We start from the raw sequence: 144179 nt of genomic DNA on the forward strand, positions 1-144179 counted from the left end.
CATGTAATACTGCTTAGTATTAGTTAAACATTTAGACAACCAATGAGCAACATTTTCTTCCATTTTGCTTTGCGTGCAAAAACCATTTAAAGACAATAATACAAAGTATATTAATCGTAATCAATAAATTTGTTTTATTAACCAATCTATTCGAAAAATTACAAGTGTATATTGACGAAAATATTACACTTAGGGCACTGATCCAACAATAAGATGCTTAGTAAGTTTATAAATATTAAACAAAACTTACCTTATCTTTTATCTAAATACAATAAGCTACCTTAACTTGACATAGTTTGGCTAGACATGACAAATGAAAAAATTAACAAGGTGTGCATTAACTTCTAATCAAACCATATGATGCCACAATTATGTAACAAGCCAATTCATGTTATTTTAGATAACCAATCTTAAAAACTTATTCAATCCAAAAGTAATACAATCACATACATAATCAAAGGCATTATACTCAATTCATTCAATATTATTCCATTTGAACATCAAGTTCATTTAATCTCATTTCAGTTTCTCATTTAATATAAACTGTTTCGCTCGATGAACTCTAGTAAACAAACTTGGATACCTAGGTATCTACACCACATCAGTTGCTCGTCTGAGCTGAATATATATATATATATATATATGTCAGGTTATCCGTCCGAGCTAAACCTTTATAATGATACATCAGGTTACTTGTTCGAGCTAAATCTGTATCACTTATATTTGAGAATCTGTAACAAATGTTGGACTTCGGTAACATCTGTAATTAATCATGTACAAGCGCGCACAAGACCCTATTAGCATGTCAATCGTATCCTAACCTTTACTAAACTCACACGAGCATCTTTTACACATATAAACATCACATTTCAATTTCATCCAATCCTAGCCTGATCGTACCAATTACACACACACACACAAAAATACAAATACATAACAACCTAAGTAAATAAATACCTTATGAACTTACCTGATCAAAACACCAAACAAGTTGATTCTTTAGGGACTAATAAACAATTTTAGCTTTTCCTCGATTACCTTCGTTTTGATCCAATTCTTGATCTATACAATTATTCCATACAATCCATCAATACTAGACATTTTTACATTATTCCATGACATGATTGAACCTATAAAATCTCATTTTTTGATATCCCTAAAGTTTTATATTTTATTTAATTCAGTCCCTGAATTTGAAATAGCAATAACTTTTAATTTTTAGCCTCGGTTTAAAATCTAACTTTAATTATGTTCATTAGGGACCCTCTACTCTCTATTTATATAAAAAATTTACAACAATTTCACATTTTATTCACTTTAGTCTCTATGTACAAAACTAACAATTAAACTTTACAATCTAGTCTTTTTCATAATCTAAGCCTAAAATCTATGAATTTCACACCAATTTCTTCAAGAAATCAACAATGGAAACTTTTAAAAACTTTAACAGTTTTACAAATTGGTACATGGGCTAGCTAAATCAAGCACCCATGACCTCAAAAATATAAAAATTACAAGAAAATAACTTGGAATTGCTTACCAATCAAGGACCAGATGTTAAGAGCTTCAAAAATGGTTTTTCTTAGGTTTCAAAGCTTGGCCAGCTAGGAGAAAATGAAGAAGATGACATATCCCACTGTAACATGCATTTTATACTTTGATTAGTTTTTAATTAACCTAAATTAATTAATTAAACCTTAATCACCATTAAAACAAAATAGTGGAAGTTAACATCATCATCCACTATTTGCTGTAATAAAATAATTTATTTACCATTTTGAACCTTTGGACAATTACCATTTAAGTCCCTAAGTCTTTAGCTAATTAAAAATATATAGCGATTAGACTTTTACTATTTAGTCCCTGTACCTAAATTATCTATTAATTTGGAAAAATTACTAGACCAAACTTAAATATATTTTTATACCAACTTTGTAAATATTCATATTTAATATTTACGGACTTGGTTTATGAAAATGGGGTTCCGAAACTACCATTTCCAATACCATTAAAAATCGGGTTGTTACATGATTCATGTATCCGTCTTGAGTCTGTGTCCGGTTAATAGGGATCAAGAAACAAATACTATACTATGAGACATTGATATGAAATACTAAAATTGAATGATACATCTTGTATATAAATGTTAAAGTATCAAAAGATGACATGTGAAAGATCATACGAACCGATTAAAATGAACAATGAAGGCTGATGTAGATATGAAACGAATCAATAGATTCAAGATACAAATAAGAAAATGAAATAAACTAGTGATATGCTGTGAAATATAAGTAAATGGGGTACATGATATATAATGTTATATGTTCTTACATGATAGACCAAATGAAATATGACATGATGATTGACACATGATACATGAGTTACAAATTGAATTAGTTGATAGTTAGATCACATTTTGATTGTATTTGGAATCTTACCTCTATTTGTATTATTGTTTTAAATCATGTAATTACTACTGAGCCTTATTTTTCAACTTACGGTTTGTTTATTTTTGTGTACAGGTATAATAGATCTTGAAGTAACAAAGTGATTGGCAACATCCAAATTCAACTTTCTCGACTTAGCAAGTTTGTATAGTTTTGTTATATTAATGGTAGGTGGAATTTACCTAAGGTTGGGTTAGATTTTAAGTTCAAATTGTTATTTGGTATATATGATGGAAAATGTTACATTTTGAGTATGACCACATGTGTTTAATGACAAGTATGTATGAACATTTAACTAGTAATGTTTACTTGCCAATAAGCCATGCTATATTTATGATTCAGTTGTTTCTTATTCGTTAAGTAAATAAATGTGTTACTTGTTTGAATTCATATATGGATAGATGGTTGATATGTCAAGGATGGTAATATAACATTTGAACTAGTTTTTAGGTCACTTAGACCATTTGGTATTTGTACTTGGCATATTGGAAATGAACAATTCAAAATTTGGGGAAACTGCCCTTAAAGTTGCAACACTCTCTTATTGGTTTTGTGACATTGAGCTTTTGTCCATGTAGTCGTGACGTTCCACTGTTGAAGTCGCGACATTAGCTTCCTATCTTCAAGGATGCGACTCACCTCGATTGAAGTTGCGATGTCATTTTTCTGTCTTCAGTGTTGTGATAGGTCTCCCTCATAGTCGTGACATTACGCCTGCATTTTGAGAATTTTACGTTTTAGTCATTCGATTAACATTGATGTTTCATAAGAGCTTTCATAAGCTCGTTTATAACCTATTTTTGATTTTAAAAATGAATTTATTAAGTTTTGAACCTTACAACTTATATAACTTGATTATTAGATATGCAAATGAAATTGTAGTTGCTCCAATAACGAATGTGACATCTCACATCTCAGATTCAGCGATCGAGTCGAGCGTGGGGGTACATTCTAGCTGTTAGAAACACTAAATTTACATATTTAAGACACCTTGAAAGCATTGGTATCGATACCCATAAAGGTGATAATGATACCTCAAGCAAAAAAGTCTTTAGAAATGTCTAGGTATCGATACCCTAGAGGTTGTTATCGATACTTTAAGACAAGGTATTGATACCTTGCTATTCTAGATTTTGTTGTGGTTACTGACTTGCCTATGTATAGATACCTCAAGGTTAGGTATCAACACAAGCTGGGTAACGATACTTTAATATTGTAAAAAGTGTTTTTAGAGACTGATTGAGGAATGTATTGATGCTTGAGTCAGAGGTATCAATACCAAACCTTAAAATGGCTTGGAAAACACTTTGAAACATTTTTTTGAAGGGTCTTCAGATTTCTCAAAAATACTTGCAATAATAAGACATTTTGTAAACTTGTTTTGTGTATTTGTAACATTTGAAAGTATTTTAAAATTATCAAATAATTTTTTAATTATTTTATTTAGGGTTTAAAAATCTAATTTAATTCTCAATAATTTGTTATAACAAAATACTTTGGAAACCAAAGCTAACAATGCTCTATTAGAAGGACTTGATTGAAAAATTCAAATACTTTGATACTAAATTAGAATATTTTAAAGTTTATAAACCAATTTAAAATCTAAATCATAATTTGAGAAAGTCTCATGCAATTAACCCAAGGCAAAAATAGGAGAAATGGCCCAAGGACTCATTTAAAACTCTTTACATTTTAAAATTAGTCTAATGCGGATTTAAAACTCTTTAGGTTAAAGTACAAATTTACAATCATACTATAGGTGAATATTGAAACTTGTTACTATACTTTGTTTTCATTTATATTTTCCATTATATTTTGAAATTACGAGTACATTTATTATTCAATACTTATGCGATTGAATTTTACCACTAAATTTTGAATTTTATTAAAATGTGCCACCAACTTTAATTTTTCAATTAGATTTTAACACTAGTATTAATTTTGATGATTTGAAAACATAAGTTGTTAAGAAAAATTCTTTCAAATATTTTATTTTAATAATTAAAAATAATTCAACTTATAAATATTTAAGAATTAGGACATTAAATTAAATTAGAATTTTTATTTAATGAAATAAAACTTGGAAAATAAAAATACATATATAGTAAAATTATTTTAATAAAACTATTTTATTTAATTTAAATATATTGTTAATTAACTTGTTATTGTTTTATATTAAAATAAAATATAAAATAATATTTTTATTAAAATTTGTTTTCAAATTATTTTAAAATAAAATTGAATAGCAAAATTTAATAAAAAATTAACTTTAGTAACAAAATTCAATCAAATAAAAGTAAAGCCACAAAATTTAATATAGAGTTGAAATATACCGTAAATTTATCTCTAATTTATAAGAATAATGACAAATATCAATGAAAGTGAAGTATAATATTCACTTAAAAGTATAAGTATAACGATAATTTGCATATTAACCCAAACTCTTTCTATATAAAATAAAAAATAAACGTATTTTGTAATAAATAGATTTAGATATTTGATTTTAAATTTGTTATATGAAAAAATAATGTAGATTCAGATAATAAATATATTAGAATATCTATATATATCTATTTTAAATTTGAATATTATTCAAATCTAAAATATCAGACCTGAGATTAAAATTACCTTTTTGTCATTACAAATTGGTTTGTTTGATTTCAGTTTTTGAAGTAAAACGAGTCTTCCAGGTTATTTCGTGACAATAAATGGCTCCCATACCATGCACAGTGTACTGTCATTATGAAAATTAAAAATTGAAGGCCCATTGCTTTGCTTGACGTTATATATAAGTGGGGAGTAGACCCTGAGAAACCCTATTTGGTACCTAATCCCAAAGTGGCCATATCAGCTTTGTCACCATGCAACAGCAACAAGATCTTCCAGCCAAAGCTGTCAGCCAAAAGTAACCCCAAAACAAAATAAGAAAAGCTGTAACTCTCAAACATCCCAGATGGGCTTTTCGATAGCTGAATCCCCATGTGAGAGCTGTTGTTGTTGGAAAGGGTTCATCATTGGCATTCTTTGTTCCTCAAACTGTTCTTCATGCAAATTTGCTGCTGTTGTCCTTGACCCTTCATTATTAATCCCCATGAAATCAAGGGTCGTCATGTTACTTCCTCCATTGCTAACTCCAAATATCAATGGCACTGTCGGGCTAGCACTATCTTCATGTTCCATGTGGTTATTCATCATCAAGCCTCCTCGTTTGATGAACATGTTGGTGGTGGTGGTGAACATTCCCATATCGTTCATTGCTCCAGTAGCAGCATTAAAAAGTTGGGTCATTTCATTGGGGCTGCCATGGCTTATCCCAACCATGTTTGACTGATCGGCTAGTGATACTGGGAACTGATCGTATGGCGTTTCAAAGCTTTTTTGCATCATGGTAGAGTTTATACTATTACTACCAGCTGAACCCATTTGAGCTGCTTTTTGTAGCAAAGCTGTTGCAGACATGTGGGGTGACCCGAACACTTGGCAACATCCATTTATGTTATCCTGTAAATAACTGAAACCAGATGAGGTATTTGTACTAAGTTGTAAGCTAGAGGAAGATGACGAAATGGTTCTTGGACCACGAAATAAAGTGCCCGAGCTGCTCGCAAAGATGCCCCCTCCGCCTCCCATGTTCATGGACTTAAATTGCATAGGCACTAGCTCTTGTGGAAGGGACTTGAAATCAGGTAATTCATTGCCATTGCTCATTGACATTGATGATGACATGAGCTCTGCAATTTGGTTTTGTGAGTTTGGTGATCCCATATTGTTCATCAATGCTCCATGGTTGTTGTTCACCTTGTTGTTTTCTTCAGCTAATGCATCACAGAAAGCTCTATGTGTGATAAAGCTGTCTCTCCTGCATAAACAATAACCAGAAAACCCCATCAATTGTCAGCCAACATTGCCTTAAAACCAACATTTCTCTCAAACATTTACCTCGCAAAGATGGTTCCACAATCACATTTATATTCCTTAGTACCACAGGTTTTCTGATGAGCTTTCCAATCCGATTGAACCGCGTATTTCTTCGAACACTTGTCACACTTCCATTTCTTCTCACCGTGCTTACGGCTAAAATGCTTCTTGATCCCGGTAAGGTCACCTAGCGCTCGAGCCGCGTTGTGGTGGACACAACTGGGCTCGGGACATACGTAAACTCGTTTCTTGACCTCGGTGGTCGCCCTTTGCTTTAACTTCCAAGGAAGATTATGACCTCTCCGGTGTAGTTGCAAGTTTTGGTCCCTTTGGAACCCTTTTTTGCATATCTCACATACAAACCTATTTGTGGCCATAAGCGTTGTTGGTGATAGAGCAATAACTTCAGCATTTGGATCTGATATTCAAACAAAAATTAAAAGCATTGTTTGTATGGCCCCCATAGAGAAGTGAAAAAAGTGCAATCAAGCAAACAGTTTCTTAGCAATTATTGTAATCTTATAGCAATAATTGAACCCTTTTTTCAAATTAAGAAACTATCTTTTTTTCCCTTCCAAAAAGCCATCAGCTTTTTCAAGAACTCAAAGCCATGCATCTAACTTGATAAAAATCATGGGGGGTAAAACAAAAATGGGATTTACCTGGAGTTCCTGGTAAATTCCTTTTCCTCTTGGCTCCTTGCAGTGGCTGTTGAGATGATGAAGAAGAAGAACCATTGGTATTAGAGGCACCAGAAACGGGAAATTTATTAATTTGCAGTTGTTGTTGTTTATCTCCAGAAGAGAAGCTTCCATCATCATCATCACCGGAGATATTTGACATACTTGGAACTGAAATAGAGGGGATATATATATATACAAACAAGCTTGTTTGGTTGGTTTGATTTGCCTTGGCTACAAATTCTATTGTTGGGTGGTGATAAATAAAAGTGGTGACTTGGCTTGTTTTTTGGTGAACATAAAAATCAGGGTGTCTCTACTCTAGAGGAAGACAAAAAAGAAAACCAGGGAAATTTGAAAGAAGAGAGAACTCTAGCTGACATAGGGAGTAACATTAGAACCTGTCTCCTTTTGGCTTTATATATGAACAAGGTCAAAATTTGAATAGGACAACTGCATGATAATTGCCCCTATTTTTCTCTCTTTTCAATTTCATTGCCATTCTCTTTCATAAAGTTTTAATAAGAAGCAATAAAGAGACAGAAAGAAGAATTATAAAACTCTAATCAATATTTAAAAGAAAACCCATTTCTGCAAGCATCTGCTACATCTTCATCACCAATTATATTAGTAAAAAAAAAGGTTAATTATCATCGAAGGAGTATCGATATAACTTATGAAGCAGACACATACGAGCACAACAATGTGAGGACAGAAATTTTGATTATTTTTATCACATAAAGGACTACACAAAGCACCATATTTTAAGATGTTGGAACGTAACAAATATGTTGAACAAGTTATTGCTAAATATTGACATTAGCTAAGTAACCCTCCCATGAATAAAAAACAACAGGAAAGACAACCATGGCGTTATATTCTTCTTCTTTTTTAAAGTATTTTTGTTTTATTTATTTTTCACACGAAAGTGATGTTTGATGGCGTTAAATAAAAAACACTGATGAATATTCAATTGTTTGTTGTTGAAATGGGAGCGTTTTTTACGATGAAGAAAAAGGAATAAATAGTAATTTCATTGGAGAATTATTTTTGTTTTAATCTATATGTAAGAAAACTAAATTCAGTTATTTTTAATTAATTTTATTCTTTTAATAATGTATAATATAAAATATTTTGAAATTTTTAATTAAATAATGTCCAACAACTACAAAGAAAATCCATTTTTGTCCAAATATGTTTGAAAACCTTAAACTTAAAATTAGTATAAAAAAATATGGATTGAGTCTAAATTTGACATGCGTATTGTTGTCGATGTAGAAATATGTGTGTTTAAGTGCGTTGAAATATATTATCTTCTTATTTATTAGTTGTGGAGGGACTATGAGTAGGGGAAAACAATGACGCCACTCAAAATTCGGGGTTCAAAGAGTTTTATAAAACTTTCTTGATGGAAAAAAAATATGAATGAAAGATCTTACTAAATTGAATTGGGTCTATGAATCTAAGAAATAGTGAGATTTCTTGACCTCTCTCAATTCGAAAATCCAAGATTTGAATTAATGTCCTTTCATTGATTCCTCCTAAATTGCATTGATTTATCCTAAAGATTTCATTTCAATTGGAATTTGGTTATTCACCATGTACGAGGATCCACGCTAAGCATCCATGGTTGAATGGTTAAAGTGCCCAACTCATAATTAGTAAATTCGTAGGTTTAATTTCTACTAGATACAAACTAAAGGATCCTCCAATAAGTCTATACATTGAAATTAGCTATGTATCAATAGAATCTCATCATCTATACATAACGAATTGGTGTAACATCCTAAAAATAGTTTGCATGATAATTATCCTCATATATAATAGGTACTTATACTGTGATTTTTTTTATGGATCTGATCCCTTTACTATAATTTAATATTTTCAATGACTTAAAAATTTTATACAAATTCTACTCAATCACTGGAGATTAATTGGAGGGAGAAAAAACAAAAGATCTTTTGGAATCCAATACCTTTTTGACTCATTAAAGATAAATCTAAAAAAAATCATTAATTAATTATAATAACTTTGGGGGTTTAGAATTATAAACCCTAATTAAATGATTAACATCATTATCATCAAATCACATTCACCACCGGCCGTATAAAGTGGGGTCTCTCGCAGTCTTATCTATGGGAAATGGTAATGGAAATGGGCCAAGGCTCTTTGTATTTGTTTATTGTCTCCCTAGTCACTTAAATTCTATTATTAATCTTGACCGCTCAAATATATTATCATATATATAATGTTATATCCAATTTATTTTCACATATTATTCATTAAAATTCTAGTTAAGGGATTAACGATAGTCATTTGTGTTAGTACTGAAATTTTAAACTTTGAAAAGTATAAAAACTTAGAATGATCTTATTAAAGAATGTAGACCAAAGCTATAGATATACATATAGTATTGGACTAGTAATTGACCTTAATCAAACAAATTAGCTATTACTGTTTGGGTGAAGATTAAATTTTTAAAATAAGAGCTAAAATTGATCAATTCGAAAAGTACAAAGATTAAAATTGATCAAATTAAAGTATAAGAACTAAATTCACAAGTTCTACAAAATACAAGGACTAATAGTAAAATTTAACCGAGAACTAAAAATGCTTTCTATAAAACCAAACACACTTTGCTTAACATTAGGACAACTTTGTTGAATTTAGAAAGAGATAAATTAACTGAAAAGAAAAACAGTCATCTTTATCAAAAAAATCTAAGATCAAAGGTTGGCACTAAGATTTTAAGGGACAATGCTTTTTGTAAGTCAATTATCAAGAAGACAGTAAGAAGAACCTGTTTTAATTGTTGAATGGTTCCTGGATCGGATAATCCGATTCGTGTATGATCAACAACCATGAAACTTTCAACTTTTTACCTGTCATTAGTCATGGAAATGTTCATAGGTTGAGTCGAGTTCATGCAAAATATCTATATTAAAATTTTAAGTTTGAATCTGATCTAACACGAAAAATGAATTTGTTTTTCTTTTTTATCCAAATTGACTCAATCTAGTCTGATCATATTTGATTTTTAGATTAATTTTATTTAAAAATATATTTTTAAAAAATATAATACATTAATTACACTAAAAAGGCTAAAATAAAAGTTGTCTAACACATTAAAATACATTGGAAAGAATTCATATTAAAAACACCACCATAAATATAGTAAATGTTTTATTATATTAAAAAAGTAAATATGATAAATATTTCAATGTATAATATAATTTTAAAATGTTATATTTTGATTTGGATTATTTAATTAGGTAATTTTTAAGGTTTTGGGTAATCGATTTAATATAAATATATAATTAATATAATATTTTATAACATAATATATTCGGGCCGAGTCAAGCTTGGGGTCAAAAATTTTGCCCAAGTCCTATCTCATATAGAATACGGGTATTATATTTTACTTAAGCACATTTTTCGGGTCTCGTATTTTATCTAAACCCTTCTATTTTTTAGACCCTGAACGGGTCACCCAATCATAAGCAGGTCTAATTACAAATCTGCAGCTAGTTGCGGTGAACAAAGGTAAGTGTTTTCCTGATATGATAAAAATCAAAAACAGTAATACTAAAAAACACAATGCTTCCGAAGATATGATGGGGGATGTGGTTCTTCCTTTTTGGTCTGGAATAGCTTTGTGTATCGAAATTCTCTCGCTTATTTCTCAACTGGCTAGTTTCCGGCACGACATATACCATCCTTAAGTCTCTTTCATGTTGGAATTACTAGCACCATTTCTAAAAAAGGTGTTAACAAAAGGCCTTCCACGGACTCTTCAGTAGTTATTTGGAGCCTCTGTAGGCTTTATCTTCCTCTTGGGATTGAAGGAACTGCATTTGAGAGCTTTGTTAGAGTTCAGTGACTCAAATTCTTGTTAAAATAAAATATAGTGGTAAAATGAAATAAAAGTAAAATCTGTATAGAACTATACTTCTTTTATTTTACATTGATTAGAATAAGGTTTTTCAACCTTAATACACTTCATCTATTTGAAATTGATTAGAATAAAGTTGTAGCGACGTAAAATTTTCGCTTTTGGTCGCTAATTGAGGCGATTTATTGAAAATTTGAAAACCGACTTTTGATTTTATTAAAAAATGGAGTCGCCACCGATCTTTTTTTAGGTGTGATTGGACACCTAATAAATCATCTTTTTAGAAAAGAAAATTTATTCTTGAACAAAAATGAAGGCCGAATTTGAGTCTACGTGAAAATCCAGAGAAAAATAGGGTTCGGGAGTCGGTTACGTACAAGGAAGGTATTAGCACCCTCGTGACGCCCAAAATTGGTATCTCATTAAACATGTGTTGTCTTGATTTTCAAAAATACGAATTCAATTTGACATTTAATCGTGATCCGATCGAAAAATGAGAATTTTTTAGTTTTCGGTTTTTTTAGAAGGGTGTCCCGTTTTCAACAAGAGCCGACAAATTTCACCCAACATAGCGATGAAATCAATGACTTAATGTTAAATCGGTTCATTGCCTTATTTATTGATAAAAAAAGAAAAATGAATAAAAAATTCATAAATAAATAAATGGTGCAAACAACGATATAATGAATGAAAAATATTAACATATAATATAAGAGTATTAGGATAAAAATAAAAACAATATTTACACTAAAAAGAAGATAACAATACAAATAACGATATGCTAATAATATAATAAGAAAAGCAAACTAATACGAATGGATAAGAACCAAAGAAAGAATTGGAAATGCATCAAGCAAATAATAAATATTATAATAAAATTAAAAACAATAACCATGCATATGATATTAAACGTAATAATAGTGTTAAACACGAAATAAAAACAATAAATGTATATATATATGAACATCTAATAGTACGTAAGGTGACGAAAAACATAATATTAACAATACTAATAACGCTACATACATACACATATTAAGATATATACAATAATAGGTATTAATGGTGCATTAAAAGTATTGAAAATATGTATATGATATATAAAAGGATAACATTAAAAATATATACATAATACAAAGTTAAAAATAATATATAAAATATGTATACATAATAACTATTAAAAGAATATACACATAATATATATATGCATGTATTAAAAACAATAATGATATTTAAAATAAATTATTAACAATGTTACATAAAAGTGTATATATATGAATGTTAAAATATTAATTGAAACTAAAACTAATACTAATAGTAGTAAAACTAATAATATAATATAATATAAAAACAAAAAAATGATAGTAATAATACGAGGATTAGTAATAGGAATAGTTATAATGAAAATAAAAGTAATACTAAATATAACAATAGTGATAATAATAATAATAATCAGTAAATTAAGTTAATGATTAATAGAGTAATAGATAAATAAACATGAAAAGGAAAATGTATAATATAATAATGATATTAAAATAAGGTAATTAAAAATACTACTATATGAATATGTATATATATGCATATATAAAATACATACCAATATTAATAATAATAATGATACTAGAAATAATAATGAAACACACATAAGTAGATAAAATATAATAATAATACTAAAATAAAGTAATAATAATAATAATAAAATACTATATACAAATATATACATAATAATATAAAAAAGTGATACTAAAAACATATATACATATATATATAATATAACATTAGAATATTACATAATATATACATATTAGAAATAATAATAATGTTAAAACAACTATTAATAATACTTCATAAATATATATATACACTAAAATATACATAATATATATATATATATATATATATATATATACATAAAATAATAGTGATAGTAATAAAACATGGAAGTTAATAATATATATATATATATTTAAAATATTAAAATAATAATTTAATACTATATCAAAACGTGTATATATATATATATATATATATATGAGTATTACTTAGAATAAATACTATGACTAATAATAGTAATAATATTAATAATAGATACAAAAATAATAATATTAAAATAATTAATTTAAATAGTAAAATAACTAAAAAGATTAAATTGAGCTAAAAACAAAAATATTTGGGGCGAAATTGGAATAAAAATAAAGGGAAAGGACCATTTTGAACATGCGTGAAACGTTAGGGGACTGAAACAGCAATATTCCCTTCCCTTCAAAACGCAGCGCATCAACAGGGATTAAATTGAAAAACGTGAAAATTTATGAGGCCAAATTGAAAATAAAAAAATGACTTAATTGCAAGAGCTTGAAAAAGCGGAAGGACCGTTCGCATAAATAACCCAGTCAAACAAAAACGCGCGGATCCTCTAGCGGGTCGGGTCGGATCGATCCGACCCTATCCAAAACGACGTCGTTTTATTAAAAATGGGGGGAACAAAACGCACCGTTTTGGTCCCTATAAAAGCAAAATTTTTTTTAAATCATTTGATAGCTTAGGGAAAAAAAAGAAAAGGGGAAGGGGGAGAGCTAGGGAGTTCTGGCCATTGGGCCGCCCGCCGTCCGGTCGTCGGACCGTCGTTGGTGCCGGCGCCGGCCACCGTGAAAAGGTAAAATTTTTTTTATTTCCTTTAAAAAATGGGAAAATATTGATATGTATGTATGTACTAGTAGAGAAAAAGAAAGAAGAAAAAAAGAATAGGGGTAGATTCGAAACAGAGAGAAAAGAATCACCTTTCTTGTTTCTTTTTTTATATTCGGTTCCAAATCGTTTCTCCTTTTGTATTTTCTCTGCTTTTTTTTCTATTTGTTCTATGCTATTTTTGGTTAAGTCTCTTGTTTGTATTGATATATCAATGGCCAAAAAAAAAATCCCTTTACAAAATTTTTAAATCGGCTTTTATAGCCTTTTACAAACTATTTTTCAATTGTTTTTGTCACTTCCTTTCTTTTCTTTGCAGGTGCCACTTGCTAATGGGACAAGGGCGGTGCTGCAGGCGGTGGAGCAGTTGGCCAACTTTGGCAGAGGTAGGTGGGCAGGTGGTTCGGCGCCGAATGCTAGGGGGGCTAGGGTTAGGTTTTTTTGACTTTGGATTTTTGGGTTTAGTAGGCTTTTGAATTGGGTCTAATATTTGGGTTTTGTAATGGGTTTGGGTAGATTTAGTTAGGTTTTGAGTGTATTTAGGTAGTTGGACTGGTAAATGGGTTTAAGTGGGTCTGATGGGTTAAGGGTTTTAATGGGTTTAGGGGTTTTGTTATTTTATAGGCCAAAATTGGCCTACAACAAAGGTTTTTCAACCTTTAAATAGATGTAGTTGAAACTCCTCTTGTATCATTTGAATTTAACATTAGTGAATTTTCTTCTCATTTGCCTGTGGTTTTTTTCTCAAAAGGGTTTTCACATAAAATATGTGTGTTCTTATTTTTCTTTTCTTTTGCTTTACGATCGTTCTATATTGCCATTATCGACATTAGTTTTACAAACTGGTATTAGAGCTTTTTGGGTTACTTATCTCGATCACGGTAATGGCGAAAATGAAGTATGATATTCTGTTGTTGGATCACAACACCAAATTCACGTTGTGGCAGGTAAAGATGCAGATAGTTCTTGCGTAGATGGATATGGAGGATACCCTGTTAGGGTTAGATAAGATGCTTTCGACATTTACGGATGAAGAGAAGAGACGTAAAGATCGAAAGGATTTAACGCAATTACAGCTGTATCTATCGAATGAAATTCTATAAGACATCTTGAAGAAGAAGACTGCCGTTGCATTATGGAAGAAGCTTGAGCAACTATGTATGTCAAAATCCCTAACTAGCAAGTTGCATAAGAAGCAGCATATTTAAGCCCTATCGTTTGGAGGAAGGTGCATTTGTGTACGAACACTTAACTGTGTTTAAAGAAATTATCTCAAACCTAGAGGCCATGGAGATTCAGTATGATAAAAAAGATTTAGGGTTAATTCTACTTTGTTCATTGCCTCCGTCTTATTCAACCTTTAGATATACAATTATGTATAATTGTGAATCTCTCACAATTGATGAAATCTATGCTTCTTTAACCTCGTATGATAAGACGAAACAACTTATAGTTGGATCCAGCTCTCAAGGAGAGGGTCTCATTGTTCGTGAGAGACAAGAATAAAATACTGATTATAATCGTGGGAGGAGATAAGAATGAAATCCTCGCAGTAAATCTAAGGGTAAATCGAGATATTCAAATAGAGGTAAAACCTATAACTTCTGCAAGATGAAAGGGTACATTAAATCTAAGTGCTATAAGTTGCAGAACAAGGTCAAAAGAGAGGTTGCGCATTAAAAGAGAAAATAACCAAAACAATATGATGAAGCTGATGTTGTAGAAGACTACAATGATGGTGAACTCTTAGTTGCTTCCGCCAACAACTCTAAAGTAAACGAGGAGTGGATCCTCAATTCTGGTTACACCTTCTATATGAGTCCCAATCGAGATTGGTTTACAACATATGAAATAGTGTTTGAATGTGTCATTTTGATGAGAAATCATGCTTTATGTAAAGTTGAAGGTATTGGCATGATCAAAATTAAGATATTCAATGGAGTTATTAGAACACTTAGTAGCGTACGACATGTACAAGAATTGAAGAAGAATTTGATTTCATTGAGTACTCTTGATTCAAAAGGGCACAAGTACACAATTGAAAGTGGGGTTCTGAAGATTAGCAAGGGTTCCTTTATTGTGATGAAAGGGTAGAGAAATATTGCCAAGTTATATGTTTTACAAGGTTCTACTATTATTGGTGATGCAGTCGTTGCTTCTTCTTCCTCGTCAAATGATGATGTTACTAGACTTTGGCGTAAACATCTTGGGCATACGAGAAAAAACAACATGAAAGAACTAAGTAAAAGATGACTTCTTAATGGATAAGGCATTAGCAAACTAAAGTTCTGTAAGCACTGCATTTTGAGGAAGTAAAAGAGAGTTCGATTCACCAAAGAAATCCATAACATAAAAGGAATGCTAGATTATATTCATTCTGATCTCTAGGGACCATTTAGAGTGCCTTTGAGGGGTGAAGGGTGGCGCTAATTATATGCTAATGATTATTGATTATTTTTCCAAAAAAAAAAGTTTAGGCATTCTTCTGAAAATAGAAAAATGATGTGTTGTTCACGCTTAAGAGTTAGAAGACTATGATCGAGAAGCAGACAAAAAGACAAATAAAACATCTCCACATAAATAATGACTTGGAATTCTATTATGATAAGTTTAATGAATTGTGCAAATCAGAAAGGATCATGAGACACTTAGCAGTTCGACATACTTCACAGAAAAATGACGTTGCAGAACGAATGAATAGAACAATCATGGGAAAAAGTTTGATGCATGTTGTCGAATGTTCATTTACTGAAGTTTTTTTAGGCTAAAGTGACCTCTACAATATGTTTTTGATTAATCAATCTCCGTTAATTTCCATTGAGAAAAAACTCCACAAGTGGTATGGTTTGGTACTCCTGCTGATTATTCTGATTTGAAGATTTTTGAGTATCATGCATATGCTCATGTTGATAATGAGAAATTAGAACCTACATCCATTAAATGTGTTTTTCTTGGTTATAATGCTGGTGTTAAAGAGTACAAGTTATGGTGTCTTGAAAATAGAAAAATTGTGATTAGCAGAGATGTTATTTTTATGAAATTGTTATGCTACCTAACTTACCTTTTAAAGACTCTTCCAATAAAGACCAAAAAAGTTCAAACACGCATGTGAAACATGTAGAGCTTTAGATTGATCCAAGATATACAACAAAGTCCACTTCTCAAGTTAAAACAAAAACTTTGAATAGAGTTGCTTCTTTACCATAATCAACACCACAATATTCTATTGCCAAGAAGACCTAGAAAATAAATTAAACCTCGAAAATGGTATATCGAGGCTAATTTAGTTGCTTATTGTTTAAACGTGACTGAAGATATAAATGCAAATCAAGAACTATCTACTTATTCTGAGGCAGTTAGTTGAAGATTCAGGAAAGTGAATGTTTGTCATGCAAAAAGAGATGAAATCGCTCCATAAGAATAAAACATGGAACCTAGTGAAGTTTCCTAAGGGTAAAAAGGTTTTTCGTTGTAAATGGGTTTTCAAGAAGAAAGAAGGGACTTCAAGAGTTGAAAAACCCAGATATAAAGTAAGGCTGGTTGCAAAAGGTTATAATCAAATTCCAGGTGTAGACTTCATAAATGTGTTTTCTCCAGTTGTGAAGTATAGTTCTATTCAAGCCTTGCTTGGTATTGTGGCCATGTATGATTTAAAGCTTGAGCAGTTAGATGTAAAAACAATGTTATTGCATGGAAAACTTGAGGAAGATATTTACATGCAACAACCAGAGGGTTTTATAGTATCAGAAAAAGTGGACTATGTTTGTTTGCTGAAAAAGTCCCTTTATAGCTTGAAATAGTCACCAAGGCAGTGGTATAAGAGGATTGATTCATTACTCATGATTTCAAAAGAAGCAACTCTGATAGTTGTGTTTATTTTAAGAAAAAAATGATCGTTCTTTTGTATATCTATTATTTTATGTTGATTACATGTTGATAGTAACCAAAGATAAATGGGAGATAAGAAAGGTTAAAGCCTAATTTAGTGAAGAATTTAGGAGCAGTAAAGAAGATATTTGGGATGAAGATTCTCAAAAATAGAAAATCATATAAATTGTACCTAAGTTAGAAAAGGTACATTAAGAAAATTCTTTGCACGTTTAATATGTAGAGTGCCAAGCTTGTTAGTACTCTGTTAGTAGCCCACTTCAGAATTTCATCTACTTTGTCTCCACAATTAGATGATGAAATTGACTACATGTCATATGTTTCATATTCTAGTGCAGTGGGATCTCTTATGTATGCTATGGTTTGTTCACATCTAAATTTATCATATACAGTTAGTGTAGTTAGTAGATACATGGCGAATCTCGGTAAAGAACATTGGAAAGTAATTTAGTGGATATTCAGATATTTACGAGGTACTACTGATGTTCGCTTACAGTTTGAAAGAACTAGAGATGAAGTGATTGGGTATGTTAATTCTGATTTTACTAGAGACATTGATAAAAAAAGATCTCTCACAGGTTATGTCTTTACTATTAGGGGTTGCACAATCAATTGTAAAACCACTTTACAAACTACAATTGCTTTGTCTACTACTGAAACTAAGTACATGGTGATTATTAAGGCTTGTAAAGAAGCTTTTACTTAAAAGGACTATTTGATGAACTCAATAAAGATCTTTAGATTAGTACAATGTTTTGTGATAGTAAGAGTGTCATCTTCCTTATGAAATATCAAATGTTTCATGAGAGAACAAAGCACATTGATGTTCGGTATCATTGGAGAAGAAAAATATTCACTAATTGTTGGATTTGAATGATATACGAAGAGAGACGACTATGTCTATTTATAGGTTTAAAAACATTATTCTAATCAAAGTCTAATACAGATTCCACTTCTTCGGCCTTCGGCCTTTGCCCTCACGGATCCCCCTATCTTGCTATTTTTTTTAACATGAATTTGGATCACACAACTCTAATAGGAGTAATATCATACGTACCGATAAAACACATTTCTGGAATATGGTTAAAAGGGAGATATTAACACAAAGGTCACAATGGTAAGTTTGAATTAAGTTTTTTCCTTCCCATCTACATTTTTTTCTTATGATAAAATACCTAATTGTATAACAGTTATATCCGAATTGATAGGAATGATAATGTTTCAATATACACTTGTAATTTTTTCGAATAGATTGGTTAATAAAACAAATTCATTTATTATATTAATATACTTTGTATAATTATCCTCACATGGTTTTTGCACGCAAAGCAAAATGGGAGCAAATGTTGCTTATTGGTTGTCTAATGTAACTAATACCAAGCTAGTATTACGTGGTTGGATCGTAGTACAGAAAGACTTGTATTAGTAGACAAACCTAAACATGTCCTTAGTCTAATCAGATATGAGCAAAATGATTGAAAAGCTAATATGTACCAAGTCCAATTGGGGAGATGCCTTATCTTGGGCATTGGAGCAGATGACTTCCAGAAGATAGAGACATAGTTGTGACTGATTGGACTGATAGTATATTAGATAGGACCCAAGCAGAATAGATCCTGAATCCATTTATGGGTTCATTCACTTGTAACGTTCATAGTGTGGCATACCTAAATCCTGAGTGGCTAGCAGACTATGTATATGTGACTCGTACACTTTGATGTAAGTAAAATCCTAAGTTCAAATGGATAAGGAACTGAAAGCTAGTGCATTGGGTGTACGACTTCTATAGTATGTAGCATGATTCACAACAGTGAAATTCATAGCCCAAAATATAGGTAAGTGGCATCCTCTCATTATTACATGGTTGATGAAAAGTAAACATGGCAACGGGTTGTCCGTCTTTGTGATGGATGACTTGATCACAATTTGATAGTGATTGACTTTTCATGAAGGAAGATGTAATAGTTACCATGAGATAAAATTAAATCATATTGGAAGAGAGGGTATTATCCCAAAGAGATTAAGGATATCTTATGAGGGTAACACACTTATGACAAGGTCATTGGATGAGCACTAAATAGTTACTTTCGAAATGGTATGTCGTTGGGGAGAACTCAGCTATGTTACTATAATAGAATGATTTCATGACTAAATAAGTTTATAATTAATAGGTGAAAAGCCGAAACTTAATTATAAATCATTTCAGCCTCAACTACATATGACCAATCGATCTCTTTACTAGTTCGTTGAAACTAGAAATGAATTGCGTGTTTGAATAGAAATGAACGAAATGAATAGAAAAAGAGAAATAAAAAACATTTTGAAATGATTACGATTTTCTCTGAAATGGAGAAATGAAATCATTTGGAAATGAATGTAGGTTTCCAAAAAATAGAAATGGAAATGAAAATGAAAATAGAAATTTACAATCCTATATAGGATTACTTAAAAAATGATGGAAGAATAAGTTTATGTTTTTGGATTATTTTAAAGTCCGAAAATGAAAATAAACCATCCAGTCATAGTGAACATGTTGAGTTGTGACATGTTGAATGAATTTTCTTAAAAATTTATTGGGGGTAAAATCGTCAAAATTTTACTAGGGATAAAATTGTTAAAACTTTATTGGGGTAAAATTGGGATGTGAAAATTATTTAATATGTAAATATTAAATTTTATTTTGGGAAATATAAAAACTAAATCGGGTTGGATCATATTATAGAGTATTAGGTCAAAAAAACATAGGAAATACTCGTGATTGGACCCGATGAGAGAGAGACTCAAAACCCCTTATATAACATGAAAGGGGGGGCAACCCTGATAGAAATACAAGGGTGAGTCATTCACCCCTCTCTTCCTTTAAGTAGGATGTTATTTTTCTATTTAAAATAAACCTCTACAACTCTACAAGGGTTCTAAATTCTTTTTCTATAAATAGATGGCACCAATAGGGCTATTTATAGAACTTTTGAAATATTGTTATTCTGTCGAGAAATAAGAGAATTTATTCTCAACTTTTAAATATACTTTTCCAGAATATCAATTTTACCGGTTTCTATTAAGAAGAGAGAATTTTTGTTTTTAGCTCAAAAAGAAAACTTTTTTCTAGTTATGTGTTTTGGCTCAATTGGTTCAAGCCCACACTCGAAGCAGTTCGTGGTACGATAATAACAGAGAAGATTGTTTAGTTGAAAGTTGGAAAATATAAAGGATCCGCTTATCCGAAAACACAGGTACATGTTCGGTTAAGGTTTATTGCTATAAATAACACAAATCGAGTCGATTTTCAAAATTTCAATTTTTCGCTGTGCAATAAAATCATTTTCAAATCAGGATTTTTTTCTAACAAAATTTTTTATATTAGGGACCAAATTGAATAAAATGAAAATAAGTCATAAAATTATGCTAAGAATAGAAAGTATAGTCCTTAAAGAATAAATGTGAAATTAGATTTTAATCCAAAGCTAAATATCAGAAGATATAGTTATCGCGAGTTTTGGGATTAAATTGAGTAAAATGTAAAATATGTGTGGATTTTTATTTGGATGTAGAATGAATGAAATATAATATTGTTTTATTTATTAAATTATCGATAGTAGAGAAAGACGGCATCGGTAGTCAAAAAAGAAAGGAAAAGCGAGCGTTGTCAACGAGTGTTGTAAGATTTCGATTTGTACTTTTATGATTCGAGATCAAATTATTTTTTTGCATATCCATGTTAATTGCATGATTAAATATTGAGGCGAGTATATAATTTTCGTGTGAATTGATTTGCTGTCATTGATTTTGAATATTAAGATAATGGACTGAATTGAATTAAATGGGAAGTAGTATGATTTAGTGGAGTAGGGTTTGTAATATGAGAATAGATTGAAACATGCTAAATGATATGAAATATTGTGTGTTGATGATGAATTGAAATGTGATCATGAAATTTAATGTGAAATTATACATACATATATATATATATATGAATTGGATTGAAATGAAATAAATTATTGTTATTCAATAAAACAGTGTACAGGGTACAAAAATGCAAATGTGACCGAACACAGGGTTTGACAGGTAAATTTAAATTATTACATGGTACGAATATGAGAATAAGAGTAATTACATGTATGATAATATAAATATGAATATTGATGCCCATATGAACTTAGTAAAATATGCGCGCTTGTACGTGATATGTGATTGTACAAATATTATTACAGGTTATATCTAGATCTAGCATCTATTGCCGATCATTGAGCATTATATGTCTCTACAGAAACTTTGGTATTGTGGAGGTATGTATTTGAAAATGTTTATACCTTTGATGCCTACGGGCTTTGCACTTCGGTGCCTTGATGTAGTGTAGTTTAAGCTCCTACAAGCTATCTGGTGTGGTACAGTTCACTGGTGTATCCGAGTATGTTTTACTAGGATTCCATTGGGCGAAAATTTAAAATCAAAACTTGAAATTGGAAAATGAAATAAACCGAATTTTGGTAACTATTATAATGTATGATTTGAATTGAAATGGTATGAAATTGTGATTGATATTAGTATATGAATTGATGTGTTAATATGGAACTATAGGAGTGCATATATGTAAATCGATATAAAAGTATATAAAAAATTATGTGATCCATTTAGATCAGAGCCTTGGGGGCAGAGTGGAATTCGAATGAGCCAAAAGACTCTAGTAAAAGGTTTGAATGGTAAGTTAAATGGTTAAATGGTTTTGATTGAACATGAAAATTGAATAGCTTAATGTCAATGGCATACATGGTTGATACATAAATACTTTTGAATGTTTAATTGGCATAAAGATTAACATTTGAAAATTTTTATGATTTAGTCAATTCTATTAAAATGTTTAATGGCATAATACGATAAATTTAAATGTTAATATCAAATGAATTGATGCACAAAATGAATATATGCATATTTCATATGATAATGGAAGCTTTTGGCATGTATGTGTTTGTAATATGGCAAAATATTGAGCTTGAATTGGTTATATGCTTTTGAATAATACTTGTGTTATATTGAATTGAATCATGAAAGTACAATTTGTTATATTAAGTGCGCAGGTATAGGTGGAAATCAAAGTTTTGGGAGGTGATTTCAACATCCAACCCATGGTCCTCGACTCGACAATGCTTGTATAGTCTTTTTTTGTTTAATGTATGGCATGTACCTAGGTTTGAGTCGATTTAGCATAGTATGAGATTTTGTTAATATGTAAAGCTAGGAAGAGTAAATTTGATATGACCAAATGGTTAGTTTTCATGTTTGAGAATGATATATAGTTTTGAATAGGATGAATAGATATAACAATTGTGGCATGTTGGTGAATTACTACCAAGTGACCAAATGATTGGTATCATGAAATTTGATTATGATTTTGAATTGAAATGATGAAATTGATGTAATGCAGATGTATATAATGTGTTAAGGTTTAGAAGTGAACATATTGGAGATGTATCTTTGGCTAGAAAGGTGAATGGAAACATTGAATTGTTTTGTTTTGGTATTACAAATTGGTACCTTTTGGACCATTTGGAAACAGGGTTCACATTGTGACAAGGAACCCACAAAGTTGCGATGTCAACTCGGTATTTTGTAAACTTTGCAATTTGGTCATAATTCGACCTTGGGTTAGTATAAGAGCTTTCGAAAGCTCGTATAAGACCTGAGAACGATTATGTAATATATTATGAATATGTAATATACTTATCTACATGTGTAAATAGCTTCATTATTTATAATTTATTGTAGTTGCTCCGACAATAGATGTGACATCATGTAGCTCGAACTTGTTAACCAAGTCTCTATACTCTTCTAAATTTAAAATTTAATCTTTCTTTTCTTTTTAATTTCAAGAATTTAGTCCCCTACTTATTCGATTTAAAAAATTAAAATTTAATTAATAACACTATTAATTGAATTTTATTAGATTTGAATATATGTTATCAATTAAACTTCAATTTTTAAATCAAATATTTAAAATGAAAATATCACATACTCAAATTGGGATAAATACAAAAATATACATGAACTTTGATATAATGTGCAATGTCATACATAAACTTTGATTTTGTGCAATTCTATACATTAAATTTTGATTTGATTTAGTTTTTAGAAATCACTAACGGCATTATCAAATTAGCACTAATTTATGTTGATATAATGCATATAACTATTATATTAATCCGATATGAAAAATCAATGTATTTATTTCTTTAAATGTATACATTTGAATCAAAATAAAAAGTTTCATATAAACCATAATTCAAGTTTTAAGTGCATAATTGCACTAAATCAAAGTTCATGTATTAAATTACAATTAAAATAAAATTTATATATAAATTTGATATTTTTCCTTCAAATTTAATGAAAGTTGATAAATCATGTAATCATTTGAATTTCTAAAATAAAGACAGAAATATTAAATTTCAAAAGTTCGAAGAGTTCCACAATTAAACAAAAATAGAATTGGTAAATTATTATTTAAGTTTAATATTAGGTATTAATTCTACACCAAATAATTTTTATCATCGGATCTCACAGTATGTACCCTTAACTAAAAGTTGTAACGTGAGGATTTATATATTAAATCTACAGTTCATAAGTCATGCCAACCTTAAGCATGCGCTTATGAGGGATATCAAACACTTTCTCACTTTGTCTCAAGTTTTTCTTCATGAAATTGTAAGCATAATCTATTAACAACCTTTTCCCTATCCCACTCCCTTTGCTTGCAATCACCTCATTCTCACCTATCAAATGCACCACCCCACCTTCCCATGCTTTCTCCACCATGCTCGTCTCGCTCACCACTCTCTCTTGCCACTCCTCTTCCCCTCCCTCTCCGTTCATCATCCCGTTTTCATCTTCCTTACCTTTCTTTCCATCTATAATGTGAGCCAAATATATGTTTTCCGTGATGAACTCTTTCAACTTCTCGACTAAAGTCTGTTCCAACGGTTCTACTTTGTTGCGTATGTCGGTGTACCCGTATCTGACGACGCAACGGAATATGTTTAACTCCTTTGGTTCCACCCTTCTGAATAGGAACCGTTCTTCGGCTGGAACTTTGCTGATAGGTAGTGACTTGATGGAGACAAAAACAAGGACCGAATGCAATGCTTGTATGTTCGCCACATAGTGCTCGAATATGGGTGGAATGCCTTGAACGAGCTCTGAGTAAAACAGGGCAAGTCCCGGGATTCTACACAAGTTTGTGTCGGAAGCAATGTCCTTTACCCTTTCGAGGGAGAGTTTGTGTTCAAGCTCGAAATTGTATTTCTTTCGGTACACGTTGTTCCAAACGTACATCACGGTCATCAAAGCCGCCGCGAAAGCCAAAGGCAAGTAGCCTCCTTGGTCAAATTTGTATAGGACGGAACTCAAGTAAACGAACTCAACTGAGCCGATAATGACAACGTAGGCCACCACAAAAAGAATATCGGTTTTCCATATCATGATCATGATGAGAACCAACAGGGATGATGTTAGAGTCATTACAAACACCACTGCAATCCCTGCAAATATTACATTACACTCAATAAGAAATGAAATAAAATTGCATTGCATTGCATGAATGTGAACTGAATGAAAATATTACCATATGCATTGCCAATCTTCTCCGTGGTTCTAAATCCGAGAGTTACCCCTATACAAGCTATCATCAACAAGTAATTCACCTCCGGAATATAAACTTGACCTTCGTATTTAGCCGATGTATGAACGATTTTAACACGAGGGAAACACCCCAACGACAGCGACTGTTGGATTATAGAGAATGTCCCCGAAATCATTGCTTGACTTGCTATAATCGCAGCCGCCACCGCCACCACAAACATCGGCCAATACAAAGAGTGCGGAATCGATTTAAAGAACGTATCGGAGACTAAACTTTGGTGTTTACGAAGGAAAGAGGCTTGTCCAGTATAGGCCATGATTAAAGCTGGGTAAGTCACCGAGCACATGCTAATTTGTATCGAACGAACCGTGAAATGGCCAACATCAGCAAACAAGGCTTCGGTCCCTGTTATGGCAAGAACCACCCCACCAAGGGAAACCCATGCATCTTTTTTGTTCCTCTTAAAGTAATCCACAATATATTTTGGGTTTATGGATTTGATCACTGTTGGGTCAAATTTAATTAAATTGTAAACCCCAATGCCACCAATGAGAGTGAACCAGACACAGATTATGGGAGCAAAACTGTAACCCACTTTGTCTGTTCCAAATCTTTGAACCATGAAGAGACAGATCAAAATTGCCGTAGAAATCCAAACAATCCTATCTGTACGTATTAAAACCAAATGTTAGCAATGTTCCAATATATAAGTATATGTATATGTTGATATATGGACCTTCTGTCATTGCAGATGTAGCTTCCTTGATGCCACCCACAGCTGATAAAACTGCAATGGAAAGTTTAAAAAAAAAAAGAAAAGGTAAGATAATCGTTTTATGTTAATGGATGGTGAAAGTATATGGGGGGCAATGGGAGGTAACCTGAAATGCAAGGGGTGAGGACGCCATCGCCGATGACCATGGAAGTGCCGAGCATGGTGATGATCAAGAGAAAAAATTTAGCGAACTGGCTGTTTTCAAGCTTGGACTTGAGCTTTGAAGCTCTACGTAAACGGTTGCTGGGTAATTCAAGCTGGAAATTGGATACATCTCGATCCTCGGCTTGTTGACTTGGGATTAAACCCACCCTCGCGTATCGGCATATTAGTGAGTATAGTGCAAATGTTCCACCTGAAAAATATCATTCAATTATGCATAATTCTTTCAAAGGTCGATGGAACTGTTCTGAACCGGCTGGTCGACCAGATGATTAGTATATCGGTTCGGACAAAAACTTGAATCGATTTTTAGGCTAACAGTTCAAAACTTGGTTTTTCTATTTTTAATATTTTTTATAATTTTTTAAAGAATTTATTTAATTAAAACCAAATCAACCGGTTAAGCTAAAAATTAGTGGTTTAATTAGTTTGATTACCGGTTTAAATTTAAAAATCTTAATTCTTTCTACTAATTCTCATTTGCACCGGGATTTTAAATTGGTTCTAATTAAGTATTTGAAGTATCAGTAATATATCAATCATGTTATTTTGTTAAACTTAATTGTCAATTTAAACGTTAAATAGTAGTTTTGAAATACAAGAATCAAATTGGAAATAATGTTTCTAGATTTTATTGGCGGCCTATTTCTCAACACCTTAGATCTGAATTGTTGATACGACAAGTATACATGTATTTAGTATTGGGACAAATCTCAAAACTATACATGAACTTTAGTTTAATGTACAATTGTATATATGAAATTTCGATTTGATCCAATTCACACAAATTATTAACACAATCGTTGATATAACATCAGTTTATGTTTAAATATTTGCATACATAAATAATTATATTTATTTAATATAAAAATAATTTGATATTTTTACTTTTTAAATTACACGGCTAAATTAAAATTAAAGTTTCACATATATATTAGAACTACAATCAAAGTTTTATGTGTATAATTGCTCCAAACTAAAATTCACGTATTAAATTACACATGAAATCAAAATTCATATATAATTTTAAGATTTATCACTTTAAATTAAACCAAGACTTTTATGAATTAACCCTTTATTTTAATTTATTTTCATAGGAAAGTCCTCTCTCTTTTCTTTTAAGAAAAATTCACTTAATTTATGTAAAGAAATCTTTTAGGGATCAAGATGCTTTTGATTACTTCTAAATTAACTTTTCTAAAAATATTATTTTATGATCACTTGTTTCTGAAATTACCATTAATCAATTCCCCAACAAGTTGGGATTCACAACGTTTTATGCCAACTCCGATTGTGATAAATTTTTTTAAAGTACTAATATATAATTTTATAAATTTTCGAGAAATTAAATTATAATTTTTTAAAAATGAGTTTGAAATTTGAAGGACTAAAATATAATTTTCTTAAGACCACATAAATAAACAAATAAAAAAGCAAGCAATGAATTTTTTGTTTAATCAAGACTATTTTACCCAAGTAAAGTTCTCCCCCAGATGGTTATGTAATTATTTTATAAGACTCGTACATTAACACCCAATTTGCTTCTTAACTTCTCTAATCACCCATGTTCAGACTGACCAAAATATAATTAATTAATTAATTAAAATTTGAATATTCAGACCACACAACAAGTTCATGAATCATGTCATGTTTAAGATCTTAGTATTCATTAGATTTGTCAATATATAAATATAAATTAATTTCGAGGTGATTAAAAAAACAAAAACAGCTTCCATGCAATAACTTAATCATGTAATAAATGAAATGTTTTTAAAGTCTTTTTTTTTTTTTTTTACCTTCACCGTTGTCGTTGGCTCGTAAGACGATAAAGATGTATTTGATCAAAGGGATGAGAGTGATGGTGTAAAAGATCAAAGACAGAACTCCCAGTATGTCGTCGCTGTTTTTAATACCGTCGGCGAAGGTACTCGCGTAAACGTAAAGCGGCGACGTCCCTATATCGCCGTAAACAACTCCGATGCTTTGAAATGCTAGTTGCAGTATCACCGACCATTCCACAGCCTACTCGCAAATTGTTCAACGTTATTACAAACTACTCATATACATATAAGCTGAGACTTTATATATATATATATATATATATATATATATACATACCTGAGAGGCACGAAGGTGATGGCTGGGGACCTTGGCGGATTCCAAGTCCATGGAATCGGACCTGTGGAGCTTGTGTAATGATGGGTGGGTTTTAGGGTGATGGGTGTCGTCTGATTCGGCATCCTCGGAGTCATCATCGTTATGGTGGGTTTGTTCAATAGGTTCTTCTTGTACGAAGTCATCCGTAGGCATAGTATGTGAAAGGGAAAAAAAGAACAGAAAAGGAAGGGCTGTTGCGGTATGTGAAAGAGTGAAGAGTTTAGCTCCCAAATCTGAGGGTGGGGGATGGAGTTTTTATATTTATTACTAATTAGGAGAATATTCTCCTTTCCTCTTCACCAGTTGGGCACTTTTTTAAAGGGTAAATTGCATTATTAGTCATTTAATTTTAAGTAAGTTTTAGTTTTGGTCACTTAATTGAAAAGAAGTTACAATTTCAGTACTAACATTTTTACTTTTTTTCTATGGAGTACTTTTATAGTTAGTATAATAACAATTTTAATACTCAATGTCTATATTTTTTATCAATTTGACGTTGATTCTATATAAAATTACAAAAATATTAAAAATATATAAAATTCTATAATTCTAAAAAATAAAATATCGAATGCATTTAATTTTTATTTCCTATACATATTGGATCTTCAACAATAACACAGTCGAGATTTTGATTTTATAGAATTTTTATATAGAATTTTCTATTTTAAAAATAATTTTAGGTTTTTATATAATTTTTATATTGGGTCGGTTGACTAAAAATAATAATTTTGAAAACATTAGTGATCAAATTAAATACTAGAATCAATCTTTTCTATAACAATCACGTGCTATATTATCATTTCGTTATGATAGTCAAGTTTTTAGAGCAATCATTTTTTATGTTTTATTTTAGTCATTTATAACAACTTTTCACTTATAACAACAACATCCATAATTATGAAATATATTCTTTATTGAATTAGTTTTCTACAGCAACATAGGGTCTAAAATTTTAAGTAAAATTATAGTTATTTTATATAAGTAAAGCCGTTAATTATTATTTATTAAATAAAATGATCTTAATTAAAATATTATTTCAATAAAAAATTAAATTTTACTTGAAGAAATCTATTAATAATATTTTATTAAATAAAAATAACTTTGAGTGTAATTAAAGATATCAATTCAGTAAACTATTAAGTTTCCTAATTATATATTTTACTGTCAATTTGAACATCATAAACCTATAAATTGATATTTTGAATTTAGTAATTCATGATAAATTAATTAATTTAATTCGATAACGATTAATTGAACTTGTTAAATTTATGAATATTATAATTAATCGTGTAAAAGAATGTAAAATAAAATATACATAAAAGCAATAATACATGCATCTGTTGTATGTGTTTTAATTTTGTTGATTTGATTTTCACTTTCTTTGTTTGATTAAAATTCACGATATAAATTCTATGGTAAGCTTACAACGATTAACTCTCTATAACATGTTGTCATAAGTGTATAACAATCACTTCTCTATAACAAGCAAAATCTAGACAGACAAATGAGACTATTATAAAAAGGGTCGACTATCATGCTGTCAAGCATGGAAACGAATTAACAATAGTTTTATTATTATGGGTTTTTATGATTTGACTCTAAATTATATAATTTTTTCATTTTGATATCCGAGTTACTATTTCCATTCTTTTTTTTCAGTTATCATCCGTGTTCAATAAAAATGTGCCATGTGTTGTATTATTATTGATAACTTTTTTAAATAAATTAAAGATAAATGATAAATCAAGTATAAAAAATTTAAAATACTAAAATGAAAAATATATATAGTTTAAGGAATCAAATTGTAATATAAGCCTATTATTATTATTATTATTATTATTATTATTATTATTATTATTATAAACTTGGTTCCAAAACCCAAGGAATTAGGAGATAAATAAATAATAACGTTTGCTCAAATATATATGCAGGAAATATTATAATGTTATTGGAGTAACCAAACTTCGAAATTAGATCAATAGAGAAGTTTAACAAAAGACAAAACTATAAATTATTCAACACTATAACTCTCATATTTAGAGCTATGTTAGCATAGTTTTTATAGTAATTTAGGAAGTAATTTTAGAATTTAGGTTAGTTTTATTACTTTTTATAGTTTTTCAGATTAATTATATATATTTTATTTTTAGAATTAATTGAATTTACTTGCTTTATATTATAGGTATCAGATGAAGAATGAAAGGCTTGAAGTATAGAGTAAAAAGTAGTAAAGAGAAGTCTTTCGATCCATTAGATTTTAGTATGGTAGAGCAAAATCTTCAATTTCAAATTTCAAATAGCAAATAGTTCGCTCCACCACAATTTTACGTCCAATGGAGAGAAACGATTAAAACCCTAAAAAAATAAGAGGTGATGTGATTTAAGAAGAAAAGAGGAGGAAAAAAAAAGAAAACAAATAAACTTAGAGGCTAAGAAATCATTCTCTCGCATTAGAGGGAGCTTCAATCTTGCAAAGACGGGAAGAAAAAGAGATCTAGAGCGTTCCACATTAGGTTGATAATTATTTTTTTCTCTAGATTACTTTTTTTTTTTACATTCTCTCAATACAAGTTTGTTTTGAATTTCTTATTGTGATGTTTTCTCAAATCATGAACTAAAACCTTTTTTCTTGGAACGATGATGAATCTTATTTTTTGCTAATTAATTATTTTCTCTTCAATTGTTTCAAATTTTGTTAATTATTTATTTTATCTTGTGTTTATTTAATTTGCTTGCCTATCACTAATTTGTATTAATTCGATAATCTTGATTTGTCTTGGAAGAGAAATTAAGGTTTTGATTTTGATTAAATAGATTAGGTTTAACTTTAGAAGCACCGATAAACAAGTTAATTTGGGCTAGGATATAGGAATATACCTGATACCCTGATCAACCCAATAGGTTTTTTCGTAATGACTTCAACCAACTTACCTAGCATAAGAATATAGCTAGTGGAGAAGAGAGATTAACTTAGCTAAATATTGGAAGGATTTATTTAATGTCATTGTATCCTAAGTTAGTAATTACATAAATTGAACAATTGAAAGAGAGATAATTAATTAAGTGGAATAGGTGAAGTTAGAGTTCTAAGATCTTAAAATTGATTGAGAAAGTTATAATTTTATTGTTTTATTATTTGAATCAACACGTACAATCGCGTAATAAATTTTCGGACATCATACACTTATTACATATCCATCGTGACTTATAAATATGTACATATACATTGGTGAAGTACAATCACTTAAAAGAAAAAAAAATCAACGATTTTACAAATTTTTATTTGAGATAATGGAGGTAGATGCTGTTTATTAAAAATCAATTAAAAAATAATCAACAGGCGCGTTATCACCAATGTTTGCCCCCATTGTAATTAGCTTCAATTTGACGATCACCAACGTTCAACACAGTGTCCTGTTTGATGAACCTCTTTCAATCTTTCCATCAACTTAGGGTCCAAACTGTCACGCTCGTGGCGTTGGTGTACTCGTATCTAATCGCACAACGGAACCAATCTTTTCGTAAATCGGATTAGTAGTGGGCTTGATTACTCCACTGATTCTTTGTTCCGGTTATATTAAATATATTTATAAAAAAATAAAAAAATTAGTTCAATAAAATTTTTAATCCAATTCAATTCTTTTACATCAATTCGTAAGTTAATCGACTCAGCTTTTTTCTTTAAATTGAATACCAATTAGTTTTTGATTCACTGATTTCACCAATTAATACAATCTGGTTCCACAAAGCTCTTTCGACTCTAGGGGTGTAGTTAATCCAAACTGAGCCAAGCTCGAATAATGTCAAACTTGGATTCAAGTTGAAATTCGGAGTTTGAAACTCAACTCGAACTCAATAAAACATCGGTCTTTTTGGAATAATGCTTCAAGATGGCAAATCCCGGAATTGTACTGAAATTCGTGTTCGTGGTTATCTGCTCGAACTTTTCGGCAGAAACCATGATGGTCGAGTTTGTAATAGTACTTTTTCCGATGTATGTCGTTCCAAATGTTTCTCACAATCATTAGAAACGCAGCAAAGGTCAATGGCGAGTACACTGTTATGGAAAGAACGACGCGGCCACCAAGGGAACCGCACGCATTCTTTTTGTTCCTCTGTACATTGGGTTAATGGCTTTTCACCGCTTTTGGGTCACCATAGATGGAAATGGTGAATGCTTGTACGAAGTATAAGAAAATGTAGGTTACCTTCGTCGATATCATTGGCTCGTAAGACCATGAGTACGTATTCGATGAGAGGAATGAGAATGAGGGTTTAGAATATCAAAGAAAGAACCCCTAATATGTCGTCGCCGTCGGTTAAACTAGTGGCGATGTCCCAATATCCCTATATTACGTCGATGCTCTGGAAGGCCAGTCGCAATATTACCAACTTTTTAAATCATATTACTTTTGTCTGATTATTCAATAATTATAGGAATACAATAAAATCTATTATGTAACGCTTAAACATTTTATCACAAAGTATGAACTCACATAATTATTAGAATATGCATGTGAAAGAATTCTTGATAACACATATTGTTCGATTGTGTCTCTAATCAGATAATCGTCTCATCTAATCCTTTCAACTTAGTTAACATCCGTACTCTACCACTCAGACCTATAAAATAGGAGACTCAATAATTCGTACCCACACAAACTAAAATTTCTCTATAAAATACTCCTCTTTAGCACTAAGATATAAGAGGAGAGGAGTACATATATCAAAAATAATACTCATATTTTGCTAAAATACAACCTCTAAACTTCTATTCTAGCAGCTTTCAGCCCTATCCCTCATTCTAATTCTTCTTCACATCCCTCCCATGTGAACTTTCATTATTGTACTATTTTACACATTATATAATTTAATTCTTAAAAAAAACACATAAAAAACATGGACAAATTTAGTTGAGGAATAACCTTAATAGGTTAATTTCAATATACTTTAATGTCTCGTTTAGTTATTAGTGGATAGGGGCGAAATTAGGGGCTAGCAGGGGTCTCGGCCCCTTTAAAATGAAAAAAAATTCTATTTAAACCCTTTAAAATTTTTAATTAATAAAAGTAAAATTACACTTTAGCTCCCTAAAAATATAAAAATTTGATTTAATTTTTAAAAATTATAAAGATATATAGCCTATAAAATGGTAAACTTACATTTTTGCTATTGTAAAATTACAATTTAATTTCAACCCTAAAAATTATAACAATTAGACATAAAATAAAGAATAGTTAATACAAATTTAAACATAAAATTAAAAAGATAAATAAAATTCTTGTACAAAATTAAATCACGAGTATAACTAAATATTACTAACGAATTAATTTATTACTAACTTATATTTTAAAATATACATAAAAAACACTTCAACCGAGCAGGGCATAAATGTATATTGTATCATCTACATAGTCTTTTGTTGATTTTATTTTCTCATTTATATATGCCATGTAATGATGGATCTAGCATTGATTACCCAAAAAGTAATAAAAAAACAGCAATCATTATGTATTAAACTATTAGGGTATAATTTTAATTACCCCAAAACTCTTTCAACAAAAATAGCCTACATGAGAATATATATATATATATATATAAAGGTTTCTTGAGTGGAAGAATTACTACTCATGATTTAAACAAAGTTAGAAAATTCGTCCAATTCAAATATATGTATATTATATTTAAATTAAAATTAGGTCAATTGAATATAAATTTTTTATAAAATAATTTAAAAATAATAAATATTATTATCAGAGTGTTTTTATTATAAAATTTAATATATTGACAAAATATTTTTAATTAGGTTTTAATTGATATTTAAAGAAATAAAAAATTAATAAATAAGATCATGCATGTGAAACTAAAGTTGCTATAGTAAATATATTAAAAACTCTCCTTAAATTTTGGTTTTAAACGTGATTTGAGGATAAATTTTTGGTGTTTTATTTAGATTTATGTAAATTTATTTTTGAAATAATTATTATATTTTTAAAGTTACGAGTACAAATAATATATATGAATTATTTTCATCTAAATTAATCATTATAAAATATATCCAAACTTAAATTTAAAAATAATTATAGAATGATGAATCTTTAAAGTCCTTTAAATTTTTTTTAGGTTGTAAATGAAAATAAAGCATGATGAACAAAATTAAATTTTATGATTTTTCCTTTGGATTTTTAGTATTTTTAGTTGGATTTGAATTTTTTCAAGAGAAAAAAGCTGAAAATCAAGAAGAAAAATCTGATTTGTCATGCTCGAAAAGTGATAGAGATAACGTAAAATTACAGTTTCATACAATTCTTTCTCTTTACGACAAAGCTTTTAACCGATTATTTCTATAAACTTTCAAAATTTCTAACCAAATATTAATTTATTACTAGTACTTTGAATATTTGGTTACAAAATTGTGTTTTCATTAGAAATTTGAGTAAACAGCTAATGAATTTTGTAGTTGTTACAAAATTGATATTTTTTAAATTAAGTGAATAAAACAAAATTAATACTTAAATAATCAAGTAGGTAATTTATATAAAATTTATATATATATATTGGGACCCAAAAAAGGGGGATTCTGTTGCGGTGTAAGTAGTATGAGTCAGGAAATTCTGAAACGGCTTTAAGAAATTGTAGTTTTGGATTATGGAGTTTAGGGTTTTTCTACTGAAACGGCAATGGGGGATGACCGGTCAGTCCTTAAGAGTCCCATCGGATCAACTAATTAACAAAATTTCATTGCCTTCTCAAGTTCTTCGTCATTTCCCTTTTACCTTCTCCATGGTCTTATTCTGCGTCATTTTCACCACTCTTTCTCCTAACTTATTATATTCACAAATAATAAAATAAAATCAACTCTTTTTAAAGATATCATTGAGCACTTTATTACATCTTTTTTATTCTCGTAATCCAACTTTGACTAAAGAGTGTATGTTGTCGTTTAAAATGTGAGTTTATAAAACTAGAATGTCTTGTCAAATTAAATCGTGCATGATACACGATTACTTATTAAGGGGATGTGAGCATCCATGCATGGCACTTGTTGGCTCAAACTCTATCATGTACAAATGCTTACATCCCCATGATAGGTACTCATATGCCACACATGACCAAGGCAAATACAAAAAGACTCTCGAATGAAAAATTGTAATTTAATCTTTTTATATATAAATTGTTAAATTATAAATTTATATATGGTAACATTATACATTATAGCCACCAAAAATGAAAAAATATATATTTAGTGTGGGTTTGGATGGGTAGTATGGTGCGGTGCATTTAGTTTATTTTTTGTCTCACACTACAATATCTATGTATAACTTGATTTAACCATAATACTCAATGAACCTTCCTCTTCAAACATGTAAACTCTCATCAAAGTTGGAAGACAAAACCTCATCTTAATCTAAGGACAACACTTACACGTTGATGAGTCTATTGACTTTAAATATACGATAATTCGAAAACTTATCTAAAAGAAATCACTTTCCCTCTATTTTTGTCTTAAACTCTCAATATTCAATACCCTCATTCAACCTTAATTAAATTTAAAATTAACAAAATCCAGTGTCTCTCAATAGTTAAAAAATTCAAACCTCAAACGTAATCACTTGCTTCAGCTAAAACATTTTTGCTATCACCTCAATCGAGTTTGTCAGTATGATGTTGGATTATTCAACGAAGTCTCTACTAAAATTGATTGCTTGATTTCAATAAGCAAGTATTGGAGGATCCTAATTACAACAAACCATATCAAACAATTAAATTGGACTGACATTATGTTAAAAGCATATATAATATGGTAGGAAATCAAGGAATATTCGAAATAGAAACCCCAATAAGATCAATTATATCTGCCTGTATTTTGTTTATCAACGAAAATTTCTAAATCATATTTGTACAAACAAAGATCCAATCATTTTTGTCCATCCTTCACCTTGGGTTGGATTTTATGCACTTTGTATTTTGCCTAAAATACTAAATAGAAGTTTTTCAAATTTTTTTTGTCCATCTGTAGACGTTTTTGTCAACTAAATTAGTATTTAAATTTAACGAGCATGTTAAATAATTATTTGAGTACATATATTAAAGTTAAAAATTTATTGATATGGATATAAATTAAAAGATATGATTTTATTCATATGTGAGACTAATATAATTTGAAGAAACAAACCGTAAACACTTGTCGTAAGTGGTGAATGACATGTTTCATTAATAGAATAAAGGTTCGACCTCAATATTAATAAAATACTATGACATGTTGACAATTGGCTCTGTTACAACTTAAGTACGACAAATTTGAAGTAATTGTAAGCATTTAATACAATAAGAAAATCAACCTTGGATGGTCCGAAGCAATGGACAAAAATTGGCAAAAGAACTGAGTCCACCAAACTGGAGAGGACGGTGATAAAATCATCCTTAAAATCACTTGCAAAAACAAGACTAAAAAATGTACTATAAGAACAGACAAAAACTTCTAAAAATGAAAGTAAACAGTGGAAAACAAACAAACAAAATATATATATATATAACTTAAGACAATGCGGGTCCAAAGTGACTGGTGAAATAATTTATTATTCTGAAATACTCTCAAAGATAGAAACAGATTAAGAAGTTGACGAAGAACTACCGACTTTTCAAGAGAAACTGTTGGTGGCCGATGGAGTTTTGGTGGCGACAAGCATCATTATCTGTCAACCACAACTTGTTAAGACAACAAAAATAACCACAAAACTAAAAAGAGAAAAGGCACATACAGTGAACAATGATAAGAAAGAAAAAGAAAGGGTTGATGAAAGAAAGAAAAAGATGGATAGTAGTCAACCTCCGGACTAACACAACTGCTAGGCAAAACAAAAGAGAAAAAGCAAACAGGTTAGAGGAAAAAAAAGTTTTGAAGGCTAATAACTTATAATGTAATAAATATTTTTAAAAAGTCTATATATATAGGATATTCTACACTAATAAGTGTTATAGTTAAATCATAGAGAGAGAATAATATAAAACAATTATGCTATGTTATTTTCATTCAAATCATGTCACATAAACACATATAATAATTAATTTTTTCTATAAATATGATTACGTGACATGATTTGAATGAACATGACATTTGCTAATACAATATAATTATTTCATGCATTTTTTTCTATCTTACATCATATATGATACATGTGTTCATGGTCCTAATCAAACTTAAGCTCAATTTCAATAAAGTTTCCAAGATCGAGCTCGACTCAATCCAGCTTGCCTAAATAACTTATTTTTTAAATAAAAGTTTATTTAAGTTTAATTATAAAAATATATAAATGTTTACATAAAATCATTCTATATTGTTTAAATTTTTGAACAGTAAATTGAGGCCAGCTGGACCAACCTAAGATTGAAAAACTAAGCCAAGTCTAACCCTGATGAACACGATGGAATGGGACAAATATATTGAGTTTTAACGGCCCGAAGGCCCGTCCAAAATGTGGGAGAATTTGGGCAAAAATATGGGCTCGAAAAATGGGATTGGGTAAAAAATAAGGCCCGTTTAAAAAATAGGTCGGGCCTTGGGTAAGGCATTTTGGCTGAGCTTTGGCCTACCAACCGCCCAATTTACTAAATGGAAAAAACTTCTATTTTTTAATATTATTTTTTATTATTTTCTCCTATTTTGCTACTATTTTACTATTATGTTGCTACTATTTTGTTGTTATTGTTTGGATATTATATAAAACTTATTTTATTGTTAATTTTTTTATTATTTTAAAGACATTTGCTAATTTTATTATTATTTTAGAGGCATTTGCTTGTTAAATTTCATCTATTTTAGTGTTATTTAAGTATACATATTTTTTAAAATTTATTTTCAATTTGTTGAGAAATATTTATTTTAACATTTTGATGGTTTATATATATATTAAAATTATATAAAAATTAATATGGGTGGACCGGGTAGGGCTCGGGTTTTAACATTTTTATTCGGGCCGGGCTTGGGCAAAATTTTAAGCCGGTTTTTCGGGCCTGGGCCTAGCAAACTGGCCCAAATTTTTAGTTGGACCTGGCCCGGCCCAGCCCATGCACACCTCTAGTTTTAACTTCCTTATTTATAACCCAGGCCCAAAACATTGGGCCTCCAAGCCCATTTAAATGTCCAAAATTGGGGCCTTCAACCGGACAGGCGTTGACCCATGACTTAGATCTTATGCAGCTGTCTGTCTGACTTATTCAGACATTGACTTTTCTTGGGATAACAAATTCCACGTTGACTTTCCACTATCAACTAATGAAGCAATCCCGTTGGAAACCAAGAAGTTTCATTTCATCCTCCAACACAAAACTAAGCTCCCTTGTCCGTACCTTCTATACATATATATATACACACACAGTACTTTCACCATCATCATCGCCAAATATTGACATTAAGGGACAATCAGAAACAATAATGGAGCAGAGACCCTTGGAGTATGTAGTTTCCGCAGAAGGTCTCAAAAAGGTGAAACATCTCTCCAAGATGGACGTATACGTCGTCGTTAAAGTCTCAGGGGGAGACTCGACCACCGAGCAGAAAACGCCGGTGCACAAAGACGGCGGGACCAGTCCCAGGTGGAACCATCCCATGTTGTTTAGCTTCAACGAGTCACTTGCTCAAACAAATACTACTCTGGCCATCACTTTTAGGCTCATGTGTTGCCGCACTTTCGTGGTGACAAAGAGATTGGTGAAGCTCGAGTTCCCATAAAGGAACTACTCGACAGCGCCGGTAACGGTAACTCTGCTAAGTACACTACGTTCCCAGTTAAGAAACCCTCGGGTAAGGCAAAAGGTAAGCTCAACCTTGTATATAGGTTTGGGGAGAAAGCAGCTAATGCAGTCCCTGCGTATCCGTTGGTTATGACGGCAATGAATCCACTGTACCCTCCACCGCATAATGCAGCTGTGCCGGCTTATCCTACCGTTGGTTATAGTTATCCACCAGTAGGTTTTCAGCAGCTACCAGTTCAAGAAGCGTACAAACCAGATCCACAACCACCCGCTGGGTATCCTCCTGTGGGGCCTAGATTGTATTCTACACCACCACCGGCAGGGTATCCACAAATGGGACCGGGAAATGGGTACCCGCCGGTTGTTCAGCCGGAGAGAAAGAATGAGAGTGGTGACGGGTTGGCATTGGGAGCCGCAGCATTGGTGGGGGGATTGCTCGGTGGGATCTTGCTAGGGGATATGGTGTCTGATGCAGCCGCTAGTTACGAAGCTGGTTGTGATCCATATGCCAATGCTGCTGATTACATTTAAGTTTGCTACCTCCCTGTTTGTAACATTGGTGCTGAAAATATGGTTCATTTGATAAAATGATGCTGCATTTAAGTTGAGCACCAAAAATAAAAATGTATTTACATCTGGATTCATTACAATATGATTTAATTTAATTTTTATATTCGAGGTTTGAGGTTATCTTTAGTAATATGATATAATTTTTTAATATTTTATTAAAATATTTGTCGTTCAAATTATAACATAGTCTTATGATTTTAGCAATTGGGAAATGCTGTTGACTTTGGATAATTCAATTGAGGGCCGACTAATTACCAAACTTAGCAAATTGCAAACTAGATCAGGATTAATTAATCATGTTTTTAATAAATTAAATATTAATTTAATTGACATTAATGTTATTGGCAAAGTTGGACAGTAAGGTACTATCCATACACAATCCAAGGTCCTTGGTAGAAGACCTTCTCAAAATCTTCTGAGCTTTGAAATTTCGCCAAGGCTGGGACGGTTTCCAAAGAGAACACACCTTATTGTAAAACGCTGAGTATCCAATGCTCCTTCAGAGGAGTTTGATTACCACTGTGCAAGCCATGTCCTTGATGATGACTTGATTCACCTGCTCAGAAAAGTAAATTGATGGGATCCCATTAACCGATGAACGTACAATGTCAGTTTCCGACAGCTCAAAGTCTCATTCACTATCAAAATTATTCATGGCTTTTGTTCGTTCGTCAACCCGAAGTCCAGTACCCAGCAAACAATCTTTCTATGACAAAGGTTTCCTGTAGTCGGAACTGAGTCCATGACCACATCCAAATCACCCTCCGTCTCCCTGATGCGAACCTTTTTAGTAGAACGATTAGCCATATCCCCTTCATCGATGTTTTCATGTTCCATTGCGGATATTTCACTTTAGATAATTTATTCAAATTAGCTAATGCATTGCCTTCCCAATAGGTATGGTGCACTTGTACTTCCCAATTTCGCTTGAGCATTTCCTTTATAGACCGGCATACAACATTCAGTTCAGTTTCATCCCCGCTGCAGCCACCAAGGACCTTCACAACCGCGAGATTATCGACCTCCAATAAAACCTTTCCTGCCCCCAAGTTTCCATGCAACCTTCAATCCGTCGTATACTCCCTATAACTCAGCATCAAACACAAAACAACACCCTCGCAACAGCATGTCCCCATTCGGTATTGCGTGCATCATCTGTATTGACTTTGAACCAACCCACTGGAGGCCTTTCTCATTGTATCATCGCAAGCTGACTCTCACGCCTTTGTTTTACCATTGCCAAGCCACCTCTAGTGCATTTAAAATATATTCAAAATTTTTAGTTTTAATATTAAAACTATTTTTATCAATTTATATTTAAAATAATTTTCTATTTAAAACTAAATAATAATTTTAGTACTTAAAAAATAAATTCAAATCGTATCAAATATAACCAAATTAAACTTTATGAATCTTGTTCAAAATTAACTTGTCTAATTGAGATGAGATTATCATAACATATTTTCCAATTTTAAAATAGTTTATTTTCGTAAGTGAAATAACAATTAAGATTAAATAATTTAATCATATTAACTTGTCTAAAAGTACCTAGTTGGTACTTAAATTTATATTATTGAAGGTTATTTATAATGATAAATTTTATTTTTAATTAATATATAATTATAATATTAATTAAATTGTAATTAATTTAAAACAATATCTAATAACATAATTGTAAAAATAATTTATAAGGATAAATCTTAATTTTATTATTAAAAACATATTCAGCATAATAAATTGTATTTTCATATATTTATATATTAATTAATATTTATTATTGATAAATGTACACAAAATTAAGTAAGCAGAAATCTTCCGTCTTTCAGTTTCAAGGAAGTTGGCGTAGCGACGAAGCAAAATTCTCTATTTTCTATGGACACGTGTCATCAAGAGAAATTTCTTACTGTTTTTCTATGTTCCCAGACGGACCATAATCTCAGAAAAGGACACAATTGTCCTTCCCCTTCTTCTTCCAGTAGGACACCATCGTAATTTGCTCTGTTTCCCTTTTGCTCTGCTTGTTTTTAGTTTTTAGTTTTTAACGCCGTCGGCCCCTAGAATCCTCACACTAATCCTAACACCAATTTCCTCTCCCCCACCGATCAATCTAATCACGACCGGGAATCTATCCCTCCCATGCAACATCACCCTTCTTCCGAACCGGACTCCGATGCTAACCCTAATTTTCACTCCCCACTTTTGAACCCCCCCGATTCGGTTCCTCCAGCCGTGGCTCCGTCGTCTCTTCTCCACCTCTCCTTCAACCAGGATCATGGCTGCTTTGCCGCTGGCACTGACCATGGCTTCCGAATCTACAATTGCGATCCATTTCGCGAGATCTTTCGCCGAGACTTCGATCGCGGTGGCGGTATCGGGGTTGTTGAGATGCTTTTTCGGTGTAATATTTTGGCTCTTGTTGGTGGTGGACCCGATCCGCAGTACCCGCCTAATAAGGTTATGATCTGGGACGATCACCAAAGCCGGTGCATCAGCGAGCTTTCGTTTCGTTCGGAAGTGAGATCGGTTCGGCTTCGGAGGGACCGAATCATAGTCGTTTTGGAACAGAAAATTTTCGTTTACAATTTTGTGGATTTAAAGCTCCTACACCAGATTGAGACCATCGCGAATCCAAAAGGACTCTGCGCGGTGTCTCAGGGAGCAGGATCATTGGTTTTGGTTTGCCCTGGATTGCAAAAGGGGCAGGTTAGGGTGGAGCATTACGCCTCGAAGAGGACTAAGTTCATCATGGCTCATGATTCGAGAATTGCGTGCTTTGCGCTGTCGCAGGATGGCCAGTTGCTTGCTACCGCTAGCACTAAAGGGACGCTGGTTCGCATTTATAATACCATTGATGGAAGCTTGCTGCAAGAGGTATGTTACTCAATGCTATTAACACCGCTCCATTTTCAGTTCATCATAGGGTATTTTCTCGCACTCTATGCAGCTGAAAAAATCCACTCTTCAATGGCTTTTTATTGCACTATCATCTGGCACTGTATTAATTTTAATGTGCAGTTGATGTAAGAATTAAACATAATAATATCTCACTTTCGTATATTACTCCTAAAATGTTTTTATGTTCTGAAAGTTCTCTTGTATTTGAACATAGGTAAGGAGGGGTGCAGATAGAGCTGAAATTTACAGTTTGGCATTCTCTTCAAATGCCCAATGGTTAGCAGTTTCAAGTGACAAAGGCACTGTCCATGTTTTCAGCCTTAAAATTAATGCCGGATCTCCTAGCACTACCCAATCACGAAGTACATCGGAGCCTGTTGTATCTCCCCATTCATCTCTTTCTTTTATCAAAGGTAAAATGCCCTATTTTTGCCCCATGCATTTGCTCTTCTCATTGTTTTAAACAATGTAATTCTATTTGTGTTTAATCTTCACTGGGTATCTGTGAAAATTGACAATTGAACTATTTCATTTTCTTTCCCTAGAATTATTAGATTATGCAAATGCTTAAGCTTCCCTTTACTGAATTATATTAATAGAAGCCATGGAACAAGAACATCCAAGTGAATAAGCTTTGATATCTTCCATTTTTTTTTTTATATCTAAGGTACTAGTTACTCGTAGCATGAGAAACAATACAACTTTCGGTTGGATGACAAGTATATCTTCTCAGCAAGTTTGCATTCTAATAGCATGAAAGAAAGTTGTGGCTGTTTTAGCTCTAGAAAATAGGCATTTGAGATTATTGTCTTCAAAAATTTCTTGAGCAACTATGATGAGCATCTAAACTGGTTTTCTGCATATTGGAGACTTAACCAAGTACTCAGGCAGCAAATAAACTAGCACTTGAGCAGACCTTAACAAGATTGGGTCTAATATATCTAGAGATTAGTTGTTTGAGAAATTTATTTGTTTTTGGCGAGTGTACCATGGTAATCATGTAAATATGTTTTCTGCTTGCAGGTGTGTTACCAAAGTACTTCAGTTCAGAATGGTCAGTGGCTCAGTTCCGCCTGGTTGAAGGTTCTCAGTACCTTGTTGCTTTCGGTCACCAAAAGAATACAGTGGTAATTCTTGGCATTGATGGAAGGTAAGAAGGAAAAACGAAAGACCAATAATGGTATCAAAAAAATTGGTTGGAACAACTATCAATAATCGGTATAAAATTTTCTATGGTTGCTGTTTAAGTCTAATTTTAGTATGCTGATGAATCCATAAACTAACATTTAGGGTAACTTTAGGAAGTATCATGTGACTTAACATGACCTTAACATAGAAGTTGTTGATCCACCGCTCTCCTAGAGTTATCTGTTTGTCAGAGCATAATTTGTAAAATTTGCTTGGAGTAAATTTTCCTAGGAAATTTCCTTGAAGCATATAGGTGAGATGTCTTCAAAATGTTCCCCTTGAGGTTGCCAAAACCCCTGATAATATTTATATCGACTTTTCTCTCTCTTCCCCTCTAGCTAGCAATTTTAAAAACGACATGATCACAACGTAGTACAAATGCAACGATAAAATGCGGCATGATATGGGTACACGAATTGTTTTATGTACTTAACATGCACATGACATGGGGTTGACTTGCATCCTTTTCCCTTGGTCTTGTTACATTTTTTATGTTAGTTTTTATTGAAGGGTAAATTTTTTATGGGATAAATATATAGGAAGGGTCTAAAAGTGGTAATTGATATAATTGAATGCAGCTTCTAACGATGCCAATTTGATCCGGTGAATGGCGGGGAAATGACTCAGCTGGAATATCACAACTTTCTCAAGCCAGAGGCAGCTTTCTGAAGATTTACATTTATATATACATATTTATAAATATATGTTTCTCTATCTTATTCGGTCAAATATTTGGCATCTTCCACGGTCCACTTCCTCCTTTCCCATCATTCACTTAATGCATTTCCCAATCTGTAAATATATATTTAAGCATAGTTTTGTAAAGTTCGTAATTGTTCCTAAGAAAAAGTACATAAATTTCAGCTGTTCATAATTGGATTCCTTTTATTTAAGAATGTGCTTGGACTAGAGATTTAAGGGAGTTCATTAGATTTCTAAATTTTCGTAAATGATTTTACCTTTTTGTCTTAATATTTTAATAAACACAAATTTCACCTCGAAAATGGTTTTTGAAAATTTCTTATAAACTCTGTTAAATTTCATTTAATTCATATGGTTCCATTTCAAATTGAATTTTGACATGATAGTTTTTTTTACACATGGATCAATCATTGGACGTAATGTGTTGCGTGTTACACAATTCTTTAGAGTTTTTAACAGGAGTGATTAAAATGAACAAATTGATTAATGTTTATACTTAAATTTTAAACATTTTATTTTAGATGCTTAAAATGAAAAAATTTTATAATTAAGTCACTATTTGTGTAATTAATCTTTTATTAATTTTAATATATATATTTTATATTTTATATTATTATCCACATGTTTTTCTCATATATATGTATTTTAATTTTAATATCATCATGTTTTATAAATATAATTTTATTTCATAAAACTCTAATAGAAAATTTCTTTTATTAATATTTAACTAACCAAAATAATTATAGATATTAGAAATTTTATCACGCATGCATCTGAAAATTACAAATTTAGAATAAAGATATGTGTTTAAAAATATATATAATAGACAATAAAATGTATGACTTGAAACTAATTAATAATAATCACACATAAAATATATACGATATTAAAATTAAAAAATAGATTTAATTGTTTATCATTGAGTTGTTGTAAATCTTAAGTTGGTATCGAATTAATTTGTAACACCAACTCAATCAATACATTAGTATAGATATACAATTGATGGAAATAACGAAGTGAGATAATTAAAATTAATTTGTATAAAAATAAATAAAATTTTAGTTGAGTGGTAAATTAAAGGTTTTACTAATATAATTGGTTTATATTCAAATCCTACTATATGCATATTTTTATTGATTTTTTAAAATAAAAAGATTAAAATACCCTTAAATAATATAACTTATTTTAATTACTAAAAATATCTTCTTAATTTAACAACTGAGTTGGTGACTCTAAGAGAGTAATACCAATTTAATAAAACACTTTAATAATAAATAAATAGATTAATACTTTGAAATGAAAGAATTTAAAATAACTTAAAATTAAAAATTTTATCCAAACAAAAGTTAAAAGTTTTACCTTCACTCATAATATATGCATAGGGATAATGGCAAGGTTTACCCCTATACTTTAACAAAATTATTAATATGGTATCTATATTTTTAATTTGTATATTTTTGTTCCATCCAATCTTTCAATACTTCGATCTAATGGTGTTAAATTCAATGCATCTTGACATGTGGACCACTAAAAAGGTGCCACGAGGCATGGTGAAACAGTAAAAAAATAAATGGACATATAAGGACTTGCTGAAAATTTTGCCTTTTCTTTTTAAAGTCAAAATCATTTAAAAATAAAATAATTAAAATATATCTTTTAACAAAAAAAATATTTTTAATTTATACATTTTTTAAGTTTACAGCACGTTCGAAGTTATGTTCCGAGATCCAATCCAATGCATAAGTTAATAAAAAGTAATATATATGTATTAATTTAAAGGGTAATCTGATGCATATTAATTAGATTTGTTTATGGGTTGGGTTATTTGTCCAGGCCCGAAAGTCTATTTAAAATTTGAGAGGATTTGGGTAAAAATATTAGACCCGAAAAATAAGTTTGGACAAAAAAATTAAGACGGTTTAAAATATGGGTCGAGCTTGGACTTGAACATTTAAGGCCCGAGCCTAGATTAGCCTATTTTTAAGTTTATAATACCTTATATTATGTTACATTAAATAAATAAACATATACTAAATATATAATACTACTCTAATATGTAAACATTAAAATAATGTTATGATGACTACATAAAATTTTCAATAAATAAAAATGTATAAAATTATTAAGTATTAAAATAATATAATAAAATATATTTTTTAAAATTAAAATAATATGGACAAACTTAAAATGGATTTGGATTAATTTTTTTACAAATATGGGCCGGTTTAAGTAAAATTTTAAGCTCATATTTCGGGCTAAGAACTTAGACAAACATAAAATATGTTAATATTATGCTTAGACCCAACCTAAACTCAGCTCAATTTAGCCCATGAATACCTCTAATATAAATACTCGATATACAGCTTTTAAAGCTCACATCTATATATAACAAACTAATATTGCTTCATTAATTTTAGTAAATACTCGTCTCTTTGTCCCTAATCCATCTCTCAAACAATGAAGATCAAGTTGTACGAAGCTGCAATGTCCACATGCACTCACTGCCAAGGTTCTAGCCTGCCTCCATGAGCATGATGCACAATTTGAGCTCGTCCCTATCAGTCTTCTCAATGGTGAACATAAGCAGCATGCTTTCCTTACCAAGAATGTAAACCCCCCATACTTTTTTTTTATCTCAATAATCATGCATTAACTTTGCCCAAAAATATATGCATTGCAGCCCTTTGGTCAGATTCCTGCATTAGAAGATGGGCGATCTAACCCTTTTTTTCTTTCAACATTAATCTTTCATTACTAGACTTTGGTTTGGTTTAACTTCGGTTTTAGTCCTTTTATATTATGTTGAAATTTGAGATTTAATCTCTTCAATTCGATATAGTTTGTCCCCTATTCTTTTGTAATATTATTAGTGAGTCCTAATTGACAACTTTGTTAGTTCTTACACAGCTAAAGTGATGAATTAAATTCTTTTAAGAAAATCTTTCTTTACGCATTCAGATGATATATAAATTTATTATGGTTGAAAATGGTTGATTGTAACTTCATGTAGCCCATACGATGTAATCATGTAACATCAAAAAAATTTAAAGTCATCATTTTAATGAAAATAGTTAATAATATTATCAATTTGGACCTATTAATAACAATATAAAAATAAATGATCAAATTATGAAACATTTGAGTGAGTAAATCTCAAATCTTAACGTAGTAAGGGGTCTAAAACCATAATTAGACTTGCTTGTTTTATTAAAGCTTTTTTTTTTCGAGGTATATTGAATCATTAAATAGGAAGAAACTCTTTTAATATTGTTTTCTCTCTTCACAAAATTCAAACTCGAAACTTGCTTAAAAGACACCTTATGTTTATACATACTCTATGACCACAAATAGCTTTTAAAATTGTATCAGAATCTAGAGCAATTTCAACCTATGTACTGTGATCTTCTAAGAACCCAAAACCTAAAAGAACCTGCATTAGTAAAGACATGGAGGGAAGTGGAATCCCAATAATTCGCACCCGCAATCAGCCCAATATTCTACCAATCCTTCATTATTCCAATCTTGCAAGGTGGGTCACCAAACCCAGTGATCATTGAAGTTAGGCAGTGCTGGATGTGTACGAGAAGAGGCTGAGCAACAGCAAATACCTAGACCGTGATTTTTATAGCTTGGCAGATCTTCACCGCCTCACTTACATATACTATTTGATCCTCGTGTTCAAGCATGGTGGGAAGTTATTTCTTCAGGGCTGACTTTCAACAAAGTGGCTCCTAATTTAACTTTGGGTGACAAGAAAAATGAATATTGAAATGGTTGTCACTAAAGGGCTATTTTACCTACCTGATCTAAAAAATTTTGATATTTACAAAAATAACCCAAGTTCAAAAACAATCACTAAAATGACCTGAAATGAACAGTAGATTGAGGTTTTAGCTTGTCAATGGCCGACACCAACTCTTTGCACACATGATTACCTGATGATCGTGTCAGGCTTTAAAAAATTAATTTTTTTAGTTTTGGCCTATCAATGGCTGGCATCAGGGTATTTTTTTTAAATCGTATCATATTGGTATACAAAAATACGAGCTTTTAAAAAAAAATTTGGTGCGGCCTGTCAATGGCCAGCACCAAAATACGAGTTTTCAAAAAAAAATTTTGTCTTTGGCTCATCAATGGTCGACACCAGATTAAAAAATTGAATTTTTTTGTCTTTGGCTTTGTCAATGGCCGACACCAAAATACAAGTTTTCAAAAAATATTTTTTTACGCATGTATCACATTACAAAAACAAAATTTTAAATAGTTATACTTAATAAAACATGTATCTCATTACAATAATAGTTATTTTCCAAATAACATATTGTTTTATAATTTTATTTCTTATTTAATATTTTAATTTAATTTTAATAATGCATATTTTATCTAGATAAAGTATGTATTAGCGATTCAATAATATGATTATATATATATTTACGCATGTATCACATTACAAAAACAAAATTTTAAATATTTATACCTAATAAAACATGTATCTCATTACAATAATTGTTATTTCCCAAATAACATATTGTTTTGTAATTTTATTTCTTATTTAATATTTTAATTTAATTTTAATAATGCATACTTTATCCGAATGAAGTACGCATTAGCAGATTCACTAATATGATTATATATATATATATATATATATATATATATATTTACGCATGTATCACATTACAAAAATAAAATTTTAAATACTTATACTTAATAAAACATGTATCTCATTACAATAATTGTTATTTTCCAAATAACATATTGTTTTATAATTTTATTTCTTATTTAATATTTTAATTTAATTTTAATAATGCATACTTTATCCGGATGAAGTATGTATTAGCATATTCAGTATTTAATTTAATTTTAATAATGCATAATTTTAATAATGCATACAAAAAAAATTTAATACTGGTGCCAGCCATTGACAGGCCAGCACCAAAAAAATTTCAAATTTTTTTTTAATATTGGTGCCGGCTATTGACAGGCCAGCACCCAAAATTTTTTTTTTGAAAACTCGTATTTTGGTGTCGGCCATTGACAGGCCAGCACAAAAAAAATTCAACTTTCTTTTTAATACTGGTGCCAGCCATTGATAGGCCAAAACCAAAAAAAATAATTTTTTAAAGCCTGACACAATCATCAGGCAATCATGTGTGTAAAATACAAGTTGGTGCCGGCCATTGACAGGATAAAACCCCAATCTACTGTTTATTTCATGTTATTTTGGTAATTGTTTTTGAATCTAGGTCATTTTTGTAAATATCAAATTTTTTTAGATCAGTTTGATAAAATAGCCTCATAAAGCTAAAATTTGTGGTGAGGCTCAGCCCCTGGATATTTCATAGTACCTTTAAGAGCCTTTTTGTTTTCTATTTCCTGGGAGTTTCAGATTCAATAGTAAAACCCGAAATCGAAACAACCTTTAAATTAGATGTAAAATTCTCTTAATGTTGTTTTCTCTATCCATAGTACTTAAATTTGAGATTTTGCATAAGGAACTTCAAGCTCCTTATTACTTGACTCAACAAATATCGATTATTTATTTTCGTTTTATAAATAAATTTATACTATATTTTTGGATGATATATTATGTTAATATTGTTACATTTTAGTCTCTTATGTTTGAAATGTTACGCTATCGTGTTGTAACATTTTAGTCATTGAGTCATTAATTGCTATTAATGATGTAACGGTAAGCCAAAGTGGCAGATTAAATCATCATTTCAAACCAAAATTCTACATTAAATTATACAATTGATCCCTAAATTTTTTTTTATTTTGAGCAATTTAATTTTTTTCTTTTGTGTTATTTTAATTTCCCCCCCTTTTTTTTTCCATTCTCTTCTGCTTCTTCCTTTGTTTTCCTCCCTTCTTCTTTTCTTTTAACGTAGTTTTTCTATGTTTTTCATTTGTTAAAACTAGTCCATAAGCTCGACTCACTCAAAAAAGTTAAATTGTTCAAAAAAATAAAAGTATATCGATTAGTTTTAACAAATGGAAAACATAAAAAAATCACGTTAAAAGAAATGGACAATGGAGAAAAACAGAGAAAGAAGCAGATGAGAATGGAAAAGAAAAAAGGAAAGTTAAAAAAAAAACTAAATTACTCAAAACGAAAAAATATGGGGATCGATTGTATAAATTATCCTAAAATTTTTATTTAAAATGATAATTTAACGTGCCATGTCAACTTACGATTACATTGTTAACGGGTCAATTATAAGTGATCAAAACATAACATTTCAAATATTAATGACTAAAATATAATCTGAAATAAACAAAAATAATTATTTTAATAGTTTACCCTAAAAAGATATCCAACAAACAAAATCAAATTATTATAGAACGCAACCAGAAGAAATAAAAAAATTCAAAAAAAATCTACTACCTTAGACTGAAGCCCAACTTTTTAACTCTTCTCTTCGGCATTGGTATAAATATCACTTTGGTCATTATCAATTTTGAAAATGAGCAAATTAGTCTTCTCAACAAAAAATTTAAAAAATCAAAATATTTATAAAATTCCAAAAATTTTATATTTTTAAAATTTTAAAAATTCTAAAGAATATATAAAGAAAGTTAAAATTTTAAAAAATTCTAAAATAATAATTTTAGGAACCTAAATAAGTTAATTAATAATTCAAGTTTATCATACTTAAGTATCTTTTTTTTTCTTATTTTATTTTAAGTTTTTTCAAATTTATATGCTCTAACATGTAATTAGTTATATTGTAACAAGATCTTAATTTGATTTGTTTAATTTAACTCAAATAACTTTACTCGATTCAACTCGATTTGAATTTCATTTCATTTTACTCGATTCGAAAAAAAATTCAAATCGAGTTAAGATGATAAAATGAGATTTTTGTCACCTTGATTAACTTGAAATTTTTTCACTCGATTCGATCGAATACTCACCTCTATTTCTATTAATTTTCGTATTTTAAGCAATTTAACACTGTTTTTTTTTTTGTTTTTTAAAGTAATTAACACTATTTGCATCTGAAGGGACCAATCGAAATATGTACTTTATGAGATTTCTTTTCTTTAACGTAATTATATGAACTAAATTATAAAAAAATGTCAAATTACAATATTAAAATGGACTAAAAATTCAGAAATTATCTTAGAAAACTTGATAAATTCAAATACTAAATATCCTAAACTAATAATTAAAAAGAAAAAATGTGCATTTTGGGGAGTAGGAGGCCGCTAGTGGCCTACCATTCAAATGCAAAAGTTAATTTATCATTTTTAGGGTCAATTGCACCCAACATTTTATAACCTATTATTAAATTTTATATTTTAATGATTTATTTTTAAAAATATATAAAATAATTATTAGACTATTCGAAGCTTTTTATTTAAGTCACTTGATTGCTAAAATCGCTATTGTATAGTCTTTTTAGTTTATGCTGTCTTCACCAATCGAAAGTTCTTATTTCCTTTCTCTTCTATTAGTTAGTTTTTTTATTTTTCATGAAATAACTTTGAATGCCATAAATCTGTGAATCAAACTTCAAATAGCTTTCTTCTCTAATCTCAAACTTTAGATCTAAAGTATGTTCTTCTACTCGTTGATAGGCATTGATCGATCATACCCATCATTGGATCATCACTTAAAACTCACTAATTAGACTTTTTTTTTCAAAAAATATTAATAGCTTGGTGGCTTAAAAAAAATCAAATAATTAAATGATCATTTTATAATTTTTTGAAGTTAGGTGAAAAAACGTAATCTTATTAATAATTTAACAAGATTATGCGTAATTTATCATTATTTTTAGTTATATGTTATTAAATTTAGAGTAAAATTAAATGATTTAGTATTTTTAAATTTAAAATTGAATTAGGTGAAATCAAAATTTCCTAATGATTTTGTTTTGCATTCAAATTAAAATCTAAATTACACAACATCCAACTTTTTATCTCTTATTTCCACTATGTTGTGAGGGATGACTTGTGATTTAAATATCTAATAAAAAAAATACCATGTCTCCTTTTTCAATTACTTTATTTGTTTAAGGGGTTTGTTGGCTGAATAAAATAACAGACTTTGGTGCTTTGGTCAAAAGAAGAAGAAAGATGAAGGTTTATATATATATATATATATATAAATGACCTTAAATTTTTATTAATTATGAAAATGAACTATTTTTCTAGTGATACACATAAATGACCTTATATGAATAATAAAAGTTGGTGGAGTCACGTAGAATGACATTATCTGCATAAAAAAAATATTTATGAAAATGACCCATTTTTCTAATGATATACCAAAATACCACGTTAGCCACTGGAATAAAAAAAATTATTTTTCGATGGAGTTATATAGAATGGCACTACCTGTATAAATATCAAGAAAATATTGTTATTTATGAAAATGTGAAAGCTTTAAAAAAAATCTATTTTTTGGTGGAGCCATTAAATATGGTGCCACCATTTTTTATGTGTCAGGGTATTTTTTTTGTAGTTTTTCGAACTTTAAAAAAAAAATATTGAGTGGAGCTATTTAAAATGGCACCACCACTTCATTGTATGAATTCTTTTAAATGTTTTTTTTAAATAATATTTTATTTGGTGGAGTCATATAGAATAGCGTCATCAGTGTACTGTGCATGTTTTTTTTCTTTTAAAATGTATTTTTTTAATTTAAAATTTTAAACATGATATTTTATTTGGTGGAGTCATTCTCTTTGGGATCAAATAGCTATATATAACCCCAACCTAATGACAAATCACTCTAACATGGAGAATTTTTTTGTTAATTATATCATGTCAGAGGATAAAGGGGAGTGAGATGAGGAGTGTTTTTTTTTTATACTTTTATGTTTAATGGTTATTTTTGGTTGCCAGTTATTTATTCAATAATGGGTTCAAATTAGTTATGCAGCCAACAGATGGAATATTTAGGATTCTCTAGGTTAACGAGATGTTTAAATGTTTTAAGGAATCCCAAATCCAATTGCACAAGTGAGATCATCAATATTAATAGTATTCGATCTGCAAGATAATAGCACCGAGAAAGTTACGATTAAATAATTTATTTTTCAATTTGTAAGACACAATGCTATCGATTTTGAACAAAATCGTTTAATTATGTTTTGTTTGTAATGTACAATGTTGTCGGCCTTGAACAAAATAGTTTAATTTTTTTAGTATCGAGAAAGTTGCTCGTCTTGTAAAATTATATATTGTAAGTTAAATAAATTTATCTTAGAATGATGAAAATGTAAAATTATATATATTTTAAATATAATTTTTAAATTATGTAAATTGACAGTTATTTGAGCCACCCAATAAAATAACATTTTTAAAAAAATTTAAAAACTAAAAATAATAACTATAATAAACTATTGAAAAAGTTGGCACAAAATAAATAAAATGGTGGCGCCATTCTAATTAGATCCACCCAATAAAATTACAATTTTTTAAATTTAAAAAACCCCCAAAAAAAAACAAAAAAATACCCACATTAAAAAGGTGGTGGCGCCATACTTAATGGTTCCACTAAAAAAATGATTTTTTTTTAAATCTTCAAATTTTTTATAAATAATAGTATTTTCCTGATATTTATACATGTGGTGCCATTATACATGGTTCCACCAAAAAAATTATTTTTTTATTCCAATGGCTAACGTGGTATGTTAATAGCACCAAACTCTTTGGTTCCACCAACTATTACTGTTCATTTTAGGTCATTTATGTATATAATCAGAAAAGTAAGTTATTTTTGTAATTAATCAAAATTGTAAGGTCATTTTATTTAAAAAAAAACAAAAATGAAAGAATTAATTTTGGTAAAATTTGTCGGTCCAATGCAGGGCTAATATATTAAATAAACCTTTCAACTTTTTTTATTTTATTTCAATAAATCATTATACTTTTATTATATTCAAATAAATTATTATACTTTTGAATCCCAAGTGATGACTTGATGGTCAGGATGTTCATCATCCCAAGTGTGGCCTGGGTTCATTTAATATATAAATATAAAAACCTAGAAAAACCTAGTCTAGAAAAATAGCCCAAGACCTAAAAACAACCAAGAAACCTTAATGCCCTAAGGCGCTGCAGCCTCCATGTGCACCTCAACCTGCACATCGCTCGAGGGGTAGTTCCTCTGCCGACCTTGCACCAGAACGGCAAAATTTGCCCTCTTTGACCTCCTTCCCGACCTGCAAACATGCAAAAAAAAGAAAGAAGACGGGAACTAAAAAGAAAAAAAAAACAGTAGAAACAAAGGCTAAACAAAAATCAAATCAAGTGTATTTTTCGGCTATATAAGCCCAGAAACCAAATGTTGTAAAACACACGCACAATAGCTAATCAGAAAAGAAATAGAACTGAAATTAAAAGGTGTTAATCTTGATCTTTTTCTTTTTCTTCTTTCGTTTTCTGTTGGTCTTTTATTTTTATGCTCATTTAATTTTTTTTTAAATCTATTTTAACAAAAAGCATAGAATAAAGAAAAGAAATTAGTCACTTTTAATGCCGTAGTGGGAGTTCTCTTCTCCAGGCAACGGAGCGGCCTAACCTTAGTTTGCCGGAAATATCATCGGCGTTTCGGCTCTCTTTATTTTTTTCTTTTTTTTCCATTATTTTCGTGTTTGGTGGGGAGTTTGGGTATTTGACCCGTGGATTGAGATTTGGAAGGTCTTGACTGGCCCAAAAAGGTTCCTTTTAGGAACTTCGGCCACCGTGTATGGTGGCGGTCCTACGATGGCGATGATGGGTTGAGAAACCCTAGCAGAGAAAAGAAATAAAGGGGAAGGGCTGCTCTTTGTTTTTTTTAAGGAAAGAAACAAGAAATGAAAAAAAAAACTTTGGTTTAAATAGCAAAGCAAAACGGTGCTGTTTGCACTAGGGACCTCAACGCCAGAACGGCGTCGTTTATGGCATGCCCGCGCGCGACCCAACCCGCTCTAGGGGGATCCATGCTTTTTGCACTTTTGGGGATATTTATCCCTTTGGTCCCTTTATTTTTAGGGCGCGCTACAATCTGACCTTTATTTGTTTCTTTTGTTTTTTTTTTTGTTAAAATTTGCCGCATGTTTTGTATTTGCTTTAGTTTGGTCCATCTCGAAACGCAACGCATGAGGGCTGGGATATTTCCCAATCAGTCCCTCATTTGTTTTAGTGTGTTTCATCTAGGTCTTTAAGCTTTTTATATATTATTTATTTTAAATCATTTTACTATTACTCATTTTAATCTCTTTTTACGTCTTATGTATTTTAAATTATTATATATTTTAAATATTTTACATATGTTATTTATTTTAACTACTATACTTGAAATATTTTTATACCTTATTTATTTTAAACCATTACATATGTATTATCTATTTTAAGTTTTTTTATACGCTATTTAGTTATACTATTTTATATGTAAACTATTTTAAATTCTTTTATCATTTATTGTAAACCTTTTATAATCATTAATTTTGAGATTTCATATATTGCTTACATTAAACTTTTTATATATATTTTATATATTACTTGTTTTAAATTTAGTTTTCACATGTTATTTGTTTTAAACTTTTTATGTTATTTTAAATTGATTTATCACTTATTTTTTTAACTTGTTCTATATATTATTTTGCTGTTTTGTATGTTAAATGATTTTAAATTGTTTTATTCTATTTATTTTAAATTGCTTTCTATAGTATTTATTTTAAACGTGTTTTTCTATATATTATTCATTTAAAATTGTCTTTTATTTACTTTAAATTATCTTAAATTATTTAGTTTAAATCGCTTTGTATATTATTTATTTTAAGTTGCTCTACACATCATTTATTTTAAATTGTTTTATACTATTTACTTCAAATTGTTTTATATATTATTCCATTTCATTCTTTTTGTTCGTTAATATCGATGTCAAAATAACTTGTGTGTGATTATTGTCATTATGTGTTAATTCGCTTGTCCGTATTTTCATGTCATTGTGATTCGTTATTGTAACATTCTATTCGCAAATTATTATGCCATGTTTGATATCATCATTCATTCTAGTTGCATTAAAATCGCTTCAAAGGTCATGATTTTTTATATCCATAATAGGTTGTTTTATGTTACTCCAAACAAAATAAACGCACCTTGTTAAGTGTTGCACTCATTATTATTCAAAAAGGAAAATCTTCAAAATAAATCAATATTTTGCATTTTGGGAATTCAAGAAATCGTACCCTAACTTACGGGGTTTCGATTTTCTTGTTAAACCTAAATAGCCAAATATCTTTTTAGATTTCAAATACACAAAGTTTCGATAAAAATTAAAGGCAAACTTGTTCCTGAGGATTCAAACATCGCATCCTAACTTACGGGATGTCGCATTTTGTTATATCGGGACAATTGGGCCCTTGATGCTCGTTTCAACTTAATTCAAGCATTTTTAAAATGAACGTCAATAAAAAAGGGATCTTATTTTAAAACCTTTTCAAAACTTCAATTATCGACATTAAGACATTAATTAATCCATTAGATATCAATTTTGGGCGTGTCGAGGGTGCTAATCCTTCCTCGCATGTAACAGACTCCCGAACCCATTTTCTCAATTTTCGTAGACCAAAATCTTTGTTTTAACAAATCAAACCGTTTATTTAAAACAATTAAATTACGAGGTGATCCGATCACACCTGATAAAAAAGAATTGGTGGCGACTCGCTTTTTTTCGTTTTCAATTTCAAAATAAAGTCGACTTCGTTTTTTTCAAAAAAATGGTTTCGACACTAACCTTTAGGTACAAAGGTGATATCTCTATACAATAGAGTGTGACTCACTTGTTGTATTTTGGAATAAAGATAGTAGAATTACTCATTGAGCTAGACTCCACAAACATAAGGAAACCAAAATACGTAAACAAACTTGTGTTATTTGTTATTTTGTTTACATAAATTTCATAGTGCCAAGTCATAATGACCACTGCATGTAATAGCCTGAATTTTCAGTGGTGTCGGAATAGTGATTTGAGATCACTAAATCCGACAAATGAGTAGAAAATATTAATAATTTAGTGAATATAAGTTAAGTGTGAAGTTAGGAAAATTTTTGAAATAGCGAATAGTGTACTAGAAATAAAAAAATTAAATTAGAATCGGAAACGAGATATCGAGAGTTTGAAAATTCTTAAACGAGCCATAAATATTTTTATAAATATTTATGGAGTGTTAATAAGTTAGTATTAAAGTTTCACAAGAAATTTTAAAGTTTCGATAGTTAATTGAATAAAAGGATTAAATTGTAACAAATGTAAAATTATGGGAAATGATTAAATAGCTTAAATGATAAAAGAAAGAGGGTTTAAAAGGCAAATAGACCCAGGTCTATTTGGGCTGGACAACAAGGTGCATGAAATCAGCAGGAAAATTGATGAATTAAGGGCAAAATTGGAATATTGCAAAATTTACTTAATAAACTAGGACTAAAGTGGAATTATCTAGAATTCTCATTATTTTTCTGCATTCTCATCAGCAAAAACACCATAGAAGGGTTTTCTTAAGCTGGTTTTCATATTTTTACTGCAAGTAAGTTCAATTCTTGATTATTTCTTGAAATTTTGTGTTTTTATGACTTTTACAACTAGGTCCACTTGTTGAATTCATTAGTTTTGATTCTAGGAAAGAAATTGAAAGTTGATATGAATATGTGCTGGAATTATATGATGATTTAGCATGGAATTAGAGTTTTAAATTGTTTATATGCTGATTTTATTGAAAGAATTGAATAGAAAGTGAATGTTTGGGATCTAAAGGTGAAAAAGTTTGAAGTTAGGGTTTTATGTGGAAATTATGAATTTAAATAATTGTGAAATAACTTATAATGTTAAGGTAAAGCATTAATTGGGAAGAATTAGATTCATTGAGGGATTAATTGAGCAAGGACTGAATTGTATGAACTGTGAAATTTGGGGCAAAAATCGAAATCAGCATTTGCACTAAAACAGTTTTGGACAGTAGCAGTAGTCTAACTTTGAAAAATCACCATAAATTGTAGAAAGCGAATTAGAAGATGAAAAAATATTAAATTAAAGCTTATTGAGTCTAGTTTCTCATAGAAGAAAGCGGTAAGTAAATATGAATTGTAGATCATGAGATATAATAGATTTTGTGAGACAATGTCAGAATGATTTCGGGATCCCCTGTTCTGACTTTGAAAAGTCATCAAAAATTGGAGAAAAATAATTAGGGGCTTAAATTTATATTTTTAAAATCCTTAATGAGTCTATTTTCAATAGAAACAAACATGGACATCATCCAAATTCTGTACGAAGAGATAATTAATTTTTAGTGAAGAAGGGTCGGAATTGTCAGACAGCAGAACAGGGGTGACTTTAAAGAATAAACTGTACTTATTGGATAAACCAAAAATTCTAAAAATTTTATGATAAGAAGATATATGAGTCTAGTTTCAGATAAAATTAGCGGATCCTAATTTGTAGTTCTGTAGCTAAAGATAAAAATAATCTAGTGACTATGACACCGATAGACAACATTGGAAAATACATAAGTAAACAATTAAATTATAGATAATATTACTTATAAGCGGGTTGAAGATGGAGTCAATACTGATAAATGAATGATTTTACAATGATAGATCGAGAACCCAAGCAAGTCGAGGAAAAGAAAAAGTAGTGATTAGTCCCGAATTTTCACAAATTTTACAAATCAACCTGTAAGTTCATATGGTTAAAGTTTAATGATTATATGTTAATTTTATGAATTATATAATGTATGATGAAATATATTTATTGATAAATAGAAAATAAAATAACAGCTTGAAAATCGAATAAATGATCAAATTGAGTGGAATGTCGGATTTGAGTACTTCGATCGAGGACAAGTGATAAGTGGTAGCCTCACTACACTTATCGATCGATGATAAGTGACAAATGATAAGTGGTAGCTTAGCTACTCTTATCGATCGGTGACAAGTGATAAGTGATAAGTGGTAGCTTTAGCTACAATTATCGATCGATGACAAGTGATAAATGTGATCGATGTAAGACCGTGGCGGGACTATGATTTTAAAAGTGATAAGTGATCATATGCAAGCCCATAGTTATACTATGGCAAAGTGAAAGTGAAGTACTCAATTTTCCTTTACCATTCCCTAATTTGGTTAAAGAATGATATATGACAAATGGGCCCAAAAGAATTAATGGAAATGGATAAGTGGTAGTGAGTTTATATAGGAACTCACCAATGACCGTGATTGACAATTGAACTTAATAATTGTGTATATAGTATAAGTGTATAAATATTTGGTAAGATTTATGTTTTATGCCTATGAACTTACTAAGCTTTTATAAGCTTATTTGAGTAATGTCTCTTGTAGATTGACGTGGAAGTATACGGAGGATCGGATCAACACAGAGGATCACACTATCCAGATTATCTCCGGTAGCTTTTGTAAATTTCCTTTTGATTTATATGGCATGTATAAGGCTTGGTGATTATATAAATATTAAGACTTGTTTAATGAATATACATTAAAGTAAAAATGATGAGTAAGTTAAATAGTATAATTATAATAGAAGTATAATTTTGTATTAAATTGATTGAAATGAATTGGTTGGTTGGATTGGTCTCGGTTTTAAAAATTGCGGAAGGTTAGATATTTATAAAGGGTTATATTGAGAAAAAAACTTTGGGATTTTAGAAAAATCCCTATGGTTTCGATTTAATTCTAGTCCATCTCGAAGTATGTTTTGGGCTTTGGAGGCCCATCTAAAGGATACCATGACATGTTTTAGTAAATAAATAGTATTTAACTCAGATTAACGAAAAATTAATTCGGTAAACTCCGGTAATGCCTCCTACCCTATTCTGGCGATGAATACGGGTAAGGGGTGTTACACTGCAATCATATACTTCCATTCAACTTTGATAGTTAAAGCAATGAACTATTTTAGGTGGTAATAGTAACAAAAGTACGAGGGCTACTAACAAGTGTTAAGTGCACTCGTAAGACACATTATACTTTTAAGAAGAGAACTATAGTTTGAATCTTAAAGAAAACATTACTAAAAAGAACAACTACGAGTCAAATCTCGAAAAAATTAATCTTCATTGTCTATAAAATCAATATCAATAATATATTCATCATACTAAAAAAAATATGATGACTTTTTTAATTAAGTTGAATCACTTATTTAATATATTCACCTAATAAGAAAAAGACACACTAACATGGCATTAAGTATTCCTCAATTATTATACCTGTGAAGGAATAATCCTAAGTTATCACTAGATTTTTATAATGCAAGATGTTCTGTCCCTAACTCAGTGCCATTCTATTATTAAGCTGGAGTAATTTTTAAGAGAAAAAATCCTTACCTAATGCAAGATTATTAGTTTGATAGGATTTTATTAGTATATACATGACTAATATTTTAATAAATTAACTCGATATTTTTACTATATTGATTTAACATAACTTGTCGATTAAGCCTTAACTCGATTAGTATAGGCATTGTTGACAACGTAGAAGAACGTGGGTTCGAGTGCGTTGAAACATATTATACTTTTATTTATGGGTCGAAAAGGGTTATGAGTAGTTCTAAACATTGTGTTAAAAAGGACAAGTATGATCAGGACTTATAATAAAATAATTTTTTATCTATTCCAAATTGAAAGTGAAATAAGAAAATTGAGTTATTTTATTTTATAAGACTAAAAGAAATGGTTTGGTAATTTAGCTGACCTAAAAGCAAAGTCTATTGCACACAACTCATACCATTTTTCTTGGGGGTTTGGACTTTGAAAAACTAAATCATTACAACACAACTACTTCAATTTTAATAAAATAATTAAATAATAATATTAATTTAACTTAAATATATTTATTATTAAATTATAAAAATAAATTTGAAAAAATTATCTATAAAAATATATTCATAAATCACAATAAATAAATTATATATTATAAAATTGTTTAAAAATTATATTAATAATTTTTAATAATTATATGTTTCAAAATTTATATGGAAAACCTGAAATATAATTTTTATTAAAAATATATAATATCCCTTCACATACCTATAATATATTATTCCCATCTTAAATAAAACCGTTTTTTCTTTTACTTTTTACTGTTCTTTTCTTCTTCATTTTGTTTTCTCTTCGGCTCTCTCTTTCTATTATTTTCTCTCTTTCTCTCTCTAAAAATGATGAACATTCATCAAAATATTCAGAAGTTTCCATTAGTTTCAAAACCCAACCATCAACCACCAGCGACCATCAGTTGTCGCAATCCTTCAGCACCAGCCACTGTCATCTACTGCGGTCTACCACCACCAACCGGTAAAGTTACACTTTAGTCCCAAAAATAATAAAATTTTAATTTAACTTTTTAAAAATTATAAAAAAATAAAATTATATGTTTACTATTATAAAAATATATAATCTAATTTTGCCTCCCAAAACCAAACTCAACCCCTTTTCTTGACTTTCCTTTTTCTTCCCCTAAACTAGTGTTTAAACTTTCTATCTAAAAAAGATTTGGTCCTTCATTCATGCAATTGGAAAAGTGAAACCCAGTGTTTGGTGAATTTCTCTTAACCAAAATCTGATAAATAAACATCACATCAACACTAGGAATTTTTAAACACTTTCTTTATCTAAGCTAATTTGCTTCTTCATTCATGCAACTTTGAATCATTGCTGAGATGTGACTTGAAAAATAGTAAAACGTTGAAGGGTGATTTGGGAAATATAAATTCTTTTAACTATTCCGTGGAAGTGGAGAAGGGCTATTTCGAGGGGGGAGATCGGCATGGCTATTTGATGTTTTTGCAGAATCAAAGCCAGAATGAGCTATTCCATTGAATACTAATACAGTGAACCAAATTGTGGAATAAGGAAGGTTGATTCGGTTTGCTATTACAACTAACTAAACATGCTGTAATTCAAGTGAATAAGCTATTCCATATCTATTTTTCGAATAAAAGAAGTGTTGTAAGAATAATATATTTTAATTTTCTTATAAATTTCAATATAAATTATGAAAAATAACATAAATAAATTAATTAAGTTTTTTTAATAAACTTATTATATATTCTGATCATATATGGTTTCTTTCACATAATGCCTAAAACTAATTATAACCCTTTCCAATTCATAAATAAGAAGATAATGCACTTTAGCACATTCGAACATACGTTCTTATATATTGTTACCAATACCCATTCTAATCGAGTTAAAACTCAATTGGCAATTAATTTTTATATTCTATAACAAATTTTTATATAGCTGAAATATAAATTGCAAGTTGTTTTTTTCACCCATTTTACACTAATACTATTTAAGTATGATATTCAAGTAAAAATGTCTTGATAGCTCCAAAATTTTAAATTTGATTGGAAAAAAAATCTTTTAATTACTTTAAGCAAATCCCACAAGTTACTGATTATTTAAACAAAAATTAAAAGTAAACTATTTAATTGTTAGATTCCTTTTTCCCACTTTTAAAAATAAACTTAATTTTTTAGAAATAAAGGAAAAATTTGGATTTTTCCAATGAAATATCTGAGTTTTTACAAGAAAAAACTTGGGTCTCATCTATGTAGTTGAATAACTCAAATTCTTGTAAAAATACAATTAAAAAAAAAGAAATGAGTTACTAAAATAGAAACTTATTAAAGTTGGATGACTAAAATGAACATATAATAACATTGAATTAACCTGGAGGACCAAAATGAAAATTTTTTTGACTGTAGTGCTTAAGATGAAAATTTTTAGTTTTTAGTGCCCGAAATAAAAAATTCTAAAAGTTGGATGACCAACTATTCACGTTACCCAAAAGTTAATTATAATGGGAGACTTCCAGAAGGACGGAAAGGTGTCTCCTCCTACCACGCTCTATAAATTAAATGCATAAAACGTTCTATTCGCTCAAAAACCCACAAACAAAAAAAGTTATCTCATCTTGAGCAAAGTTACAGTCGTCCTCATAGAACAACTATGGCAGCCATCAAAGTCCACGGAAGCCCTCTGTCCACTGCTACACAGAGGGTTCTTGCATGCCTTTACGAGAAAGGTACTGATTTTCAGTTTGTTCCCATAAACATGGCTGCTGGTGAACATAAATCCGAAAACTACCTTTCCCTCAATGTAAGTTTTTCGATAATCACAGATCTGTTTTTTTTTTTTAAATCTTTTTTATCTAGTAATCCGTGTTTTCCATGGATCTAATATTTCTCGTCCGGTTGATACAGCCATTCGGTCAAGTTCCTGCTTTTGAAGACGGGGACTTGAAGCTCTTCGGTGCATTTTTATGACCCAAACCCTTAGTTTTCTTAGCAGTTCTACTGTTTTCTTTTATATTTTACTTACTCATAACCTTAAACTCTTGAACCGGAGAAAAATAGGCGTTTAAGTGTGATGATTATTAAAATAGCAACGGTGTTGCGGATTTACTGCTCTATATGGCTTGGTTTGAGTATAAATTTTTCAACAAGGTAGTTAGTAATAAATTAATTTTAGGATGGATTTGATGCGCGTTAGTTTATCTGTTAGTAAAAAAAAAGTGATGGCGGTGAGATTAGATTTTGTAGTATACTGTATTATCTCACCGCACATCCAAATTCATCTTTATTTGTGAACTTTTTGAGCTACTCACTTGAGAAATATGTATTTTGTTGGGGGCCAGAATAACTTAAAAAATTTGAAGGACTAAAGCTAAAATTTTAATCCATTAGTATGAGATTAGGGGCGAAGCCAGTCTGGGGCTAGGATGAAATTAAATTTTTTTGTATTAAAATAGTTTAAATTAAATTATTAAATTTTGAGAGGGTGGAAGTTTTCCTTTCATAAAATGGCAAAAAGAGATTAAATTGATTTTTTATTTTATTTATCATGCCTATGCTAAACGGATATTGGGTTGCTTATCATTTCTTTTCATGATTAGCTAACCTTAACTTTTGTACATTGCAGAGTCAAGAGCTGTCACCCATTACATTGCTCATGAATACAGCGACAAGGGGACCCAACTCTTAATTCCTGGCTCTAACAAGGATATGGCTGTCTTACAATTATGGAAGGAAGTGGAAGCCCACCAGTTCGATTCTCCATGTTCAAAAATAGCCTGGGAGGCGTTTTACAAGCCATTAATGGGCATGGTTACCGACTCCGCGGTCGTGGAGGAAAATGAAGGTAAGCTTGCCAAAGTTCTTGACGTGTACGAGGCTCGATTGACACGGTCAAAATACTTGGCAAGTGACTGCTTCACCTTGGCCGACCTGCATCACCTTCCCACCATTCAATACTTGTTGGCTACACCTTCCAAGAAGCTGATTGATTCTCGTCCCCATGTTTGTGCTTGGGTGAAGGAGATCACTGCTAGGCCTGCTTGGTCTAAGGTCCTCGCTATGCAAAAACAGTGAAAGGCTTCGGCGATTTGGAGCCCACCAGAGCTGATATCAGTAGTCCAATGTTGAATAAATCATTCGCATGTTTATTTCGGTGTTTAGAGTCTAATTCGCATAGACTTTTTTGAGTGTTGTCTGCAATCTTGGGGCCCTCTTCTTTGGTTTTTTGTCCTTTTATGTGTCGATTGACTTTGTGCTTGTGGTTGGTTCAAAACTCATCTAATACAATAATTCACACCTGCTGTTGAATATTCTTAATTATTTTCATTTTATTTTATGGTATGAGTATGATTAGAATACAATATTTATTTAAACAAAAGAATCTAAAATATAAAAGCTGTCAGAAAATGAAAATATATAAAATCACTGATCAAAGTTTGATATTTATTGGAAGATGGATTTGGGTTTGAAGTATATTTTTTATTAATTAATGAGTATTAATTTATTGTATTTTTAAAGTTTTGTAAGCCGAATTTTAAAAAAATTAATAATTTGGTGATTTAAATAAAATTTTTAAATAATTTAATAATTTAAATAATTTTTTAATTAATTTAATGATTATTTTTAACTTTTTAAAATAGAATGATTAAAGTATAAATTTATTAATTTACCCAAACTTTAAATATTTAAATTTCCTTATTCAAGATTTAACTAAAATCTGGGATTCTATTTTTCAAATTAAAGAAATAAAGAAATTAAGAAAAAAAAATTCAAGAGCGTGATAATACGGGAATTAGGTCACTGGTAAGACATAACAGATAGCATAAAAAGTAGTAGCGAATTTAGGGCATTATGGTGTGCTCCACTTTCAGGTTTGTGTAATGAGGCGGTAAGTTGAGCCATTTTGGGCAGAAATAAAGGCAAATGCTGGTGGGTTGTTTTGGGATCCAGAGGGTGTCGGTGACACAACAGTTTTGTCTCTCTATCTTCGGTATTTCTATATCTCATATGTTACATGTTTGTATTTTTGAATCAGAAATCCAATTTAATTTGTAATTGGAATTAAATATTTTCAAATATGAAATTACCTTTAAAAAAAAAAGAAATTCATTTTTTTCTTCTATTTTTGCTAATTAAGTTTAATCGGAGATTGTTAATTATTTTTAATTAAAGTAGGCGGCGAAGGAAACAGGGGATTGGTCAAAGGGAAAGATCTGAAACAGGGAGCGAAAATGAGGTTAGTAGGGCTGACCGGCGGGATTGCTTCAGGGAAGAGTACCGTCTCTTCCATGTTCAAGCACAACCATATTCCCGTCGTCGATGCTGACATCATTGCTCGGGTACTTTTCCCTTTTTATTGGGGTCTATCACCTGTTTGATGAAATTACGAACTGGTGCTTTTTTTTTTTTGCAGGATGCCTTGAAGAAGAACTCCGGCGGGTACAAAAAAGTGGTGGCGGCATTCGGACCGGACATTTTACAAGATGATGGCCAAGTCGATCGTTTGAAATTGGGACGAATTGTCTTCTCTGATGTCTCCAAACGTCAACTCCTTAATCGGTTGATTTTTCATTCATTTCATCCTCTTCCTTTTTTACTTATTTTAAACACATATTCATGTTTGGAATAGCTTTAAAGCTTTGTTTCTCTACTATTATACTTATCCGGTAGTCTATACTAGTCCTGGAGGTCAGAATTTTATCTCCAAATTGCAAATTTTATTAGCATTCTTAGTGTAAAATTTGTCTTTCTTTAGTTCGTTTTGTATACATGATTTTCTCAATGTTATAGCAAATTGATATCATGATCTCCTAGGAGGTTGCTATTTAACGATTTAAAGGCTATTGGAAGTTATGTATGTTGCCTTGTGGTTCTCAAGTCATGGAGGTCAAATTCTTGTACTTTGATGTTTAATTTTCACCAAGGCTAAATGGCGGAAAATCTAAGTGTCCTTTTATCCCTGGAGGTAATCTGGACGGAGGCTTGATTACCATCATCCGTCATTTACCTTGTCTTGAAACTGCAGATTGTATTGATTCCTTAATTTGGTTAATTTTCTTCTCGTAGGTTATTGGCTCCCTATATATCTTCTGGCATATTTTTAGAAGTTTTGAAGCTTTGGATAAAAGGTCATAAGGTGATCATTCTTGACATTCCGTTGTTGTTTGAGGCCAAGATGGATAAGTGGACAAAACCCATTGTTGTTGTATGGGTTGATCCTGAAACACAACTTCGACGACTTATGGAAAGAGATAATTCGACAGAGGAGGATGCCAGGAACAGGATTAATGCTCAGATGTCTCTAGATTTGAAGAAGAGCCAAGCAGATATTGTGATAGATAACACTGGATCACGTCAAGACTTGCAGGAAAGGTTCAGTGAGGTACTGTCGCATGTCAAAAGGCCCTTGACATGGACTGAATTCTGGCTTTCAAGGGATGGAGCCTTGTCAGCTTTACTTGGTGTGATAATAGGTGTTCTTGCAGGCAAGAAATTTTTTTGGTAATTTATAGGTACTGCAATCACCAGCAAGGCACCAACTTGTGGTTTCTAACTGGTTATAAATCTAGTCTGTTCTTGATGAGGAGGTGATGTTGTTGTAGTTTTAAATAACAGCAAATAAGATGAATTATGCTTACTCCTGTCAATTTTATATTTAAGAATTCACTACTGCACCTTTCACTTAAAGGTTATAGAATGTTGTTGGTTTTCTTTCAATTGCTAACTGTGATATACAAAGTTTTTTATACCATGAAACTTAGATTTGCCTTCAAACTCTTTACATTACTTGGTATGAAATTGAATAATCATTTAATAATCTAGATGTGAATCTGACTATATTGTTACCGAGACCAACGATGCCTGATGTAAAATTGAGCTTGCTTCTGATTATTTTCATGCCATAGAATGAAATTATGGAATTGGTGTCGGTTTTTACTTTTAACTTTAGGACCATAGAAGTAGGTACCTTTTTGTTGCTACTGCAGGCTTACTGGGTTCGCACCAGGCTGAAGAGATTTCATTGACTGTAGTGGAAAAGTATTTCAGCTCGCTTGGTTCCATAAATCTCCTGGCTGCTGATTACTTTGTAGGATTGATTCTGTAAGTTCCTTCCATCGCCGCCTCATCCTTCCCTGGGTTCATAATTAAATCCGATTCTTCTGTTATTACTTGAATAACATACTTGAATTTAACTACTACATTTTTTAATTGTCTTGTTTTATGATTTGATTGTTCTCTACTTAGCATTCATCATCTTCATCTGTGGTAGTCCTTCATTGAGTCTTCCCAGGTATAATATGCTTCATACTTGACTGCCTTGACCTATTCTACAGCTTCTTTTGGTCTAGTTGAAGGCAAATACCATAATGAGTGGTCTACTCACCGAGTTAAGTCCCCTTAAGTGTGGTTGTATACCGCATTAAGGTTGTTGCCGCCATCAGATTTTATTGAATTCTTCTTTTGAGATTTGGGTGATAAGACTTTTAATGATAATAACCTTGTTCCTTTTGCACTATTTCTGTACAAAGGGCATAAAAGCAAGACCTATGAATTGTGAGTGCCAAGTGTTGTCACAAGTCAAGCATGGTAGAGCCATTGGCTTAGACAAAGTGGGTGGTGTTTTACAAAGTCCATTAAAGTTTCTTATCCTCCTTTCTGGGGTAGATATCTATACATACCAGTTAACTTAAAAAGTTTCCAATTCTTTTTCAAAGTCGCTCGTACCACTGAATTAGGTTGTTCAAAGCTAGCAAGGTTACAGTGGCTGTATAATTTATTTTGTAGTTTAACTCTGTTAATTTCTATTTCTGTTAAGGGCACTTGCGGTCGTTGTTCACTTTCATGTCTGGCTGTTGAAACCATGAACTGGACAAATCGAGAGATTTATCTTCATACGGGTACGTCTAGGTTTTTCTTATGCTATCATTTGTTGGTTTATAACTATTTTTCATTGAGATGTTTGACATAAATGAGAACCAAAACTGATAAGATTTTCTCAGAGTAGAAATGGGGGTAAAGCAAGGGACGGGAAGGAACACTTGCTTCTTTTGATGTCTGATTTTATGAGGTCTAATTCTTGCTTTTATTCAATTTACTCTTTGTACCTACTTTTTTTTATTATTTAAAAATTAAGATTCAATTAATACCTCCATTAGAGACCTTCATATTAGGTGGCATTTGTAAAAAAATAAAGCCTTGTGGAAACCATGTAAATAAATAAAGTTGCTGTCATGATTGGGCTATGAATTGTAAAAAATATAACTAGAAAAATAAAAAATAAGAAATATCGGTTTTCTCTTGCTTTTCTAAAATGAATTTATTTTCTTATGAGATTTTTCCCCAAAATTTCATATAATTTAATTCAACGCAAGTCTGTTATCGGTATTGTCTGTTGGACTTCAAAATTTAAATCAAAAGAGTAGATGGATTAAATTTCAAACGTGTGAAGGGTAGAGGGACTAAGAGCATAATTAAACTGTTTTATGGTCCGTGTAATTACTGGCATATTGCAAATAACTGAAGTATGTGTGACTGATTGTTGAACAACATAAAGACATGGAGAAATATTATTTATTGTTCCCCGCTAACCAGCCGCTTATGAGAAAACTGTAACTATATGCGAGGTCTTCACTATACCTTTTTAAGCAGCTTCAAGAAGAGCAAAGGCACAACAATGGTTATTATTAATTATTAGCCACTCTTGATTTTTGTGATTTTAGGTAGGTTTGTTTGTAATTATATATGTGTGGCATATTTGGATAAGTAATTGGTGGATTTCACTAAATTTGGTTTAATTGGATTATCTTAATTATATTTTTAAATATTTTGAATAGGGTAAGAATTTGAGTAATTACATAAGTAATTATGTTCAAATTCAATTTTTTTAAAAATGTTTTTTACAAGTTTAAATTATAAATTTTTATATTATAAGCATGAACACGTGTTTGGGATGATTATGGTCAAAATTTTATTATATTATAAATCTTAGAAAATTTATTAATAATTTTTGTATTTTATAAAATTATAACAAAAAATTTATATTATTTAAATCTTAAATTTTTTAAAGTTATGTTCAAAAGCTTTATTATAAAAAATACTTTACATGGTACATAATCATATAATATATTTATTTATAAAAATTATAGTCAAGAAGTATATGCATAATTTATTTATGTGTTCATATTATATGTTATAAAATAACATGCTTATTAAAAAAATTATAGTTTTATTTCCATAATTTATTTGTAAAAAATTTAAATTATGACAAAAAAATTATATTATTTATAAGAAGTGTTATGAAAGCTTTTAGATAATTTATAATTGTTTTATAAAAGTTATATATATTATAAACTTTATATTATTTTTCCTTTTGCATAGTTTTTCTCCAAATTAAGTTTATATAAATTCTTATAATTAAAGCTACTATTTACACCATGAACTAAAATAATATATGGTAGAAGTTGATTATGCAAAACAAAAGATTTTCTTGTTATAATAATATTTGAGAAAATGGAGTTAGACACAAGCATTAAAAGCGACTCGCGAGTTCTTTAATTTGAGACATTCAAAGTTTCAAAGTGTGGTTGAGAGAATACTTGTTATTCTAAAAAATATTTCTTATATTAACATCTCATTAGTATAGCATAAAAAAATAAGATTAGATTGTCTTGACATGTTGCATATTTCATAATTTTATTCATAGATGGATTTGGGATGATTCATATTTTGAAAGTACATGGAAGAAAGTGATCTTGATAACCTTAATGATATCAATTCAAATGATGATAACTCGATTAATGACCAATATTTGATGAAATGAGTTTATTTTAAATATTAAAGAGGAATAACCCAACAAATATGAAATTGTATATAATGTTTATTTTTCTTGTTAATTTTTTAGTAATCATATTATCAACTATTTTTCTAGATTAACATGATACATATAATGATTTGATTTTAATTTTTGTTACTTTTTAGGTTTTTTTTATCGTGGTAATAATTTTTATAATAATTAATAGATTTTTAAAAAGTAACTATATAATTACAATTTGTACTACCAAATATGATATAAGAACTTAAAATGTAATTACACTCTATCAATCAAACACATTTAAGGAATTACAATTTTTTGTAATTACAAGAGAGTGTAATTACCACTATTGTAATTGCGCTTTTATTCAATTACTCTATACTGTCTAAATAAGCCCTTAAGGTTCAAAAATAGTGCTAATTAAATACTTAATCTAATAGCATCGGTCATAGAATAGTATATCTTTAAATTATGTGTTTTGTCTCGTTAAAGGTTGAGCAAAAAAATCGAGAAAACCAAAAAATTAATTCGACCAATGTATTTGGCTCAGTTCGGGTATTGTATTATTTGGTTCGGTAATGAGCTGATATTATCACTCAAAATGCACAATTCAGGTTCGGGTTCAATTTTTTCACATGAAATCTGTTTTATTTAAATCAAATTAAATGAAAAAAATCTACGTTTAAAGGAATTGTCCTAATAGAATAGTTATTGTTATTATTATTATTATTGTTGTTGTTGTTATTATTATTATTATTATTAATAAAAAATTAGATATGATCATACAAAAAATTAAAGTTTGAAAAATATTTCATAAAAAGGTTATGAAAGTGTAGTTTTATATTATAGTAAGTGGATATTTTTTAAAATATAATAATTATAATTATAAGTGCATATGCATAATTCTAAATTTAAAAATAGTTTATGAAATTTTATAATATTTTATTTATAAAAGAAATAATTATTCATAAGTTGTCAATTATATATATTTGATTGTTAAAATTTAATCGATTGTGCAATGACCCAGTTATAATTAATTGAAACTAGTAATTAATTAAACTAATTGAAAGAAATGACACAACAAAATAGGTATACGAATGATTTAATATTAATTTTTTAACAACTTCAAATAATTTAAATTAAAATATTTTTAAATAGTCTTATAGATCATTATGATATTAATTTAATTATTTAATTCACTTTGTACACGTATAAATGAATATAGAGCATGTATTATGTTGTGAAAAAAAACGAATAACTATAATATTTAATTTTCTTGGTCCAAAACAAGGTGATATTGATTTTTGTCAAGGCCCAATTTTGCTAAATACCACCGAACCAAATCGAACTGTAATTATCGGTTTTGGATATTCGATTTTTATTTAATATGGTTTTGATATCAAAAGTTAAAAAAATTAAATAGAGCATTTCGATCCAATTTTTATCCAAAAATAGAACTGAACTAAACCTAACCGAATACACTTTTAATTAAAGGATTATTTCAGAAAATTTAGATGATAGTGTTATTATTTATTTTATTAACATGTTCGTAGATCAAATATTAAATTTTGTGGCTTAAAATATTTCGGTTTAATTCTAGTATTAGTCCTTATACTTTATGAAAGTTGTGGATTTAGTCTTTTACTTTAATTTGATCATTTTTAGTCTTTGTGCTTTTGTATTAGTCCACTTTAGTCCCTGTATTTTTTGAATTTTGAAAATTTGAGTCCAAAAACCTAAATAGTAGTAGTTAAACATGTTTGGTTAAATTCAATTACTAGTTATATACTATGCATACAATTGTAGATTTAATCCATATTCTCCAATTGAATCATTTTAAGTCTTTATACTTTTCAAACTTTGAAATTTCAATGTTGACGCAAATGGCGTGTGGCCAGGCCATGAGATATAGCCTAGGCCGTGTGGCCAACCGTGTAACTTTCAAAATGATTTCACATGGCCGTATAAGGAGACTGTATGCAACACATGGCCGTGTGACAGTCCGTGTGCACCCAAAATGACCCCTAATGCAAACCAATTCAACATCCATTTCTTGGAGACCAAACCAAACTTTTTCCAATCATTTTCACATGGTTAAAACACATTAAGACATATAAAAAAAACATGCCAAAATCACACCCTAAGTGCCTATCCAATGTATTCTTATTGGTACCACAACAAAACATTCAAACATACATCTTGCAATAGGAAGTTCAACATTTAATTGCTTCTACATATGCTCATTGTAACACCCCTTGCTCGACCCAATTGTTGGGTCTGAGCTATAGAATACTACACTCGCTGCCAAAGTAACAATGAACGAAAATATACTCAATTTATGTTCTTATACATTAAATGAGAAAAACATGCATATGATATGATATAAAATCAATTATGGGTCTTACACGAACTTAAGAAAACTCTTATGCTAACCCGAGCTTGAACTAGGACTAAATTGTGAAGTTTTAAAATTCTTGAAACGATGTCATGACTTCATTATCTCCTTGTTGCAATCTGGTCATCGCATGAGTCGCGTCATGAATATATGCATGTGAACGCTGCAACGTCACTCTCTATCAGACGACGTTGCGACGTCAAAAGCCCGTCATCAAAACGTTGCCCTATTTTTGACAAAATACACATTTGGTTCCTAATTCAATTATATCAAACCATTTCCTAAGTGTTTCATTCCACCTTACACAAGAATTAAGCTATTAGACCAAGTCAATAACTACCAATTCAAGTATCTAATCATTTAATCCAACCAATCTTTAACATACAATCCAACAATTCAACATTTAAACATATTTAAATCCATTTCACCTATCCACGCCAAAAATGCTTTCATTACAGTCTCAAAACAAGTTCATTTTACCTATTGGAAACTAAACCATTCAATGAGTTTGACTAAGCTATAAAGCATGTTTAACATTTAGCTTACCATTCCTACATCCTTAATCAAATTTAACTAATACATATAGTCTAATTGATAGCTTAAACATACCAAAACACTCAAAAGCAAAATCATTATTTATATAACATCAAACTTAACCAAAATATGTACCATTAAGTTATATACCAAATGGTATGATCAAAATCAACCATTACCACAACTAACATAAGACTTTCATTTCAAAATGATAATTTGTATACTAAAAGCCCTTATATACATGCATGCCACATAGCCTAGAGATCAAACTGAACATATAACTACCGTCTCAAGATAGTGTATGCTCCTTATCCCTTTCCTTTTCCTTGGTGCGTCAGCTATTGGAAGTAGTTCTAAGGGTGGAGCGAGTGAGTTTGGTGTTCTCCATGATTTTTTCACCTTGGTGTCACCGCTTATGGGGTGTTGTTTCATTGTCCATTTCTCATCTTTTTATCTCTCTGATCTAATGGTTGAAGCCTCCTCTATTAGGTTTGGTGTTATTTGTGTGAGTCTTGATTGGAGGATATTGATCTTTTATTTGCTTTAGGGTGGTTTTGTTTAGCCTATAAGATTTAAGATGATTTATGGCCTTTGTTACTATTATTTTCAAATACCCAATTTGTTGCGCTCGTTGTGCTTTTAGTAATGAAGTTTTATTGAATCCCAACATTTGGTTTTGCAGTACTAGACATTGACCCAAAGACTCAGTTTGTGAGCTTGAATTGTAGGGTGTTTGTTTGTGGTGTTTGAGTTGACATTAATTTGCCCCTCTTAAATTCAGGGACTCAAATGACAAATGTAAAAAGAACAACTTCTATTTGAAAAAAAAAACATAAAAAATTGAAAGTCACGTGATTAAGCTAAGGCCGGGAGTAAGAGTTCCACGCCGAATAATATTGCACTGTACATCACATTTTCAGTTCCATTTTTCTCCTATAAATGTAATCATTTCTCATTTTATTCTATAAAGAGGTTTTTGGTCCCCTTCTCTCAACACTTTCCTTTCCTCCCCTCTTCCCTCCACTCTCTCACTCAGAGATGGCTACTAAAGCTGCTGATCAAGAACCTGTTGGAGCACTGAAATATAAGGTGAGACATATACATACATATATACTAATGGGTATTTCTTCTTTTGCTCATATTTGATGCATTTAATGTTAATTTTCTAAATTAGTCACCCCCCCTTTCTTTACTGTTTTATAGACATGGGTCTTGAAAGTCCTCATCCATTGTGAAGGCTGCAAGAAGAAAGTCAAGAAAGTTCTTCAAGCCATTGATGGTACGTCGTACATACATATATACATATATATGTATGTACGTACTTCTTAAGAAATGGAGATACTGTTTTTATTTCAGTCTCTTTTTGTTTCACTTTTAATTATTCTTTTCAGGTGTTTATGAGACGAAAATAGATTCTCAACAGCACAAGGTGACAGTCACTAGCAGCGTCGATGCAGAAACACTCATCAAGAAGCTGACCAAGTCTGGGAAATACGTTGAGCTTTGGCCGGAATTAAAGCCTGAGAAGAAACACAAAAAGTCTGGGAAAACAAATGACAAGCAAAAAGACGCCGGAGAAAAAGCTGGTGATGGTGACCATGGTCCAAAGAATAATTCAGCAGAGAAGAAGCCTGAACCAGCCGCTGCCAAAAATAGCGGTGTTGGTGGCGGTAAAGGTTCTGCTAAAGATAACCAGCATCCAAAAGCGGACCAAATGGGAGGTAAAAGCGAAGAACCTGACCCTACCCAAATTACTGCTGCTGGTGGTAAAAAGAAGAAAAAGAAAGGGCAGAAAAGCAACCCTGGTCCCAACGGTGATACACCACCACCACCCAGTGACACTCAGTCAGCCATGGCAGTGGCACTCCCAGTCCCAGTCCCAGCCCCAGACCATACCCCACCACCACCACCACCACCCAATGCTTCAATCGATCTAAATCCTACAAATCAACCAATGTATCCTTACACACCTATGTACTATGGACCTCCATTTTGTGGGGTAAGTTACAACACCATTTACCCTAGCTCAAGCTCTTCATATTATGCTCCCGCCATGCATTCTAATCCATACGGACCACAAGCTACATCGTCTGATCCAATTAATAAATTCAGTGAAGATGATTATTACGATGACGATGAAAGTGGCTGCTCAATCATGTGAACGTTGAAAAAATGGGGTACATGCAGAGAAGAATTTTGTGTTAATGAAGAGGGAGGATATAGGAAGGGATTAATTTTGTAAGATGCAAAATAATTTAAAAAAACAAAAATATCAAAAAGGGGTACTTTTTGCTTAGGGAGAAATAAAAAGCTGTTTTTGCTTTTTATTGGGGTTTGTAGGGTTTTTATAGTTATTAGGTTGTCTTTATTTATGTTGTCTGTCTGTAATATTTTTGCTACTGTTTTTGGGGTTTCGTTATTAAGCACTATAAAAGCCCTTTTAAAGGGGTAGTGTAGGGCCTGAAGAAAAAAATCTCTCACTTCCCCCTCTTTGTTATTTCATAAAAAGAAGAATTTTGCTCATGTTGCCTCTCTCTCTTTCTATCTCATTTTCCCATATAAAGTTGTTATTTCAAAATATTGCGTCAATAAATTTAATAAATTTAATAGAAAAATTTTAATAACATAAATTTTAAAATATAAAAATAAAAATAGGACTTAAATCTAAATATATGAATAGTATAGGGAGTAAAGCACATTTTAACCAAATATATATTATATTAAGAAATGCTTTGGGCCAATATATATATAAGAAATGCTTAAAGATATAGTTTTAGGAAGCTATTTTAATTATATATATATATATATATATATATTGTTTTGGTTAAAACATGCTTGTATTGTATGTATGTCTTTTGCTTTCAACGCTAAGGGGATATTAGTAGGTTCCCATTTCTCCCTAAAGAAAGAAAATTTAGGTTTAATTTGAAAAATTGTCTATTTGTTTTTGTTGTTTAATCCTTTAACCCTAAACTTTAGCTAATTAGGCACTTAAAATGCTCGAAAAACCATGTTTGGATTCGGATTATTATGTATGTACGGTACCTCACATAACAAAGAGATAAGTTTGTTTCAATTATCTTGAAAAAAAGGGTTAGGGTTAATTGCACCAAATATTCTTAAATTATTGTCTAAATTTTCAAAACGCTTTAATTAAGTACTAAAAAATATAACCAATATCGTATTAGCGGGGCCTTTCCGTCAACTTAGCCGTTGATTTACGTGTTAAATGGTAGTTTGGATATATTAGAAAGCATATTTAAAACACACAAATCAAATTGTACACATGATTATATTTAGCGCATAGACAATTTAGATATGATGTGTTAAAAAATGAGATAATCTTCTAAATTTTATTGATAATTTATTTTTATTTAACTCGCCAAGCCCAAATTGTTGATGTGCTAGGTACAAAAAATTTACAATTTGATCCAAATAATTTTAATATATTTCATATAAGATTTAAGCTAATATTTAATGCCCAATTTAATTGTTAAACTGATGGAAGGTTTGATTGATATGAAACTGATAATTTAAGGATTCAATTAAAATATTTTAAAATTTAAACCCTAGGTTGTCTGTTTCAATTATCCCAATAGGTCACAACAGAATTTTCGTGATATCCCCCATTCCACATCTTTACCTTTTATCTTGAAGCAGAATTTCCATGGTGGATTATACTTGCTTTTTACATAACTTGGAAGGGAAAGTTGGGGAATATATAATGCAATACCTATGTACTTATCCTTTCAATGAATATGCATAATTCATCATTCCTCAGTGTTTGAATTATTGGTTACTTCAATTCATCATTCTCACTATTCCGAATCATTAATTAAGGATGTTCACTTTTATACTTATATCAAGATTGAATAACGGAATTTGTATAATCACATGATTCTCGAGCTTTAACATTTTTGTCACTCTTTTCTATTGAAGAAACTAAGGGTTCCTTTGAAGGAGCCTTTACCTTTCTTTTTTTTTCACATTACAATATCGTTATAGTATCTAATCTTATTGTCCCGTTATGTTTACACTAACTACAAATAAACACACCGTACATCCAAAAAGACCCTAAAATCGAAATCAAACCCATCATTTTTAGAATTATAAGATAAGAAATTGGTTTCACAATAGTAACAAAAAAAAAATAAAGTTAGTACAATATGAACTATTCAAATATTTGGCATTTACACCTTTTAGATGTCAAAGATGGAATGATAGTATGCATGATGCTGATATTTTGGGACCCTCTTACCGGACAATGATTTATAAAATCTAGACAAGAACCCACCCTTATTAATTTGTCTCTATCTCAATTCCATCACTTAGTATTTTATTTTACTTTTGTCCAAAGAACACAGCTTGTTTGATTCCCTATATGCCTAAAAAATCAAACCTCCTAATAATTAATGCTATAAATAATAATCATGAACTGCAGCTTGTTAGAATATTCACATACTTTCCGCCAACCTTTGAATGCAATTAACATCTCTCTTTCTAACCAATAATTACATTATCACTATATAAAAAACCAAACTACATATAATGTCATCAACTACCCTAACAGTATTATTACATGTTATAAAATTAGGGTTTTGAGAAAATGCATTCAGTGACAAAATGCATGGCGAGTTGAGAGGAAATGAAAGGGTAGTAGGTGTAGTAATACTAGGACAAGATAAAGATATTGTAAGATTTGTTGATTTGAAAGTCAGAAAATGGAAAATGGAACTGCTAAATATGCAGGACAGTTCATTATAACAATGGAGAAAAATAATTTTAGTGCAGAGGGGAATCTTAGTTCAAAACCAGACACGTCATCTGTGTTCTTTGGGTTCCTGTTACCAACTGATATTTAGTCCCTTATTTAGTTTTGTCTTTCCTTTGCTTATTAACTTAATTAATCATTCTTAATTAAGTTACTAATATTAGTAGGCATTGCAATGCCCAATTTTAGTAGCTAAATGGGTTAATTAATGAATATAGAGGAATGATTAGGGTAATTGTTGAAAGAATTCTTTATTCAATCCCGAGAAACATGCAATAATTTACGGCTAATCATTCATTTGCCAACAAAAATTAAAGTGAAACATAAAAGCTAGAATTGGACATGGAAATAACATCTACTTACACTTTATTTGTCTCTTAAAATTACTTTTTTTTTTTCTGTTTTATAAATTTTTTTAAAAAGAACACATTCTAACATATATGCTTATGCATCACAATTGATGGAAAATCAAAGATATATATATATATATATGTGGGGTGACAACATAATATTAATGGAGCAACATGAAAGTGAGAAATTTGAATACAGATTCTAATTTGAGCTGTAATTAATGTTCCATACTTCTTACAATCGAATCATTGCAGCAAATGGGAAAGCGACGGTCTAGTCATTAATTATTTAGACATTAAATATTTTTTTTGATTTCACGAAAGTGAAAATAAAATATCATTTAAGTACATGTAGAAAAACAATAAACTCCAATCAAATTAATATAAAATATAAATAAATGAGAGAATTGAAATATAATTGTAGTAGGTCAAATTTGCCCGGCTCATTAGAAACCCAAAAAAAAAAAGTAATAAATAAACAAATAAAAATAAAAACAACCCACTGTCCATTACAGTCCAATTACAGAAACCAATAGCCCAAACTAATATTAAAACCCAAGACCCAAGTGACAAACCCAATGACTAAACCTAGACCTAACCCAAAAATAGGCCCAATAAGCCTAATGCCTAAACAGAGAAACCCTAGCAGCTTTCTGCTTGCGCCGTAGCAACCACATCGCGCCACGTCCACCCTCCGTACGATGCCAGCGCTTTAGCAGCCATGCCACGCCCAAACCGCCGTACCCGAGCGCGCACCCATACCTGCAAGAAGACAAAAAGAGCAGCAGCGAATAGAAACAAAGATATATTGTATATTTTCAATTTATTTTTCTCTATTTTTCGGCTATAAAAGCCAAGCTTTTAATCGTTGTAAAGGTTACGAAATACAAACGCACATTTACGCATACAGAGTTAATAGAAAGCAATCGAAAAATAGAAGGTGATTCATACTTTCGATTTCTGTAATCTTTTTCTTTTTCTACTGATATTTATCCAAGTCTTTCAGTATTGCTTTTTTAAAGAATAAAAAAAAAGGAAAAGAAAGGGGCTATATCGTGCGATTCGACCGACGATTCTCCTTTGCTTTGTCGAAATCGGAGTTAAAAGAGGGGGATTTCGTGGCCAAGGGATAGTGAATCGGAGCCAGAAGTGCGAGGCGTTGTTTCGATGGAAATTTGGTGCTTGGAAAGTGAAGGTCGAACGGAGGCTGAACAAGAGCAAGCAACTAGGGTTTCGGTTTCCCCTTTTGGCTTTGCCAAAATGTTCTGATTTCTAGGCAGATTTCCCATTTTATTTGAGGGTATGAGGTGACGTCGTTTCAGGCTAGGTTCAACAGCCTTTGAAACGACGCCGGATGGATCTATTTGGCACAACCCGCGCGCGTGTGACTCGACCCGGGGAGGGATCCGCGCGCTTCCCGTTAATGGGAAATTTGCACATTAGGTCCTCCATATTCACGCGAGTCTTCGGTTGCGCCCTATGCGCCATGTTTTTTTTTTTTTGATTTGGACTTGTGATTTATGCCTTGTTGCAATCTGATCTGTAATGAACCGAAAGTTACGGTATCAGAAATTGAGTCTTGAGTACTGTTTCTGTGAAATTTATTAATGAATATTTATTAGAAATATTTATGAATTATAGTTGAATGGTTATTTAGTGTTTAATTAAGTGAAGTACCTTGAATTTAGTTTAAAGGATTAAATTGCATAAGGAATAAAAGTTTAATTATAGATTAAAGAAGTAAAAGGGACTGCGAACATTCAATATCGTAATCTTACTTAACTTACTGGCATTAAGCCTGTCAGGTCTTAGGACTTGAAACCAATTACAAAGACAAGCTCATGGAATTTAAACCGGTATAATACCAAATCGAAGCTCATGGGACTTTAGCCGGACATATTTCCAAGACGTAGCTCATGGACCTTAAGTCCGGATATAATTCCAAAGACATAGCTCATGGACCCTAAGTCCAGATATACATCACTGAATGTCATGCATACTTATTCGCAAGAAAATTCAATTCACATAACATCTCACAATCATAGTTAATTTATTCTATTCGAATAATAGCATAACACGGGCACCATTCATATAACTTTTGGCTCAATAACATACATAAGAATATATGTCCATTTTACTTTCCAAACTTAACTTAATTTATAACTATCTAAATCATTTAAAACGTTCAACAAAAAATTCTTCTTTAGTTAAGCACATATTCGGCAATGACAATGATAATTTAGCAAACCTTAATTTAACTTATAATTGTTCATATTCGGCATATTAAACTCTAGCATGCCTTTAGATATTAATTTCTAGCACACATTCGAATACTTTTCGAGCTAACAACAATTAAATTTTCAGACAATTTAGCCACCTACATCCTTTCATCAAATACTTGTTTCTTAGTTTCAACTATTAATAATGGGACATTACTAAAATTGAAACTTTTGGATAGCAATATAAATAGCAATTTAAACAGTTTTAAGCTCCCAAATTTTTAAACTCCTCAAGCATAAACCGAACAGCAATGCATGTTAGTTCTAACCATATTTATTTTGTGCATTTTACCCACAGACAAGATATGCAAAATTTAACAAAGAACCGAATCAAGTGACATCCTTAATCTTTTTCTCTTCAAAATCTTCCATAGCCGATTACTCATATCACTACTAAAAAAATCAAAATTTTGACATGGCTAAGTTAGGGACTTAGTAACTAACTTAATATATGCTACAATTTCAAAAATGAACATAAATTTCATACCTTAATTCTAGCTCAAAAGTGACCGAATGGCTATCTCTCCTTTCTTCTTTAAGGTTCGGCTAAGCAAGGAAGAAGATGAACCAAACCTTTTGTTCTTCTTTTCTTATTTCAATTAATATTTTTTATTTTAAAATAATGCAAATTCTTATTATAATATTTAATTAAACATATATATTGCCCATCAACAATCATTATGGCCAGCCACCATAATTAAAAATTGGATATTTGACATGCAAGTCCAAAATTTTTGTGACATGCATTAATAGACCCCTTTTTAAAATTACCTATCACATTCCACAATTTTTTCACATAAGTCCTATTTAATAATTTCACATACAAATGAAAAAATTAGAGCATGAAACTTTCACATATGCATGTACACATATAATAAGTATAGAATATAACAATTAATTATTTTTATGACTTGGTTTTGTGGTCCCGAAACCACTTCCCGACTAGGGTCAAATTAGGGCTGTCACATATTCATTTAAAAATTCTTTAAAACGGAGACGAGATTTGATATTTGGCAATTCGCGGAATCGTGCCCTAACGTGTTGGGTTGCAATTTCGCGTTTGCTCAAAATAATCGAATATCCCTCCAAAATTTTGTTCATGTCTTCTAAAAATCCTTTAAAACGAAGGCGATGTTCGACATTTGGCAATTCGCGGAATCGTGCCCTAACGTGCTGGGTTGCAATTTCTCGTTTGCTCAAAGTAATCGAATGTCCCTTTAGAATCTCGTTCATGTCTTCTAAAAACTTTTTAAAACAAAGGAAATACTTGATGTTTGGAAATTCGGGAATCGTGCCCTATCGTGTTGGGTTGCGATTCTCCTATTCGTTCAATAATCGAAGATTCCTTTAGAATTTCACTCATGCTCTCTAAATTCTAAAATAAGGCAATGCTCGATGTTTAGAAATCCGAGGAATCGTGTCCTACTGTGCTGGGTTTCGATTTTCTCGTTGGACTAAATAATTGGGCATCCTTTTACGGTTTTCAACATATAAGTTTTTGGAAGTCGAAATTTATCATGTTTTCGAGGGAATAAAGGATTATGTCCTACCGTGCTGGATGTAATGCTATATCCCTCTTAAACAAGAGAATTTTTGATGACCAACTCGGGTTGTTCAAATACTATTAAAAAAGAACCACATTTCAAAAACATTTTTTAATTTTAGACATAAGGACAATATTTAATTGATTTGGTACCAATTTTGGGCATAGTGAGGGTGCTAATCCTTCCTCATGCGTAACCGACTCCCGAACCCGTTTTCTCAAAAATTCGTAGACCAAAATTGTTGTTTTAGTAAACCAAAAATGTTTTATTAAAATAACCAAATTCTTAGATGATCTGATCACACCAAAACAAAAAGATCGGTGGCGACTCCATATTTCTGTATTTCAAAAGTCGATTCCCATCATTTTTAAAACCTAAAATTTTTAAATAAAAAGGATGGTTTCGACAATAATAAAATTGGAGTTTTACCTTATCAGTTTGGAAATTGGATCTTGAGGTTTAATCGATATCTGAGTAGATACACACATCTTAAAGCTGAATTTTGGGGTATTTTAAAAGGGATTATTCGTTTTACTCAGCAAATGATATAAATGGGCCACGATTTGGATAGATAATTTGGATGTGGTCCAAGCCTTGACTAATAATGAATTGGAAGGTTCAGGTATCATTGTGCTTAGAAGGGTCCAGCGGATTAGGTATATAACTATAGACAGAGGCAGATACAGAGAGATTGGCAGAGGCCCTGGCCCCCCTTAAAATGGAAAATTTCTATTTATGTCATTGAATTTTTTTTTAAAATTTTAAATTAATAAAGGTAAAATTATACTTTGGCCCCCCTAAAATTATAAAAATTCGATTTAATCCTTTAAAAATTATAAAGATATAGACTATAAAAAATTAAAATTTCATTCAGCCCCCCTAAAAATTTATTCTGACTTTGCCCATGCCTAGAGAAGATAACACATTTGCAGATCAATTAGCTAAGCTAAGTTTAGGGTGACAATCAAGTTTACAAGTCTTTGATAAGGCTCTTGATGAAGTTTTAGAGGCTTTACAATAAGACAAAGTGTGTGGTGCTTTTGAGAATTATAATTAGATGTAATTTGTTTTTATTTTCACAAAAAAAAAAAAACTTCATATATGATGATTTCACATGATAAGACTCAAATCTGAATATTTAATGATTCAAGGTTTTAACATTTGCGAATAATGTCAATGCCTCATTATCAATCCAATACATTATTATTCATACACGTTATAGTTTCAGTAAGGAGTCATGAATTATTAAAGTTGATCTTAAATAATGTTTTAAAAATTAGATAAGTGGTCAAACAGGTCACACTATTGACTTTTCTTTTGATCATCAATCCAACAATAACTAAATAAAAAAATAAAAAAAATTCATAAAGCTAATCACTACCAAATAAAATAAACTCACATGAGAAGGAGATCCTAAAATAGTTGGAACTAGTCAATCAACGAGCAACATATGAACAACCCACAAATCAACCATAAATACTAAATTTCAATATTTTATCGGTTATCGCCTTTTTCACCCATGTTTTTATTCTATTGTCATCTTTAATCTTGTTTCCTCTTTATTAAAATATTGACTTAAGTATCAAAGAGCGTCTCTATACACAAACTCTGATGCCTCTTAATACACTTTTATTTTGTAATTTACGCACCATAAAATTCAAACTCAACAATCCATTAACTACGAAACTCAACTCACTCAATTTCCCAAGCCCAACAAGAAATGACATCAACAAAACTTAATTAAAAATTATTTAAAAAAATTGTATAAACTGGATTAATTATTGATTTTTATCTCAATTTTTAATTTTTAATGGTTTGAATAGTTCGCTCGTAAGTCAGTTGAATTCCCTATTTAGAACTAATATATCAATTTATTCCCGGTCCAACCTATCAGACTATCTAATCTAATTCGATTCCAACAACACTAATATTAAATTATTTATATTAAGGGCCCATACTGTATAAGAGCTTGACTTTGGGCTTGAGCGTTAATGGGTTACGCTGGACCCAAATATAAAATTGATGATATCTTTGTAGTCGAGGGACCTGCAAGGTACATCCACCAACATTTCTGTGTTGTAAGGATAAATGATAAATGATAAATGATAAATTGACAACTTGACCTTGTACTTTTTATAAATTTAAAATTTAGTCTATATTTTTTTATTTTTAAAATAAATTATTGTGCTGAAAATTAAATCCCAGATATTTACTAGCATTTTAGAAACACACTATTGTGTCCAAATATTGCAAAAAGATAATACTAAGTTTCCCAAATCCTGACGCTTGGATATATGTATAAAAATCTGAACTACACGGGACAAAAAGGGAAAACGAAAGAACGAGCAGGCGGGTCCTCGAGATTCGGCCCGAGAGACAGAATCCAAAAGGCCAGGTGTCAGCAGCTGCGTGCCTTAACCGAAGTGGTATGAGTGAGGTGGTTTTTGATGATGAAGTCTTTTACGAGTCGTTGAAGCCAAATCTTATACCGCTCATCATTCACCGCACAAAATGGCGTCGCCATCTGATTGTAAAGCTACCATTATCGACGGCAAAGCTATCGCTCAGACGATCAGATCTGAAATTGCCGACGAGGTCCGTCATCTCTCCCAGAAATACGGCAAGGTAATGGTTACACTTCACTCTTTTCCCTCGTTTCCATTGACTTTGATTTGGCGAAGGTCACCCATTAATTTGATTTCATTTATTAAGGAGTGATTGGTAAAGTTGATAACATCCTGATCAGGTGCCAGGCCTAGCTGTTGTAATTGTTGGGAACAGGAAAGATTCTCAAAGCTATGTGGGAATGAAGAGAAAAGCCTGTGCTGAAGTTGGGATTAGATCTTTTGATGTGAATCTCCCTGAAGAAGTACCTGAATCCGATTTGATCAGCAAAGTTCACGAGCTCAATGCAAATCCTGATGTACATGGTTCGTTAATTTTGCTTTATTGTTATTTATAGATCCATTGCTTTTAAGTATCTTAGCTTTATTGTAATTTGTAGCTCAACTGCTTATATGGAGGTTTCCTGTGTATATATATTTTTAATTATGTATTGTTTTGATGAATTAATAGGCATATTGGTTCAGCTTCCTTTACCAAAGCACATAAATGAAGAGAAAGTTTTGGGTGAAATCAGTCTTGAAAAAGATGTAGATGGTTTTCACCCTTTGAATATCGGCAAACTTGCGATGAAAGGCCGAGAACCCCTTTTCCAACCTTGTACTCCCAAGGCAATCTTACAATGCTGTCAAATCTTGTATGATTTAGCCTTTGTTCTTTTTGCTAAGATGCTATGTAATTGTTTCCCCTTTTCTCTACAGGGGTGTCTTGAACTGCTATCTCGAAGTGGTGTAAGTGTAAAGGGAAAAAATGCTGTTGTTGTGGGTCGAAGTAACATAGTTGGGTTGCCAGTTTCCTTGCTGCTTCTCAAGGCTGATGCTACTGTTAGCATTGTTCATTCACGTACACCGGATCCCGAAAGGCTAGTTCGTGAAGCTGACATTGTTATAGCTGCAGCAGGACAAGCTATGATGGTAATTCGATTTTTGGTTGCGCAAACATTTTGAAGTTTTCTGTACTGGTCTAGCATAGGCAATTGTTCATCCTTGCTTTGCTTCTCCCATTAAATTTTAGCATTTAGGCTTAGTTTATAGCTTAATTTTGTTAATAGTGTTGGTCCTCGTAGATTATGACATGATTGTGAAGAACAAGAAAACACTTTACTTGAAGCACTCCACGACACCAAATATCCATAATATAACCTTGTCTGGAAAATTGGAATGTAATGAAAGTGAACCTTGATAATTGTTTGCTTTGCTGTGGGTTAAATGATTGATCCTCAAGTTATTCTAATGGTATGGTTATTTTGTAATGGTATGGTTTGGCCATAAGTTATTCTAATTGACTTCCAGATCAAAGGCAGTTGGATCAAACCTGGTGCTGCGGTTATTGATGTTGGAACCAATGCTGTTGATGACCCAACTAAGAAATCAGGATACAGGTTAGTGGGAGACGTGGATTTTGAAGCAGCATGTAGGGTTGCTGGATGGATAACACCTGTTCCTGGTGGCGTTGGCCCGATGACAGTTGCAATGCTGCTCCGGAATACCTTAGATGGTGTGAAGCGTGTGATTGAGCAATGAGGTATCTCATTTCCATCACTCGTTTACTTCATAATAAAATTTGCTTAAGTTTAACCTCTGAGTTGCATCTCTGACTTCAAAAAAAAAAAAAAGGTCTTTTTTTTTTGAAGTGTAAGGTATCATTGCCTCCCTCCCATACTCAAAAAGCGTAATAGAAATCAATTTCAGAAAACTTTACAGAGCTGTTTTAGGACTTGGGATTTTGTCTGTTGCATGTTTAAACATGTTCACCTTTTCTTTCCATGAAGGTTCCAAATATGCTGTCAGTTTCTGTATTTAAGAATAAGTTAATTAAATTTTCTTACCTTTTCGATTTAAAATTTCAAGTTAAATAATTTATATTGTTAAACATTTTTCATCAAAACTTGTTTACTGTATTTGCTTCTGGAGATGATATGATTTTATGGATGCATTTATGGCAAATTGTGATGGTAATACTATTTGATATCTGAGTTTGTTCAGTTTGGTACCCACATCATTGCATGGTGGTCAGATTAAATGGCACCGTGTGTGTGCTCTAGAAAAGAACTAAAGATTAAAGTTAAACCCAGGTACATAAAAAATTCAATCTACAAAATTATGAATGTTTTATATAAGGATGTGTATTTTAAATTCAAGAAATTTTGGAAGAACAAAAATGAATTGTGAAGGATGTTTTTTAATTTCAACACCGGTCTACATTGGACCACACTCTCCCCTAGCACTAATCATTTTTCTAGTTTTGGCCCAATAATCTTACGACTACCCTATATTAGGTATTCAATTCTTCTAACTAGCATGCTAGTTAACTTTCCTTATTACGTGTGTTTTATTAAATTGGTATCGTACGTAGTTATGTTATTAAATATTCTTAGATTATTGACTTTTCATTTAAATATTTATATAATTTTTGACACATTTAGGCATAGGTTAAACTATTAGAATTTTAGTGATGGTAGGGTAGTCTAGAAATTACAAAATAAACAAAAATTATTACAAATTAAGAAAAAAGAAAAGAAAAAATTTATAACTTTTTTTAAATATTATTTCATTTTAAATCTTTAAATAAAATGAGTTAACTTCATAAAAATGAGGTAAAATTGTAAAAAGTATAATGTTATCAGAGGAATGTAAAATTATTTAAGAAAAATGAGGTTTTGAGATTACCCTATATTTTAGAATGTTCACATTAATAATGTTTCAAATTTCAAATGAGAAATTCAATATTGGAATCTCATATCAGCTAAAAAATGTTACATTTCTTAAACCATACTAATTTGAGTACAAAAACCAATTCTAGGAATCTAGATCATCGGGTAAATTACACTAATAGTAATTCAATTATTAGTAACTTTTTGATTATTCAACTATGAAAAATAACAAAACGGTCACTTAACTATTCAATTTTATCATTTTGGTCACCAATTGGCTAACGGTGGCAAATTTTAAAATTGGCTTAATAACAATTTTACCCTTCAACATGTATACATTGTGCCAATTTAGTCTTGATTTTTAAAAAAAATCTAATCCTCAACATTTGCACATTTTGTAATTTGGTCCTTTTGCACTTTGGTTTTCTTTGTGACCCTTTCACTTAAAAAGTTAAAAAATAAATTTATCAGTTAAATTAGATTGAAAATATACAAAAAATGGAAATACTAAAAATTTTAAGATAATAATTTTCATATTTTGTCGTTATTTAAAATGAACCTTCAATGTTATAAAGAAAAACAAAACTACAAAAAGACTAAGGTATACAATGTATAAATGCTGAGAATTAAATTTTTAAGAATCAAGACTAACTGAAATTTAGAAATTGTTGTGGGTTAAAAGTACAATTAAGTCAATTTTAAAACTGATATCACTAAATAGCTGGTGACAAAAAAATAAAATTAAATAATTGTATTATTAAAAAATAAATTTACTTATAATTAAGTAACTACACTATTATTTGCTATTGTATAATTAAAAAGTTAGTAGTTACACATTGTATCGACCCTGTTTTGATAATTGAATAGGCAAGGATGGGGAATAACCCACTCGGCCAACCCTACCACCACCTCCTAGTAAGTTTCATCAAATGACTGCTTCCCATTGGGATTTAAAATTCATTTGATTAAAAATTACGAAAAATATTTTTTATAATTAAATTTTCATATTTTATCCCTATTTTAAAATGAAATTTTAAAGAAAAATTAAACTACAAAAAGGTCAAAGTACACGATATGTAAATATTGAGAGTTAAATTTTTAAGAATCAAGACTAATTGAAATTCAGAAAATGTTGTGGGCACTAGAGGTGCTCATGGGCCGAGCAGGACCAAGCTCAACTAAAAATTTAGGCCCACTGAAAAATAGACATAAAATTTTGCCTAAGCCCGACCTAAATAAAAATACTAAAACCTAGCTCGACCCGGCTTGCCAGTATTAATTTTTATATAATTTTTAAATATATATAATACATCAAAATTACTAAAAACATCAAAATAAATATTTCCCAATAAATTGAAAGTAAATTTTAAAAATATGTACACTTAAATAACACTAAGGTAAATACAACTTAACAAGCAAATGCCTCTAAAATAATAATAAAATCAACAAATAACTTTAAAATAATAACAAAATTAACAATAAAATAAGTTTTATACAATATCCAAATAATAATAATAAAATAGTAGCAACATAATAGTAAAATGGTAGCAAAATATAGAGAAAACAACAAAAAAATAACATTAAAAAAAAAAGAGTAGATTTCTTTTGCCTTTTAGTGAATTAGGGTCGGGCCAGGTTCGGGCCAAAAATACCTTACCTGAGGCTTGACCCGTTTTTTAAATGAGTCTTATTTTTTTTATCTAAACTCATTTTTTGGACCTATATTTTTACTCAAATCCTCCCACATTTTTGGTGAGCCTTTGAGCCGGGCCGGACTAAATAATTCGACTCATAATCAAATCTAATTATAAATTAAAATTACTAATATATCAATTTTAAAAGATAATATCCTAACTGGTGACAAACTGATACATTTGAATAACCAAGTTGGCTAATATTTTTACAAATTGCTTGATCGGTACGTCTTTTCTATTTTGAATTTTGGTGCATTTCATCTTTTCTATTAAATAGTCATTTAACTAGAAAACCAACCCTACCACCACCTCCTACTAAGTTTCATCCCTTGACTGCTTTCTATTGGGATTACAAAATTCATTAAAATATTTTTTTATAATTAAAATAAATAATATTATATGAGGGTATTTAGACGTTTCACTTTAAAAGAAAATTAATAAAATACGTGTATATAGTAGAATTTGAATCCATGCTAATTATATTAAAAACTTTTAATTTACTATTTACCTAAAGCTCTATTTTAATATTTTTGCACATTTTATTTTATTATATATATTATTAATTTATTTTTACCCGTATGGATCACGAGTTTACTATTTATATAAATTATATTGGAATATAAGATATTTGTAATATTTTGAATATATTATATACAGAAATATATTAAAATTTAAATAGTATTAAAAATATTTTACATGAGATGACCATGTGTGTTAATTCCAATATATTTCATTTTATTAAAGGTTTAATCAAAATATAAACATATATTAAATAAAATGATTTAATGTGATCATATTTTTACTTACAATAAAAAGATAAGAAAGTATTATAAAAAATTAATATTCTTTAATTTTTCATGTAAAATTTCTGGAAACACTAAGATATAAATAGCATTAAATGCTTGTTTGTACTAATAACATGTATAACCTACAAAATAAATAAATTTATATAAAGTTTAAGCCAAAAATTAATAGTAAGTTCTATATTAGAAAATTATTTAATTTCTACCAAATAATGTTTAAATAAATTAAAATACTATATAAAATATAAAATTTAGACACCTTTTTAGCTTGATAAATCAACCGGAATAGCTAAGAGGGGTGAATTGGCATTTAAAATTCGTGAAAGCAAAAGAACAATGTATGAAATGATGAATACAAGAATTTAGAGTGGTTCGATCCCAGTTTTCTACCCCACTATCTTAACTTTTCATAACTAAGGATTTTTTCAAATCCACTAATTTGATAAACCTTTGAGGAAAATGTTTAACCTTACATTAATAACCTTAAGAGTTCTACTCAAATCTTAAGATACAAACTCTCTCAAAAGAACAAACAAAGAAATAATCCTTACAAGAAGCACTAATATAAAGAAAACACTTGAGCTGATAGAAAAACAATGAATGCTCACAAGTGTATACAAGAAAAATGTGAAGAATTTTAAGCACAAAGGTTGATAGGATAGTTTTTTTGATCATTTTGCATTCTCTTATTGTTGTTGAACCTTTTGAAGCTGATATTTATACTCTCAAATTGATTTCTAACCATTATGGTTGTTGTGAAATTGAATACAGACGTTGGAGTGTAAAAGACTAGAACATTATTGTCGCCTGCAATAACAGGTATTGATACTTAGCATTTAATGTCCAATTTAGTGACAGCTGCCCCTTTTTCATGTCGATTCCTGGAGAGATTTATTGATACTTGATTAAAAGTATTGGTATATTTTTTATGAGTATCGATATTAGGGTAATTTCTTGAATAATTTGTAAAACATTGAACCTTAAAATCATATCGATACTAAGGGAGGGTACCGATAAATTTTTGATAGGTATCAATGCTTAATTACAAGTATTGATATTTAATACTTTTCTCAATTTTTCCTTGAAGTTAGAATACCAATTTCGTATTGATATTGAAAAAGATATTGATAAAAATATCGAGTATCGATACTTAATGATAAGTATCAATATTTTTACTTTGAACAAAAATTCGAATGACATTTTCGTATTGATACCGTAGTATAAGTACTATAAGATTAAAATAATTCAGAAAACCATTATTGTTTTTAATAAGTTTTGTGAAATAATGTATGTGAAAAATAACTTACTTTTATTAATATTTAAATGAATATAATTTTTATATTTATAAAAATATTTGTATTTATTAAAATGTAAAAGTTCTTTTTAAAAAATCATAATAATTAAAACAATTATGTAATTTTAAAAGCATGATATTAAAAATTAAAAGTGAAAAATTAATTGTTCAAAAAATGAAAATTAAATAAGATAAATTTATTTTCCTAAGTGATATAAAAATTATAGGGACTAACATAATTTGAAATGAATGTATGCATTTGTTTAATTTGTTTTAAATTGACTTGAATCATGAAAATAATACTGAGCGAAAATGTTAGTGTATGGTTTATTTTCTCCATGCAGGTGTAGTCAATCCTTGAGAGTACAAGTAGTAGATCCGGCATCCATAAGACAATCCTTGACTTAGCAAAGTTCAGATAATTTCATTTTGTTCTAAGTATGACATGTACCTAGGTCGAGTCAATTTTCATGGTTCTTTCAACTTTCATTTAACATACAGAATCATTATGCTTTTGATTATTATTCAATTTAATCCTTAAAACTCACATATCTTTTAACATATAGTTTTATCATAACTTATCTTATTTCATTTATATACATTTCATAATTTTACAATTTAGTCCCTAGCATCATGAGAGTTCGTTACTCAATGTAATTTCACTTTAATATCACCTTTAAATTTATCCTCTAACACATAACACATCATTTAAACTCTTCATTATGATACTTTATTTAAGTTATAAACTTTTGTTCACTTTATAATTTAGTCACCAAGATCATAAATATAAGTTAACTTAGTAATTTCATCACACCATCACTTTTGATGTAACCATTATTTCATCACATTTTATTTTATGTTCTGTTTTTAACATTCAATTCCATATAACTTATTTTGTTTATTTTACAATTTAGTCTTTTTCTACTACTTCAATGCACTAAATCAATTTCATACATAATATTTGCATTTTCATAAATAATTTAACTATTTAACATTCTCTACACTTGTATTAAAATTAAATAAAGTTCTTGAAGTACATATTTTGTCTCTTTAATCTCTTCACTTTCTCCTCAACTTTCTTCACTCCCAACTCCAATTTCTTGCTTCCAAGATGCTATTCTAACTCTCTAGTATCTTTACTTCACTTCTCCTTTTGGGTGACTATAAAAATTTTCAAAGAATTTAGGCGAAAAAGTGGGGTTTCATGATAAAGGACCAAATTGTAAAAAAAAAGAAAATTTCTTTCTTTCTCTTTCCCACCAACGTGCATGGAGAAAGTATGAAGAATTTTCTTCATCTTTCTCCCTTTTATACTAACCTTAAATTAATAAAATATTAATAAATATATAATTAAAATATTAATAAAATAATATGTATCTAATTAAATAATTATAAAATATCATCAAATATCTTCAACACATCATTGCTTTCTAGAATTCTCTCTCTTGTAATTGACCATTTTGCCCTTTATAATCTTTCAAAATTCAATTCTTGAACCATCACTTAATTTGTAAAATTGTGATTTAGTCCCTCATAATTCTTTATTTATTCAATTTGGTCCCTACATGCTAATTCTATGTCATGATAAATTGGGATATTTTTACTTTTGGTCCTTCAACTTTTCGTTTTCATTTTTACTGTTCGTGTCTTGTGTATTTTCTGTTTTGCATTTAGTACTTGAAAGAGTGCCCACCATCTTAGACACCACTTTACTTGAGCAGGTTGATTTTAAGCAATGTTTAAATTATTCCAAAGTTAATAAATATAACCGAGATGTGCATCGCACGAGAATGTATACTAGTTTAGTAATATAATTAATAATAATACCAGAATATGGGGTTGGATTTTAATAATTAAATATTAACATATTATATTTATTTTAGTATTATTAAAATTTTATTTATTTAATAATGAATTATTTTGTCCTTATATTATCACATATTTAATATACAATTAATAAATTTAAATGAATTTTAAAATTTCAAAATATATGGTTAATATGTTTTATTCTCGCTATTTTCAAAACATTAAAGAATAATGAAAAGTAATTATTATAAAGCGTAAATTTTAACAAATTGAAAAAGATGAATAATTAAAATATAATAATAAAATTTAAAATAATTAAATAACTTTATTTTTCAAAATACCGAAATTACTTTCAACTTTTAATATTTTAAATGTTTCTGCCTACCTCTGACTTTTAATACTTTAATTGCATTCATTAATTCTTAAAGGCTTAAAAAGAGATTTTTTTAAAGATATCTTTTATATTTATTTTTTGTTAATAAATACTAATTTTTCGAGGTTCGTGAGTGTCTCTTTTAAAATGAGTCAATTTTATATTATATAAAAATAAAAATATTATTTTCGAACCCTAAATTGTGACTTATTTGTTAAGTGTTCACAGAATAACCTAAATCATTAATTTCTTTAAAAAAATTAAATAACTTTTCTTTAATGAAAATACTAATTAATACATTAAATTTTCAATGATGTTGGTATGGCAGTTGGTGTGACAACTCGTATGACAACCTATGTTCGCTTCATGTTGACATAACATATTTGTCTTATATATCGATCAATAAATAATTTTAAAATTATAAAATATTTAAAAATTAAAATAAAAAGTTTTAAAAAAACATGAAGTATATACTATGCAAGCTGCCATGTATAAAAATTTAATATTTTAATTAATGTTTTCGTTAACAAAATTAATTCGATTTTTAAAGATTAATGGTTAAAAAGAAATAACAATCCAATTGACAAAATGCTTAAATTTATGATTATATCAAGAATTAAATGAAAATGATAATTCAACTATAGCACATGTACATGCCACTTGTACAGAAGTAATTAAGCAATTAATATTACCCCCATCATGCATGTAATCTATAGTATACCAAATTTTCTCCCATCTTCTTCTCTATAAAAGCAGACTAACACAGCCGCTGATGAACATCAACCCCATTTTGAATTTCGTATAAGCAGGTTGGTTAAGCAATTCAAAGAAAATGGCTAACCCATCATGCTTATTATATGCGTTTCTTTTACTTGTTGCATTTCAATCTACCATGATTAATGCCAATACTGTTATTCATACACCTCAATGCAGACCAGTAGCTGCTTCCTCTAACGAAAAGATCATATTCTCTGTGAACTTGCTCTTATATCAAGCGCAGTTTCTTCTCCATGCTTCAATTGGAGTTGGAATCAATGATGTATCACCAGGTCTGGTCCAAGGTCCTGCTCCCATTGGAGCCACCACTGCTAATTTCAGTAACTCCGTCCGTAGGGTTATTGAGGAAGTTGGTTTACTTACTGTTGGCCATCTCAGGTTCCGACCTCTTTCATAGGTTTCATAATCCTTTTTATTGAATTTAAGAAATGGTGAAAAGATCTTTCTGATTTCAGGAGATTTATCCCTTAAACATTTACACCTACGGGTTAAATTTGTTGAATTCTTTTACAATCAGAACTAAATTGACATAATTTATAAACACTAAAGGTTAAATTTATTATTATACCAATAGAGAATAAGATAGATTGGCAAAAAATGTAAAGACATAATGATAATTTAGTCCTTAATATTTATATCTTTTGTCATTTAGCTCTAATTCTTTTTGAGCAAGAATTAACTCTCAACTTTTAAAAGAGTCAAAATTGACAAATAACCTTTTAAAAAAATTAAATTGTTATTTTTTAAACAAAATACTAACTAAAATATTAAATTCTTAAACAAGGTGACCCGCATGAAATTTGCATTTATTTCATGTTTATTTTTTTATAATTTTTGAAAATTTTAATTTTTATAAAATATAAAGTATTTGTCTAGGCAACATATAAAACAAATAGTCTAACGTCAACATGAAATATCGTAGATTGTCACATCAATATCGTTGAAAAAATTTAGGGTAAACAACACTCATAATCACTAATTTATTGATAAGATTACATTTTAGTTACTTAACTTTAAAAATTATAAAATGACCACCGAACTATTAGAGTATTTTAGATAAATAACCTAAAAATTAAAAATTTATGAAAATGACCTTAATATTAGATTATTTAGAAAAATAATCTAGTTTCTACAATAAAAGTAGGTTCTCTCACTTCAAATGGCGATACTACCCTAAAATTATTGCATCATCATTACAAAAAATAATAGAAACAAAAAAAAAATTTTAGTGCCACCATTTCCCAAGGCGATACCGGTATAAAATGTGATATTTTCAACCGTATTTTATTACCCTAAGAAATGAAATAAATGATCTAAAAAGTTGAAAAAAGTTTGATTTTTATTTATTTATTACAGGGCTCTCGTACAAGCCGAAATACTGGATGCTCCAATAACAAGCCCACTAATAGATGTCAGCGCAGAAGCATATGCCGCATTTGTGAACGTGGCTTTCAATGTCTCTACTTTGACTCCTCCATTCAATATTTACGCCAACACCCCCAGCTTTGTGGCCGCAGCGAAAGGTTTTTCTGCATTTATACAACAATATTACGCCGGAATTATACCTTCGATTGTGGGCAACGATCTACAACAGGTAATTTCAATTGACCTCTTATTAAAAAATTACTTTCAATTGAATTGCTAATGATTCAAAAAAATATCAATTCACCCAATTCTTTAATGGAAATCAGATCGATTTAATCTTAAAACCGTGATTGACTAAAGCTATCAAAAACTATCATATGACAGTATGTTGACATGAAAAAATAAAATATTTTTCTAGAAAATAATTAAAATATGCATACATAATGGATTTGAAATAATTATTTGTCTAAATTCATTTTAGATGAGTGCAAAATTAAAAGAATCTCAAAATTCTAAAATATATAATTAATTATTTAAAATTCTAAAATATACATAAAAATAAAATATGAAAAAAGTTTGAAAGAATTTAAAACGTATAAAAAATGTGCCGTCAAAATGTACCTAGACAAATGGTTGTTTAGGTTCAACTAAATTTGGACAATCATTTGTTCATATTCATTCTAAATGACTTCAAAACTATAAAATTTAGAAATTATAAATTATAAATATTATATAAAAATTAAAATATGAAAAAAAAATTTAATGTTTTTTAAAATTATTTGGATTTTATAATTTTGTACATATTTCGATACATTGTCTAATTCTATTTTTTTATAATTTTTAATGTTTTAGCTTAAAATTTTTAATTATGATGTTTCAAAATTTGTTCGATTAATTTAATATGTACATTTTAAATAATTTAAAAGATTTATTTTTTGTTGACATGGCATGCCACATTAACATACTACTACGTGATAGCTTCTGGTGGCTTTCGTTGCAATATCAACACAATTAATGGTCAAACTAGTCAACTAACATTTTTCGTTAATAAAAAGAGTCCATTGAATTTTTAATCACTAAGAGTTCAATTGGGTGTATTTTCTTCATAAGAGATCAATTATAATTTTTGATTTTTTATTGAGGGATTTTTTGACCCTTTAGCATGAAGACCATATAGTATAAAAAATTTAAGGGTTAATGCACTTTTTGGGACAGAAATTGGCAACTCTTCCCACAGTCGAGTCCTAACTTTTTTTTTGTCTAGGTTAATTTTTAAGCTTAATAATTGTTCTCATATTAGCACCTGGACTTTTTTTTCCTAACCTTTTTTACAAGGAAATGTCAGGGATTAACTTGGACAAAAAAAATCAAGCCCGAAGGTAGGAACAATTGCCAAGTTTAAGGACTAATTTGGAAAAAAAAAGTTCAGGCCCTAATGTGAAAATAATTACCAAGTTCAAGGACTAACTTGAAACAAAAAATAATTCAAGCCCTAATATAGGAACAATTATCAATTTCAGGGACCAACTTTGACAAAAAAATTTAGATCCTAATACCCTAAAAAGTATGTGATTTGTGTATTGGATTTTATATTATTTAAAGAAATTTTCACTACCTGTTTATAACTTCATTTTATTCATTATTTTTCCTTCTACTTTATTTTTAACGTTGGCTTCATATAAAATCATTGCCTTTATTTTTCTTATTTAGCTGGTGACTAGAATCGGGCTCAGCCAGGCAGTAGGATTAGGAGTTCTCCGAACACTACTTAACGATGTGATCAATTCAACAGTGCAGCCATACACATTCACAGCGGCGGAGCTTAGCAACCGTACTTCAGAAGTGGTTAACCGGCTTGGGGGATGTGGTGTAAAAGCTGAAGGTTTGATTGTGCCATTGCAACTTGGAGCAGAGAATCGAACTACCAGTAACGTCGTGCCGGCTGATGTCAATTCCCTTGCGTATGTACGGTTTGAACGTGAGATATTGAGGATAGTATATGGAACCGGTAACGCCACCATGCCTGGTGGACTTTATCCAAGTGGTTTCATTGGGTCACTTAATCGACGCATTCGTGACTTGCAACTTAGCTAATTAAGAGCTTTTGAAGCTTTGACAATGATAATACTATGTTCTATCATAAATAAAAACCATTGCATGTTATAAAGAAACACATGCATGCACTATGTATGTGATTTAGCCCTATTTTGTTTTTGCACATCATAACAAAATTGCATGCCTCGTCAGGGCATAACGAATGCCATTAGTATACTCCATCTTTCTCTAGAGGGAAAAATGATTTTATTATATAGAAAAAATTAAAAAAAAGGTTTAAAAAAGGACTTACACACCAACAATGGGCCTTAAGGGCAACTCTCAATGATGACCTACTATAAACCCTAACTGATGGCTCAACTCAACAATTGTTGACTATCCACCCCTGCAAAGACGTTAAAATGTTTTTATATAAATGATACTAGAAAATATAAAGATGTTTGAAATGGGGACACTTTTCTAAATACAAAAGGACTACCCTCCCTAAGATTCCTCTACCTTTTACCATGACCCTAGGCATAGGTGGCCCCTTGGCATCCTATCCTGCTAAAGCTAGCAAAACAGGCCCGAGCACGAAAGCTTGATCATGTCAATTCAAGCCTGTAATGATTTAAGTTCAAAAAATCTCAAGCTTGTAATAGATTCGAGCCGAAAAATCTCAAGTCGGAGAAAATCTGAGCCCAAGAAAGTCTGAGCTTGTAACAAATTCAAGCTCGAGATCGATCTAGGTTGAGCCCGAGGTAAATCCAACCCAAAGCCCAAATTTATAATTAAACAAACATAATAGACACTAATAATTAATCTGATTTTATGATATCACTTAAACTAAAAATAAAATATAAATAAATGATAATTTTTATTTTTGAAAATTTATCCAAAAGCATTGCATACTTATAATAAAATTTTAGTAATAGGAAAAGTAATTAATAATATCTTTTAATATTGAGTTATAAAAAGAAATAAAATTTTAAAAATATTAATTTAATATAAAATATTTTAATACTATAATTATACATGTATAATATATATAATTATTAAAATATATAAAAATAAACTTTAATGATAATATAAAATATATAATGATACAATTAATTAATCTAATAGTACAATAACTTGTGTTATACATATTATAAATGATTAAACATGATTTCTTATACAATAATATTACTAATAAATTTAATTTCAAGCCCTATATCTTTTAATAAAAAATTATCTATAACAATATAAATTAGAAAATTTAAAAGTTGTTTTATTCATTAATATTTATTTTTTATTAATATTAAATTTTATTAAAATTATTTTTATATTAAATTTTAATTTGATTTGAGTTTTTTTTATTTAGGTTGGATTTTGAATAAATTTTATATTGGGTTTAAGTTTGAGTTTGGTTGGTATTTTGGACTATTGGTCCAATACTATATTGAGTTTGGATTTAAATATAAATTATATTGAATAGGTGTAAAGTTGGTCAATTCAATTTAAACGGTGTCAGACACAACCATGTGAACCACACGGCCTGAAGACACGACTATGTGAACCACACGGGTTTAAGACACTGTCATGTGAATATTGGATGTGATATTATGTGGAACCACAAGGTTCCTAAAAGGCACACGGTCTAAAAACACAGTCATGTGACCTACACAGGTTGACGACACGACCGTGTGAATACTGGAGCATAATTTTATCTTAGCGAAAACCACGTAGACTGAAGACATGACCGTGTGAATACTGGAGCATAATTTTATCTTAGCGAAAACCACGTAGACTAAAGACACGACCGTGTGAGCCATACGGGTCAACGACACGACCTTGTAGAGACTGTGGACCATTTCTTTCCTTCACTAGATCCTTTTTCGTTTCTCTTTTTATTTCGCTTTCTTTTTACCTTTTTATTTTTTTTGTTTGCAATGATAGTTTTACTTAACTTCGAATCTCTAATGCTTTAAGATTTCACACTCTCTATCCCTTCATCCCAATTCAAGGCGGTTTCAGTTCTTTCTTCATTTTATTAATTTATTCAGTATATTGTGTTTATCTTTGTTCGTACATTGAGGGTATTGTACATCTTAAGTGTGGAGAGAATTTTATACTTTCATTCGACTTAGTTCTTGAAATTTTGCATGTTTGCTTAAGCAATTTTCTTAATTTCTGCATGAGAGTTGTCTTTTCCAAATCTAGATTTTTTGTTGATTCTGTTTTGTGATAATTTTAGATTTTTATACATTTTTTATTTATACTTTAATACATGAGAGAGCCAAGCATGATGAGCTATTTTCAAAAAAATTATTTTGGGTTTTCTCCTTGAATTTAATACTTGTAATGAATTATAATTTTACAAGTTTTGACATTAAAACCATAATTTTGTGAGCTTTTGAGCCTTTAGAGCATCTATCCTTTTATCCTCATTATTTTTTGGTTTTGAGTACGTCAAATAAGTGAGTTATTCTAGAACTTACTTTTGTTATGAATATCAAAACCACATTAATGATGTAATATGTTGGGATGATAGAGACACTTAAGATTTAACCCATTTAGCCTTTAAGTAGCCTACCCACTTTATTGTCCACTAGGTAACCCCTTTGAGCCTAATTCTTTTTTGTTCATCTATCACTCATTCATTTTAACCCTTAAAACCCCATTAATCTTTGAATTACCTTTTTATTTCTTTCCTTTAGTCGAGATTAGATTTTGGTAAGTTGTCTAACCATGTTTGACCGTTCAGATTGCTGAATTTTTCTTTGTTTAAAAAAAGAGAAAAAAAATGGAAAAACTTTGGGCTATCTTGTTTAATTGTGAGATCACTCTTCATGTTATAGCCCCATTATATTTTTTGTTGAGCTTAAATCATCACTAGTAGATTTTGTATAAAGGCTCACTTCAATTGTTTGTTTATTATTCATGTCAATTCTTTGCAATTCAACATCTTATTCTTTTGGTTAGGTAGCCTATCAATTCAAATCTCAACTGTAATCACCTATTATACCCTTCCCTACCCTTAACCTAAGCCCCATTGCAGCTCTTATAAAAACCTCTTGATTTTTGTGTCATCATTTTTTAGTGGTGGAGATTTGATTCTTAAGCAAGCTTATGGTAATAACATTTCTCGTTTAACTATTGAGTGCATATTAATTATCCTTTAAACACTTTGAGTGCTTTGAGTGAATCTTAGTGAGGATGTTAAACCTTGTTGAGTTTGAATTTTAAGTAATTATTAAGGTAAACCTTGTTGAGTTTGAATTTTAAGTAATTATTAAGGTAAACCTTGTTGAGTTTGAATTTTAAGTAATTGTTAAGGTAGGGGAGACACCTAGGTTCTCACATACAGGATTTGCACACCTAGGGTTTTATCTTCTAGGTTGGCGTTCAGTGCTCGCCTATAGGGGGTTCGAACTTAGGGTTTTCATGCGTAAGGGTTCGCACATTTAGGTGGTTCGCATGCATGTGCTTGCATAACTGGGGGTTCTCATCACAACAACATAGGTGGTTTGCATGATATTTCCTATAGGGTTCGCATATATTAGACTTATGAGGTTCGCATAAAACATAAAGGGTTCGTATAATTCAATATGTAGGGTTCGCATATAGTAGCATGTAGAGTTTGCATGAATAAAATTTATAGGGTTCACACCTATGCACTAAGGGATCGCACATATGTTCCCCTAAGGGTTCACATACTTAAGATTTGCATACATGGGGTGTTTTGCATAATAGTCCATATATAATAAGGGTTCGCTTACAATCCTCTTACTCGGGGGTTCGCATACATGTATTAAGGTTTTGTATTACAAACTACCTTACCTCCTACTTCCTCAATTGAATAATCATACATAATGATTTATGTTGATTTGAGAAAATACAAAAACCTTAATTTGGAAGAGGAGGTTGAAGATCTACATGAGGGAGAGGGATGATTTTGAAACTTTGACTCCTTTAGCTTTGAAAATTGGTTTGGAAAGAAAACAGTTTGAGGGTGCTTTTCTTGAAAACTTGCTAGGTAAAAATTCTAGAGTTTGATTAAAATTGGCTATTCATAATACTTTCTTTCCCTAATTGAAATAGGTTTTAAAAATTCATGTAGAATTATGACTAATTTAAAGCATGGGCTAAATTTTAAAAAAATAGTTACACTTTTATGGGTAAAAATGAGAAAATAAAATATATTAGCTAGATGCGTATTAGGGGTTTCAAACTTAGGACTTAAGGGAGTGCTAAGGCTTTATCATCAAACCAGTAGACTTATTCTTATCAATTTTTAATAAAAATAATTTTTAAGGCATACTAAATTCTCTTATCCTTTGTTTTAAATATATATATATATATATATATATATATATATATTTTTATCTCTATTTCTTCTAGCCCTAATTTTAGGATGTGACATTAACCCTCGATTTTCCTTAAAACCAATAGATATTGTTTTCCCATTGTCAAATTAAAAATTAAGATTTTGAGGATAATAAAATAGTTTATAACTAAATTTTCTACTGAATTAAACAAATATTTTAAATTAGTTGTTTTCAAAACCTCAATAACCCTGCTAGGCCATCTTGGTGGTCGATGTAACCTCCCCAACCCGACGTCTAGGTTGGGTTGGGGAGGTTACTGTTGAAATTAAAAAGAAAATAAATGAAAGAGGAGTGGCTTGAACCTTAGATCTTTAAGTATCTAAGGCATTAACTACTTAACCACCAAGCCTAATTCATTTCTTAATTAATTATTTCAACTAGCCCCCTAAATTTTAGGGCATGACATAATGACTTTCTTCGGACTGGCACCATTGTCGATTTTGATCTAATCGGTGCAATTGAATGACTAGTCCAATTTAAGTTTTAAGGTTTTTTTATAATAATTATATATTTATATCGGTTTTAATATTTTTATGATTTCTTATAAGTTTTAAGAATTTGTATAGTTTTTTATAAAGTTTTAAATATGTTTTATTAGAGTCTGTCTGTTTACATATAAAAGGTCTTACGGAAAATGTTTTCTATATTTTCCTGTGTTTATTTCATAGAAAATAGTTTGGTCAACGGAAAATGACTTACAGGTCAAGGTAAAATAAACGATTTTTCCTGTAAAATGACTTACCCTTTTAAAAAGCGTAAGTCATTTTCGGAAAAGAGCTCATTTGTAGATAATTTTATTTTATTTTTATAAAAATTAACTTAAATCAAGCTTAATATTATTATATTGAGAATAAAATTTATTTTTATTTTAAAAATATTTAAAATATTATATTTTTCAATATTATTAAACATACATATTTAATTATTTATATTTAGTCATATAATAAATTATTAATATAATAAACATAATTTATTATTTTAATAAATTATTTAATATTTCAATTTTATTTTAATAATAAATTTTAAAAATAATAATTTTAAATAATATTATTCACATATCATTAAAATATTCAATATTAATATTTTAATAATAAATATTTATTACAATTATAAATATATTAATAATAAATTTTTGTAGTATAAAGGTTAAAATATGTCATAAGTCTATGTACACTTCACTGATTTGTAATTTAGTATTTGTACTTTTATTTTCAAGAATTTAGTCCCTTTACTTTTAAAATTTGAAAATTTATTGACTTCGTTAAATTTTTGTCAATTTTGTTGATGTCACATTTTTAAATAAAAATACTCACTTAGTAGTCATGTAATTAAAAATAATATTGTAATGAATCTGAATTTAACATAATATTTTTAATATGTGCAAAAAAATGTAAAATATAAAATTTTAGATAAAAATAAATTCAATTAAACAATGAAAAATAAGAAAATCTCAAATGTATGTTTGTTTAATTGAAAACAACTTTTATGAAATATTTTTAAGAAATCTACCAAACAACAAAAAATATTAAAGTTATGCAGTAAAAAGAGTTTAAGTTATTAACAATAATTTAATAATAAATATGATATTTAAAATACAATTCATTTAAATAAATAATATAAAGCATAACTTCAAACAAATTGAAAAAAGAATAAATCAAATATAATAATAAATTTAAAATAGTTAATTAGAAGTGTGTTTGATACACTATTAAAATTTTCATTTCATTGAAAGCGAAAATTTTCAACATTTAATATTTTGAATGTGTTTGATAGTCATTTTAATTTTTTACTTTATATAAAATTTTCAACAAAAAATATGTTGAATAAAATAAGTAGGTAGATTAGGTAACAATCTATGGTAAAGCCTTGCACTCTTTTCCCTACTTTTAGGTTTAAATCATGCCAAAATTCCCATTTATTTTTGGAAAAAAGGATAAATTACCTTATAGCCCCTTAAAAGTTTGAAATCCTAACTATTTACTCCTCTTTCCTAATTACATTAAGATTTTATTTTATTTTTCATTCCAAAATAGAATTCCTAGCTCCCTCTTTTCTCTATATCTTCACCTTTTCTTTTCATCATATTTTTAGTCCATGGCTGAATTATTATTGACTTTCTCGAATCAAAGTTAATCTTCGTTAACTCGTTTATCTACTAGAATCGAAATTGTTATTAGAAACATTCCAAAACCTAACCAAGAATCGGTAAGTATGCCTCAATCCCGATGCTTAGATTTTGAATCTTTAAAGAATTCCTATCTAACGAGAATCTTGCAATCGATTTTAGGATATTGAAATATGAATATTAATTAATTATGCATGAACTTTGATTTTTATAAAAAGTTTAAACTATCGGAAATAGTGATTCGAGATCACTAAATCCGATGAGTAAGTTGAAAATTTAATAAATTAATACCTATGAGTCAAGTGTGATTATAAAATTATTATTTTTTAATTAGTGAATTTTGTGATTTAAAATAATTAATTAGGTAAATCGGGTTGAAAACAAGGTATCGAGACCTTGGATTCATAAACCGAATCATAAATATTTTATAAATATTTATGGAGTATAAATATTTTTATAAATATTTATGGAGTGTTATTAAGTTCATTTTAAAGTTTTGTTATAAAATTTTAACGTTTGGTTAGTCAATTAATTAAAAGGACTAAATTGAAAATAGTGAAAAAATTTGGTAAAGTGATTAAATAGCTTAAGTGAATAATAAGGAGGGATTTAAAAGGAAATCAGACCCAAATTATATGGGTTGGACGGTTTGGGCAAGAAAATCAGCAAAAAAGACAAGGAGAAACAAGGGCAAAATTGGAAATTTTGCAAATTAAACATATAAAATAAAGACAAAATTGAAAAATCTAGAGATATCATCATTTTTTCTTCAGAAAAAATGCCATGGGAGGTCTTAAAGTTGCTGGTTTTTCATATTTTGACATATGTGAGTTCAAATTTTACTTTTTCTTAGTAATTTTTATGTTTTTGTGACTTTTACAATTAGGTCCAACTATCTAATTCATTAGTTTTTGATTTTATGGGTGACTTTAAAAGTTACCATGAATAAGTGTTGTATGATTATGGTGAATTATTATGGAAGTGAAGTTCTTATTTTATTTTATGATGATTTTATTGAGTAATTTTAATAGAAATTGATTTTATGACCTAATTGTGAAAAAGTTGTGAATTAAGGTTTGGTGCTGAAATTATGATTTTCAAAGATTTTTTAGTAGCTTATAATGAATAAATAAAGTGTTAATTGAGAAAAATTAGCTCAATTGATGGGTTAATTGAGCAGGGACTAAATTGTAAAACATATAAAATTTGTGAAAAAGTGTAATTTCGGAATTAAAGGGTATAAACTATGGAGTAGAGTAAAATTCAAATGAATTCTAATAAATGAATGATTTTACAATTATAGATCAAGAACCCGAAGTGAATCGTAGAAAAGAGAAAATAGCCGATTAGTCCTTGAACTTGTATGACTTTTGCGAATTTGCCCAGGTAAGTTCATATGGCTGAACTTGTATATTAATTTTTAATATGAGAATGATGTAATGTGTTATTTCAGATATTTGCTATTGAATTGTTAATATCGAGAAAATGTGAAAATTGAATTGGAAGTTCAAATTGCGAAAAAACGCAGGATTGAGTACGCTTGTGTTGTGAGGTGTGATGAATTGACGGATAAGACCATGGTTGTTCCATGGAAAAATGTGAAACGTAGGTATGGTATTTCCATACTGAGTTATGATACGTAGGCATGGTATTTTCTATACTGAGTTATGAAATGTAGGTATGGTATTTCCATACCGAGCTATGATACATAGGTATGGTATTTTCCATACCGAGTTGTGAAACGTAGGTATGGTATTTTCCATACTGAGTTGTGAAACGTAGGTATGGTATTTTCCATGAGGAAAACCATACCCAGTTGTGAATTGTGGCATTAAGCAAACGACGTACTCAAATCTGTAAGACGTTCTCTGGTTTGACAAGTGATAGTAAGTGACAATTGAAATTACGTGCTGAAATCTAATTTGATGTTTGAAATTGAGCTCAATAAAATGAATTCATCGTGTGAAATAGTGAATGGCAGGAGATATGTGTATAATACTTGTTTATTGAATTGCTATGGTATTTTGGTAAGATTTATGTTATGAGCCTATGAACTTACTAAGCTTACATAAGCTTACTCCTGTGTGTTTAATGTTCTTTGTAGAATGGCGTGGGGTCGACTGATCGAATCAACACATCAGGGCACACTATCTAGATTACTTCGGTAAATTTTATTATGCATCTTAAGGTTTATATGGCATGTATAGGGTTTAATTGAAAGGAAGTGAATGTATTATAAACTTAGTTATCAACATTTTTCACTAAAACAGTTTTGGACAGCAACATTAGTCCAACTTTGAAAAATCACCAAAAATTTTTGAAATTGACTTAGAGGTTGAATAAAATATGAAATTAAAGCCTATTGAGTCTAGTTTTACATATAAGAAATGGTGTAATCAAATTCATATTATGAGATATTTGAATTTTTGTGAGACAAGGTCAGAATGATTTCGGGTTCCCCTATTATGACTTTGTAAAATCATAATCAATTGAAGAAAAATAATTAGGGGCTTAAATTTATATTCTTAAATCCTTAATGAGTCTGTTTTCAAAAGAATCAAATGAGAACATTATCCGAATTCTGTATGAGGAAATAATTAATATTAGTGAAGAGGGGTCGGAACTATCTGACAACGAAATAGGGGTGACTTTGAAGAATAAACTGTATTTATTGGCTTAACCAAAAATTCTGAAAATTTTATGGTAAGGAGATATATGAGTCTAGTTTCAGGGAAAATTAACAGAACTTAATTTGGAGTTCTGTAGCTCAAGATATAAATAATTTAGTAACTATGACTCAAGTGGACAGTTTTACTATGAACAGTAAATATCAAGCATTATCTGAAAATATTCTGAAATTTCTGATAATGCTCCGTAACCTTATTCCAGTGTCGGATACGGGTTAGTGGTGTTATATTATCACTTTTCCGCTTCTAATTTATAAATAAGTATTGAGTAGTAAATAAATCGATTTTTTTGATAACCTGTTAATTTTCTGAAAATAGACTAAGTTTTCTTCAATAATAAATAAATGTTCTAAAATAACTGTTTTAAAAACTACGATCGTACTAGGCCATCTCGGTGGCTGATGTAATCTCCCAAATTTGGGTCTAACGTCTAGGCCGAGTTGGGGAGGTTACATTTGGTGGTATTAGAGCTACAAATTTACAACACTCGGACTGTGAAAATTTAAACAAGTTTGCATGCATGTCATAGAAAGGGGTATTTTGAGAAAAACCATGTCAAAACTTTTGAAAAATCGATTTTCTATAGGAAATTAAATCCGAGACTCCGATGTCGGTCCTACTTTAGTTACTGATACTTTTGGGAAACTTTAGATGAATTGTGATTGTTAGACTGTAAATACTCAGGAAATAGCTAATGCTTAATTTTTTAAAAAGAAAAGAATATATAAAAAATTCATAAAAAATTTTAAAAAAAAATGAAGTACACACGGATTGCCATGCAGGCTGCTATGTTTAAAATTTTAGTTAGTATTTTCGGTAAAAAAATTAATTCAACTATTTTTAAAAGGTTTTAAAAGGTTGATGGTCAAATTTGACTCTTTTTTAAAAGATTGATGGCCAAATTTAATAAATAAAAAATAAAAACCAAATAGAAATTTAAGGCTAAATTTCACATTAAATCAAGAATTAAATAAGAGCTCTATATGGACGTACATGCCACTCGTATAGAATTAGTTAAGCAATTAATGTTAGCCCCAACGTACATGCAACCTATATTGCTTGCATTGATATCGAATTTTCTCTCATCTTCTTCTCTATAAAAGTAGACTGACACAGCCGCTGATGAACATCAACCCCAGTCTGAAATTCGTATAAGCAGGTCTGGTTAAGTAATTCAAACAAAATGGCCAATCGATCGTGCTTATTGTATGCGTTTGTTTTACTTGTTGCATTTCAATCCTCTATGATTATGTCCAATACTGTTATTCATACACCTCAATGCAGACCAGTAGCAGCTTCCTCCAGGGATAAGATCTTATTCTCTATTAACTTGCTCATATATAAAGCAGAATTTTTTCTTCGTGCTTCAGTTGGTGTTGGAATCAATGGTATATCACCAGGTCTGGTCCAAGGTCCTGTCCCCATTGGAGGCACCCTTGCCAATATCACTAACTCCGCCCGTAGGATTATTGAGGAACTTGGTTTAGCAACCGTTGGCCATCTCAGGTTCCGACCCTTTCATACTTTCCATAATCATTTGGTTAATATATGCTCCAAGTCCCTATACTCTTCATTCATTTGAAATATAGTCCCTTTACTTGTCTTTCCAAGTTCATTACAATGTTTTCTATCTGTTACATGGTATCAAATAGGGGCGAATCTGACCGGGTAAGCAAGGCCGTGACCTCCTAAAAAAAGGAAAAATTGCTTTTTAAGTCCCCTCATGAATGATAAAATTAAAATTTAATTTATAGTAAAATTACACTTTGGCCATCAAAAAATGAAAAAAAAATTCTATTTAGTCCTTTTTAAAAAGATGAAATCATAAATTAATATATGATAAAATTATATTCTGATCACTCAAAAATTTATTATTCAATTCTGCCCCTAAAAAAATTTCTAGATTTGCCTTTGCTATTAAGTGAGTATTTTTCTTATTTCAAAATATCACACTATCAAATTTAATGAAAGAATTTTAACGATGCTAACAATTAGATCTGAGTTTTTAAATCTAAAAAAAGTAAAGAGACTAAATTCTAAATGCATGAAGATTACTTGGACTTGGAGTATATGTTAATGTGATGCTTTTTATTAAACTTTAAGAAATGGAATAAATGTTTGGGTAAACTATAACATTAGCCACTAAACTATGGGTAAGTTTTCGTTTAAATCATTGAACTATTCAAAAAAAATTATTTAAGTTACTAGATTGTTAAGTTTTTTTTTAAGAAAAATAAAAGTTCCACAAGTGAGTTCCAAGCAACAATTTGATGATCGCTATGGTGGATCAGTGCCCATCAACGAGTAAAAGAATATAACTTAGATTCAAATCAATTTGACAGACAATGTCAAAGATCGGAGAAAAAAATGTTTGAATTTTGGTTTGCATATTCATGGCATCCAAACCTATTTCATGAAAAAGAAATTGAACTGTAAAAGAGAAGGAGAAAGAGAGCTTTCGATGGGGCAGGCAATGCGAATAGAGAAAGCTATTAGCATAGATTTTTATAGCCCAGTAACTTAAATAAAAACTTTTGAATAGTTTAGTGACCTAATTATAACTTTTTTTAAGTTAATTGACCAAAATGAAAACTTACCCAGTGACTAATGTAGTTTACATGTTTTAATGAAATTGATCTTTGCAGGGCTATCAAGCAAGTACTTCGGAGCAATCTTCCACTTCCAGGACCACAGTTGGATCTTAGTGCACAAGTATTTGCTGGATTTGTGAACCTGGGTTTCAATGTCTCTACTTTGTCTCCTCCATTCAATATTTACGCCAACACTCCCAGCTTTGTGCTGGCAGCGGAAGCTATTTCTGCATTTACAGTACAATATTACGCCGGAATTATACCTTCGATTGTAGGCGACGAGCAACGACAGGTGACTACTTTTTCCTCCTTTCATTCTTTTGAATCTAATCTCGAATCATTGTCTTCATTATTTTTCTTATTTAGCTGGTGGCTGGAATCGGGCTCAACGAGGCAGCAGCATTTGGAGTTCTCCGAACAATACTTAACGATGGGGTCAATTCAACAGTGCCGCCATACACATTCACAATGGCGGAACTCACCAACCGTACTTCAGAAGTGGTTAATCGACTTGGGGGGTGCGGTGTGAAGGATGAAGGTTTGATTGTGCCATTCCACCTCGGAGCAGAGAATCGAACTACCAGTAACGTGGTACCGGGGGATGTCAATTCCCTTGCACATGCACGGTTTGAACGGGAGATTTTGAGGATCGTTTTTGGAACCGGCAACGCCACCATGCCTGGTGGATTATATCCAGATGGTTTCATTGGGGCACTTTATCAACTCATTCTTAACCTAAACCTTAGCTAATTAAGAGGTTTTGAAGCATTGATGATGATAATTATATTGGAGAAACACTAGGTTCTATCATAAATTAAAACCATTGCATGTTATGAAGAAACACATGCATGCACTATATATGTCGTCGTATGTTAGTTCCAACTTGGAACATTAATCAAATAATAGAGCATTGGGATTATGTGATTCAGCCCTATTTCGCCTCATATTTTTGCACATTATAACAAAACTGCATGCCTTAAAGGTCTCCAACTTTCCAAGTAAAAACAAAAATTACAGTACATAAAAGGAAAAGAAATTTGAGAACAAAGCCAACCAAAAAATAGAAAGGATTGTACCGAATTCAGGATTTTAATTTGGATTTGATTTTTTTCAAGACGAATATGCTAAAATTCAAGATGAAAATGTTGATGTGGCATAAAACTATTGGAAAATAGATACAAATGATGTGGTATTACTGTTTTATACAATCTTTTCCCCCAACAAATTCGACATATACTGATTTTTGGGCTTTAAACAATTCAACTTGAGTATGCAAAAAATAAAAATAAAATCTCAAGAATAATAGATTTTTTTAGGAGTAAATTGCATCAAACATACCCAACTATGAACCTTATTTTAAATTGGTCCTCAAACTTTAAAATATTCTAAATACATCCTTGAACTATCGATTTTATATCAATAAAGTCCTTCCGTTACTAAAATAATTAATTTAACCGTTAAATGAGACGGTAAATCTTATGTGACATAGTTTAAAATGAAAAACTAAAAGAAAAATGAATATTGTAAAAATAGATGTTGTAAAAATCTTGGTTGCGCTTTTGAAGCTTTTATAGAAACTATCATTCACTCTCTCATTTTTCAATTTTACTTTTTTAGTTTTTAATTTTAAAAATTATACAACAATATTTTACTTTTCTTTAAAATTTTCATTTTAAATTATCTCACATAAGATTTTACATGTCATTTGATGGTTAAATTAAGGGTTTCAATAATGAAAGGGTCTGACTGATTTAACATTGATAATTTGAGGATGTAATTAGAACATTTTGAAGTTTAAGTATCAATTTAGAATGAGGGTCATAATTTGGGGATGACTAGTAGAATTAACTTTTTCCTAGTGAGAAGTAAAATTTAGGACAAGCCATTTACACTCCCCCCAAAACAAAGCAAGCAACCTATCCACATTTCATTATTTGACCAAGTTGTTATCTTATAAAGAATATGTGAAAGGATATTCTTGGTGATGATGGAATCATACATTGTTTGAAAACCTAGATTGCTGCAAGCAAAATCCTTGTACATACAGATATAAAATCCAACAAAAGAGGGTCCAATTTTGCTAAGGCAACTTTATTGGATGAAAACAAATTACAGAAAAGTCAGAGTTCAACGTCAAATCCACAAACATACAGGGAACGACACCAAAGCCAAGAACATACACAAAAAAAAAAAAAACAACAGTTAATACCAAGCAATAAATATATATATATGTTTTCTATGTGCACCTGCCTTGGCTTGCGAGTCTGCTAACAAATTGGCTACACCATCTTGAACATTGTTTCCAAACAAAGGTTCAAAACAATACTCACAACACAATTCTATAGTTATGATTAAGATCACCTACCAGTAAATAAATCTCTCATGTTGACACCTTCATTTGCTAGTAATAACTGAGTATATATTCAATATATATACATATTAGAGCTTATATTGTGATCCTCATCCATGCATTTTGTGCCAACACCTCCAACGTGATCGCTTCCAGTTCACACTTCAAGGATGCCTCCAATTCTTTGAGCCAACTAACATTACACACCTGAGAATTGCAAACAAATCAAGAACTGAAATAATCCAAACTAAAATCAATACGTGGTGGAACTTGTGATCCGCATATGGTGGGCTTGAACTTGAATACTTAAAGACCTAATGCATAACCTTTGCTAAAAATGCCAAGGTGTCATTGGCATATAATTTCTCATCTTTAAATTCTAGTATCACTCACACACACGCGCGCATAAGCTTAATGCTTACTTTGGCTCTCGAACTATACCCATTTTGAAGAAAATTCGAAAAAGAGTTTAATAAATGAAGCATTGAGGAATTAATTCGATATTTAGAAAAAGAATTATCGAGAATGATGGTGAATATAAGATTTTGGCATATAAGGACCAAATCATAAATTTTGAAAAGTTAGAAGACAAATGCAATTTGCCCAAAATTGAGAAATTAAGAGTTAATAGTGATTATTGGACATGAGGGTGACTTGGAATATGTATTAATATGATAGAATTCACTTTTGGGACTAAATTGTAGAATTTGAAAGTATGATGACCTAAAGTGCAAATTTCCCAAAGATGAAGAATTGAGTTTAAAGCATTAATAAATTACCATACGATCAGAATGGCAAGTGTAAAGAATAAAGATTTATGGGATTGAATTGAATGAAAACGAGAGTTTAGAGACTAAATTACAAATTTTTCATTTTTTTGAAGGTTCCAAATGCGAATTTATACATAGATTATAGATGAATATGGATGAAAAGTATTAATTATTAAAATTTTGAAGGTATAATGTGTAGCACCCTACACCCGAGCCAATCGTTGGATCTGGGATAATGAGATGCTACATCTGTTACCGAAACAACTTTACTTTTATACTTTATTATGGAGAAATTATTAGGTAGATTTTTTCTACCATGTTAGTCATGGTTCCATCCAATAATTTTCCATGTCATTGCCAACTAGTACTTTTTTTTTTAATCTTCCCAATAATTTGTCAACTTATCTTCTCCCCTCAGCTTTCACATTTCTCCATCATTCCAATTCCATCCATCCATATTGTGTTTTGATAAGTGATAAAAATTAACATATTTTAATCCCGTTCTTAATGTATTTTTGGATGATTAATCAATGCAAAATGAACAATTTTATGCTCCTAATACTTTAAATTCATGTTTCTATACTTAGGAAGACATTTGAGAGCAAAACGAGCGAAAACGGAGAGAAAATCAAAAAATTGGAGCAGATTTCAAGAGCCACACGACCATGTGCCAAACTGTGTAGATTTCGTAATTCGCACTCCGAACACATGAAAAAACACAATTTTTAGGTTTTTCAAGCATTTTAAGGCCTATAAATACCATATATAAGAAGAGGAAAGAGGGCCGTAGAGAATATTGAAGAAAATAACTTGGAAAACACCATTGAAGTCGACTCTAAAGCAGATATCCATCAAAATTGAAGATCTCCTTTTGATTTCTTTGAAGTTTATTATAAGCTTCTTTATTTCTTGTGGTTATACTATTTTTGAGATGTTATTATCATGATTACAAACTAATTTTCTAAATACCTAGGGGAGATAAATCTTATGATGAATTCTGTCTTTTGATTTTTGTTTTACGCAATAAATACTTGAATCTTGTTCTTAGTTATGTGTGCTTAATTCTTGATTTAATATTTTCAGATTATTAATTCATGTTTGATGTGCTTAATTTAGAGGAAAAATAGACCTTATTTAAGAGTAGATCTAGTATAATTGAGTGGAGTTGCATGCAATCCTAAAAATAGGACAACATAAATCTATCGGATTAGAGTTAAATTTAATAGGGGAATTCATAGATCGAGTTAATGCGATAATAGGAGTTTTGATTAGAATTTTTTTTAATTAGTGAACCTAAAGTCAGTTGTTTTGAGTCTTAAAGAGAGATATTAGCATAATTTAGGAATTTTTACGGATAATATATTAAGTGAATAAATTGTTTAATTCAGATTAATAATGACAGATGAAGTCTAGATAGATTCTTTCCTGAGTATTGTTTCACTTCTTGGTTATTATTTGATTATTTTCTTGATTTATTCTTTGTCGAGTTCTTAGTTAATTAATTTAGTTAATTTTACCTTAATTCAATCACTTCAACTTGTCGGTTAAATAATATAAAGATGGTAATTATTAATACTTTTAGTCCTCATGGGAACGATATCTTTGCTCACCATAGCTATACTATTTATCGATAGGTACACTTGTCTTTTATCGTATTTTTAATTGGTTTCATGGATATTAAGTTTAGAGGGAAATAATTGGCTATGGAAGACAGATACATACATACCCAATTTGTTTCCTTCATGAATCACCATCCATGGCCCTTGCAACCTTCACTGCCTTGCTTCTTAACTATCTGTAATTTTTATTTTTTTCAGTTTTCGAAATCAGACAGAAAACACCGTATCATGGCTCAGTGAACTTAAATCCAAAATCGATGTGATGGTTAAATGCTTTTTATTTGGTTTTATAAGACCTATAATGGATATAATATTTGATGAGTGTTTTGTTAGTACAATGGTGTTTAAAAAATTGCAAAGTGAAAATTGAGTTTTTAATCATGAAGAAAGAAATTTTATAGATAGAAATGATGAAGAAAGGTTAGAGGCGTAGGACGATAGCTGCAAAACTTTTGGAAATAATTTTTTTTTTTTAAATTAGTTGGCAATGATTAGAGGTGTGCATGGGCCGGGTTGGATTAGGCTCAATTAAAAATTTAAGCCCATTTGCTACGCCCAAGCTCAGCCTGAAAAATGGGCTTAAAATTGTACTCAAGCCCTTCCCGAATAAAAATGTTAAAATTTGGGCCCAACCCGGCTGCCATATTAATTTTATATTATTTTTATATAATTTTAAAATATATATAATACATAAAAATACTAAAAATATTAACATAAATATTTCCCAATAAATTAAAAATAAATTTTAAAAATATGTATACTTAAATAGCACAAATATAGATGTAACTTAACAAGCAAATGCCTCTAAAATAATAACAAAATTAACAAATGTCTTTAAAATAATAACAAAATTAACAAAAAATAAGTTTTATACAATATTCAAATAATAACAACAAAATAGTAGCAACATAATAGTAAAATGGTAGTAAAATAGGGAGAAAACAACAAGAAAATAATATTTAAAAAAGCAGATTTTTTTTTATCTTTTAGTGAATTCGGGCCGGGCCAAAATGCCTTACCCGAGGCTCTGCCTATTTCTTAAACGGGCATTATTTTTTTGTCTAAACCCATTTTTAAGCCTATATTTTTGCCCAAACTCTCCCGCATTTCTAGTGGCCCGACCCATAAACAGATCTAGTAATGATATGTAAAAATAATTTTACGTTACATTAAACTATCCGATGGATGATGACTGATACAGTAGGAAGGACTAAATTAATAATTTCTTTCTAAAATTTATTATTTTTTAAAAAATAATTTATATTCACCAAATAAATTAAAGAGGTAATAATAGATTTGAGTGGTATTTAGCTTGATGGTTTGGTCATATACCTAATTCTCTTCCATGTTTAGTGGTCGACATTGTTACAAAGCAATTCTTAATCAAAATTCTTTTAAATAATTAGTTTGTACTAATATTAAAATTTTTATTTAATTGATGTTGCAAACCCAATAATCCAAGTACCACATATGGTCCCTTATATATAATATAATATAATATGGTTTAAAATTATGCCTTTTGTCTCAATGACTTTTCTACGTCAAAAGTAGAAGCATTTAAAGTCAATTAATTACTATCTAGTATCCTACGGCTTCATAATACTAAATAATGATTAATTACTTACTATTTTTAAATAAAACTACTGTCATCTTTTATCATAAAATGCCCATAAACATAAATTATTTTTATTTTAATTAAATAAAATGTTAAATTTTATGCTAATTTTAATTACTTTTTATATATATTTTTAATTTTTATAAAATAAATGTATCTTTATATCTGAGTTATCAAATCAATGCCATTAAAATTTGAAGGTGAGAATTTCTTTGGTTTTTTTTTTTTTACAAATATAGGGTGTTTAATGGTACCTAAAATAATGTCAACGAATGATGTAAATACAAGTCTTGTACTGTTCTACCACATTTGTTGGGTTTTTTACCTCAATATTATAAAAAAAATTTTATACACTAAAATAGGTTGTCAGCCAGATTAAATACGAAAATGGTATTTTTTTTAGGTCGTGCCTACCTGACAGTCACAACCGATTTTTTTAATATTAAAATTTTTTCGTTTAAAAAATTATTATTATATATATTTTTTTCGGGTTAGTATACAACCCGTGTATATTGGAGCATACATACATGTTGTGCCTACCTGACAGGCTCAACTAGTTGTGCCTACCTGACAGGCACGACTAGTTGTGCCTTCTTGGTAGGCACAACTGATGGGGCCCACATGCTTAATTTTTCTCCTATATATTCCCCCGAAAATCAGATGAAGAACATACAGAAAATTTAGCAGCAAAATAGAAGTAAGAAGAGAGTGAGAAGAAGGAAAGAAAGGAATGCAAGAAGAAGGATAATGTATTTTAATTTATTTATTTTTAAATAGAATGTAGAATTTTGTTAGAAATTTTATTATTTAAAAGTTTGTTAGATTAATAATTTTGTTAGCTTCGAATGAAAATTTTTGCATTAAAAATTTTATGGAACTTTTTTGCTATTCGAAACTATTTTGAGAATTTAAAAAATTTTTTAACAGAACTAGTATTGAATATAGAGAATCAATTTTTCGTATGCGTTTATTTTGATGGAGAAATTTTGACAACAAGCGTAGGATGTATATTTGAATGTCGCAAACAAGTAGCAATGAGATTCAATAGAAATATCTCTTTTGATGATATGAAGGAAAAAATTAGTGAAAAAATTTATAAACGTTGTGGGAGAAGGATCTCGAAACTTTTCTACAAGTTTCCAGTTTCAACGGATCCCATAAAATTCACCGAAATGGAACTTGTAGACGATGAAGACGTGGAGACAATGGTCGCTCTTTATTGTGGGACTTGGAGCAACCAAAATGGACCGATTCAGTTATTTGCTGAGTTAACTGGTGTGGAGGAAACTGAAGATGCCACTCCATTAGGTGAAGAAGATGGAGCTCAAGAACCGTGTATGGTGGTTCCGGTATCATACGTTGGTAGTCAATCAACTATACATGGAATCGACATTGATCTTAATGCTGCACCCGAGACTGCTGTGGTTGGTGATGATGTATACCATAGTAGTGATCCTTCTGATCATGAAGTCGATAGTGAAAGTGATCCCGACGTGGATGAGGTCCCAGATGATATTGACGATGAAAGCGTGAATGACGAAGTAAATGTTAATGCGTCTTCAGTCGAGAACCAGATTCGCCGTATTGTGATACATAATAATCCTGGGACATACATGTCTTGGATAGACCCCAATGCGGCGCACGTAGCCGAGTTCCCAGAGTACCCTGAAATATAATCTGCTTATCGAATGGCCGTATATTCTGATCTTGAGGAGTTGTTCATGGGCCAGAGATTCGAAAATAAGGAAGAGTGCGTATTTGCCATTAAACGGTATAGTATGAATATATCAGTAAACTATAAAGTCGTCGTGTCTAAACCGACATTATATATTGGAGAGTGTTAGAAGTCGGCAGAAGGCTGCAATTGACAGATACGAGCTGCATTTATCCAAAAGTCACAGATGTGGGAGATACGAAAATTTGTTGGGCCTCACACATGCACTTCATCACGTATGACAGAAGATCATTGAAAACTTGATTCCAAAACTATCTGTACGTACATCATGCCAATGGTTGAATACATGCCGACCATTAAGGTTTCGGTACTGATTGCCAAAATACAGGCACGATTCCAATATCGAGTGTCATACCGGAAGGCATGGATAGCTAAACAGATGGCAATGGAACAATTGTACGGAGATTTCAATGCATCATATAATAAGTTGCAGGGATGGATTGCCGCTATAAGGGAGTACGTACCAGGGACTGCCATTGAGTTGCAGACACGACCTTATTACGGCCCGGATGAGCAACTACAACCGAGAACAAGAATTTTCCAACGGATGTTCTGGACGTTTGATCCATGTGTATGTGCATTTCCTAACTGCAAGCCGTTTGTGCAAGTAGATGAGACATGGCTATATGGTAAATATACACAGATCTTACTTCTTGCGATTGCTCAGGATGGGAATAATAACGTGCTCTCGATTGCGTTTGTCATTGTAGATAAAGAGAATATGGAGTCGTGGGAATTCTTCCTTACAAATCTGTGGAGGTATGTTGTTAATAATGATAGTATTTGCATTATCTCCGATAGAGGGAAAGGATTAATTACCGCCATTAGGCGTTCCGATATACCATGGAGATCTGTTTACTGCATACGGCACATTGCGTCTAACTTTCATCGAGATTATAAGAATACAGACTGGAAGAGATAAGTTGTGAAAATGGGTAAAGAATAACCTTATTCTTTCAATATATAACCTAATGTTTTGTGATGAGACTGTAACTTATATTTTCTTAATACATACACAGCGTACGAGCTTGAGCCACACATTTTCTGGCAAAAGATGACTCGACTTGAGAATGACATGGAAGGTCAAACGAACACATCTTTCCGACAATGGTTGGGTACCATAGAGCCGTGGCAATGGGCTCAAAGTTTTGACGAGGGCTTTCGTTACGAACAAATGACCACAAACTTGGTGGAAGGCATCAACGCTGTGTTATTGAAAACACGATATCTTTCGATTTCATCTATCTTCTCGGTTACATTCTATAGGTTGGCTACCTTGATGCCAAGAATGGGTCAGCAACAAGTCAACCAGATGGAGGCAGGACACGTGTTTATCGAATATGTCAGGGATACAATGGTTGCAAACCGTCAGATGGCGAGGTCGATGAATGTAGAAGTATATTCACGACGTAATGAAACGTTTCGCGTTACAAAGACCATTGGTCGTCGACCCGGTATACCACCTAGGTCCTACGGAGTTGATCTCCGAAATAGACAGTGCGATTGTAGGAGGTTCCAGACACTTCATTATCCTTGTGCACATGTTGTGCAGCTTGTGCTAAAGTCTCGCTCAATGTAGATCAATTTATCGATGAAGTGTATACCCTTGAACGCACGTTGCGTGTATGGGAGAATGAGTTTCCCGTACTTCTTAACCTATCTACTTGGGAGGTTCCTCCGACGACATTCGAGCTTGTCCCAGACAAAGGGTTGCGTAGGAACCCAAAAGGTCATCCGCAATCATCTAGAATCCGTAACGAAATGGATATTAGAGAGAAATCCGATGGGAAGTTATGTAGAGTATGCAGATTACGAGGTCATAATCGGAATAAATGCCCGCTCCGAAACTACCATATTGGACAATCATCGCGATCAGATAGAAATTAAGATTTTGTTAATTACATGTTGGAAGAAAAAGTCCCGCCGAGTAGCATTAAATGGATTTTTTAAGCATTTTAAAATTGATTGTTTTTAATACTCTTCTTTTTTTTTGCAATTATGTACTTCAACCCAAGCAAATCCAAAATTCGCCTTCGAAGCACATGTTTATATACAATTTACATACTTACTCTGGGTGAAGCATGACTATTTGTGTTTATACATACTTAACTCGGATTTATTATGTATTTCATTTACTATTATAATAACGTTCTTCAATCGGGGGAATGATGACTATCCTTTGTAATTAAATGATAAAAAACTCATTACATAAATAGTCATTACATAATTTGCCAAAAATAAATTAAATTGATAAATAAAATGCCAAAAAAATTATTACATAAGAAAAGAAGTTATTTATATTACAAAACCCCCTAAAATTGATGGTTTGATGGTGTGGTTCTAGGGGTATATTTTTGTGGAGCCCGATGTTCACGTTGCGGACGACTACGATGATCAACATTCTCTTCATCTGTATGTGGGGGTGTGTGAAACATAGACGAAAAATCATGTGTCTCAAATGCCATCGATGAACTTGAGCCGAGAGGAGTAGAATATGACGGTGGATATAGGTCGGGAGGAGTAGAGTACAGCGGTGGATACGGCTTTGGAAGAGTTGAGTACATGGGTGGATACGGGCCGGAAAGAGTAGAGTACTGAGATAAATATGAGCCGGGATGACTGAAGTACTGAGGTGGTAGTGGGTTGAAGATATCAAACTCTGAATGATATCCGTGGCCTGAGGAGCCCGAGAAATAGTCATCGCCCCCTAAATCTGGATGATAAGAACTACCTCCAGAGCGTAGTTCCGGCTCTGGCTCCTGCTGTGGCTTTGGCTCTAGTGCATGATGCGGATATGGAAGATATTGCCCAATTCGTGTTGTATGCGTGGGGACTACCATCGACCGCCCACCAAACAAAAATGGTTTCCTTATCTCACAGTACCACTGTAGGTACTGTAACGAGGGCTGAAGATCCAAGCCACGATCCATCCGAGGTACCCTCTCGAACCGGTTGTTCCATATCGTAACATATTCTTCATACTCATCTCCCTAATCAAGCCCATGCCTCCTCCTCCTGGTCATCCCATGGATATCCCCCAATCGTACTAGTGGACTCGGGATATATTGAATGCAACTGAACTGCTGAAGTACTCGATCGCCATGATACTACTCCACATCTGAAAATTAATAACAGGTGCACTAATGTACTATAAGTTTGAGTGGACGCGGGCAGACGAGGGAATAACCGCCATAATTTCTAGAACAGAATACGACATCCAAATGAACTGCACAGTTAATCACATTTTTTATATTAACGTAGGTCGAGTGAAATAAAATAATAAAATAAAATTGATATTGGAAAAACTTACTCTTTCTCCAGAATGATTCTCGATCATCAGGCGGTATATCGGAACCGTGTATGACCTTCCAATACCCAGATTTGTGCTCCATCTAAGAAAAAAATTGTTAGAACAACATAATCCGAAAAAAAAAGTCAACTAATTGTTACAACGCATAAAAATTCATCACCTATTAACGAGTGGAAATATATTTGATTGGTGACTAATTGATGCCAAGAATGACATCCGGTAAAGTGCCCATGACTGCAGCAGTATGAGGCATCCGCCTATGTTCATCGCAGAAGGATCTGTCGTCCGACAAAGTTCTCGATACAACATGGCTAACACTGCGGACCCCCAACTGTATGAACGGGTGTTATGCAAATTAGATAATAAGGGTAAGTACATCAAGTGAACAGTACTGTCGTTTGATTCCGTCATAAGTATACCCCCTATAAGGTGTATAATGTAAGCTCGAACGGCCTGCATCACCTCCCGTTCATTGGCAGTACTCGACAAATACTCAAAATTGGCCTTTAGCCATGACAACCTCAAACTGACAAATTTCCCCTTACTTGGCGAGCGTCCAAGTAATTCATAGTAAATGGTTGCCGGCCTGGAGATTGAACTTACGCCCGTGACCACATTCCCGTCGATGGGGAGCCCGAGCTGTACTGCAACATCTTCTAGAGTGATGGTGCACTTCCCGCACGGCAAATGAAATGTGTGGGTCTCCGGACACCATCGCTCGACTAAAGCGAAAATCAAGTCATATTGCAGATCAAAAGTCCGGATCAATGCTGCTGATCCGAGCCCGGCTAACTCCAAGAACGGTATTAGGCGTTCATTTGGCTGAAACCCTATACTATTAACACGGCCTCTCAATACGCGGTACGACTCCTGACATTATTATATTAGCGAAATAATTAATACAATATAATTTAATTCAACAAATAACATAACTATGAAATAAAAATTTTATTACCATTTCCTTAATGGTACTTGATATGTGATTTGTATTATCAATCAAAGAACCCATTTGTTACAAATCGCAATTAAAAAAATTGAATTCATTTTTCTTATTTCAAAAGATACAATAAATTTTTCAAATTTTAGAAATAAACACGGTAAATATCTCATAATTTCTCATTTTTACCTACAATTTTTTATGTTAGATAACAATAATAATATAATTAAAAACATATAAACTATCTAAATATAAAAACATACAATTAAAAAAAAAGAACTAGAAACATACCTAATTAGAATAACTTCCAAATAACCTATAAAATTATGTAACAACAAATTTAATCAACATTTTAATAAATCAATAAAATTATCAAATAAATATATAATAATATAAAATTACATTATATAAAAATTACATTAAAAATCACAAAACACTAAACTATAACCACTAACAATTTATAATCATATACTAACACAAAATAACTATAAAATTATTTTTTAAATACATTACTAAAAAATCACAATACACTAATACACACTAAACCACTAAACACTAACAATTTATATAACCTAATCTTAAATTACTAATAAAATAGCTATAAAAATATTTTTTAAAATATATTACTAAAAGAATTACAATTAGCTAATATACTAAACTACTAAACACTAACAATTTATATAACCTAATCTTAAATTACTAATAAAATAGCTATAAAATTATTTTTTTAAAATATATTACTAAAAAATCACAATACACTAATACACTAAACTACTAAACACTAACAATTTATATAACCAAATCAACTATAAAATTCTTTTTTAAAAAATATATTATTACTAAAAAATCACAATACACTAATACACTAAACACTAACAATTTGTAACCTAATCCCATAAATTATTAACAAAACAAATAACTATAACAAAATACAAAAAAAAAATTTATAACCTAATCATCAACTACTAACAAAATAATTATACAATTTTTTAAAAAATTTACATTACTAAAACTCACAAAACACCATAATTTTATAATAAATTACTAAAATAATACATTACCCTTTTTTTCTTCTTCTTCTTCTTCTTCCTTCTTCTTCTCCTTCTCTTTTCTCTCATTTCTTTCTCACAGTCGGTGGCTGCTTCAATATAGGGGGGGAGGGAACCATGCTTATAAGGTCCCCCATAAATTTTTTTCCCATGAGTGATATGACTCATGCATGAGAAAAATGGGCGTGATCAGAGGGAAGGCAAGAAGATAGGGGTGTTGTATCTACTGTCAGACGACTAGTCGTGCCTACTTGACAGTACACGACCGTTTGGGTATTTTTACCCGTATAAAATCCATATAAAACCGTATTTATATATATATATTAATATAAATATTAAAAATAATATAATAATAATTTTTAAACGAAAAAAAATTAATATTAAAAAAGCAGTTGTGCACAAAGTAGGCACGACCTAAAAAACATACTATTTTCGTAATTAATCATTGACAACCTATTTTGGTGTATAAATTTTTTAATAATATTGAGGTAAAAACCCACATTTGCTAATACTTTCTAAACTAATAAAATTTAAAGTGAAAAAAAAAGTATAATTAAAGAATTATTTTTATTTGAATTTAATAAGAATTAATGCAATTTATTGTATAAAAAAAAGGAACTACTTCCATTTTAAGTATATTATTATTTTGATTACTTCCATTAAAATTTCAAACAAAAATTTCATATGGTATTTTTTTAAATTTTTATATTGTACGTAATTAAAGTAAAATCTATGTCTTTATTATTCATAAAAATATTATTTTAGTCTTAAACTTTTAATTTAATTTAAATAAGATAAAATTCTTAAAAAATGAAATATTTGCGCCTTCAGAGTGGAAATGAGCTACCATCACCTCAAAGAACCCACAAAGGAAATGCTGATAAAAGAAGAGTTGGAAGAACACTGGTTCCACTTGTTGTGTTTGCAGTGTTGAAAAATATAGATATCACATATATAATAAAGGTAATTACATGTTATTATTTACTAAAAGTGACCTAATTTGGTTAGAATTTTATTGGGATTTAATTATTAAATAAAGTATGAGTCAAATATGTGTTTAGAACTAATATGCTAAGGTTATAAATATTAGGGTTATAGCCCCCAAATTACACAGCAAAATACATTTTCTAAGATCCCATCCTTAAGAAAGAGAGAGCAAATATTCTCTGAAAGATCAAATCCCTAAGATCCGGTAAAACTTTAAGTAATTTATGGATTCAGGTACGCTTCCGCATCTAGTTTTGTTCTTAATTTATTCTTGAGATTTGACATGATGATCCTGGTTTATTAAGTTTTATTTTTAGATTTATTTTACAAATCTAACAAGTGGAATTCGAACTTTGTCATGTTGAACTATATACACTGCAAATTATGTCCATGATTTTCTTGTTGCCGCATCCAACTCATTGGCCAAAGAATTGTCATCCTTACATTTTTGTTTCCCTTTTGCATCTCTTTAGAAAAATTTGCCACTCGTTTTGACAAAGATTGGCCTTTCCGAGCATTATAAGCTATTTTTTTTTCTTCTTTTCCTTATCTCTTCCACAATATCTACAACTCTACCAACTTAACCCCAACAGAAATAAAACCGCTGGCCAATTACGTACCGTAGACTTGAGGTCTCTCCCCATTGGTGGTGCTTCCACGAAAATGGAAAGAAAAAAAAGACCAAGGCATCATTACAACCACTCGATTGCCATAAGTGTAGAAGCCCAAATTGCCCGGGCCCGATTATATCAAAACCTAACCAAACCTCTAAACCCACTAAAACCCTTAACCCATGACCCATTTACATCTACCCAAACCCATTACAAAACCCAAATATTAAACCCAATTCAAAAACCCATTAAGCCCCCCCCAAAAAAACCTAACCCTAAAAAAAAACCCTAACCCCCAAAAAAAACCAAGAAACCCTAGCCACCTAGCCACTTTCCCACTTGTCCCATTTTTCCTCCCATTTTTTATATCCATTGTCTACCACCACCACCTACAAAATAGAAAAAGAAATAATAGAAAATCATGTAAAAGATGGCTATAAAAAGCCATTCAAAAATCATGTAAGGGAGGGAGAATTTTGATCAATACAAAGAATTTATCTTCAAAAAATACCTAAAGGTGATTTTATCTTCTTTATTATTTTACTCTTATTTTTATTTTTATTTTTATTTTTTTTCTTTTTTGAATCTATTAATCTATATATATACATCATAATAAAAATATAATAAAATATATATACAAAACAAATATTAAAAAATTTACCTTTTAGGCCATCACGTGCGTGGTCGACGCCAACGACGAACAATGACGACGATTCGTGGGTGATCGACCCCTGCCGATTCCCTTCCCCTCCGTTCTCTCTTCCCTCTCTCTTCTTTTTCATTTATGTTTCGTATTTACCTTGGATTTCATATTATTTTGCTATTTAATTTAGCTTTAAATATTAATCATGTTATATATGTAATATTGTTATCACTATTATTTTTATATATTGTTATTATTATATTATATTTAGCTATACATATATATTTTCTTTATGTTCCGTTTCTTACTATTATATGCATATATATCTATTATTATATTTATTATTAATATTGTTAGCATTAGTACTTTTACGTAATGTGTATGTAGATATACATGTACATATTAATAGTTTTTATCATATGTGTATATTGTATATATTATATTTATATTATATATATATTCTTAATGTTATTAGTTGTATACTTCTTGTATATTTCCATGTATATATTTTATATTGTCTCATGTACATACTCAAATACTATTATACATATACGTATTTTTAATACCATATTGAGTATATATTATTGTATTTATTTTTATTCGATTATACTTATTATTAATGTTAGTACATATATTTCACCATAAGTGTATATATACCTTTTGTGTATATAATATTATTTTCGTATATTTAATTATTATTCTAAAAAGGGTTATAATATGTACATATTTATGAAGTATTATTAATAGTATTATTTTTAAACATCATTATTATTTCTAATATATATATATATTATGTACACTTTTATTTCTATTTTATTTTTTATTTGTCAATATTAATTATTATTATTCTAATATTTTGATATTTTAATATTTTATAGTATTCACATCACTATTCGCATTTTTTACAATAATATTTTTAGATTTTTTACTATCATTTTAGAAATGTTGTAGGCCAATTTTGGCCTGCTTACAAAATACCCAGCCCATTAAACCATTTAACCCATCCTCAAACCCAAAACCTAAAATTAACCTAGCCCAACATCCAAGCCCAATCCCAAAACCCTAGACTCCCACTTGCCTCTTCCCACTCTCCCATCTTTATGCGCTCACCAGACACCATTCCCATTCTCCCATCTTTATGCGCCACCAACACCATCACACACTCCCACCGCACCTTTGCAAAGACAGAGGAAGGAAGCAAACATGCAACAATAGTAAAAATAGTAAAAATAGTTTGTAAAAATTAGGCTATATAAAGCCACCCAAACAACAAAAAAGAAAAAGGAAAAAAAAAGTTTGTATCAAGAACACAAAAAAAGGAAAGCTCGGAAGGTGAACTTCAATTTTTTCTCTGTTATCTCAATCTTTCGCTTATCTTTGCTTTGTTTTATTTTTTTCTTTAACTTACTTTAAAACGAAAAAGAAGTCCGATTATTACATAAAAGATACCTAGAAATGTATTAATTAGAGTGAGTTATGTGAATTAAATGGTAGGACATTTTGAAATTTACATTATCATATATTGAAGTATATGATTAGGAGTTAAAAGGTAATAGGTTAATAACAATTCGATGGGCTGAGTATTCCAAAGATGAAAATCACAACATTGAGTGACTTTAATCGGAGAAAATAATTTTGGAACGAATTCGACTAGGACTTCGAATGTTGGAAATGCGATCATGTATAGATTGGACTGATCAAGTGGTTCCGAACACATCATGAATTGAAAGAGGATTGATCAAATATTGTATCTTCAAACATATATAAGAAAGTACTGATCTGAGAAAATATTGCAGAATTCGATGACCTTCCAATTAGGTCAAAGAATGAGAAGCAGAGGTAAATGATAGAGAAATCACAACCATCATTCATTTTCTCAATTTTCGAAAGACAGCTTTAAGGTAATGCAATCTAAGCATTAGTGGTTGGTTTAACCCAAGGTCTCGGAACTTGGCTAATTATGCTTAGTTAAGTTATAGTCAACTAGTAAGTAAAGACATGTGATTAAGACTTGTCGAAAAATGGACATATGAATGGGCATTACGCATGTGTATTTAGTATTAATAGAGTCATTGGAATGCATATGCATTTATAAAACATTCTCCAGAATTCCAAGAAGAATGGCGAAGAATACGAAACTTATGCTATATCCAGAATACGAGGAAATATGCCATACTTCAAAAGTAGAATTGTCAAATTGGTATTTATTGTTATGGAGAGGATTGACTATGGTAAGGAATTTTCATCGCATGAGGCACACAGAGACCAGTGAAGTAAAAGACGATAAGATTGAGGTTCAAGGTCAATATCGTGAGAAATTCCAATGACAAGTGGATGTGGGATGTTCAGAACTTGCAGAACGGAAGGGATATCGCAAATTGTAAATGAAATTTTGAATGCAAGTTATGAATGGCAGAAAAATGGGACCTTGTTCAATTGAATCGTATAACAATTAATGAATTGCAATTAATAAGAATCCAATAAATTGAAAGATGTAGCGATTGGAAAACTTATGGTTTGATTAATAAAAAGAAACATAAAGAATAGATGCCAATAGAGGAAATTGAATATCGGAATTTTAATGAAAGAAAGAAAGGGAAAAAAGCAACGATGAATTAGAAAAAGAAAGAGTAGGGAATGGTACAGGGGATCAAATGAAGACAATCAATTCAAGAAAATCAGAATCCAACTCGAAGAAAATGGTATATGCTGGATGTTGGATAGTTTCAAAGCTTCCGACATGAATTTAGTATTCATTGTTATTTGATGATGTTCCAGCTTAAGTGAATTCGGATAGAATTTGAGCAAAAATAATGTTTTGGACTATATAGATTAAGCAATTGGTTGAAGTATTGAAAATATTAATTTTTATAATAGATATGTTTAATATGCTACAATGATGACAAAAATTACAGTTGATATCATTTGAAATTGAATAAAATAACATGCATAGGATACATGAATTAAATGGGAAGCAAGAATTGCTATTGTTGCCAAAAGGGAATATGTAGCAGGATAAAACGACACAGTAGAGGATGAGACGTCAATTTGGTAGTGTGAAGATAGTTAAAAGTTCAGTACATCCGCAAACTGATTTGCATTATGTCTGGAATATTGAGACTTGGTGAATTAGAAATATAGAATGATGTAAATATTGACTAAGATTGTTAATCAAACATGGGAAATTATTTAGAATTAGTAGATATATAGCAATTTAGAATTAAGAAATGTTGGAAAATGTTAGTAATTAAATAAGTTATATTGAAATTGAGTTCAATAGGAAAATGATAAATATAAATATAAAAGATTATCTTTTGTAAAATTGGAAAAGGAAATTTGGTTAGTAAGTGGGAATTGAATATTTAAAATAGATTAATGATTTGAAATGTGAAGCCATATTAGAACAGCATTTAATGTAAAGGAAATAATTGGGAATGGAATCTTTATGTTGATCGAATGTTAGTTTGTCAGACGATACTTTAATTGGTAACGGATTAGAAAATAACTGTCATAATGTTTTAATGATATTGAGTAATGATATGAAATAGACTACTTCGTTTGAAAAGTAAAACTGTAATCAAGCTTGCATAATTGAAATTGGAATATTCATAAGCGATATCAGCATTGTTAATGTAGAGCGATTAGTCACGATTTGGGCAATGTGCAAGTAGAAGTAAATGGTAATGGACAATAATGGGCAATATTGGGCTATGAAATTATAGCAGTGTATATGGATAATAATATTGGAATAGTTTTGAAAATAGTAAATATGATTTGATAAATGATAATGTTTGATGATAATTTAAATTATGATTATTACAATGTTGAATTTATCATATATAATTAATGAAGTTAGACATGTGGAAAATTGTAATTGGATATAGTATAAAGTGACGATGTTAACGGAAGATGATTATTAGTGAGAATATAGGATGACGACTTGAGTGTGAAAGAGTAATGAAAGGCTGAACCGTGAATCTCGGTCATTCACAATGATGTGATGCAAGCAGTGAAAGTCGAATATCTTGGCTGTGGTAGGTTCGTCAATATGTACTAGATAATCTTGTTATTGAGTTTAAGTCTATTATATCAAGTGATGCTGTTAGTTAGTTTGACATTTTGATTACTGGTTTGAATACATGTAATTATGTAAATATATATGTTGGTTGAATTTGCATTATGAATTAGTATCATTTAGTATTGGTAATTTGCAATTGCTAGTATCTATAGTAGTAACAGGAATCATAAATTGACATGAATGAAAATATTAGAGCATGTAGATAGTAGTATGCATAGTTTTGATATTAAATGGTATAAATTATAGAAATTTGGATATTCAAGCATTAGATATGTTTCATATGGATGACAGTTAGCTACATATGGAAAGCAGAATTCTAATTTTAGTACTGTTTATAATATTTGGATTTAGACAAGACGCGAAAGATGGAGAGATATCTCGCCCAAGTGGAGCCTCCATCGACTAAGACCGAGATAACGATCCTTTTCATCAATACTCAAAGCACCATTCTATGACAAGTGGTGGGAAGTGCTACGAAGGATTTTTCGATATCGTAATATCCGTGAACTCATAGAGAATGCCGTCAAAAGTGGTAGAATGGAAGGATCAAGGCTCAAAGAAAGCACAGCAAGTAAGGAAGAAAGAACGAAGCCCACATGGTGGGAACTGAGAGTCGTTACATTCCCAATTCGTATCCTAACCAACCCCGACCTCGAAATTATCCACCCCTAAATTTCTATTATCCCCCTCAAACCCCTTACTACCAAGCACCACATCCGTCCTACCCCGTATACACCACCAACAACCAAAGACCCGTCACCACATTCACACAAAACACTCTACCCACTCAAAGCCAACCCAGAAATGAACCAAGACCAACAAGGCCCAATCTCGAGAGACAGCAATTCGCCCCTATTCCTGTATCATATGGGGAATTGTACCCAAAACTTTTGGAGAAGCAATTAATATCACCCCATTACATGGCACCCCTTAAACCTCCATACCCGAAATGGTACGATCCAAACGCTAGTTGTGCATATCACGCAGGAAACCAGGGGCACTCTCATCGAGAACTGCCTTGCTTTCAAAGAAGAGTTCAAGGACTCATTGACGCGGTATCCTACGATTCGATAGTGCCGAGAACGCCACGGGAACCCGTTTCCTAACCATACCGAAGGGAATGTGAACATAGTGGGGAATGAGGATGAATGGAAGGACGGAGATGTGTTTCAAATAAGGACGCCTCTACGTAAAAATGGGAGGTATTGGTTAAGAAAGGATTGCTCACCACTCGATAGAATTTTTGGAGAAGAAGGTCAAAGTTTTTGCAATTTTCATGGATTGTTGGACATGACATTCATCATGTGAGGACTTTAAAAGGTTACTTCAAGATCGGATGGATAATAAGGAGATCAAGGTCCTTAATAAGAGGAAGATGCCAACGAAAGAGAAGTATCGTCTCGATAGCCAATCATCGTGGCCTCCTTATAGTGCTGATCGACTGCTGATAATTTATTACGACGCGATGAGAGAGCCGTTGAAACCACAGATGGTAATTGAAGTACCGTCTCCTTTCCGTATAAGGACAACAAAGCGTTACCATGGAGATATGATGTTAATATCGTTACACCTGAAGTTGAAAAGTCAAAAGCCATAACTGAAGATGTTGGGGAGGTAGGTCATTTTACTCGAAGTGGACGATGCTATTCTAAAGAAGTTGAGGCGGTAAAGAAAAGTAGAGACTCAAAACAAAAAGGGAAAGCAGTGATGCACGAAGTCGAGGTCGAGTAAGAAATTCCACCCGTGCAAGAAACTAAAAAGCTTGTGAATGAGGAAGAAGCTCAAGAATTTTTGAAATTTATTAAGCACAGCGAGTATAGTGTGGTGGAACAATTGAGCAAGCAACAAAGACGAATCTCGCTTCTATCTCTATCGTTAAATTCGAACCACATCGAATGCTTTATTGAAGGTGTTAAATCAAGCTTATGTGGCCAACAACATATCTGTCGAGAAGCTTGATAGGTGGGTAAACAATCAATGCGGACAATTTCATCTCTTTTAGTGACGATGAGATACCGCCAAATGGTAGAGGCTTGGTGAAAGCGCGCATATCACGACTCGTTGTAAGGGATACATAATACCAAACGTACTCATCGATAATGGGTCAGCGTTAAATGTTATGCCATTGGCCACGCTTTCTAGAATACCGATGGATTTGTCCTACTTAAGGCCCTGTCATTCCACGGTAAGGGCATTCGACGGGACGAGGCGCAAAGTCATGGGAAAGATCAAAATCCCTTTGAAAGTGGGCCCTTACATTTATGATGTCGAGTTCCAAGTCATGGACATTACACCTTCTTATAATTGCCTTCTGGGAAGACCTTGGATCCATTCTGCTGGAGCAGTCCCATCATCCCTCCATCAAAAGGTGAAATTTATCATGGATGGCTGTTTGGTCATAGTCGAGGGCGAAGAAGAACTTGTCGCATCTATCTCTGCTGATGCGCCATACCTGGAAGTAAGCAAGGACGCAGTGGAATATTCCTTTCGATCCCTTGAATTCGTCAATGCCACTTTCGTCAGCGAGGGAAACAGAATTCCAATGCCAAACCGCCGAGAAATACCGTAATAGGTGTCAAGTTGACTGTAGGAAGGGGAGCTCGTGCGAGAAGAGGTTTAGGGAGACATCTGCAAGGAATAGTTAGGGCTTTAAAGCCAATGCACCACAAGGCCCAATACGGTTTGGGGTTCCAGCCTGACATGCGTCAAAGAAGAAGACAGTGGAAGAAGGATCAAGAGAGAAGAATTGCAAGAACTTTGGGCCGAGAACCAGAAGGGGAACCAATAGAGTACTCTCCTTTGTCAAAAACATTTACATCTCATGGAATGATGTACACCGGACAAGATGATCCACGAAACATACTGGGGTTAATTGAAAGGGGTTTTCGAATGTCGATATAAACGCCATTGACAAAGGGCTGGTGTAAGTAAAGGTGTCTCGAGGATACGCCTTGTCCCCGGGTTTCAAGTTGAACAATTGACCGCCGAGGAACTTCTTGTAGTTTATAAGTCTTCGAGTAATGCTCAAACGTTAACATTCGTTATGTCTTTAGATATAATAGAATTCTTTTGTAAGAGCTCAGATTCGCTCTTTATCATTCAAATGAATATCAATGAAGATGCATTTCGTCATAATCTTTCACATTATCACTAATTTCATAATCATTTTCTCATTTCATTGCCAATCTTTACATTTGCCTCATCCCATGCCATAACATTTCATTTGTTGGTTTCAATACTTGGATGCCCTCTATAGTTCCTTTTTTCATTCAACTTTCGGTGCTTTCGGATGTCAACAAACATGAACAAACCCGTTACAAGTCCCGAAATCGATTTTGAGAAGGTCATTTGTTTAGGAGAATTGAAGCCGAAGAAAATGTCAAGACTATGTCTCGCTCTCGATTTGCTAAGAATGGTAGAAAAAGAGGATAAACAGATTTTGCCTCATCAAGAATCCGTTGAAACAATAAATCTGGGAACTAAAGAAAGGAAACAAGAAGTGAAGATTGAGACTTCTATTTCAGAGAGTACCAGGCATAGTTTGATCCAGCCAAATGCACATTTGGGGCTACCACGGGAAAGTTGCTAGGCTTCATTGCCAGTGAAAGAGGTATTGAAGTTGATTTAGATAAAATAAAAGCCATCCAAGAGTTACCACCTCCGCGCACGCAAAAGGAAGTTAGAGGATTTTTAGGGAGATTAAACTACATCGCCCGATTTATCACTCAACTTACCAACCAATGTGACCCAATCTTTCGGCTTCTTCGAAAACATAACCCGGGAGAATGGAACGAGGAATGCCAGGTGGCCTTTGATAAGATAAACGATATTTGTCCATCCTCCAAAGCTAGTACCACCAACTCTGAAGACCACCGATTTTGTATTTAACGTGTTCGAAAATTCAATGGGTTGCGATCGGGGCAACACGACGAGTCGAGAAAGAAGGAAAAGGCGATCTACTACCTCAAAAAAAGTTCATCGAATATGAGGTAAAGTATTCGTCCATTGAAAAATTTTGTTGCGCCTGGTTTGGGTAGCTCGGAGACTCGAGACGATACATGTTGTACCATACGACATGGTTGATTTCAAAGTGGACCCAATAAAATACATGATGGAGTCGCCAGACTATCGGGAAGAATGACACGATGGCGATCCTCCTTTCGGAATATGACATTGCCTATGTAAGTCAGAAGTCGATAAAAGGGAGCGCAATAGCTGACTTCTTAGCAACTCGAACGACAAAGGAATATGAGCCTTTAAGATTCGATTTCCCAGACGAAGACTTAATGTGCATCACAGAAATAGAGTCCGAATCATCAGAAGAGAAGTCATGAAAGATGTGCTTTGATGGTGCATCAAATGCTTTAGGGCATGGAATTGGAGCAATTCTGGTATCACCGACGGGAATCATTATCCGCTCACCGCAAGACTAAACTTCTTCGTACTAATAATATCGCGAGAATATGAGGCTCAGATCATGGGGCTTCGTGCACCTATCGAACGAAACATCGAGATCTTGGAGGTGTATAGGACTCGACCTAGTGATTTACCAAATCCGTGGAGAGTGGGAAGTGAGGGACTCAAATTGATTAAGTACAAGCGATTTAGTGGCTAGATTGATCAAGGAATTCAAAGAAACAACTTTTCATTACTTCCCACGAGAAGAGAACCAACTGGCGAGATGCCTTGGCCACTTTGGCTTCAATGTTCAAAGCAAGTAAAGAAGCGAAATAATGCCCTCAATATGAGCATATACGAGGTCCCCGCACTTTGTTGTAGCATTGAGAAAGAGGCGACGACGACCATGGTTCTATGATATCTTAGAATATATCAAGAATCAAAGCTATCCCGAACAAGCGAATGAGAACGACAAAAGAACAATCAGAAGAATGGCAGCAGGATTTGTTCTCGATGGGGATATCCTATATAAAAGGGGAAAGAATCAAGTACTTTTGAGATGCGTGGAGGATGTCGAAGCCAGAAAGATACTTGAAGATGTCCATGAAGGAATCTGTGGGACACATGCCAATGGTTTCAGTATGGCCAGAAAGATTATGAGACTCGGTTACTACTGGGTGACAATGGAAAGCGACTGTATTAGTTTTGCCAGAAAATGCCACAAATGTCAAATCTATGGCGATAAAATTCATGTAGCCTCTTCACCCCTTCATGTCATGACTTCTCCGTGGCTTTTTTCTATGTGGGGCATGGATGTTATAGGGCCAATTTCTCCAAAAGCATCAAATGGACATCGATTCATTTTGTGGTTATCGATTACTTTACAAAATGGATAGAAGCCGCTTGTTTGCCAATGTGACGAGGATCGCAGTTTGCAAGTTTTGAAAAGGAAATCATTTGCCGATATGGTTTGCCTGAAAGAATCATTTCAAATAACGCCACGAATCAACAATAAGATGATGAAAGAAGTATGCGAAAGCCCAAATAAAGCATCATAACTCCTCGCCCTATCGCCTAAAGATGAACGGGTCATTTGAAGCGACCAACAAAAATATCAAGAGGATCATTTGGAAAATGACTGAGACATATAAAGATTGGCACGAGAGCTACCGCTTGCTTTGTATGCATATCGTCATACCGTCTGAACATCTACGGAGCAACTCCTTTCTCTCGGTCTATGGAATGGAAGCATGCTACCTATTGAGGTTGAAATCCCTCACCGAGAGTCTTAATGGAATCAAAGTTAGAAGAAGCGAGAATGGGTTCGAGCTCGATACGATCAGTGAACCTCATCAAGAAAAACGTCTAAGGGTAATTTGTCACGGCGGATGTACCGAAGAGAATGATCATGCTCATGATAAGAAGGTACGGCCAAGAGAATTCCACGGGCGAACTCGTGTTGAGAAATTTCTCCCAATACAAAGAGACCTGCGAGGAAATGGACACCGAATTGGGAAGGACCATACGTCGTAAAGAAGGCATTCTCGGGTGGAGCTTTGATTCTCACCGAAATGGATGGGAAAGAGTTACCGAATCCAAAGAACTCGAGATCTTGTGAAGAAATATTATGCCTAAAAAATCAAGATGAAATCCCGAAAAAGGGCATCTTAAAAAAAAAAAAAAATCAAGGTGAAAACCCGAAAAAGGCGTCTTGATTAACACAAAAGATTAGGATGAAAACCCGAGAAGGCGTCCTAATGAAGTAAACCTGGCCCGAAGAGCGTGGTATTTCGAACAATGGGTCAAACAATGAGACTACAGTATTTGAAGCACTTCTGAAAGCTCGAAATTTTCTACGCAAGAAGCCATACTCAAAAGATTCTTGATTGAGGAACGTGGAAGAGTGCATGTGTTGAATATCTAGAGCATTTGTTGAATACGATCCTTTCTTTCTTTTTGACACTTTTACTCTCGTTGGTTAACTTGTTTTGTTTGCCACATTTGAAGTTAATGAATATGAGACATTATTTTTGTTCCTACTTGATCTTTTTCATGCATCTCATTATGTATTTATTTACATGATAAATAGTGAAATGACATGCTCTAAACAAAAGAAATGCTAAGCATTACCTGGATGAAAAGTTAATAAGCGCAAGAGTCTCAAAGTAAGAACAAAGTTCAATCGGGGGCAGAAGAGTGATATCTGAGAAACGTCGATCACTCGAAGACGGGTACGAGGCCTGAAGAGGAAGTCGAGAATCAAAGCAATGAACGCAGATCCTCAACAATCAGGGCGAAAAGGACATACGACAAATATGCTTAAGGAGCACTGCATAATCACTTAGGCATAAAGGCATTTAAGACAAACATGTGCATATCATGATGACATCATGCATGGCATATCTGGTAATCCAAGAAAGCAAGAGGACGTGATGATAGCTGACCGAATCAAAGGAAAAGACACCGAGTTCTACCAAGTGACAGAAAATCAACTCATATTGCGAGAGGTGAGTTGAGCCTCAAGACACGTTGAGGTAATTTCAATTTATGTTTCAAAATCAACTCATATTACGAGAGGTGAGTTGAGCCTCAAGACACGTTGAGGTAATTTCAATTTATGTTTCAAAATCAACTCATATGGCGAGAGGTGAGTTGAGCCTCAAGACACGTTGAGGTAATTTCAATTTATGTTTCAAAATCAACTCATATTGCGAGAGGTGAGTTAAGCCTCAAGACACGTTGAGGTAATTTCAATTTATGTTTCAAAATCAACTCATATTGCGAGAGGTGAGTTGAGCCTCAAAACACGTTGAGGTAATTTCAATTTTCAATTTATGTTTCAAAATCAACTCATATGGCGAGAGGTGAGTTGAGCCTCAAGACACGTTGAGGTAATTTCAATTTATGTTTCAAAATCAACTCATATTGCGAGAGGTGAGTTAAGCCTCAAGACGCGTTGAGGTAATTTCAATTTATGTTTCAAAAGTAACTCATATTGCGAGAGGTGAGTTGAGCCTCAAAACACGTTGAGGTAATTTCAATTTTCAATTTATGTTTCAAAATCAACTCATATGGTGAGAGGTGAGTTGAGCCTCAAGACACGTTAAGGTAATTTCAATTTATGTTTCAAAAATCAACTCATAGGTGAGTTGAGCCTCGAAACACGCCGAGGTATTTTCGGTCTCTACTTTCCAATTCTGTTTTTCAAAAATCAACTCATATTGCGAGAGGTGAGTTGAGCCTGTTAATTTCTGTCTTTCAAAAAGCAACTCATATTGCGAGAGGTGAGTTGTACCTTTTTGCTTTTCAAAAATCAACTCATATTGCGAGAAATGAGTTGAGCCTTAGGTCATATGTCGAGGTATTTTCAAAATCTTTTTTTCAAATTAAGTTTCAAAAGACTAGCTCATGTTGTGAGAGATGAGTTGAGCTTTGGCTCACGTGCTGAGTTATTTTCAATTTCTGTTTTTAATGTTTGCTTTTAAAGAGTCAATTCATATTGCGAGAGGTGAATTGAGCTTCAGATCACACACTGTGGTATTTTTTCAATTTACATTGCGAGAGGTGAGTTAAGCCTTTTTATTTTTGTTGTTCAAAATCAACTCATATTGCGAGAAGTGAGTTGAGCTTTGGGACACGCTGAGTGAGTTGAGCTCAGGATCACATATCGAGTAAAGAATAAGATTGGAATTGATTGAAGACACCAGATTTTGTTTCCTTGAAGTTGCAGTGGAGCTGATCAAGGATATTAGATGATGTCCTTCTAAAGTTACAGAAGAGAAGACCACAAGCCTTATCTGACTAAAGCAACAGAAGAGCAAATTGAAGTTGTTAATCTTATATTTCTGAAGTCACAGTAAAGCAGATCGAGGCTACAAATCTTATATCCTTGAAGTTACATTAAAGTGGATTGAAGCCACAAAGCATATATCCGAAGATGCAATGGATTGAACTAAAGCTACAAGATACGGGAACTAAAAGAGACCACCGGATGAGAAGATCACCAAAAGAAGTCAAAACTTAGCGAGACCGGCAAAATTGGCCTTTCTTTGTATCTTTGCTCTATTCCTGTTACACGACAATAAGCAAAGAGGGCAATTGTTAGTAGGCCAATTTTGGCCCGTTTACAAAATACCCAGGCCCATTAAACCATTTAACCCATCCTCAAACCCAAAACCTAAAATTAACCTAGCCCAACATCCAAGCCCAATCCCAAAACCCTAGACTCCCACTTGCCTCTTCCCACTCTCCCATGCTGTCTGCCACCAGCCCCATTCCCATTCTCCCATGTTGTCTGCCACCAACACCATCACACACTCCCACCGCACCTGCAAAGACAGAGGAAGGAAGCAAACATGCAACAATAGTAAAAATAGTAAAAAATAGTTTGTAAAAATTAGGCTATATAAAGCCACCCAAAGAACAAAAAAAGAAAAAAGGAAAAAAAAAGTTTGTATCAAGAACACAAAAAAAAGGAAAGCTCAGAAGGTGAACTTCAATTTTTTCTCTGTTATCTCAATCTTTCTGTTTATCTTTGCTTTGTTTTATTTTTTTCTTTAACTTACTTTAAAACGAAAAAGAATCAAGGAAGAAAAGAGTATTACTGGATCTACCCTGTGGCGCTCCCTTTCCGCTCTAAGACACGGTGAATCATGGGTGATGATGAGTGTTGAAACCTTAATCAAGAAAGGAGGAGAGATAAAAGAGGGAAGCAAAAAAAATCCAGCAAAAATTCCAGCACCAAAAAAAATTTCCGAAAAAATTTCCAGCAAAAAAAAACCAAAAAAAACAATATAACGACCCAAAACAAATTCAAATTAGAGATTGAAGAAACAAAAATCTAAGGTGATTTTTTTATATTTTATTTTAATCCGATTTTAAGTTTTTAACTTATATATATTAAAACATAAAATATAAATAAAATAAAATAAAATAAAATAAAAAGAAGATTTTTTTACCTTTCCTAAGAATCAGCAGGTATGGGTGGCCGGCCAGCCAGCCCGTGAGCCTCGGTGACCTGCATGCAGACCGGATTTCCTTCCCCTCCTTCTCTTTCCTTCTCTCTCCCTCTCTCTTCTTTGTTTTTCTTTCCCTCCTCCAAATGATTTTTTGGGTTATTTTGGCCTTATATAGCCCTCAAAACGACGCTCGTTTTGGGGTTGTCATTTAACCCCAAAACGACGTCGTTTTGACTTGGACCGTTCGACCCGACCCGACCCGCCTAGGATCCGCGTGTTTTTTAAGGAAGGAAAATTACGCTTTTAGCCCTTCCGCTTTTATTACTTTACAATTAACTCATTTTTGTTTTTTTAATTTGGCCCTTAATTTGTCGCGATTTTCAATTTAGTCCACAATGATGTGCTGCATTTTATGGGAAGGAATATTTGCTGTTTTGGTCCCCGATGTTTCCGTGTGTTTAATATAGTCCTTTCCTTTTATTTTTATTTCAATTTTGCCCCAAATATTTTGTTTTTAGCTCAACTTAATCCTTTTTAGTTATTTTACTATTTAAATCAATTATTTTAGTATTATTATTATATTTTATTCACTTATGTAGTGTGTTAATATTTTTATCATTTCTAATATGTATATATATATATTATGTGTATTATATATATATATTATGTATATATGCCATTAGTTATATATTTCTTATGTATATATTCTTAAATACTATTATAGACATATATATATATATATGTATATTTTAAATTCCATATTGTATATATATTATTATTACAAATTATTACTATTGCTAGTATTATTATAACTATTATTATATTAGTGTATATTTTATATACATATGTATATATATATATATATATATTTTTTGCACATATCATTATTTTATATTATTGTTGTAAATTTTTATGTATATATTTTTATGTACGTTTCCCAATATTTTCTTTTATTGTAGATATTATTATTATTATTACATACTTTTATTATATATATATATACATATATATGTATTTTTATGTACATATTATTATTTTATATTATTATTACCAAATATATCATTTTCCTATTTTATTATTAGTACATGACTTGTTTCTATTTTGTAAATATCATTATTATTGTTATTTTAATATTCTAGTATTCCATGTTAATATTTTCATTAATGATATCATTTTTTTTTATGCTTCTTTATCTATTTTAATTTCTCACTTTAGGAATATTTTTCTCATGTTTTAATTAATTTCAAAAATAAGGCAATGTACCGATTTAATATTAAGCTATCGACTTCATCGCTATGTTGGGTGAAATTGCCGGCTTGTGAAACGGGACACCCTTTCTAAAAAAAAATCTAAAACTAAAAATTCCTATTTTTCAATCGGATCACGATTAAATATTATATTGAACTCGTATTTTGAAAATCAAGTCAATACATGTTTATGAGATACCAATTTTGGGCGTCGTGAGGGTGCTAATACCTTCCTCGCGCGTAACTGACTCCCGAACCCCAATTTTTCTCTGGAACTTTCACGTAGACCTAAATTTGGCCTTCTTTTTGTTTTAAAATAATTTTATTAGGTGTCCGATCACACCTATAAAAGGATCGGTGGCGACTCCCTTTGTTAATAAAATCGGAAGTTGGTTTTCAAATGTTTAATAAATCACCATAATTAGCGACCAAGCGTAAAATTTTTTTTCGTCGCAACAGCTGGCGACTCCACTGGGGACGCGTTTTTGAGAGTCGAGTCGAGTTAAGCATGTGTTGTTAAAATCTTCAAATTTCCTTGTTCAAAGTAAATATTTGGTCGTGATCCGAAAATCTCGTTTTCAAAATTCCTGCATTTGTATCTCTTCTAACTTGCTTATTTGTTTGTTTTTCAGTTTTCAACTTTTATGGTTTTGGTTTAGTTCCTTTAAGTAAAACACAAAGGTTTATGAGTTTTTCTCCCACACACCGTGCACTTGCATTTTGCATAACATAAAGCTTTCTACCCGGGCTCTGTCCGTTTAAGTGAAAGTAAACGCTATGCCCTCGTGAGTTAACTCGTCCCTCCGCACAGGCTAGTGAATACTTTCGGGTTACATATGACTTATGCTTTCGTGAGTTAACTTGTCCCTCCGCATAAGTATAAGTAAATGTAATCCCTCGAATTGAACTCGTGAGCCTGTGATGGGTTATGACCGAGGCTTCGTGCTAATCTTAGTAGATGATAGTACGAGCAATTCGAGCACCTGTCTAGAACCGAGACTGCATATAATGAACCATACGAGCTATCCAATTAGAGCCATGACGAACCTCTGTCCGCTTATAGTCACCAAAATAAGTACACGGGGAAAATGCCTTTTACCTTTCAAGAGAATTGGATTGGGTAGTTTAATTTGTTTTTCAAATTATAATTGTTGTGTTTACTAACCGAGTTTATTTGTTTTTATTTTTTATTTTCATCATGCATCGTAGGCATCATATTAGGAAGGTGTTGATTAAAGGTTGGTTGCCAAAAACGGGTTTCGATGGAGGAGTCAATTACACAAATGATCGAGAAGAATGCCGTGGTTCGGACCGGTCTCTAAAACTCGAGAGGGACAAGGGGATAGTCTTGTGGAAAGGTGTCTGCCAATTTGCCCAACAAATAACTGTGAATGTTCGCCAAAATAACCTCGAAGATTTGGTTCAAATTTGGAATCAGTGGGATTCAGACATTAGAGACATTTTCACTGAGAGGTATGGAGATATAGCTCACCTGATCACCATCCGTGTAGATGAACAGTTGATTCAAGCCATGGTTCGGTTCGGGACCCACTTATCGTTGTTTCACCTTCAATCAAGAAGACATGACTCAACTATAGAAGAGTATGCTTGCTTTACTCCGCATCGACAATGTACAATTCGCAAAATATATGTGAAGGAGCCTAAGCCGATGACCTTCAAGAAAAAGTTAGTGAGACTGACAGACATGACCGATGCATGGGCTGAAAGACAGATAAAGAAGAAGAACGAAACCATTTGCATTCCATGGTCCTCCTACGAGATTTGACTCGAACCATCCCGACATGTTTGAAAAGGGTAAATCTATTCGCTGGCCATTTATGGTTTGGTTATTTTCCCAAAGGTTCTCGGACATCTCGAAGTGGCGTAGTTGATTTCTTGAAAGGTTAAAACAAGGAGTCAACCTGTCCCAACCATCCTAGTAGAAACCTTCAGGTCCCTGAGTAGTTGTCGAAGAAAAGGGGAGGGACAATTTATCGGATCTTGTGCAGCTTGCTCAATGTTTGGATTTTGAGTCACTTCTGGAAGGTAGAGCGCACTCCATTCCATATGTTTTCTAAAACATTCTCCCCGCTAGAAGCTTTCCTCAAGAAAGAATGGTCGAAGGAAGTCACCGAGCAACATTGGGTATCAGTCTTTCAGAATCTTCGCGCCGAGGATATAACATGGAAAGCACCCTGGATTCGTCCTTCAGTTCTGCTATACAAATGTGGAAGCCAAGATTGGGTACCTTTACTTGGGTTATGGGGAGGAGTTGGATATGCTCCGCTATTGGTCCAAAGGCAATTTTCTTCACGACAATTCCTCCCCGCAACTAGAGGATTAGCACAGTTCGAGTTCGCTTTCGTGGGTGAAAGATATATGAAGAGAGTCCGAGACACTGCAAAGTCTTGGAAGGAAATTCATTTCATGGAATTAGCTTTGTATGCTGATACCCTTACCCAAGATTACGGCGTATGGAGGAAGCAACGGGTAAATAGTCAAGAAATCTCACAACAAACCACCCCATCCAGAATCCTTTCTCGAAGGAAACGCCGTCTGAGCTAGAAGTGGCAAGACAAGAATTCGAACGAGAAAAGGCCAAGATGTCTCGGGACCTTAGTGCCCTTCAAGAAGAAAACTATCAACTGAAGATTGAAGTTCAGGTTGAAAGGTCCAGAACTGAAAAAGTACAAAGAGAAGCCGAGATTGTGAGAAACGACTTAAGGGACCTTCATTTGGAAAACAAGAAATTAAGAAGCACTATAAAGAATAGCGGGTTGGGCAAGTCGACAGCAGAATGGAAGGAAGAAATTAGCAATATCAAAGAAGGAATGGAGTTTTGGAAGGGAAAAGCAAAGAAAGAGGAAGAAAACGCTGCGCGCGCTGTGATAGAGTTAAGAAGGAAAAACGCCGAGTATGAAATAGTGACTGCAGAATTGGCGAATAGTCAGTCCGAACATCAAGAATTAAAAAGGAAAACACGAGATCTAGAAAATATACTGCAATCTCGTCAACAACAATTAGATAACCTCCTGAAGACTCTAGAAGAAAAGAGTGAGCAGTACGATAGGGACATTCACGCGTATGAAGGAACTCTCAAAGAAAAAGAAATGCAACTCGACTTCTTGATCAATGAAATTCGCAAAGCGGCTATACAAGTTGTTCAATTATCAGATGAAGCCGAAGCTCTCAGTTGCCAATTCCCTCCGAGCCGAAGATCGAGCATATCAGAGTTTTTAGAGCAAGTGAAGAAACAAGGCAATGTGGCTAGGAAATTTGTGTAACCGTTGGAAAAATAGAAACTTTGTGTAATAGACTATGTTGATAAATGAAATGCCTAAATATGGGGCTACCTTGAAATTAACACCAATTTTTTGCATTCCTTGCATAATTAACATATTAACATTTTGACATTCGTGCATTCATTCATGCATTCATCCATACATTGCATATTCCATACTCGGTCGCTGAAGACAAAATATATAATTTGCAGTTGTAATACCACAAGACTGGAACCACGTCATCAGTATAAAACGCGCCGACAAGCTAGAGTGATGGAAGCTGAATTCAATGAGAGAATTGAAAGGATGGAAAAGGCTCAAAGAGAATTGCAAGAGCAACTGGCCAAATCGCAACAAGAGACGAGAGACCTAATGGTGAGATCTCGAGAGGAATCACTCGAGCAAAGAGATCAAATGGCCAAGACGATGGAGATGATGTCTGTAATATCCTGATTTTGGGCCTAGTCGGAATAGTGGTTTCGTGACCACAAAATCCGAGATAGAAATAATTATTTTATGATTATTTTAAGGTCTATGATATGATTGCATGATTGTGTGAAAATTTCGTGAAGAAATTTTATGCATAAAATGCTTAATTTGAAATTTGGGACTAAATTGAATAAATTGCAAAACTTGTGTTCTAGAAGTATTTTGCATAAAATTGAATTAGATTATTAATTAGAGGTCCTTAAAGAGTAATTTTACCAATTTCTAAGTCTATGGACAAAAATTGGACATGGATGGAATTTTTGGAAAGTTTAGTAGTAAGGGCATTTTGGTCATTTAGGGGTAAAATGAATTAAAATACAAAATTAAAAGCCAATTTTGCTCATCTTCAACCCCATGGCCGAATATAGCAAGGAGAAACCATGTCTAGGGTTTTTCAAGCTTCCAAGCTCGATTGTAAGTCCGTTCTAGCCTCGTTTTTAATGATTTTTACGTTTTTGGAGTCCCTAGCTCGATTTAGCTTATGCTAGCAATAATTTAACCTAGGGTTTATATTTGGAAAAATACCCATAGGTGAAATTTGTGTATTTTGGTGTTTTATGATAGAATA

General features: G+C 31.2%; 10 protein-coding genes, 1 long non-coding RNA gene and 1 pseudogene across 14 annotated transcripts; 10 read left to right on the forward strand and 2 right to left on the reverse strand.

Annotated features, from left to right (window-relative positions):
- Nucleotides 1-5065: 5065 nt before the first annotated feature.
- On the reverse strand, nucleotides 5066-7593 carry LOC108478682 (zinc finger protein GAI-ASSOCIATED FACTOR 1-like). The gene is made up of 3 exons (XM_017781156.2): nucleotides 7028-7593; nucleotides 6387-6783; nucleotides 5066-6306 (listed from the first exon to the last, which is right to left on the reverse strand). The coding sequence occupies exons 1-3, from the start codon at nucleotides 7206-7208 to the stop codon at nucleotides 5388-5390; spliced, it is 1497 nt and encodes a 498-aa protein (XP_017636645.1). The 5' UTR covers nucleotides 7209-7593; the 3' UTR covers nucleotides 5066-5387.
- Nucleotides 7594-24086: 16493 nt separating this feature from the next.
- Nucleotides 24087-28390, reverse strand: LOC108479045 (potassium transporter 5-like). Its single transcript, XM_017781474.2, has 6 exons — nucleotides 28199-28390; nucleotides 27877-28102; nucleotides 26025-26273; nucleotides 25880-25930; nucleotides 25126-25809; nucleotides 24087-25042 (listed from the first exon to the last, which is right to left on the reverse strand). Exons 1-6 carry the CDS (start codon nucleotides 28388-28390, stop codon nucleotides 24117-24119), a joined length of 2328 nt encoding a protein of 775 aa, XP_017636963.2. The 3' UTR covers nucleotides 24087-24116.
- Nucleotides 28391-38672: 10282 nt separating this feature from the next.
- LOC108465927 (protein SRC2-like) lies at nucleotides 38673-39523 on the forward strand (annotated as a pseudogene).
- A 1878-nt stretch (nucleotides 39524-41401) lies between these two features.
- Nucleotides 41402-44541, forward strand: LOC108465983 (autophagy-related protein 18a-like). Its single transcript, XM_053023593.1, has 4 exons — nucleotides 41402-42433; nucleotides 42672-42870; nucleotides 43481-43607; nucleotides 44224-44541. The coding sequence occupies exons 1-4, from the start codon at nucleotides 41699-41701 to the stop codon at nucleotides 44228-44230; spliced, it is 1068 nt and encodes a 355-aa protein (XP_052879553.1). The 5' UTR covers nucleotides 41402-41698; the 3' UTR covers nucleotides 44231-44541.
- A 1193-nt stretch (nucleotides 44542-45734) lies between these two features.
- Nucleotides 45735-48060, forward strand: LOC128285208 (glutathione S-transferase APIC-like). Its single transcript, XM_053022602.1, has 5 exons — nucleotides 45735-45742; nucleotides 46811-46955; nucleotides 47028-47062; nucleotides 47703-47739; nucleotides 47911-48060. Exons 1-5 carry the CDS (start codon nucleotides 45735-45737, stop codon nucleotides 48058-48060), a joined length of 375 nt encoding a protein of 124 aa, XP_052878562.1.
- Nucleotides 48061-63190: 15130 nt separating this feature from the next.
- Nucleotides 63191-64973, forward strand: LOC108457477 (glutathione S-transferase F6-like). The gene is made up of 3 exons (XM_017756562.2): nucleotides 63191-63459; nucleotides 63564-63612; nucleotides 64282-64973. Exons 1-3 carry the CDS (start codon nucleotides 63310-63312, stop codon nucleotides 64728-64730), a joined length of 648 nt encoding a protein of 215 aa, XP_017612051.1. The 5' UTR covers nucleotides 63191-63309; the 3' UTR covers nucleotides 64731-64973.
- A 364-nt stretch (nucleotides 64974-65337) lies between these two features.
- On the forward strand, nucleotides 65338-67353 carry LOC108454441 (dephospho-CoA kinase-like). 2 transcript variants are annotated; one of them, XM_017752899.2, is made up of 4 exons: nucleotides 65338-65646; nucleotides 65829-65995; nucleotides 66070-66215; nucleotides 66723-67353. In XM_017752899.2, exons 1-4 carry the CDS (start codon nucleotides 65580-65582, stop codon nucleotides 67159-67161), a joined length of 819 nt encoding a protein of 272 aa, XP_017608388.1. In that variant the 5' UTR covers nucleotides 65338-65579; the 3' UTR covers nucleotides 67162-67353. The 2 variants fall into 2 exon arrangements, with proteins under 2 accessions (XP_017608388.1, XP_017608389.1); XM_017752900.2 differs by having other exon boundaries at nucleotides 65339-65646; nucleotides 65832-65995.
- Nucleotides 67354-68004: 651 nt separating this feature from the next.
- Nucleotides 68005-69441, forward strand: LOC128285613 (uncharacterized). 2 transcript variants are annotated; one of them, XR_008276121.1, is made up of 3 exons: nucleotides 68005-68081; nucleotides 68186-68317; nucleotides 68473-69441. It is a non-coding gene; the product is annotated as an uncharacterized LOC128285613 (long non-coding RNA). The 2 variants fall into 2 exon arrangements; XR_008276120.1 differs by lacking the exon at nucleotides 68005-68081 and having other exon boundaries at nucleotides 68094-68317.
- Nucleotides 69442-74294: 4853 nt separating this feature from the next.
- Nucleotides 74295-75974, forward strand: LOC108456279 (heavy metal-associated isoprenylated plant protein 35-like). The gene is made up of 3 exons (XM_017754874.2): nucleotides 74295-74485; nucleotides 74600-74675; nucleotides 74788-75974. The coding sequence occupies exons 1-3, from the start codon at nucleotides 74435-74437 to the stop codon at nucleotides 75555-75557; spliced, it is 897 nt and encodes a 298-aa protein (XP_017610363.1). The 5' UTR covers nucleotides 74295-74434; the 3' UTR covers nucleotides 75558-75974.
- Nucleotides 75975-84676: 8702 nt separating this feature from the next.
- Nucleotides 84677-86805, forward strand: LOC108454271 (bifunctional protein FolD 2). Of its 2 annotated transcripts, none has more exons than XM_017752678.2 (5): nucleotides 84677-84965; nucleotides 85087-85270; nucleotides 85416-85573; nucleotides 85664-85876; nucleotides 86255-86805. In XM_017752678.2, exons 1-5 carry the CDS (start codon nucleotides 84852-84854, stop codon nucleotides 86483-86485), a joined length of 900 nt encoding a protein of 299 aa, XP_017608167.1. In that variant the 5' UTR covers nucleotides 84677-84851; the 3' UTR covers nucleotides 86486-86805. The 2 variants fall into 2 exon arrangements, with proteins under 2 accessions (XP_017608167.1, XP_052879027.1); XM_053023067.1 differs by having other exon boundaries at nucleotides 84830-84965; nucleotides 85053-85270.
- A 7551-nt stretch (nucleotides 86806-94356) lies between these two features.
- Nucleotides 94357-97898, forward strand: LOC108456456 (ferritin-like catalase Nec2). The gene is made up of 3 exons (XM_017755031.2): nucleotides 94357-94740; nucleotides 95719-95956; nucleotides 97438-97898. Exons 1-3 carry the CDS (start codon nucleotides 94418-94420, stop codon nucleotides 97819-97821), a joined length of 945 nt encoding a protein of 314 aa, XP_017610520.1. The 5' UTR covers nucleotides 94357-94417; the 3' UTR covers nucleotides 97822-97898.
- A 10179-nt stretch (nucleotides 97899-108077) lies between these two features.
- LOC108455330 (ferritin-like catalase Nec2) lies at nucleotides 108078-110453 on the forward strand. Its single transcript, XM_017753908.2, has 3 exons — nucleotides 108078-108449; nucleotides 109589-109826; nucleotides 109901-110453. The coding sequence occupies exons 1-3, from the start codon at nucleotides 108127-108129 to the stop codon at nucleotides 110282-110284; spliced, it is 945 nt and encodes a 314-aa protein (XP_017609397.2). The 5' UTR covers nucleotides 108078-108126; the 3' UTR covers nucleotides 110285-110453.
- Nucleotides 110454-144179: the final 33726 nt, after the last annotated feature.

The sequence above is a fragment of the Gossypium arboreum genome, chromosome 12 (genome assembly GCF_025698485.1).
Source record: "Gossypium arboreum isolate Shixiya-1 chromosome 12, ASM2569848v2, whole genome shotgun sequence".
NCBI lineage: Eukaryota > Viridiplantae > Streptophyta > Magnoliopsida > Malvales > Malvaceae > Gossypium > Gossypium arboreum.

What these genes read in the sequence shown, in the direction of transcription:
- LOC108478682 (XM_017781156.2), bottom strand. Translation starts at nt 7,208, where the DNA reads ATGTCAAATATCTCCGGTGATGATGATGATGGAAGCTTCTCTTCTGGA. An exon ending in GAATTTACCAGGAACTCCAG is followed by an intron (nt 6,784 to 7,027) that starts GTAAATCCCATT and finishes TTTGAATATCAG; the next exon opens with ATCCAAATGCTGAAGTTATT. An exon ending in TGTGGAACCATCTTTGCGAG is followed by an intron (nt 6,307 to 6,386) that starts GTAAATGTTTGA and finishes TTGTTTATGCAG; the next exon opens with GAGAGACAGCTTTATCACAC.
- LOC108479045 (XM_017781474.2), bottom strand. Translation starts at nt 28,390, where the DNA reads ATGCCTACGGATGACTTCGTACAAGAAGAACCTATTGAACAAACCCAC. An exon ending in AGCCAACGACAACGGTGAAG is followed by an intron (nt 26,274 to 27,876) that starts GTAAAAAAAAAA and finishes GATATTTTTCAG; the next exon opens with GTGGAACATTTGCACTATAC. An exon ending in GAAGATTGGCAATGCATATG is followed by an intron (nt 25,043 to 25,125) that starts GTAATATTTTCA and finishes TAATATTTGCAG; the next exon opens with GGATTGCAGTGGTGTTTGTA.
- LOC108465983 (XM_053023593.1), top strand. Translation starts at nt 41,699, where the DNA reads ATGCAACATCACCCTTCTTCCGAACCGGACTCCGATGCTAACCCTAAT. An exon ending in ATGGAAGCTTGCTGCAAGAG is followed by an intron (nt 42,434 to 42,671) that starts GTATGTTACTCA and finishes ATTTGAACATAG; the next exon opens with GTAAGGAGGGGTGCAGATAG. An exon ending in ATCTCTTTCTTTTATCAAAG is followed by an intron (nt 42,871 to 43,480) that starts GTAAAATGCCCT and finishes TTCTGCTTGCAG; the next exon opens with GTGTGTTACCAAAGTACTTC.
- LOC128285208 (XM_053022602.1), top strand. An exon ending in ATGCTTTCCTTACCAAGAAT is followed by an intron (nt 46,956 to 47,027) that starts GTAAACCCCCCA and finishes TATGCATTGCAG; the next exon opens with CCCTTTGGTCAGATTCCTGC. An exon ending in CTAGAGCAATTTCAACCTAT is followed by an intron (nt 47,740 to 47,910) that starts GTACTGTGATCT and finishes CATTGAAGTTAG; the next exon opens with GCAGTGCTGGATGTGTACGA.
- LOC108457477 (XM_017756562.2), top strand. Translation starts at nt 63,310, where the DNA reads ATGGCAGCCATCAAAGTCCACGGAAGCCCTCTGTCCACTGCTACACAG. An exon ending in AAAACTACCTTTCCCTCAAT is followed by an intron (nt 63,460 to 63,563) that starts GTAAGTTTTTCG and finishes CGGTTGATACAG; the next exon opens with CCATTCGGTCAAGTTCCTGC. An exon ending in CGGGGACTTGAAGCTCTTCG is followed by an intron (nt 63,613 to 64,281) that starts GTGCATTTTTAT and finishes TGTACATTGCAG; the next exon opens with AGTCAAGAGCTGTCACCCAT.
- LOC108454441 (XM_017752899.2), top strand. Translation starts at nt 65,580, where the DNA reads ATGCTGGTGGGTTGTTTTGGGATCCAGAGGGTGTCGGTGACACAACAG. An exon ending in GTTTTGTCTCTCTATCTTCG is followed by an intron (nt 65,647 to 65,828) that starts GTATTTCTATAT and finishes TTTTAATTAAAG; the next exon opens with TAGGCGGCGAAGGAAACAGG. An exon ending in AAACGTCAACTCCTTAATCG is followed by an intron (nt 66,216 to 66,722) that starts GTTGATTTTTCA and finishes TTCTTCTCGTAG; the next exon opens with GTTATTGGCTCCCTATATAT.
- LOC108456279 (XM_017754874.2), top strand. Translation starts at nt 74,435, where the DNA reads ATGGCTACTAAAGCTGCTGATCAAGAACCTGTTGGAGCACTGAAATAT. An exon ending in TTGGAGCACTGAAATATAAG is followed by an intron (nt 74,486 to 74,599) that starts GTGAGACATATA and finishes ACTGTTTTATAG; the next exon opens with ACATGGGTCTTGAAAGTCCT. An exon ending in AGTTCTTCAAGCCATTGATG is followed by an intron (nt 74,676 to 74,787) that starts GTACGTCGTACA and finishes TATTCTTTTCAG; the next exon opens with GTGTTTATGAGACGAAAATA.
- LOC108454271 (XM_017752678.2), top strand. Translation starts at nt 84,852, where the DNA reads ATGGCGTCGCCATCTGATTGTAAAGCTACCATTATCGACGGCAAAGCT. An exon ending in TGCAAATCCTGATGTACATG is followed by an intron (nt 85,271 to 85,415) that starts GTTCGTTAATTT and finishes ATGAATTAATAG; the next exon opens with GCATATTGGTTCAGCTTCCT. An exon ending in TCCAACCTTGTACTCCCAAG is followed by an intron (nt 85,574 to 85,663) that starts GCAATCTTACAA and finishes TTTTCTCTACAG; the next exon opens with GGGTGTCTTGAACTGCTATC.
- LOC108456456 (XM_017755031.2), top strand. Translation starts at nt 94,418, where the DNA reads ATGGCTAACCCATCATGCTTATTATATGCGTTTCTTTTACTTGTTGCA. An exon ending in CTTACTGTTGGCCATCTCAG is followed by an intron (nt 94,741 to 95,718) that starts GTTCCGACCTCT and finishes TATTTATTACAG; the next exon opens with GGCTCTCGTACAAGCCGAAA. An exon ending in TGGGCAACGATCTACAACAG is followed by an intron (nt 95,957 to 97,437) that starts GTAATTTCAATT and finishes TTTCTTATTTAG; the next exon opens with CTGGTGACTAGAATCGGGCT.
- LOC108455330 (XM_017753908.2), top strand. Translation starts at nt 108,127, where the DNA reads ATGGCCAATCGATCGTGCTTATTGTATGCGTTTGTTTTACTTGTTGCA. An exon ending in GCAACCGTTGGCCATCTCAG is followed by an intron (nt 108,450 to 109,588) that starts GTTCCGACCCTT and finishes TGATCTTTGCAG; the next exon opens with GGCTATCAAGCAAGTACTTC. An exon ending in TAGGCGACGAGCAACGACAG is followed by an intron (nt 109,827 to 109,900) that starts GTGACTACTTTT and finishes TTTCTTATTTAG; the next exon opens with CTGGTGGCTGGAATCGGGCT.